Raw genomic sequence first — 144179 nt, 5'->3', positions numbered from 1 at the left:
CTACGCCTCAGTGTTTACAAATACAAAATGAGACAGTTAGGTTAGACTGATGATCTCTGACCTTTGAGGCTTGAACCACAGGGACCATGAGTTACTACAAGGGGTCCTTGAGTTTATATGGACAATGGATTTCAATAATCAGTGCAATCAGTGTGTATTAAAAATACCACCACTCTTATACGAGGATATTTAAAAGGTTTAGACTTTAAAAGAAATCTTGATATTTGGTATTGGAAACCACTGGACTCCTTCTGGAAGTTCATGTAATTGTAACTTTCCCAGTGAACACTTTAGCACTGATAAAACCATCAAATATTCTCTATGTCACCTTGGAAAGTAAAGGGTGTGCAGAAGAGGCTACAGACTTTCCATAGTGGAGGGGAAGGTGAAGTGTCACTAGTAGTCTAAGTACCTATTATAAAGCATAAAGCAACTTGAGAAAAAATTACTGATATGGTGCCCATAAGAGTTTGAGACCCTGCCATGGTGCACACTGTACAGAACTTCACTTGTTTCCCAGTTATGCTTGGGGATGAGAACTACTGAGGCTAATGGGTGAATGAGTTCTGTGGTTAAATGCAAGATTCTGCCCTGGGTTGTTAGCAAAAGGAAGTCTCCTTCAGAGGAGTTAATACAGAACAGTAGTGAGTTGTAAATTTTTTTGATTATAGACATATATATATAAATTATTAAGGTTAAATTCTAAAAATCCCCATTTTAGCCTTGAATTAAACTTCTCATACAATGCTTTATTTTTTCTTCAGATTCTCAAGCTTTCAGCCATCATTTTTTTATGCACTACATTATGAACCTAAAAATTGTCTCATGAATACAGTTTTTGTGCTATATTTAGCAGAAGGATACTTCCTGTTCTTCCTCTATAGATATTCCTCAATGAGTGCAGTCTTTACTCGTTGACACTGTGAATAGTCTTTCTTCAAACACAGAATCAGAAAAAGTTTCTCCTTTTAGGGAAAATGGAAATTTATTTGATTTATGTGAATATATTAAAAAGAGCTTGAATATAAGTATCTGTCTTTCAGACCATTATGAGTTTACCCTGATTATTTTTAATCATTTAAGTGCTTTTGCAATGGAATCTATGCTGGCCATAACCTCTATTTGATTAAATACAAAATATCTACAATTTTAACTATTTTAATGGAAATATGCTTGAGGTTTAAAAAAATACACTGCTTTCATAAAAATTCAAGAAATAGGCCTGAGGTTAAGCCTAGTTCTATACTAAAAAAATTATTATTAATAATAGTAAATTATTATTTTTCAAGAAATTATGACAAGGATTAATGAATTAATATTTGCAAAGCATTTTGAATCTTCAGAAAAAATATTAAAAAGACAATTTAATTGAATACTTTAAAAACTAAATTTTTAAATTAGTTTGCTAGATTGAATATCACCTGTAAATACATATATTATATATTATACATGTATAATTCATAAATGTATATGTATCTGTGTGTATCTATGTATGTATAATGTTGAAGAGGATGCAATGAATTGCAATCTAACAAGAAGCCTACCAGAAATATCAACTTAACTACTATATATATATGTAAATTGGTTTTATTCTTATCTGAGACTTATGCTCAACTCAGCACTATCCTTAGGATTGGGTAGAAGAAAAATGTATGAATGAGTAAATTAGCCCCCTCTTATCTTATCATATCTCATCCTTCAACTTCACATTGAAGAAAAGTTCATATGCAGTAAATGACTTCTAACTCTGTGTAAATTTTGCTTCTCTTATTATTCTACTGAAACTGTTTTGAAGTTCACTATCACATTCCAGTTACCAATCCAAAGGTCTTTTATCATTGCTCCATGCTGTACCCCTGGAATAGCTGGACTAATTTACCATTATCTTCTTTAAAAAACATCCTGTCCCTCAAACCACGACATCTGTTCTCACATTGTCATAAAAGTTATAGTATTTTCAGTTTTTCCTCTTAGCTTCTTGTCTTCGGAACGTAACATTTTCTCACTCATGTATTTTTGTCTCCTCCACTTTTCATCTTCCTTCCCTTGAAGGAGGCATCTGCCATAAAGTTACATCCTGATAACTTCAAATCTATTTCTGCAGCAACAATCTCCCTTTGGAATTTTTGTCAATGGCCCACTGCTTGTCCATCCCATCATTTGAATGATTTCCTAACATCTCAAATCTGATTTATCCAGACTAAATTTATCATTTTTACCCTAAAACTTGTTACCTTGTGACTTACACGTATTTGTTAATAGCATTACAATCACCATAGTCACACTCAGGCTTAAACACTACAGTGTTAGACTTTGAAACCACATGTCATTCTATTATCTTCATGTAGGCTCATGGCACAAAATTTAACATGGTCTATTACAATAGCTTCATGTTCCACTCCCAATCTATGCCTCACACTGTTAAGAGAAATCTTTCTGCTGTACAACTCTAATCGGCCTTCCCAACCACTTAAAAATGTTCAGTGGCTCACATTACCACTGAGTAATGTACAAATTCCTTTGTTGGTCCTACTTGACATGACCCCAAACTGGTTTTCTTTCCTTCTTTCTTTTTTTATTTCCAGTATTGTTTACAATAACTTTCAAATACCTCACACAACAACTTAATGAGACTACTTGGTGGACTCAATATGTTCTATGCTTTTCTTTCTCTGTGCATTTTTTTTCATGTGGAATTAAATTACTACACATAGAGCTAAAATTGGAAGAAATTACCTCTGTATATTTTAGGCACAAAGTCTAAAAAATATAAAACAGATGAATCTTATTATCTCTTCTCTCAATGTATCTAATTACGTTAAATTAATTAAATGCATATTGTATTATTTTGCATTAAAATGCATGTTGTGTAACAAATCACCACCAACTTACCAGCATAAAACAGCACAAATTTGTCATCTCACAGTTTCTGTAGGTCAGAGTCTAATACACCATGAATGAATTCACTGCCCAGAGTCTCACCAGACTGAAATTAAGGTGTTGGTCGGGGCTATGGTTCTCATCTGAGGCCCTGGGTCCTCCTCCAAGCTCACTGTATTTGGGGAGAATTCATTTCCTTGTGGTTGTAGGACTGAGGTCCCTATTTTCCATTTAGCTGTTGACCACGGACACTCTTTTCTCCTAGATGTCTCCTGCAGTTTCTTGCCATGTAGCTTCCATAGCCCATTTCAGTGTGGATGGTTGCTTTCTTCCAGGGCAGCTAAAATGTGTCTCTGACTTTCCCTAATGCAACCATCTAGAGAAAACTCTCTGCTTTTAAAGACCCACATGGATAATCTCCCTATAATAAAATCAGCTGACTTGGGACCTTAATTACATCTATAAAATCAACTCATAGCAGTACCTACTTGGCATTTAATTGAATAACTAGGAGAAACCGTATAAACACCAGGGCCTGGGGCTCCTAGGGAGCCATTTAGAATTTGTCTACCACACATGCCTACTACTTTTTTCAGTGCTGTTGACATATTTCACTATTATAGGCCAATAGTCCTTCAGAAGCAGTCAAATCTGTTGACTATTTGCTGGTAAAAGGAACAGCAACAAAAATTGTTGACTTTGGCTCTGTATTCTCCAAATTTCAAGTATAAATACTAATTCTGAATCCAGTAATTCATGTCAAATGTGGATATATATGGTCCTACTAATTTATTTGGGGAAGATCATTACTTTGTGATATTACTCAAAAGCAAATTGCTTTGGGAGCCATACTGAGGATCTTTAACGATTGAAATGGGCAATTGACAACACCTGCTTTTAAATTTCTAGGCCAGCTTTTCTCTTTCATTCTGTATGGAACAGACCTTGGGATCAAAATCAAGAATTCAAGTAGTTTCATCTCTTTGCAGACAGTTTTGGACTCACAGGCATAGCCTTCCATGCAGAATTTGGACAGCCCTTTGAGTCAGGGTGAAATATGTGTTAGGCTCAGTAACACAATAGCCAATACAAACTGTATCCCCTTATCTTCAGTCAAACTTCTCCAGAATGTCAACATTTCAGAGCCTGTCAGAGAAGCCAATCCCAAATTGGTTGCCTTGTGAATTCCTGGAATGCAGGGACCAGATCTAAAGCATTTAAATCTTCAATGACTTAGCCAATCCTAATAAAAAATAAATGTTCAATTGCAATATTATATTTGAGTAAGGATTTCTAAGACCATGCTTAGCTCCTTAAAGGAATGGCTTTATCAAGATTAAATTCTATATATACTAGACACAAGAACTACTATAAGAAGAACATTTATGCATCTTCTCAAACCTGCACTGAAATATCTTACCCATTATATATGTTGGTGTCCTTTATGTCAGTAGCCATGCAATATCTTTCTCAATTAAGTATCTTACAAAGAATAGCTTTTGTGACAGTTCAGTTCAGTTCATCAAACATGTATTTAAGGCCTAAGATTTAAGGAATTTGACCAGGCCAAAGTGATACAATTATAGAAAAAAAATTGTTCTCTTAAAAGAGCTTAAAGAGTTTAAAGAAATATGAATCTCTTTTTATGAGAATTTTAGTGATCTGACTCATTGCTCCTTTATTGATTAATTGATTGATTTTTACTTTAAGAAATATGGGGTTAAATTTTATATTCTCTTCTAGTAACAAATTTCTGGGAGCATTTTTGTCTATTTCTCTAAATAAATGGTTTCTGATTTTGCTTTTAAATCTTTTAAAGAATGTTTTTACTGTTTATTTTTATTGTAAGCTGCTTCAATTTTTCTTTTTTTACAAATAGGTGACATTTTAAATGTAACATTTGCAATAGTTAAAATTTATAATAATATTTTCTTTTCAAATTTTTTATCAAATCATCTTTAGGCATTGAAAACATTCAGAAATATTACCATAAAGAATGAAGGGCCTTTTATAAAAATCTAATTTTCTAGTTTTTTTAAAGAAATTTTATTGTAAAAAAATTCTTTTAAAATTAAATAGTGTCAGAAGATCAAACGTATTAGTGTTTCCATTTTTCCTTTATGATACAATTAGAATTATAAAAACTCATAAAAATTAAATAACTGGCTCAGAAATACACTACAAATCTTTCTTATGATACATCATTTTAAAAAAAAAAAGCAGTATATCTTCTTAAATGGCATCATGTAAAAATGGAAGAGACAGGAAACTGATATTTATTATATTGTTTCTACGGACCAGACTCTGTACTAAGAATTTTACTTAGTTCATCTTACTTAACTCCGTAGGTGATTAGACAGGAGAGTAACATTTGCATTCTACGTTCCAACTACTGAGTTAGGCATTTATGATGTTGTGATTTATAATCAGAAATATATATATTTGGTCTTATTCCCCTATTCCTGGTGCATAGCTCATAATACTCTTCTAATTTTCTATGTAAGAGGCACAGGAGCATCTTTTGCTAAAATATTTAGTTTATTTCCAGTTCCTGAAATAGCTCCATAGAATAAAGGTGAAATGGCTGTTCTTTTGTTATTCGTAACAAGCCTCTTTCAGTCACACCAGAGTTTATGTTAATGAGGTGACTTTGGAAAGCCCCTAAGAATGGGGTCCATGTGCCTAGGGAACCATCCATGTGATTAGACGTTTGGAGTTTTCAGCTCCATACTCCCCACTTCCCCCAATGTATTTAAATACTTGTATCAGTTAATACTTAAGCAATTTCATAAGTTAATTAATCCCATTTTATATATAGGCATACCTCGAAGATAACGCAGGTTTTTTCCAGACTACCACAACAAAGCGAATATCTCAATAAAATGAGTAAAACAAGTCGCACAGATTTTTTCGTTTCCCAGTACATATAAAATTTATGTTTATACCAAACTGTAGTCTATTAAGTTTGTAATAGCATTATGTCTTTTAAAAAAGCACATACCTTAATTAAAAAAATACTTTATTGCTAAAAAGCGCTAACCATCATCTGAGTCTTCAGTGAGTCATAGTAGTAACATCAAAGATCACTGATCACAGACTACCATAACAAATACACTAATAATTTGAAAGTTTAAAATATTGCAAAAATTACCAAAATGTGACACAGAGACATGAAGTGAGCAAATGCTCTTGGAAAATGGTGCCAATAGACTTGCCCAACCCAGAGTTGCCACAAACTTTCAATCTGTGAAAAACAAAATAAAGCAAAGCACAGTAAAACATGGTTTGCCTGTGTGGAAAAGATGAACCTCAGAGAAGTAACTAGTAAAGGTTATAGAGATAAGAGTAATGGAATTGATGTGTGAAGCCAGGTGCGATAAGGAGAATTTTGAGATGATCATCATTGATCCACACTTTGTACAATTTCTTCCCCTTAAGTGTGAGAGGGACCTACAACTGGCTTTTAACCAATAGAACGTGGCAAAGGTGATGAGACAGCACTCCTGTGATTATGTTATATGTCAAAGGTGAAGGGATTGGGCAGATATAGCTAGACTCCTTAATCCATTGACTTTAAGTTAATTACAAGGGAGACGCCTTCAAAAGAGGTAAGAGACAGGAGGAAGCAGCACGAGTGCTCTCTTCTTAGTTTTAAAGGAGTAAATGTCATGTCTGGAGAGGGCTATGTGACAGGGAACTTTAGCCTTACAACCACAAAGAACAGAATTTTGCCAAAATTCCAAGAGCTTGGAAGAGGACACCTGTTCGAGGATGAGTTTCCAGTCCTGGTGCACACCTTGATTTCAGCCTCAAGAAGCCCTAAGTAGGGGACCTGGCTAAGCTGTACTCACACTTCTGACCCATAGAAACTGTGAGATAATAAATGCATGTTGTTTAAGCCGCCGAATTTGTGATCGTTTTTTACGTAGCGATAATAAGCTTATACACCCAATCTGACTCATTTAGACTTCTACAGTTTTTCCATTATATTATGGTGTATTTTCTTAAGACATAAGACCAGTGCTACAGTTACTTAACAAGAGCTATTTTTCCACCATTCTTTCTTGCTCTCATAGCATTTTCCCAGCTTCCCTTGCAGGTAAGATATGGGAAAATGAATACACTCATGTTGGTAAGACATAAAGGGAAGTAATTTGGGAGACAACTGTAAAAATTTTCCTCCTTGATGAAAGAGAGAGATATATGAGGAGAAGCACCAGTTGCTTCTTCTTACCTTTGATGTGGCCGTGTAAGGACTCAATTGTTTAGAAGTGAAGCTACCATACTGTGACTATGAGGAGAAAACCAAGACTGGCCAAGAAGCTCCCATCCCTGAACTACTAGGCAAACACGTTGCATTATGAGAAAAAAATCCCTAATATTTTAGTCTCTGATGCTCATCGACATAGTAGAGACTGGATGGTAAATCATATTTGCAGCTGAAAGTATCTGTATTAGTCAGGCTTCTCCAGAGAAACAGAGATGTGTGTATACGTATAGAAAGAGATTTATTTTAAGAAATTGGCCGATGCGATTGTGGAGTCTTGGTGAAACCAAAATATCATGGGGTGGGTGAGCAAGCTGGAGACTCAGGAAAGAGTTGCGGTTCAAGTCCAAAGGCACTCAGTTGTAGAACCAGGAAGAGCCAATGTTGGAGAGGAAGTCCAAGGGCAGTCAGCTGGAAGATTCTCTCTTGCTCTGGGGAGGTTAGTCTTTCTGTTTTAGGTCTTCAGACTGACTGGATGAGGTCCACCCACATTATGGATGGCAATCTGCTTTACTCAAAGTCTACCAATTGATATGTAAACCTCATCCAAAACACCCTCACAGAAACATCCCAGCATAATGTTTGACCAAATATCCGAGTATCATCTTCCAGACAAGTTGATACAAAAAATTAATCATCACAGCAGCCTAACCGCTACAGAAAAATAAATATGTCTCGTATGTTTTATCCTGATAATGACTACCAACTGCATGGGGAAATAAAATTCAGCTTTGACAATAAAATTAGCTGTCATTCATTAAGTGCTAATTTTATGCCAAGCATTACCACAGATGCTTTTTATCAATTATTTTATTTAATCCACATATCAACCTTGTAAGGGATTAAAAATATTTTATTATTTATTCAACAACTATTTAGCACTTGCAGTATGCCAGGCATGGTTTGGGGGCTGTGCACACAGCAGTAAACAAGACAAAGTCCCTGCTCTCATGGAAGTTATATTCGAGTGAGGTAGGACAGACAATAGACCAATAGACAGACAAATATGTGACATATGTTAGTTAGTGATAAGCGCTAAGAAGAAATTAAAGCAGGTAATGACATAAAGGGTGAAGGCAGAGGTGGTGTATTTTAAGGAAATGGCATTTTACCAGATACAGAAATGATGTGAGGGCGTAGCTATACAAACATCTGGGAGAAAATGATACAGGTAGAGCCGAGAGTAACTGCCTCGAAGTAAGAATGAGTTCCAAGCGTTGAAGGAACATGAAGAAGGCCAGAAATTATTAGAATAGAATGAGTTTGGGCAAAAGAGTTAGGAGATGATGGCAGACATAACCAAAACTAAATTATACACGAATACACCCATTGGAAAGTTTTGGACAGGAAACTGAAGTGATCTGATTCATGTTTTCAAAAGATCACCCTGTCCCCTGAGTGGAGCCAGACTGGAAGGGGGCAAGAGTGGAAGTCAGGATGCCATCAGGAGTCTACTGCAGTGATACAGGAGAAATGCTGAAGGCAGGGACTTGGGTGATACTGGGGGTGTGGGACCATGATTGTTATTGACCTCCTGTCATAGGTGAGGAAACTGGGCTTGGGAAGCTTGAGAAAATTATACAAGGTAACACAGCTTATAAGTGGAATAGGTATATTCAGAAACAAATCATCCTGAACTCAAACATTCATGCTATTTCCATATGCTTTCTGTTCTTGCTTTAAGATAAATAATTAGTAAAACTTCTGTTGTACAGGATTAGTGATTTTGGGGGGAAGTTGCGCTATGTGCTATTACACTTGAGGAAAAAAATGACAGGAAAAATTTGGCAAAACAAAAATTAACAAAGAAAAATAACCTAACAATAAAAAATCGAAAAGAGTTTCAAGGTAAAATGGATTAGAAGGAGAGTGATATTTTCAGATCTTCCTACAAATCCAGTTGGTAGGAGAATAATAATGTTTTGTTTCTTCTTGGCCGAGATCATTGAAATGACGTCATTTGGGGAAGAATTTAAATCTAGGTGGAGAAGGCATAATTGGTTCACATTTAAACTCTCATGATATGTAAACAGAACATTGCTGATCACCTTGTAAAAACATAGTTTGTTCACCCCCTTCCTTTTTCTATCTTTGTAACAGAGAGAGTTGCCAAACTTTTCTGAATATTACTCACAATGAGAAATATCTTTTAAATTATGACCCAGCGAGCAAACTCAGGCCCACACACATGCACATGAATCCCCATGAAACAAGCATTTCAAAAGATAGCATTTATCTTTACTATTTATGATGAACTCTGTAATGTTTGATTCTATTTCATTTTTGAATGCTGGATGAAAATCACTAAATTGATTTCAATTGGCTGATCAATGTACCAGAGTTTTGAAAGCATTGGGGTTAGACAGCAAACCAGAAGAAAACTGTAAATATTTAGCTTTGTCCCCATTCATGTCTTTTCCAGCGTAGGTGCAGGATCATCGTACGGTTATGCTGAGGCTAACACATAGCCCAAGAGCAACCGAGTCCATCGTCATGAAAGCAGACACTGTCTCTGAGATGCTCTCCTCTCCCTTTCTGACCTCTTACAACATTCCCCTTTGCCAACACGTAGCCTTCAGAGTATGGCAGAGTTAAGGATCTCTGGCTGAAATCAACAGTGGATGTAGAGGCCGGGGCTCTTCTTCAGACTGGCAAAGGGCCCACCGGTTAACGGTTAAGGGCATGGGCTCTGGAACCAGATGTCAACACCAGCCCAGCTCTAACACTGCTGTGTAAGCTTCAGGGGAATGCTGAACTTTGTGTTTCAGTTTACTTAGGTCCGAAATAGCACTAGTAGGCTGTCACTCAGAGGGGGGCTGGCATAGAAAATGAGTAGATGTGAACAAAGGGCTCAGCTCAGAACCTGGCACAAATTGAGCATCCATTGATAACTGCTACTATTATTGTTGTTGTTGTTGCTGTGGCAGAGAGAAGCGTGAAGTCCGAGAGAGATGGAAAAGAATACAAGTAACTGTGAAGAAGAGCAGAAGTGAAAGAAGTCTTAGAATTGATCTGTCTGAACCCTTACGGGAAAATGGCCCGGAGAGATTCGGTGACTTCCCAACTCACACAGCTGATCTGCGGTGGAGTTAGGAGTGCATTTCAGTTTTTATGAATCTAAAGTCATTACTCTTTACATCTCATGGGAGTGTCATTCCTGGCAGGGCTTCACAAGCATATTACTCACAAAAGTTTGAATTTCAAAAATCATGTGCCCATTAACATTTTATTGCAAAGAAGTAAGAATGAACCGCTAAGTAAATATTTTAAAAGATTAAGAGACTCTGGTTTTTCAGGTATATAAATTGTTTAGTATATTTATGAGAGTTTTATATATTTTAATGATTTATAAACACTATTTATAAATACAAACTGTCATAGTTCCTTAGATTCACATATGTGACAGGACCTATGTATATTGGCGCTTATTATTAACCTGCTGTTTCAAATTTTTTATCTTGTCAAAGTATAATTGCAATACAACGTTGTATTAGTTTCAGGTGTACAACAGAATGAGTCGATATTTGTATATGTCACAAAGTGATCACCACAATAAGTCCGGTTACCATCCATCACCATACATAGTTAGAGAACTATTTTTCTTGTGATGAGAACTTTTAAGATCTACTATCTTAGCAACTTTCAAATATGCAGTAGAGTGTTATTAACTCTAGTTGCCATTTCTGTACGTTATATCCCCATTACTTATTTATTTTATAACTGGAAGGTTGTACTTTATGACTCCCTTCACCCATTTTGTCCACCCCCCTGACCTCTGGCTACTACCAATATGTTCTCTGTATCTGTGAGCCTGTGTTTTTTAATTCCCCATGTAAGTGAGTTCATATAGTATTTGTCTTTCTCTGTCTGACCTATTTCACTTAGCATGATGCCTTCAAGGTCCATTAATGTGGTCACAAATTGCAAGATTTCATCCTTTTTTATGGCTGAATAATTTAGATATAGACTTATACCACATTTCCTGTATCCATTCTTCCATGGACGGACATTTAGGTTGTTCCATATCTTGGCTATTGTAAACAATGTTGCAATAAACAGGGGTGCATGTATCTTTTTGAGTTAGTGTTTCTGTTTTCTTCTGATAACAGCAGAAGTCCTGAGTGGAATTGCTGGATCATATGGTAGTTCTATTTTTACATTTTTGACCAACTCCCATACTGCTTTCCATAGTGGCTGGACCAATTTACATCCTCATTAACAGTGCACAAGGGTTCCCTTTTCTCTACATCCTCACCAGAATTTATTATCTCATCTCTCTGATAATAGCCATTCTAACAGGTGTGAGATAATATCTCAATGTGGTTTTGATTGCTTTCCCTGATGACTCGTGATGTTGGGCATATTTTCATGTACCTGTTGGTCATCTGTATGTCTTCTTGGGAAAAATGTGTATTTAGATCCTCTACCCATTTTTTAATTGCATCGTTTATTTTTTGTTATTGAGTTGTATGAGTTCTTTATATACTTTGGATATTAATCCCTTATCAGATATATGATTTGCAAATATTTTCTTTCATTCAGTAGATTGTCTTTTCATTTTGCTGATGGTTTCCTTTACTGTGCAGAAGCTTTTTAGTTTGAAATAGTCCCACTTATTTATCTTTTAATAGGTGAATATGAAAAATGACTTTCCAATGTTATTAAGATAATCATACCTAGTAAAAAGGCCCAGAAAGAATACACACACACACACACACACACACACACACACACAAGTGAGGTAATTTAATAGTATCTGGGATTAAATCGTTTATTGATTTTCATATAAGAAAAAGTTGGAGAACTGGTTCTGTGTATCCCACTAACCATGTTTATCATCATATCAGCAGCTGGTAATGTAATGTAGTGGAGACGGTAATCTCTAGAGAGATCACTAATGTTAATGCTCAAACAATACAATCCAATCATCCATCAAGTCATTAATGGAGTCCATATTTTTCTAAAGTGCATGTTTGTAGATAACTATATTAAACACACACACATATTCAGAGAGAAAGAGAAAAAGAAAGAAGACAAGTTAGTGCAAGAGTATTTAAAAATTTTTGATCCAGGGTATACATTGAATTAATAGTAACAAGTGTCATTTAAATATTCACTGGGATAATGAATATTTTTGCTTATAGTGCTAACTATTACTAACAAGAGAATAGTTTTATAAAATTATAATGATGAGCCTTGTTTAGTCCAAATATAATGGTTTATTTATTATATATTTCCCAACTAAATTCAACAATCAAGAAATAAATTTCCAAAATATATAGTCATATATAGTGATGAAACTACTTGATATAACATATGTTTCCGAATACAGATATGAACAAACAAAACATTAAACCTTTTAAGAATGTAGAGGCTACTGTAGCCAATTCATTAAAACACAACCCTTTTCTAGAAAATTTCCTCTGTGTCTGAGCCAGAAGTGCTTGACTGATTCTAAGCTTAAAGAGAAACTCATATTTCATGACAAATTCAAAGAATAAGGTGATTTTATCAATTCATTATAACCTAGTGAAATAAAAAGACTGATGCATACACTAATTTTAAAAACAACCTAATTTAAAAGCTGCAAGGAGGGGCTTCCCTGGTGGCGCAGTGGTTAAGAATCCACCTGCCAATGCAGGGGACACGGGTTTGAGACCTGGTCCGGGAAGATCCCACATGCCGCGGAGCAACTAAGCCCATGTGCCACAACTACTGAGCCTGAGCTCTAGAGCCCGTGAGCCACAACTACTGAGCCCATGTGCCACAACTACTGAATCCGGCGCTCCTAGAGCCCGTGCTCCGCAACAAGAGAAACCACAGCAATGAGAAGTCCGCGCACCACAACAAAGAGTAGCCCCTGCTCGCCACAACTAGAGAAAGCCCGCGCACAGCAACAAAGACCCAATGCAGCCAAAAATAAATAAATAAAATAAATAAATTTTAAAAAAAATTTAAAAACTACAAGGAAAATTTCACCAAAATTCCAATAGAAGTTAGAGCAATAGGATTTGAATCTATTTAATTTATACACTCATACATAGGAGTTAGACATCTAAATCTAGACATCTTTCTTTATACACCATTTGCTTAGCTTAATACTCTGTCTTATCTCTTGATACTGTGTTGTTAGTGGGCTGCTGCATTTTGTGAACATTACAAAAACTTACTCTCTGGGATGGGACTGAGGTACCCACAGAAAGGGACATCTTTTTGTGATTCATCTACCCACAGGAGCACTTTCTGTAATTCATTGAAAAGGCCTGTACTTGCTACCAGTGCCCCTAATTATGTCTTGTGACTATTTATCTAAATAAGTGTTTGGAAGTATTTAAACTTCCAAGTTTTTATGCACAAATCCATTTTCTTAATGCAAGGACATCATCTAACTACTGTTTTCTAATTGTTTTTCAACAACTGAAAAAATCATTAACTTTCTAAGATAATAAATATCTTTCAAGAATATTTTCTGGCAGCAGAGTTCCTCCTTATCATTTAACACGTACATTTTTTAAAAGTTGCCTATTTTCCAAACCTTGTTCTAATTATTGCAGATATAATAACCCAGTTTCTGTCACTATGGGGTTTATAATATAAGGAGAAAAACAAATATAAACAAAGAACTATTAAGTATACAGAGGACTAAGACGGGCACGGTGCTAAGAGGGTACAGGATGTAACCTGTTCCGGGGTCAGGAGAGAGAAACCTAGTGTTGTAACATATTTCCTTTAATCAAATTCTTGGGTATTCACATTGTTTCCAAGGTTTCACTGTTAATTTAAAAACTGACTCCCGGGTATGTCCTTGGAGCTGAATATTTGCATAATTTCATGATGACTGATTTGGAATAAATTCTTAGAAGAGGAATTCAGGAGTCAAAATATGTGCACCATTTGAAGACTTCTAATTTGTATCATATACCCTCCGGAAAGGTTATAGCCAAGTAACAAATCACAGATCACCAACTGTGCTTGTGCTTTTCCTTCACCCTCATAATACTGTATATCTCAACATCTCAATGTCTCTCAGTCTCCCTCCTCCCCTCTCTCGTCCCCATAAACAGATGCCAATTACTTATTAAGGTGTTACATTTAAAACACGAGAGTTTTTAAGTTCATTTGCCAAGAGTTCATTAAACTTCACTAAAATAAGAATCATTTGGGGGCTTGTAAAATTCCAAATTTATTAACATATAAGACAAAAACAACAAAAAAAATCTTTATCCAGGAGGGCACAGGCAACTTTTATTTTTAAGAAGTGCCAAGTTTTTTCCTTTTATAAAGCAGAAAAGGAAAAAGGCAAACTTATCCGCGGAAATATCTGTTAAAATACTTAAAGACCAGCAAGGCTTGGATTGTGCACTCCACTGCTATCAAAGAAACCAAGAATAATATTTATGTGCTGTCTTAAGCATATCAGTGAAACAAGTTTGCTGTTCTGCAGAAAATGTAAGGTTTCCTGGGTCTAATACTTAATGACTTTGCAAAACTATTGCTTCAAGGACCTGTTTTGTCTAAACTTTTCACAGCTTAATTTATTAGAAAGTTCAAGAAAAAGCAGCGTAAACTAGTATCAGTATTTCCTTTACTTTCATTGGCACAAATTAATGGATGAAGAACATCAAATTTAAATCAGCAAAGCAATTAATAGAGTTCATTCTCACCGTATGCATATTTGAGCAAGAAGTAGCTGTGCTTCAAAAGGTAATTTGTATTCAACATTTATGAAACATGTATCAGATTTCTACAGTGTACCAGATTGTAGGCTACATTGAAAATAAAGAGTTGAGTTTATAATTTCCTGCAACAGAGACTTCAACTATCTAACCTGGGAGCAGATTTAGTCAAGAAAATATACTAAAAGATGACAATACAGTGCAGTGGAAGCAAATGCAAAGTACTGTAGGATTGTTGAAAGAGTCTAGATCAAGGAAGACCAAATGACTGCTCTTAGAAAATTGTTCAGGATAAAGAGAATTGAGTTTAGTTTAAAAATCTAAATGCACAATTTAAAAATATTAATTTGCCAATTCATTGTCTATCAGCATATTTGCATAGCATTTTAAAAAAATATATAAAATCATAAAGCCAAGGTTGCAACTTCCCTTATGCAGACAAATGGCTCACCATCAGAGAGACACTGTCTCTTAATGACACTTTGTACTGACCAAACAGCAATCATTAAAATACTTGTTTAGCAAACCTTGTTGACTATATAATGGAAATAGCACCAGAATGAACAATATATACACAATAAACTATATATGGACAATATAAAATTTATGCTTGTAGATATAGGTGTGCTCACTGCTGTTTTAAAATATGTGTGTAATTAAGTATCTTTAATGCAGTTAGACATGACCTTCTGTCCTCAGAGTAGAACTTTCCTTAGTCTATAAATCTCTCATGCAGCAGTGAGCAAATCAGCTCACTAACCTAAACGACTCTTGCAGTTCATCAATGTGAATTATACTTTTAGTTGGCACATAACATACTTAGAACTTGTCTAGCATATTAACCCAGAACATGAAATAAAATGTTATATAAAACACGTTGTTCTTTCCTCCACATAATATATCCTTGTCTAGAGAATACCTATAATATTTGCTTTGCAGTATCAGTGAGATAACTGCATTTGAAGGAATAGGCTTTTAACTAAAATATGATCCTCTACATTCATGCAAGTTTTCAAATATTTTAACATATTTTGCATATGTTTTGCATATTTTAATATTAATATTTAATATTTAATATTTTAGCTGCCCAAGCAGCTAGTTTTTGTCTTTCCTTTAAAATTTTTCTACACAGTTCTAAGTAGCCCTTATCAGTCACAACTTCAGGAAACTTTCAGAATAACATCCCAAGAACTAATTTTAAAAAAGCCCAGTGCATTTCAGTGTATTTCAAAGATAAATTTATGAAGAAAAAAGAACACTTTAGAATGGGTAAGCTTTCTTCTGTTTGTACAACTCCTCATGTGTTGGCTAATCTTGTTTTAACAGTGACCAGTAATGGTGCTTTCAATGCTTCCCCTCGGAAACTAGGCCAGGTCTATACCATCATCCAAAGTAAATAGTTTTGTAAATAGACAGTGAGTTGGAAATAATATGAAAGATTCAAGCCAGAGGATCTGGGGGCTCCGCGTAAATATTTGACTACAGGAATATTCTAAATGAAGCAAACACTTTGCTGGAACTAAATCTGGCAAAGGCTGCCTTTGTACTGGCAAATGGAGTGTAGTGAAATGGGAATAGACTCCTCCAAATACTTGTACAGAAGCCTATCACTGCTAAGAACATAGGACCAAACAGATTTTTGAAAATGCTTACATCACTATAACTACACAGAAGTTTTTATAAACATTTTCAATAGAAAGCCACTGAAAACCCATGAAAATTCCTAGCTGATAGGAGGGGTTAGAGGAGAAAGAGGTGAGGCAGGAAGAGACGGTGGGAAGTTTGGGACATGGGGAGATAACTAATAAACATTTTCATGGGCCTGTTGCCATATTATTTGGGAATTATTACTGTACTAACAAAATCTTTTGGAAAATTTTGACATGAAATTTATATTTATTTCTGAATTCTGTGGTTGAGCTGGCAGGGAAAGGTTTAACTAAGAAATTGATTTACCAAACATTCACTTTATTTATAAAAGACTTCAGCAGTAATGTTCAAAGTGATAGATTCAGAAATTTTCACAATATATAATCTAATCAATTGGATTCAAGGAAACAATGAAACTTTTCCTGTATTATATTTAACTCATCAAATTTTTATTATCAATTAATAAAAGTATTAACCTTTTATTTCAAAGCCTTTGTGGGTGAAATGAGACTTGAGCTGGCTTTATGTATAGATAGGCTCTCCCAAATTAGAGACAGAATGGTTTGAAATATTACAATACAGATACAGTACAAAGAAGGGTCCTATCACTCTCTAGTTGAACCTCCACCCCATCACCTTCAGAATTCCATGCAGATGTGGAAATGCAGAGTATAGCATCTTGCTTCATGTAGAGAGTGTCTGCTTCTCTGTCTTTTCATCCCACAACTTCACTTTGAGGTCTATACTCTTGTCACGCACAGCGCGGTGCAACCCGAAGGAGAAGGGAAGTGCTTTTGACTTCAGACCATTGAATTGGCAGCTTCTACTGCTCAGAATATTCTCAAGTCTTCTTCTTTCTAGTAAGATTTCCCTCTCCATCACCTTGCCTGGTCAACTACTACTCACCTCACAAAACCCATCTTAAACCTCACTTTCTTTGGGAAGACCCCTCCCAAAGAATGACTGTCATTCCTGGAACCTTGCGTCCAAACAAGGTTCCCCTCTTGCTATAGATATTTATTACCTTTGAGCCCCTCATCCACTCCGGTCTCTACCTCTACCACATGCAACTACTGCCATTATTCATTATGTTTAATGAGAATTATTTTATTTGTGTATGTTTACAAACTGTATAGAGCTTGAACACACGTGTTTTCAAATGTATGTAAATGTGCTGTTTTAAAGCTCTCATTGTTTCTATTGATATTTTTCATTAAATACTGTGTACTTATGATCCATCTATGTTGCTCTTACTCCAGGTAATCTGTATATCCGACTGTTGTATATAACCCATGGTGCGTCCACTCTCCCAATGCTGGCCATTTGGGTTGCCTAGACGAACCTTCCATTACACGTGCATGCGCGCTCACACACACACAGTCTCATGCACACTCGTACTCACGTATATACACTTGCATACACTCACACCACACAAATACACACACTCACACACACTCACTGCACACATGCATAAACGTTGCAATGACAATGCCCTAAATGTCCCATTTTGAACATGTAAGAACGTCTTTGGTACCTGGACCCTGAAGGAGAACTGCTGAGTGATAAGCCATGTTGATAAGTAAATATTTCCAGATAGTGCCAGACTGTTCTCCAGAATGGCTGAGGGTTCCCTCAGCCCCACATCTCAGCCAGCACTTGGCATTATTCAGCTTTCTAATGTGTCCAGTCTAATAGTGTGTGAGAAACCTTTACTGAAACCACTCCTCAACACTTTCTGTCTCTTTTTGTTTATCTAGCCTGTACTAGCCTATAAAATTAATGGTCATTAAAACCCAAAGACCCTAATACGTATTTGAAGGATAAAGATTTCAGGAAAGCAAGGCTAAGAGTGAAGAAAAGAGAATATTACCCAAACTCATTAAACTAGGAATCGGCTAAGGTGACATAAATGTGACCCAGTTCCAATTCCATGCTCATTTCCACGTGTCAGAAGGCAACTTATTCATACCTCGTGTCAAGAATCATTATACATTTTTTTTGCATACGTTGTATTTTTGGTGACAGTCATAGTCAATACCTCAAGGTCCTTTAGGTATCCTTGAGTACCTAGAATTAGAATTGCATGTGGTAGAGGTAGAGACAGGAGTGGATGAGGGGCTCAAAGGGAATAAATATCTACAGCAAGAGGGGAACCTTGTTTGGACGCGTGATGATAATAAGGCATGGACAGAGCACAGGCGCAGACTCAAATACATAAATAAGTAAAATGACTGTCATGAGGGCTCTCCCAAAGGAAGTGAGGCTTAAGATGGGTTTTGAATTAGAATGGGTTTAGAATTACTAGAATTCTAGTACCTAGAATTAGGTACTAATTCTAACACCTCCTTAAAATGTAGAGTTATGCTTTTCATAATATCGTAAATGAGCAGCAGGGACCAGGGTGAGCAGCTAGGCAGCTGTTCTTTCATCAATCAGCGGAGCCTCCAGCATGAGGCTTCAGCCTCAGCAACTCTGTCTGGCTCAGTGGGTTCTCAGAGTCTGTTCTGGTTCTCCAAGCTTCCTGGTCCAGGGGCTAAACATCAGCCCAGCCTACTAATTCACCTCTGTCGAGATTGCCCAAGGAATTCTTTGTTTGCTTTGTTCTGACCTTTTCAGAGTCCTCATTAGTTTATACATTCAAAAAGTATTCTTTGAAGTATGTTGTAATAAATAATTTAATCCGTTTGTCATTGATTTACATCTTGTTCATTCCAAAAGGAATTTTAAGTGGCAAAGAGTTGATCATTTGATTTCAATGACGTAGCTAATTTTATGTCCTTTTGCTATGAGCTGGACAACTTTTTTTCCCCTGAAGCTTTTTGTTCCTTCTCAGAGTAAAGGTCACATGCATTTCTATGTGGCTCACAACAGCTCCAGTGAGGCAGCCCATCATATTCTTGGGGGTAGCCCTTATGTTCCACATACAGATCAGCTTTCCTCAAAGACCTTTGATTTTTATCCTTTATAGAGCTATATATAACTCTTCTTATACTCCAGCCCTCTGTAGCAGAGAATTTCTAAATCTGTGAAGCTTAATTAGAGAGAAGCAGGCATACATATGGCTGACAGACTTAAAAATCAGAAGCTTTGGGTTTGAGCTATTCTCCCATGAACTCCATTCAATGATTTGGAGCACTTAATAAAGATTCTTCAATTCCTTTGTCTACAATTTATAGTAATACATTTGTGTTTTAATATGAATGTTCATTATTATTTATTGAACAAACACCCTTTGCAGCACTAACTACGTGCAAGCTACTATTCTTAGTATTCTACATATATAAAGTGCTTGGCCTTCAGTAAACTCTATTAAGCAGGCACTAGTATCATCTCCACTTTACAAGTGAAGAAATGAGGTCCAGAGAGGGTAACTAACTTGTTCAAGTCTATACAGCTTGTCAGTGTCAAAGGCAGGATTCTAACCTTGGCAATCCAGCTACACAGTCAATGGCCCTGACATGTTTCTAACTAAAGGTCCCAAAACACAACATGATCTTAATAGTTTTCAGGCAAATGACGTAGGACTATTATTATTGTGTAGGTAATAGGAAACGCTTACTCTGTGAAAAGGAAGAGAGATACTATTTCACAAAATCCAGATCATATGCTGTGGTTTTCTTCAGTTTCCTAATTAAGAGGTTTTATTCCAACCATCTCCCAAATGCATTCTATGGATTATAATGCTACAAGAGAAATTGGACCAAGCCTCATATTTCTCATTTCCCTGCCTGTTTCCTTGTCACCCGATCCCTGTGAACCAAAAATATCACAACATAACAACAAAACATCATATCATCAATTAAAAGCACTTCTTTAAATTTCATCCAAGGGAAAATTGACCCATATTTAACAATGATAGCACCAAAGCTTGTCATTATTTGGTATAGAAACCTAAAAGTCATCTTTCCACCAACAATAGGTCATATTTTACTTAAAAAGACAATCACCCATCACTAACCTTTTTAAGTTAAAAAGGACACGTCAATAAAGCTTTATGAAACCCTCAGCATGTGTCGATTACCATGCTAGGGTTTGGAAATGCTCACATGAATAAGACAACACCTAACATCTGAAAATATATATACAGAAAACAGAAAAATTAAAACCTGGTGTAGATGCTACAAACAAGGTAAACCAAGGGTTTTTTTTTTTTTTTTAATTGTTAAGAGTTTATTGTATTAAAAACATCAGATGGAGAGCTTAACTGAAGATATTTTTTAAGTAATAAAATGACCATAAGAATTTATTTGAATTAAAGATGTATACACATTGAGACTTTCTTTTAGGTCTTGTATAAATGAAAATAAAAAGACTTTTAGATTTAAACTGTTTTCCAAGGTCAGGTTAAAGTCATTTTGAAAAACAACAATTTCACTAACCAAGTAAACACATTTTAACAATTCATTCAAATGAAAATTTTATGGGAAATTATCCAATTTTAGGCCAAGAAAATATGTTGGAAACTGCATTTTCTGGATGTTTCTGATAGATTTATGTTTTGCTTTGGGGCCTATTTAAACTCCCATATTATTCCTCAGTGTAACAACATCTCTAAAACAGAAATAATGTAGTGATGTCATGGTAAGAACTAGAAAGGCTTTCCAAACAGAGATAACAAACATGTTATTCTGTCTAACCATACATTCACAGATACAGAGTCAAACCAAATGGAGGAAAATCTTTATTAACCTGGTGACCTCAGCCTGCAATGCTCACAGCTGGTTATTATTCAGTCTTCAGATCCAGCCTTAACATCTCTTTGGATAGGCTTTCCCTAATCACCCAGTCTAATGCAGGCCCTTTATAGTCTTTCAAATAAAACTGCACTTTTCTTGTGTAGTACTGTTTTAGTTAGCTCAGGCTGCCATAGCAAAATACCATAATCTAAAAGCCTTAAACAACAGAAATTTATTTTCTCACAGTGCTGGAGGCTGAAAGTCTGCAATCAGAGTGCCAGTATGATGTAGCTCTGGTGAGACCTCTCTTCCTGGCTCACAGATGGCTGTCTTCTCACTGTGTCCTCACATATTGAAGAAAGAGTTCTGGTGTCTCTTTCTCTTCTTAGAAGGGTACCACTTCTATCAGATCAGGGCTCCACCCTTATGACCTCATTCAACCTTAATCACCTTCTCAAAGACCCTATCTCCAGTACAGTTGCAGGGGGTGGTTAGGGTTTCAACATATGAATGGGGGGTCATAATTCAGTCCATAGCAAGTATCTACCACAATTTTTCTCCACGTAATAACTTTACTTATTTGATGGCTTCCCCTCCAACTCAATCAGAAGCTGTAGGGATCAGAGACCCATTTACCTTGGGCACCACTGAATGGCCAGCACTCAGCATAGTACCAAGAAACTTGGCCCAAGTTTCTTTCTCCAAACTCAACAATCTGATCAGTGGTCCCAGTTCACTTGGAGCAGAGACAGTAAGAGAGCAAGCGGCAAGAGGCTAGGAGAGTCAAAATGGAAGAAAGCCTTAAAATTGGGAAATGATAATTCCACCACTAACACATCATATGAATTTATGAGCATAAAGCCTTTAAGCTAGCACCTTAATTCATAGAGTTTTGGTGAAGATGGCCACAATAGCCACCCAACTTTGTAAAGTTCTTTGCAGTTAAAAAGCTCTTGATGTCGACTTCCTCATTAATTCTAACAATACATTATTATCCTCATATTTTAGTTGGATAAAAAGAGTAAAATTAAAGTAACAAATGTAGTTTATAAGATGTAGTAATACTAAGGATAAAATTCATGTCGATTAAACTTAGTACTTTCACCATTATATCTGGATGTCTCAGAATCTGAAACAGATTTTCTTCTCAGCACAGGTAATGCAGGCTGTCTGAGATAAATTTGAAAAAAAGTAGCCTTGACACTATTGGTGGAACTGAATAAAAGTTGACTATAGAACTTGAAAATACACTGGATTGAAATTTTAGAATAGAATGGGAGGGAAAGGGCCACTGTAGTGTTTTGTTAAGCCAGGACTGGATATAATTAATGCCACAAATTTCTCTCTTCAGATGCTGCTTGTGACATTTCTTTGTTCTGATGCTAAACAGTCCAAGAAAATTGGAGGGCTAATTTTTCTGGAGATATTAATTTAATGCAGTTAATTTTCCATGTTCCTCTTTGTATGAATCAGTTTGAGAATTTTTAAACAGGAGTTTTTGTCCTTCGATCAAGGATAAATTTTATCAGCCACTGTTTCTTTGTCTGTACTTCAGAACGTCTCCCACATGAAAAAGATTTAAGTTGGCCGTTAATAAGGATGGCATCATAAAATAATATCCCAAAGGTACTGCTGTGAATTATCAACCGACGTTATTTTGCACTTATTGTTTTTAAAGTTTTAAATGGGAAAGACTAATGTATGCATAGAGGTCTGTGTAAAATATAAGTCCTAAAGCTACTGAAGAGAATCCTTTCCATCAACCACTGAATTTCAGAAATTTCTGTGGGAGGTTGCAGATCATGACCGCATTAACTTGTTCATTCAAGATTCAATCAGGGTGTGTTGTACCAGGGGCTATGCTGAGTGCTGGACATTCAGAGGTGCCCAAGGCAAATGGGTCCCTGATCCCTACAGCTTGTAACTGAGTTGGGGAGGAAGCCATCAAATAAGTAAACAAGTTATTAGGTGGTGAAACCTTGTGGTAGAGACTTGCTATAGTTTAACCCCTCCTTTCTCTCTCTTTTGGTAGTGTGCTCTGTAGAAAGTCTGTGTTTCCTCTACTGTGGTTTCCCACGGGCAGGCTAGGCAGCTGATGGAGGAGGCCTACTCCAGTTCAACACCATTAGTGACAGGAAGCTTGGTAGCCAGCATCCAATAAGGCCACCAATGATTCATGCCTCCTAATATTCTTGCCATCGTGTAGTATCCTCCCACATTGAAACCAGCTGGCTTGTAAAATCAATAAGATAATGCAGAAATGACAATGTGTGACTTCTGAGGCAAAGCCATAAAAGAAATTGTGTCTTCTATCTTGCTCTTTCTTGCGGTACCCCCTTTAGGGGGAGCCAGCTGCCAGAATCATGAAAACATTCAAATAGTCCAATGGAAAGAAACTGCCAACAGCCAGCATCAACTTGTCAGCGATATGACTGAACTCTCTTGGAATCAGATCCTCGAGCCCCAGTCAAGTTTTCGACTGTGGCCCAAGCCTACACCTTGCCTGCAACCTCATAGGAGACCCTGAACCAGAACACCCAGGTAAGCCGCTTCTGAATTCCTCACCTGTAGCAAATGTGACAGACTAAGTGTTTATTGTTGTGTAAGCTTCTAAGTCTTGAGATAATTTTTATACAGCAATAGATAATTAATATAAAAGATTAAGTGCTCTTCAATCTTACATCTGTTATGAGACATAAACTACATTCTCCCGTACTAGCTTGAAATATCAGAGTTGAAATTTTACCTTCCAAAACCTGAATCTTTCGTCTTTGTTGTCGTTACTTGGGCACTTGAGCAGGGAAGTTTGATTCTAGTTATTGAACCCTCTCAAACATCTTAATATTATTCATTGCATTTTATCATTTATTCAACCATTCAACAAGCATTCTATTGAACATCTCCTAAATTCCAAGCACTGTGCAAAAGTTCTGAATGCCAAAAGAATTAAAACTGGAATAAGAACGTCTACTGCATTTGAAGTTTCCATAATCTCATGGGGAAAAAAAATGGCAGAACTAACTAAAAACTACGAAATAATATCATAGAGAGTCAAATTTCAATTAACTCGTCAATGGGATAGGAGGGAAGAAAGAGGAGATGTCAGCAAGTCTAAAACTGATTTGATATATTTAATCAGAGTTACCTCCCATATGTAGAGAGCATATGTGAGTAAGTCCAGGCCCATGTGTTACCTTACTGATTATAATCCTACTTGCAAAACAAAGCACAGTGGTCGAGAGCACAGGCTCTGGAGCCAGACTGTCTCATTTTTTGTCTTGGCTTTGCCTTTTGGGACCTGTGTGATCTTGGGCTACTTATTTAAACTTGCTGTGCCTGTTCCCTCAACTGTCAAATGGGGTAATTTGAGGACCAAATGAGTTAATAAATGTTAAGTATTTAGAATAGGGCCTAGCAGTCTATTATTGTTTGATGTTATCAGGATTTACAAAATCATTTAATTATGTTGACAACAATTAGTCTCAACTTCTTCAAACTCTGATTCACGCATGTAACAGTCAAGTCATGCATTAATGTTATTTTCATCAGGTAGTTTGCCAAAAGATATTTTAGAGATGTTATCTAACATTCCAAGAGTGCGAAGGGAAAAGTTTGTTCTTTCCACAGCGAATTAACTCAGATGCTGGAACTTCTTGTACCCATTTTTTGACAAACCAGCCAGAATTACCTTCTTGCAATCATCCTATGAAGAAGAATTCATGATTTTTTACCTTTTTAAACTGTTTACAAAACTGGACAAAATTGCAGATGAAATAAATTATCTATCTTTTTCAAGTAAAAAATAAATCAAGCAATACTTTAGTCATAGTGTATTTCAAGTTGTTCAGTAGTCCCTTCTTTTTATAATTGTTCTAAATTATTACATATTTTACTCAATGTAAAGCACTAGATATTTTTTATTGAATCAAACATTTAAATTATTGAGCTATATATCTAATGGGCAAGAGAAATTGGCTTTCTCACTCTATATTAGCTACAATATGCCATCTTTGGCTCTTTATAATCCAAAATAATGGAAGCTTTTTAAGAAGTTCTTACTGATTCATGAGAGTTTGAGATTTTTCAATGATGCAGTGTCTATTCTTTTGACTGTGTAATGTGAAATCTAGTTCATCTCTCCCTAAATAATCAAGAGCCATGGAGTGACATCAGTAAGACAATGAATAGGAGTTTTCTACCATCTTCCCCACAAAGGACACCGATTCTGACAAACACCCACAAACAAAAATACATTTTAGGAGTCTGGAAGTCCAGCTAAGAAGTTCTAGCACACCATCGGGGCAAAAAAAAATCTGAGGTTGGATTTATTAAAGAGGTAGAGGAATAGTTTCAATCTACCCCTGTCACCTCTCCCCTCAGAAGGCACAACTCACTGCCAAGAGAGATCCCCTGACACTCAATTTCTCCTGTGTGGGAAAGTGAGAGTCTGCGAGCACGGCTTCCTCAGCCATGTAGGATGCTGTCAAAGAGGTCCATTTCTTCCTTGCCCCATCCAGAATACTGAGGGGTTCTGCATGACTGAGGGTCAGGGAGGGGTTGAGAACATAACTTCAACATCACTAATCTTCAGGAAAATGCAAATCAAAGCCATAAGGAGACATCACCTCACACCTGTTAGGATGGCTATCGTCAAAAAGCAAGAGATAACAAATGTTGGTGAGAATGTGGAGAAAAGGCAACATTTGTACACTGTTGATGGGATTGTAAATTGGTGCAGTCATTATAGAAAATGGTATGGAGGTTCCTCAAAAAACTAAAAATAGAACTGCCTTATGGTCCAGCAATTCTACTTCTGGTATGTATCCAAAGGAAATGAAATCACTATTTCTAAGAGATATCTGTGCTCCTGTGTTCTCCGTAGCATTATTCACAGTAGCCAAAATATAGCAACAACCTAAGTGTTGACAAATGAATGGATAAAGAAAACGTGGTATACATATATATATATTATTTTTATATATATATATAAAGAAAATGTGTATGTATATATATATGTATATGAATATTATTCAGCCTTAAAAAGATGGAAGTCTTGCCATTTAAGACAACATGGATGAAATAAAATAATTTAGGGAAAGACAAACACTCTAGGATCTCACTTATATGTGGAATCTTTAAAAAAATGTCAAACACATAGAAACAGAAAGTAAAAGGGTGGTTACCAGGGGCGTGGAGTGGAGTAATTGAGAAGATGTTGCTCAAAGGATACAAACCGTCAGTTATAAGATGAATACGTTCTGGGGGATCTAGCGTACAGCATGGTGACTATAGTTGATAATACTGTATTGTGTACTTGAAATTTGCTGAGAGTAAATCTTAAACATTCCCACCACACACACATGCGTGTGCACACACACGCACATACAAGGTAACTATAGGAGGTGATAGATATGTTCATTAATCTGATTGTGGGAATCCTTTCACAATGTGTATGTATATCAAGTCATCACATTGTATACTTTAACTATGTACAGTGTTATTTGCCAATTATACCTCAATAAACCTGGGGAAAATTTAAAAGAATAGAGTGATAGTAACCACAAAAAAAAAAAAAAGTATTATGATATAGGCACAAAAAATTCTTATAGAAATACAGGAGGGAATAGAGAGGATCATAGAGAATGTGATTATCTTGTCTACAACTTAAGTATTTGAGAGCTCGTTGTCGGAAATAACAGAGTGAAGATGGAGGGTATTTTAAATTAAAAAAACAGCTTGAACAAGAGAAATGAGTTAATAAGGATGTCCAGGAAACAGTAGACTATAGCCAGATTTGGAAGGGCCATTAATAGCATGTTATATGGATTAGTCTTTATTTTGTAAACTAGGGTTGGTAAACTTTTGCCAATGGACCAAACCTGCCCTGCCTCCTGCTTTTGTAAGTAAGGTCTTACTGGAAAACAGCTATGCTCATTGGTTTAAGTATTGCCCGTGACAGCTTTCAAACTATGTGAGCAGAGTGAATAGTTGCAACAGAGATCAGATTGGCTGCAAAAGCTAAAATATTAGCTATCTGGGGGCTTCCCTGGTGGCACAGTGGTTAAGAATCTGCCTGCCAATGGAGGGACACAGGTTTGAGCCCTGGTCCGGGAGGATCTCACATGCCATGGAGCAACTAAGCCCGTGCACCACAACTACTGAGCCTGTGCTCTAGAGCCTGTGAGACACAACTACTGAGCCCGCGTGCCTAGAGTCCGTGCTCCGCAACAAGAGAAGCCATCACAATGAGAAGCCCACGCACTGCAACGAAGAGTAGCCCCCCTCGCCGCAACTAGAGAAAGCCCGCGCGCAGCAACGAGGACCCAACACAGCCATAAATAAATTAATTAATTAATGAATTTAAAAAAAATATTAGCTATCTGGCTCTTCACAGAAAGAGTTTACTGACCCTTGTTATAGACGATGGTGTCAAAATGAAAAATTTTGAAGAGTAATAAGATAAAGTGTTTAATGAGGTTTTTTACTTATAATTGTTTTTTAGAAAGAGAATTCTTATAAATAGAAAAACATGTAAGGTTTTATGCACTACTTTATTTAAAAGCAATACAAAATAAATATTAATGTATAAATCTGTTACTTTTTCTACTACATTGCAAGTGCCTCAATAAATATGTATGTTATCTAGGCGGAGGTGGTAGCCGCATATCCATTTGTAACGTATGTAGAGATTATTTTACTTTAGCAAAAATTAATTCACTGAAGATATGAAAAATATAAATCATTTTAGTGGAAAATGAACTGGGGAGATGACTGGGTAGAATATCTAGAAAATAAGGATTAGTCTTGCAGAAGGGCAGCTTCCAGTGGAATCCAGAAAGAAGCCAACAGTTTGGGAGACAGGCAGAGGAATAAACTGAGAAAGAATTTGCCAGTGAAAATTGGATAAGAGTCTTGAGAAAGAGGTAGGATGTTGAAGAAAACCACCCACATCACATTTTTTTCTAGAGTCTGCTCTGGATTTATTGGATACTTTGATGCTTGAAAGAATTGCATGTAATAGCTGCAAAGTGCTAAAATTAATTAAAATTTCAAGGGCTGATGGCTGTTTTTACTTACTACAGGGATTGCTCTAGTAAGCTCTATTGTCATGAGGAGAAGGAAGCTGATGAATCTTAAGAAATCTTTGGCAGGAAACTTGAAAAGCATATTAGCACAGCTCAGCAAACCATGATCACGGACAGCTTTCTCAGAAACATCATCACGAATACTGAGATGAATAAGATCTTGATTTTTTAAAAAGATTTTTATACTTCAATCATATTTTATTCTGCTAATAATAAAAGCATATTGATAAAAATAATAACTGAATATGAGCAAGAAAGAATCCCAGCCTCCAAAAAAACCACTGTTAACATTTTGGAGTATTTCTTTTCAAATATTTTTCTATTCATTTTTTGTTTATAGAAATGAAATAATATCATACAATCAATTTTGTATCACTTTCTCCACGTAAGATTTTGCAAAATAAACAGTCTCCAGGTTTTTATTTCAGACTCTTTAATAACATTTGTTAACACAATATTTTATCATCTCAATGTGCTATCACCTAACCGTTCCCCTATTCTGGACATTGACTTTGCTTCCAATTTTTTGCAATTATAAATTATACAACTTGATGATGAACATCTTTATGCCTGAATCTTTAATGACATTTAGAATTACTTCCTTAAGAGAGATTTCTGGAAGTAAGATTATGAGATCAAAAGCTATGAATATTTTTAAGCATTGTGATCCTTCATGCCTTTAATTGTAGTGGTGATTACATGGATATATACATTTGTCAATGTGGTACCATTAATATTTGTGCACTTTATGCAAATTATACTTCATTCAAGTTGATTTTTTAAAATAAAAAGTGTAATTACCAACTCAAGAAAAAAATGTAATAGCTTCCGTGAGAGGTAGTTTCTCTTTGAATGAATGGTATAAAATAGACAGAAAATTCAAAAGTATAGGAACTGGTGAAAAAGCAGGACATTTTTCCCTGGTACCAACCATGTTTTCAATGTTATAGCTCTCCTCATAGAAATAGGCAATATTACTCAAAAATAAATAATAACGGAGCCTTACAAGGCGACTATGCAAGTGAGGATCCCTGAAGCTGAAGATTCATCAGGTTCATGTTAAATCCACCTGGTATTTACATTTCTTGTGACTTGAAATTAAAATTCCATAAAGTTATATCCTGTGAAATCTCATTTAATAGAATCTACCAAGTTCAGGTTTTATTTAAAATTTGTCTATGGCCCCATTTGTTGTACAATGAGAATGATTTCAAATAATGATTTTAAGTTTAATTTTATTTGCAAACAAAAATGGAGTTAAAGGAAGGGAGAAAGGAAAAATTCACTCAATCACATTGGCAATGCTGTAGCCTAAGAGTTAAAACGAGAAATCAGTGGAAACTGGTCTGCGATTTTTTTTTTTCCCTTTTCCAAACACATTGCATCATCTATTTAACTCCATTACTAATCCTATTTGAAGTTTTTTCTTGATGGACAAAGGACTTTGGATTTCTCTTTTCTAATCTAGAGAATGAAAGGTCTTATCAGTGACGTAACTGAAATATTTTCAATGACGGTCTCAATACAGTAAGATAAACATAAGCACATTTCACACAGCAGGATCGTCCCTATGTTAAGACACTTCTCTGGCGACATGGAAATTGCATGCAGTGAAGTGGGAGCTAGGGAAAAACAAGAGAATACGAACCACTGTTTTAGATTCTCTGGCTCTTTCTCCACTAGGTGTTAACGTCAACTAAAAAAAAAGAGAGTGAAAAAGAGAGTAAAAAGAGGTCTCAGTGGCATGCCTTTTATAAGCAAGTAAAATAAGCTGTTGGAAACGAGGAACTGAGTGCTGATAAGTTTAAGGTTGTAAAGCAATTATACTCCAATAAAGATGTTAAAAAAAATGCTAAACTATATTGAATATTCTGTATACAACTTGCAACAAAGAATCATTGATTGTGCATCTGCTTTTAGAGCAGTTACTACTAAACTTTAAAAATATAGTAAGCTAATCGTTTTCTTGGCAAAGTAGATGGTGATCCACATTGTGGTCTTAGGTAGTTCCCACCTACCTCCTAGTATTTTCCAATTATCTTCCTGGTTTCCCTTAACAACCCAGATGACTGGAAGGTTCTTGTATTGAATTGCCAACATTGATGTATTTGAACAGAGGCTGGCACACAACCACAAAATAAATGTTTTTTTCATTTTTACTCTTTTGTTTCCAAAAACACCACTATACAAATGGACATATTTTACTGAGCTAAAGAGGGATACAGTATGGTAACCCTGGAGAATATTGTATGGCTCTTAATTTTTAGCATGTTGACGACAACATATTTAGCAGTTTAAATGCTATTCTTACTGTTGACATCCAGACCTTAAAGTTATTAATTATAAAGCAAATAATTTACAACCCTAGTTGAAAAGTACATCTGGCTTAGAAAAGAAAGATAAGATTGTAGACATCAGAGCACCCTAGGAAGTTGCTTGGGCCAACAGGAAGGAGAGTCATGAAGACCAAATGGAACCATGTCATGCCTTTATCTCTGAGTGCCTGTGCTAAGTGTTTATCAATGACATCACTTTAAACGTGTTTTTGAATTTTAGCAATGTTTATAGTGTGTTGGCCATATTATACTTGTTCTTTAGGAAGCAAAAGAATGCTTATTGACTACATAGAAAAGAGAGTTTAAATGCAAGAATTAAAAAAATATTAAATGTGTATTTTCCTGTTAAGAAAACAAAACTCAGAAACCTTCCAAAGGAGTCAAGAAAAGGTAACAAGGATTTAGCCACAATGTTTTTAAAACATGGTTGTAACTGAAAGCAAACTGAACCTTGCATAAAGGCTTTATCCAGAGCCTTTCCTGCAAAGAGCCACTTTCATTATTTTATTTTCTAATCCACTGATTTAATTAAATGCATGTGACAAGCTAAAGAGAACTTTAAAATTGTAAATACAGATAATGTTGAAAACCTCAGTTGCTTGTCAAGCATATTTTACCATTTTCCCCACAGATGGGGCTTATGAAAAAAACTATATCTGGGTGATTCATCTTCTAACGTCTTATTGAGAAATTATCTTTTATTCTTTTTACACAATACAAACACATATTTCTTAAGAAAATATGCAGCAGTAGGTTCTCATTAGTTATCTATTTTATACATAGTATCAATAGTGTATATGTATAGCTGATTCACTTTGTGGTACAGTAGACACTAACACAACATTGTAAAGCAACTGTACTCCAATAAAAATTAATTTAAAAAAAGAAAATATGTAACAGTATATTCTTTTGGCAGGTACTCTGCTACTCTGTGCAAAACTGTCACAACAAAGCTTAGCATCATATGAAACAGTTCACTGGAACAGTTCTTCCAAGATGCCCTTGTGATCTTCAGTCCATTAGGATGACTAGATTTTAATTATTCCTGAGCCAACATAATTCCCTGACCCCGGCATTTTTTATTAGCTAAATGGGATTTTTTGAAAAGATTGATAGTCCTTTAAAATTTTTTTTTTACTCATAGCAATTAACATAGCGATGTGTCCAAGAGGTCCCTGTCCTGAACAGGCCAGTCCTGACCCATGGTGTGCCATCATCTCCTGCAGGGTACAGTACAGCAGGATGCAAAATGTATGCAGTGGAAATTACAACTAGTCATCAGAGATCCAATTTTAAGTATCACCAAAGAAAATCAAAAAGATTGCCTCATTGTTCATGCCAAAACTATGATTCCCCAGATAATATGAATTACAAAAGATGAAGGACCAAATTCTATAAGCCATGTCCTTGTGAAATAAATGAATTCATTTCTCTTTACAATAAACAAGAACACTGACAGATTCTTTAAAGTAGGTACTTTAACATGATTTGTTTCAAAACTAGTTTATTTGTACATGTTTTTAAAAGCAATGTAAAGAACCTCATCAGTCAAACTCACCCTGTGAAATTATAATTGTAAGTGGTTTTTGTTGCAGGTATTTTTTTCCTTCAGTGACGATTTTTAAGGTACTTTGGATTATTATTTAAGACCTCTTCCTCCTTAGGTGGATCACATACAAGTAAAATAACAATTAACAGGCTTTGACATAGGAAAGGATTGTTGTTACAGCTCTACCTTATAAGTTTAGAAAACTCCACTAAAATATTTCTCCAGAAGAACTTGACCATCATACCTTTTCTAGGTTATTGAATCCCAAATTTCATTTGGTTTCTGCAGTTTATCTCAAGTAAAACCCAAGAACAGTGCCTTCTGCATAGAGGATACTCAACTTATATGCGTTCAGGATATGGGTAAACCAAAGGTTTCCCCACCTTATGCCTTCCTCATGCCTCCTATCTGGGAGGATTTGTAAGAGATCTTGGGTGGGTCTTAGACACCTCTTGCTTTGATATAATTGAGTAATTTTAAATGCACAATGCACAGGTGAGAGAAATGTTGAAGTTCAATGAGTAAAAGCTGGGAGATGATGTAGTGAAGTTCCTGAAAAGTTGGTGTAAGAACCGGTTTTAGACAGAAGGAGGAACATGTATTTCCACTGGGTAGTGGGATGGAGGTAAACCTTGACCCACAGGCAGGTGAGGTCGTTGGGGCAAGTGGTGGTGCAGGAAAGGAAGAGAGTTGAGGTGGCATCCGTCTGATAAATTTTATTTCATCTGTGAAGTATAAAGCTAGCTCATTCTTTAAAAATTTTTTTTTCAGCTCTATTGATGTATAATTGACAAATAAAATTGTATATATTTAAAGTGTATAATGTAACTTTTTGATATACATATACATTGTAAAATGATTACCACAATCAAGCTAACATATTTATCATCTCATACAGTCACCGCTGTGTGTGTGTGTGTGGTGAGAATACTTAAGGTCTACTCTCTCACCAGATTTTGAGTACACAACACACTATTCTTACCTATAGTCATCATGCTGTGCATTAGGTCTTCAGAACTTTATTCATTTTAAAACTGAAAGTTTGTACCCTTTGACTAATATCTCTCTCCATTACCCCCAACCTTCCTATCCCCCAGTAACCACCCTTCTATTCTCTGTTTCTGTGAGTTAAATTTTTTGGATTCCTCATATAAATGAGATCATTCAGTATTTGTCTTTCTTCATTTGGCTTATTTCACTTAGCGTAATGTTCTCCAAGTTCATCTATGTTGTCATTGTCACAAATGGCAGGATTTCCTTCTTTTTTAAGGTTGAATAATATTACATTGTGTGTGTGTATGTGTATGTGTGTGTGTGATATGTATATATCTCACATTTTCTTTACCCATTCATCTATGAATGAACACGTAAAATGTTTCCATATTTTGACTATTTGAATAACGCTGCAGTAGTGAACATGGGAGTGCAGATATCTTTTTGGGATAGTGACTTCATTTCCTTTGGATATATACCCAGAAGTGGGATTGTTGGATCATATCGCAGCTCTATTTTTAACTTTTTGAGGAACCTCCATACTATTTTCCATAACGGCTATACCAATTTACATTGCCACCAATAGTGTACTGGGGTTCCTTTTTCTTCACATTCTTAACAACTGATAATGAAGATAAATGAAGTAATAAAAGGACTTAAGAATAGTGGAAAAGATTTTAAACAGACTAAAAATAGGTTGGGACATGATTTTCAAGTGTTATGAGTAACAGTATAAAGACTTAGAATTTCTGTAACTGAAAGTGAATCATTTCATTTGGGGTCTGAATATTAACTGTGGGATTTGCAATTAATAAATCACTGATGATCTTGACGACGATTTCAGTTTGGATAAAAGTCAAATTGTAATAGATTGAGGAAAAAATGAGGTGAATTCAGGAAGTGAGCCTAAAAACTATGCAGACTGCTTGATCCAGAATTTCTACTCCTGGGATATATCCTGAAGTCTTTGAGAATTTGGTGTGCCTCTCATTCAATCTCCCCTTCAAGTCCGAACCCATGGAGTATACTCACGAAGATCATTAGCCAAATGGAAAAAGAAAACTAATTTTATGATTATCTGTGCAAGCAGAATATGATGGACAATGTGGAGCTGTCTGGTAAAGGCTCAGCAGGAGAATGTGACTTGACCTCAGGCCAAAAGTGAGGCCTCCTATCCTTACACTGAATGTGTGTTTTAGGGCCTGCATGTTTAGCAGTGCATTGGGGGTAGGGGGAAGGCATGTGGGGAGGGCTAATAAGAGTAAGTGAGCATATGATAAAGTGAGAACCAGCCAGACACCTGAAGACAGAGAGACAGCACCTGGATCAACAAAACAGCCTCTTACCAGACAGGCTGACAGAAAGACTTAAAGAATGGTCAGGCTGGTTTCTAGAAGGCAGGGAGTCATGGTAGTTGTGCTAGAGGACCATAAGCTCCAGGAAGACAAGAATTACACATGGTTTTGTTTACCATTGTAACCCTAGCACAATATCTGACACAATGAATATTCATGGAATGAATGAATTAAAAATACAATAATGTCAAAATATTTCAAGATGCCCTACTTTGAGGAGATAGGAAATAATCGGGGCTGGTAATCAACAAAGATGTATGGGTACAGTTAAAGCAATTATTCTCAGTTGCCTTTCATTATGGGTGTGACAGCATCTGTTCTGATTGGCCAATGCCTATAGTCTGGAGGTTAGTAAATATCTAAAATTTTTCCCCTGGGTAAGGGTTTAAGTGGGAAGTTAAACTTAGAGAGGAAAAAATGTCACATTTTCATCATCAATACCTCGATTTTTTTATTAATATGAATTGTCAAGTTTGTTATACATTGATTTCTATTGTGATGTTTAATGTTTTTGAACACCATTGTAACTTGCTCATTTCCAGTCTTCTGAAAACATTACTTTTTTATAATTTTGAATTATAAATTTTAAATAAAAGTATCATATACATAAATCTGAGAGGCATTTTTACAAAACCATTTACATTTGGAAATATTCAAGATACATGTTATTCAAGATGTATGTTATCATAGACAATTTATCCTTTTTACTATATTTTCAGTTAAATTCTTCAAAGAATGCCTTGATATAGTCTCCATAAATCCTAGAGGAGGAGACCTAAATTCATATAATACTGTCATTTATTCAACGTATTTATTGAGCACTTACTCTGTCCTACATTGCTAGGTATTGAGGATACGAGGGTGGCAAATGCCAACATGTTCTCAAGAGTCCAATACGGAAGAATGATGTTAAAGATGATTACATTACCAGTTCCATAATTTTGTGCTGGAGGAAAGGAACCTGTCCTAAACTTGTGCCTCAAGGAAGGTTGACATCAGAAAATGACAAGTGAACTGGGATCTTTGGGGTGAGCAAGAGTGGAGGGGACAACAATCTATGCAAAGGAAACAAATTTTGCAAAGGTTTCTTGATAGAAGGAATTATGGTGCTCCCCTTGACTGATGCCCCCCACTCCTGTAGACTGTGTGAATGGTGCCCCTGGAGTTACTCACTGGCTGCCTTTCATGGCTGAAAGCAATGGTCCTGCAAGTATGGCCGAAAAGAACGACAGTAGTGCAAGGAAGGGGTGGAATGATAGACAGGAGTTAAACTGTATTGGGTTTAAAAATCATTTTAAGTATTATTGTCCATTTCAGAACTTTAACTTGTAAAATCACACAGATTTAGAAAGATGGTTCTAACTGCAGTGGGGAGAATAGAGTGGAGATAGAGCAGAGTGAAATCAGAGACAGCACGGAAGCAGTGAAAGCTGTTGTCCGGCTGAAAGAATATGGTGAAATGAAGGTAGAGACAGACTTATGGAATTACAAGGAGAGAATCACCCTTACACTTTGTTAAATCCCACTTCCAATCTAATGTTTAATCTCTTTTATGCAATCACTACCCTGTTGCTATGTACTTCTCCTCTTGAACACCTTCCAATGTTGATCTAAAATAAAATTATATGTAGGCTAGTATAACTGAGCAATAAAGTACACAGAGTGGATTCAGACTATTTGGTTTCAAATCCACTATTACTTTGCTTGACCATGGGAAAGTTTTTATCATCTGTCTCAGTTTCCTTGTTGGTAACATAGCGATGATGGTACCTACTTCAGAGAATTGTGATGATTAACTAAAATAATATACTTTAGGATCCAGCACAGTTCTTTGTAGTAAAAGCTCAAGAATTAGATTCTTATATCAATAGATGATGAAGTTTGATTTATAAAGCTATAAAACAAACATCTGAATCATCTTAGTATCATTGTCTTTCATGATCATTTCAAGAAAAAGTGAATATTTTACAGTGTACTATATTGGAACATTTCTTTTCAGACATTAAAACCAAGGTACTTTTTTTCATTAAAAAATCCTATTGTTCATGTTTTTATTCTAGTGTTCTTGGCATAAACCGTTGATACTGGAATATATACTTGAATGCCAAAGAACCTGTCTTAACTCTGGATAATTAAAACATTGACATATCCTTAAAAGTTAATTGTATTAATTATATTTAAAATTCTGACTTACATCTCTAAAGTAGAATGTGAAATGAATATAAATTTAGTTACAATAGAGAAATAAAAGTTAGATTAACTTGATGATAGATTCATGGAGCTTATTAATTCTCTAAAATACTTGAGTGTTTCTGATCTATAATGTGGGAACCCTAGACAGATGTTGCCCAATTCAACTGTTGTGGTATAAAATATATTCACTTTTTAATGAAGTATAATACTTATTATTATGTTATAGTTTTTGCTAAGGACTTAAAAACTTGTGTATCATCCTAGGAACAGACATTCCTTCATCCTTTCTCTTTAACTTATATAGATTTTTAAGGGCATTGGCATGACAAAAATGGTGATAATCATTATTGACAAAGCAAACTCAATTATCCTCATCATTGAAAATGGACGTTTCAGGGTGTCACATTTAGAAAGTACAGAATGTAGTATCAATATATGTGTGTTTTTTAATTTTATGAAACTATAAATTTAAGCATAATCTAGTATACTATGTGTAGTGTTGGTTACTCATTTTACTTTCTATTACTAAAGGAAATAAAAATTCTGGTTATATTATTGTTGATTCATGTTATAATTTTTATTCATGGCTAGCCCTTTGCAATGAACACAGATTATGCCTAATGCTCCTTTTACACCCAAAAAAAGATGATTTGACAATTACTGACAATGGAATATATAAATTAAAATTTAAGAAATATGGAGGTTCCCTTTTCCATAATTTGTTTATTTACCAATTTTTTTCACAAGAATTTATCATGTGTCTATTGAATGACTGTGTGAAATATATTCCACTAGATTCTTAAGGTACACGTTTAAAAAAATAAATCTGTGTCCCCAAGGAGTCTAATGGCAAAGTAGACAAACACAACATGACTGCTTTAATGGAATAGGCATAACACATATAACGTAAACACAGAGGAAGGAATAGCTAAGACTGCTGAAGGAATTCAGGAAAGGTTTCACAAAGAAGCTTAAAGCTGCAGGTTATATAGGCGTTTTTCTGGTGAACTGAAGATGTGAGAAGGAAGTGTTCTACATGGAATGTTGCCAAAGGTCTGGAAGTGTAAAGAGCTCAAGTAATTTAGAATGTACAAAGTGCATACGGGGAGAAAAGCTAAGAAATAATCAGGAATGCTAGTGAGGTGCCATATCATGAAGAGTTGTACAAAGGAGCTCAGCTCTTACATAATTTAAAGGCAACCAATGGGGAAGAAAAAAATTTTAACAAAGGCGCATGATGATCAGATTTTTTGTATTCAAGAGATTACTTTTTCCATAGTTTTAGAAGATGGATTGATGAAGTTTGAGACTAGAAGTAGGAAGACCAGAGAGAAAAAATCTGAACTAATGAGTAATGACAAAGAAATAGGGACAGATATAAAAGATAAGTAGGAGAAAAAATGGAATTTAACGTGAAGAGTAAAAAAAATGAAGATGGGTAGGGTGATTCCTATGTTTCTGACTTGGGCGATGAAGTGGATTATGTAGCCAAACAGTAAGAGGGAATCCAGGAGGAGGAACAGATTTGTGTGGGATGGGAAGATATGTTCATTTGAATTAAGATGAAAATATCATGTTGTGGGTATATTAAATGAGGTTGCTTTTTATAAAAGTAGCTCCATGGCTCTCTGTATTAGTCATAGTACATTTATTTATTCAACATCCTTGCAGAGGAATAACAATGCCAAGACAGGGTGATGGGTAGGGGTGGACAGTGCAATAATAAATATGCATGGTCCCCGCCCTTCAGAAGCTTACACTTGAGCGGGAGAGTGGCAATAAATTACACAAATGATCAGTTTGTATCTTCAGAGATATTCAAAAGGATTACTATGAGAGCTCAGGTAAGAAAGAGATAATATTTAGTGGCAAGTTCCAGTAAATATACTTGAAAAAATGGGATTTAAATTATATCTAAAAAAAGAAAAGGATTTTTATAGAAAATTTGGAGACGGCATTCCAAGTAGAGAAAAGAGAATGGGCAGGGAGGGCAAACCATGTAGAAACATCTTGTGGTTACCCAGTTTGATTGATGTGGGAATTATATTTAAAGTAGTAATGAGCAGTAATTTTGGAAAACTACAATTTGCCCTTGAAAGAAGCCGGGGAATCAGGACTTGACTTAGTAACAGTGGGAATCCACTGAGAGTTTCTGAGAAAGGGAATGAATGACCTACCACAGCTGTTCTTACTGAGATTAATTTTGAAGCTGGTTTAGCAGGGAGGCTTTTAAATGGTTATCAGGGCTTAACTAAAACAAGATTAGCTATTACAGACAAAAGAAGACAAAGGGTCTGATTGTTGGAGTTGGCAGAAGTGAAATAAGTGATGACACTAAGGTATCAAACCAACATTACTGGATGTATCATAGTGACATTAACTAACATTGAGAAAGACTTGTTTTAGGAGAAAACAATGAAAGGCCAAGGATGAATGCCCTGAAGCATTCAAATGATGTTGTCTAGCAGCCTTTTGCAAACAAAAAACAAAAAGTCAAGAAAGAGTTTAAGCCTGGATTTACAGACTTGCAGGGTGATACAAATCAGTAATATATGATCTCCATTGTAAAAATAATGATTCCGTCTTTCCGAAATATTTTGAATCACCTATTTATGTTCGTCCTACTTCAGGTGACTGAATCCTGTACGTGCAGAGGTATCTTTACATCTCAAGAACCTAGAACATAGTAGGTGTCATTGCTGAATGTTTGGTCAGACTCTTTTGGTTGCAATGAACAAAGTCATTTAAACATGCTCCAGGAATAGAGGTCTAATATAAGGCTCAGGAAGAGAGGTGAGGCTTACACTGAAATATATGAGAAGGATCCAGAATAGAATTAGGACATGTGGGGACTGGAACTAGATTCAAGGTAGCAATAGGGACCTCAGAAGCAAGAACTTACGTCTCTTCCCTTTAGAGATAGGAGATGAATATGAGCCCCCTACCTTCTTTCCCATTCCTCCTTTTTGAGTCGGTTTTGTTTCTACTACAAACTGATGTTATAGTTCTCTTTACTTTATGCTTTCTGATAATTTCTGCATTCTTACACATCTGCGTTAACATCATGCCTTAGGATCCTTATTTGAATTCCCAGGCCCCCTGCATTCTTTCATTTCTAGTTCCTGTTATCTGCCTGATTTTCTCTGTAGATCTTACTATCTGATCTAGAATATACAGTGTTATTGGCCCACATCATCCCAGTTTTTGCAGAGCTTTTCAGGCTTATTCACCTTTTAGGTTTCCTGGCTAATCTCTAAATTTCCTGACTTGGGTTAGCTGCTCATTCTCGGCCCCATCAACTAAGATCATGTGGGGAGATGGGTGTCTCATGATGGAAAATGTGGCCACCTCATGCTATCTGCTCATTACAAGTTCTGAGTGTCATTGAGGTGTCTAGTACAAACACAGTTTTTTCCCATTAGATGTCAATTGTTAGTAGTGCATATGTTTAATTCAAAATGACTTGACTTATGTAAATATTATGTCTGTAAAAGCAATATAGAAACATCAAACCATGATTATATTAAATACTATGGAAGATAAATGAATTTACTTAAGTAAAAACATTCCTCATTGTATACATTGAAACTTTTAGGAAATTAACATAATCAACTGTTTATTGTTAATAAACTGCTATGATCGTATTGAACTTATAAAGTTAAATTGTATGCAACTGGTGGTAAAGCATTTTGTTTGATTTCAACTTGTAAATCATAGAATAGAGTCTTAAATGTGGAGGTGACTTTATTTCATGTTATATTTTAGAGATTTTCTTTTGTTATTTTATTAGTACGTTTTCTTTTTCCATTTACCAGATAAACTACTTCAAGTCAAGCAGTGTTTTCAATTAATATTGTATTCTCCCATAAAGCTTAACAGAATTGTGAGTAGACAATTAAAGAAAAGTTGTCGGATGGCTGATTGATTTCAAGTTTTATGAATTCACAGTTTTTAATTTAAAGTTTAAGAGGTTTGATATTTATGTGCATATATATGGGCATGTATGTGCATGCATGCACACAGACACGTTATTAGATGCCTATACATCATAACTCATTAATATCTCTTGCCCCCAAGCCCACATAAGTGATAAAGGAGTTGCTGCAGGGAAATTTCATAAGCAAGTGCATATATGTGATCACTCTTCCCTGTCTTGTACTATTCGGCATTTGACGTTTCTTATACTTATTAAAAATGTGAAGCTATATAAATAATAAAAGTGAGAGCAAGCTCCTTTAGGCTTTTCTGCTCACTCACTCTTATAGCATGAAGGGATCTAACTATATTTGTCATTATCTTTTTTTCCTTTTTCATTATGTGGAATTAATTTATGTACCTATTAATTAACTCTCACAGGCTAGTAGCACCCTCAAAAAAGGAGCCAGCGATTCACTCTCTACTTTCAATATGTATATATGAATACTGAAGATTAGAATCCAATTTTTTTTAATCGTTAAAACGTAACTGTGGGAATTCCCTGGCTGTCCAGTGGTTAGGACTCTGCACTTTCACTGCCTAGGGACCAGGTTCAATCCCTGGTAGGGAAACTAAGATCCTACAAGCTGCACACTGCAGTCAAAAAAAAACAAAACATAACTGCTTCTTCTTATTCTTTCACTTTCCTTTTCTTCATGTTAGCAGTACAGTCAAAAAGGGAGAGAAACGAATGAATAAAGGAGATAAACATTATATTTTTAAACCATTATAGTGACCATTCCAAAATAGCTCCTTTTATTCATGAAAGAATCAAAGATTAAAGATCTTGTATTAACTCCACACACATTTAAGAACCATTGTGGGCAGGGAGTGACTTCCTGCCTTTCAAATGTTTACATTATAGGTGGGGAAGACAGACTTGCAAACAAATAAATGAAATAAAGTGTTATAAAACCTATATTAGAAGTTCAGCATGGAAAAAAATCTTAGCCTTCAAATTCCAGGTGCATGAAATGTGATTTTGTTTTTTCTGGAATTCAACCTATTTCTATTTTGACTCCCATTCTGCTGGATAACAGAGGTTTAATCTCAGAATCTCAGTGAATTTAAGATAGCCTCAGGAAACCTTTTGAATTCCCTTAGTCATTTCAGAGTTTTCTTGGTCAATTCAGAGTCCACCCTCCCGCTAATCCTTAGAATTATATCTATGTTCTAAGGGATCTCTCAGGGCCCAGATACAGTGCAGGAATAGAAAAGGGACACTCCGATGAATAGTTGTCTATTAATACTTGTCTCTGCTAACATGTTCATATTATCATTGGCTGCCTAGTTATCGGTCCATGCACGTTTCTGCTTCTTCTTCTTTAATCTTACTTAAACCCGAATCCAGAAGAACAGATCTCTTAGGTATTTATGAGCCCTTACGAAGCATATAACAAACAACTGGTTTTTCCTTACACCACCCTGGGTACAAGCAAACTCTGGAGTCTGTCTCAGGCATTTCTGTTCTCAGCCCTCAGAGCTCCAGTCTGGCAGCCAAGCACATGTTCTCTCTGCTCTCATGCTCTATCTTCCTCAAGCCCTCTAGGCTTTCCATTGTATTTTCCTATGAAATGAGGCCAAAAAGAAAGGGCTCAGGGTCCGCTCTCAGGATGCACCCAGCAACTCATTCTCCCCACCTCCATTCTGACTCTCCCATTTCTCCCCAGCCTATGGAATATTTCTTTCCTCTAGAATGGGAAAATTTTGCTTTTAGATGATCATACAGTTTTCAAAGTCTATGATTTATCAGCATAAAATTTATGATCTGCATCTTTCAAGGGTTAGTTTTGGAAGCTCTGATACCTAAGATATTATATACATCAAAAGCTTTTGCTTCAGAAATGAAAACAACTTTTTTTCTCATTTTTGGTGGAATCATTCCTCCTTTGAGGCAATTGACACTCACTGTCTACTTTGAATAGAAAATAGGCTATATGGATAAAAGAAATTACTAGAACAAAAGACACATCCGTTGATAATCTGTCTGGACTCCACCCTTGCCCTCTGGTTTCATACTGAGTTAGGCAAGTAGGAGGGAGGGAAAGGAGATGGGAGAAGGGAGGAACGGGAGGTCAGGATACTCTTCCAGCTCTTTTCCTTCGGGTTCACCATAGGCTGGCTCTGCCCTCTAACTAAGAGCCAGCTTGAGTCATGCATCTTCCTATGCTGCCGCCTCCAGGTTCCAGTAACTACTCTCTCTACCTGTCCCTTCCGGCCCAGGGAGATAACACTTTCCGCCATTGTTAACCTCAGGGTGCTGCACTGTCCTTTCTTGGTTTCCATAAATCTTGCCTACACATTTCTGGTTAGCCTCTTTATTATGATCTTTAGATCACCCAGTTTGATATGTCATCCTTTTTCCTGCCAGGACCTTAATTGATCAATGGTACCACGAAATAAGACAGGGATTATGGGCAGAGGAGCCAGTTTAGAGAAAAATATAATGAATACAATCTCTATACCTACCTTCTAGTATCATCTAACCTCTGAGGACACAAGAGTGGTATAGTTCAGCCATTCTCAAAATATGGTCTTTGGACTGCTAAGTGTCCCTAAGACACTTGCAGGGGATTGTCTTGGTCAAAATTACTTTCATAAAAATACTAAGAATCTCTTGACTTTTTCACTTTGTTGACATTTGCACTGGTAGGTCCAAAAGTAATAGTGAGTAAACTGCTGGCACCTTAACGTGATTCAAGGGCAATGGCACCAGGGTTTCCCTGGTGGCACAGTGGTTGAGAATCTGCCTGCTAATGCAGGGGACACGGGTTCGAGCTCTGGTCTGGGAAGATCACACATGCTGCGGAGCAACTCGGTCCCGTGAGCCACAACTACTGAGCCTGCGTGTCTGGAGCTTGTGCTCCGCAACAAGAGAGGCCGCGCTAGTGAGAGGCCCGCGCACCACGATGAAGAGTGGCCCCCGCTTGCCGCAACTAGAGAAAGCCCTCGCACAGAAACGAAGACCTAACACAGCCAAAAATAAATAAATTAATTAATAAAAAAAAAAAAAGGCAATGGCACCAAACGGTTCTAGTAATCATTGCATTTTCACTGCCACAACTCATAGTTTAAAAAAAAGAGGAAAAGAAAAGAAAAGAAAAAACAGCCAGTTTCACCTAAGAATATTTGTTATTGAGCAGTAAAAAATATTATTTTTCATTAAATCTCATGGGTGAGTACACGTTCTACCGCATACCAAATTATGATAGTTAACTCAATGAAAAACACTTGTGTGTGGTATGAGTTGCAAGTTGAACTGGCCACTCTTTTTCATGGAATACCATATTTAATTGAAAGAACAACTGACAGACAAACTAGGGTTATTTAGATATGGATATTTGGCAGATGTTTTTTCAAAAATGAATGAAGTGAGCCTGTTGCTTTAGGGAAACTAGGTGAACGTATTCATTGCCAAGGACAAAATTTAAGCTTTCAAACCGAAATTAGAATTTTGGACTACTAGTTTCCACCTCTGTGAACTTGACCAACTTTTCTGATGTGACTTGTGGTGACATTAACAAATGTGGTTTTTATGATGTTGTATAATGAAACGTGTTTGCATAACTCAGTGTGTTAATATTTTCAAAATGATCAATGCATGATGTTATAATATCACGTATGAATAAAAGATCAAGATAGACCAATTGCTATAGACTGAATGTTTGTGTCCCCAAAACTGATATGTTGAAACCTAATCCCCAGTGTGATGGTGTCTGGAAGTGAGGGCTTTGGGAGATGATTAGGTCAACTCTATGGGTTATTAGCCCTTATAAAAGAGACCCCAGGAGCTCCTTTGCCCCTTAGGACATATAAGGACACAGAGAAAAGATTGCTGTCTGTGAACCAGGGAGTAGGCTCTCACCAGACACCAAATCTGCAGGTGCTTTGATCTTGGACTTCCCATGCTCCAGAACTATGACAAGGAAATTTCTGTCGTTTCTAAGCCACCCAGTCTCTGGTGTTTTATGCTACAGTTACAGCATCCCAAACAGACTAAGACACCAATTAAATTTGTTATAACAGAGTATGAAAAGTTCACTGATATGGATTCAGATTCCATATTGAAACTAAAGCTTTAAGTTGTCACCACTTGATGAGTTTTGGTATTGTGTAAAAGAGAATATTAAACATCTGAAAAGGCTATTAAAATACTTTCTCTTTTCCCACTACTTATTTGTGGGAGGCAGGATTATTTTTACATACTTTGACCAAAATAGCGTATCACAATAGAGTGCATGCACAGGCAGACAGGAGAATCCAGCCGCTTTTATTAAGCCAAACGTTAAAGAAATTTGCAAAATGTAAAACATTGACCTGTACCTCAAATTTTTTTGGAAATTATACTTATTTTTATAAAATTATTTATATTTCAATGTAATGGGTTTATGGTAGTTATTTAAACATAGTATATTTACATATTCCATTTTAATTTCTTATATAGTAAATATCTGTAGATATAATCTACATAAACACAGTTCTTTAGCTGCTTCAGAAATTATTAAAAGTGTGAAGGTATCCTAAGACAAAAAATATCCCAAGAACTGACACAAATGATTTGGAGGATAAAAACACATGTAAGTGACTGATCTAAACAACTTACATTACAGTTTACTTGAAAACACTCAAGGGTGTCTTCTCTGACCTGTCTCATAATAAAAGGCTTCAAAGTTTTAGTTCTGCCCCTGATAGCAACAGCATAACAAAATCTAGAGATCACCTTAACTGACAGTCATCCGACCCTCCCAATTCTCCCTCAGAACTGCAGACTTGAGAGCTTTGCTGTCTTTTGCTTTAGCTTTTTCTATCTCTAACAAAGTTGCACTGGAAAAATATTTACTGTGAGATCTACATTATCTCCCATATTTACTGCGCACAATTTCCTCTTTTTTAAAATTATGATTGGGGAATTCCCTGGCGGTTCAGTGCTTAGGACTCTGCACTTCTTGTGGGGGGGGGGGGGTGGCGTGGGAGTTAGGGGACATTTCAATCCCTGGTGGAGGAACTAAGATCCCATAAGCTGTGCATCACGGCCAAAAAAAAAAATTATGATTGGCATTCCATTTTGAACATATTGAATTTGAAATCCTGTGTGAAATCCAAGTGGAAATGTGCAGTAAAGAGCGTGCTCAGAGAAGAGAGATTAACTGTGCATATCTGTTGGGGGATCCTTTACATACAGACCATAGCAGAAGTTGAAGGTTTGAATGGGAATATGTAAAGGGAGAAGAGGACAATGAATAGAACCCTGGGGAATGTCCATGTTTAAAGGAAACAGAAATGAAAATAAACAAGCAAAAGAAGACTGGAAGAGACAGCCAAAGGTTTATGAGAAAAAAACAACAGAGCCTTAACTTAGAAATAAGGGAATGTTCAATTGTGTTGTCCTGACACAGTAGGATTGATTAAATGAAGAGTGGGGAGCGGCTCAGTAGAAGGTCATTAATGACATAGACAGAAACAGTTTGGGCAGGGTTGTGAAAGTCAAAGCTAGATGACTAGAAGTTTCAGAGAAAATGGAAGGTAAGAAACTGGAAACATTGAATCTGTCCTAACATTTCCAGAAGTTTGAAATTAAGGACACAAGTCAAAAATTCCACCTAGTTGTGCTTACAAGTGGATATTGTTGCTGTTGTTTAGTTTTGGTTTTGCTACTGGAAAAAAACTGATAAGCTATGCACAGGAAGCTACACAGTCTGTATCAGTCTGCCAGGGCTACTGTAACAGACTACCACAGAATAGGGCTTAAACAACATTAATATATTTGCTCACCATTGTGGAGGCTGGAAGTCCAAGATCAAGGTGCTGGCAGGCAGGGCTGGTTCCTAGTGACATCTCCCTCCTTGCCTTGCTGACAGATGGCTGCCTTCTTGCTGTGTTCTCACATGGCCTCTCTTCTGTTCTTAGACATCCCTGGTGTCTCCTCCTCTTATAAGGACACTAGTCTTACCAGATTAAGGTTTCACCCATATGACCTCATTTAACCTTAATTACCTCCTTAAAGGCCCTATTTTCAAATAAGGTCACATTGGGGATGAAAACTCCAGCATATGAATTTGGGGAGGGGAGGAGAGACACAGTTAGTCTATAAAAAGCACATAGAAGGGCACCTAATATTAAGTGAAGTGTCAGAGATTTAGTGATCTGATATCCAAAGGCTGAAAAGTACAGATGAAAAAAAGATGATATTGTAGGTTAGGGCAGAGTAAAAAGGTCAGGAGGCATGAGAGCAAACGGCCTGTCAAGGGAATTTCAGGTAGTGTATATTCAATACATAACAGGTGAGACAGAGAATACCAGTGGGGTCATCATGAAAGAGTGCTTTAAAAAATGTGGAAACTACTTTTATATCAAAAAAAGGCTAGAGCAGCAGTGTTACAGAAATAATAATTAGTAATAATACGTTGCTTTGCCTTTATTTAGTAATAATTTTTTCTAAGGCTTTTATTATGAAAAAAGAATCCTAGGATGAAAAATGAATCCACTAACTAATTTGATTTGCCCAAGATTAGAAGTAGAAACCTGCCCTCTGGGTTTCTAGTTTACTCTTCTGATAGGCCTTGCTCTCTCAGAGAATCCAACAATTTTATCTGAGTGGCCAATAAAAGAGACTACAACTTAACTATGCCATTTTATTTCATCAATTCTCTTCCGATTACATTCAGTAAAGTAAAGAAGGTGTGTCTGTAGGAAAGGACACACAAAATCAAAGGGTGGCTCCTGCAGAGGTATTGGCTTGTGCTCTGGACTTCAACTGAGGGGACAGATTTTACATGTATCATTGAAGTATTGAAAGCTTCTGATTGCTTACAATTAAAATGGGCTCCTACACTCAGATAACAGGACAAAATTTGCAGTCAAGGAGAGGAAGGCACAGAGATTCAAAGCACAAGGAGGATGTGATGTGTCTTTGCTGGCTCTGAAGCAAGAGCGGGTCATATACAAAGGAATGTGGGTGGTCTTTAGGAGATAAGACAGGGCCCCAGCTGACAGCTAGCAAGGAAATGAGGGCTTGCAAGGAACTGAAGTCAGCCCACCATCTGAAGGAGCTTGAAAGCAGATTCTTCCTCAGAGCTCTACATGAGCAAGCCTGGCTGACATCTTGATTTTGTCTTTGTGAGACTCTAAGAAGCTAGACCAGAATAGCCATACCAAACTTCTGACCTAGAGAACTGGGAGACAATAGATTTGAGTTTTTTAGGTTACAGCATTAGAGGTAATTTGTTACATGGCTATAGAAAACTAATACAGTTATAAACATTCTGGCCCCCAATTAGGGAAAATGGAATCAGTCTTGCTTGGAAGGCTCCATTAGGTTTCAAGGCCCGGGAATATCCTCAGTGGCTTTCCTCCCTGCCTTCTGAGATCTTAGCTCTGAGTCATCCTTCCTTTTTCATGAAAGATAGATCCTATTTGCAGCTGAGTAGTAACCCTGCTTCCTGCCAGGAGAATCTGGGGATGCTGAGAGTCTCCTTTTATTTCACACTCTTTCTGTCCCTTACAGTCTCAGTTGGCAGTGCTCCTGCTGATAAAATATTCCCAAGTACCTTGTGGCTTTATGTGGATTTCTGGGGGATCACTCCATTAGACAAAAGGCTCATCCACAGATTTTTTTCCTGAGATAATTCTTTTCTATTTTTGGCTTCAGCTGAGATTGCTGAAGGACACTGCCAATAAGCTTCTTAGAGGTCTTCTGGTTTGATTGAGATCTATGAAGCACACCTTTAACCTCTGGTGATTGAACACCCTGAACTTTTGATCTTTTCAGGGTTGCAGCAAAAGGTTGTATAGCCACACCTACAGTTTTTACTCTGTACACACTTTCAGGAGTAACCTCTTAATTTTAGTATCTTTTGCCATCTCTATAGGCTTAGAATGTCCTAAATCAGCATGTCCTGGTTCCTTTTTGCTTAACAATCTCAATTCAATATCCAAGTTTATTATTTATGAGTTCTGCTTTCTATATAACTGCAGGAAACAATTTTCCTAAACTTCCCACTACTATATAACAAGGATCTCCTTTCCTCCAGTTTCCAGTAACGCGTTCCTCATTCTCTGCTGAGCCCTCACCAGCAGTGTTTTTAGTGTCCACAAGACTAACAGTCTTTTCAAGCAATCTAGGCTTTTTCTATCATGCTCCTCACAATTCTAACAGCCTCAGTTCACTGCCTGCTTCCAAAATCCCTTCCACACTTTTGGGCATTTGTTATGGTGGCACCCTTGGTACCAAAATCTGTATTAGTTTTCGATTGCTGCAAAATAAATGATCACAAACTTAGGAGCTTAAAACAGCATACACTTATTACCTCACAATTTCTGTACATGAGAAGTCCAGGCAGGCTCAAGTTGGTTCCAGGAATTCAAGGCTTAACTCAAGATGTCGAGTTGGCTGTGTTTTCATCTGGAGTTCAAAGTTCTCCTCCAGCCTCCTTCTTGTTATTGGCAGAATGCAGTGCCTTGCACCTATAGGACTAAGATCCCCATTTCTTTGTTGGCAGTTGGCCAGGAGTCACTCTCAGCTCCTTGCAGCCACTCTCTAATCCTTGAACACGGCCCTGTCCAACTCCAAAGGCAACAATCGTGTATTAAATCCTTTTCTACTTCAATCTTTTTGTATCAAAAAAAAAAAGAAAAGATTCTACCTTAAAATTATCACCTATGGTTGGGTTTAGTTCTACTGTGAGGCTTCAACTGTGATGTTTCATTTCTATTTAGTGTATAATTTGTGGACTTTACTTCTAATGTAACCTCCCCACGTGAACTTTTCAATAATCATTTCTGCCTTGGCCTGAGAACATACCTTGATTAAAATACGTTCTTCTCTCCAACCTCTTACTCTTGTTATCAAATAACAGCACCTTGTTCCTCTTGAATTTCAGGAACTGTGTGAGAATTTCCTTTATGTAAACTGTGTACCTATCTGAAAGTCTTGCTTTTATCTTATCAATTACAGATTATAGACTGAATGCCAGGTACGTACTTATGCAACATTTCTAAATTATTCTGGAAGCAAATAATGAATGTACACAAACAAATACAAGTAAAAAATAAAATATTCTTTATTCACTTTAGTTGGAAGTTAGCCAAATTAAACTACCATGTATTATAATAGTTGTTAACATTACAAAGGTTATGTTAAATAAGAAATATTTCTCAATATCTTGAGAAGATATTGCTGATGTCAGTTACTAAGTGTGAAGTTATTTTTGAAAAATATTCGTGTTGATGTATCTTTTAACACACACCAGTTAATTGTTTAATAATTAACTAAAACTAAGCAAAGACTGATACTAAGCAAAAATTCTACTTCACTTTCCTGTTTGAGGGAACTTCCTTCAACCACCAATGACTAAAGAAGATAAAATTAAGTTGCTTTTAACATTTTTAGAGTAAAAGAAGTTAGAGATAGAATGACAAGTTGATTAAAATAAGAACATCTCTATAGAACTAGAAAAGAAAATATTGTCTTTTGTTATGTATTAATTTATATAAGTGATATTCCATTCAAACTCAAACAAATTATCAGTCTCTGTTCAACAATAATATTCACGTTTTCTGAGCTTTAACTCCTCAAAGTCCTGTTGAGTAAAAGCATAATTTTTTATAAATACAAAACCTAACACTGAGAAAAATGTCAGTGCAGATGGACATACTTTAAAAAATTTTTTTGACTGTATTCCTGTTTATTCCTGTTAGGTGGCACACTGAATTTAGGGGAAGATGTTTAAATCAGAATTTCTTAGTTTCTTAATCTGGAGTCCTAGGACATAGAAGGGTATCATTCCTTTAAAATTAACACAGACTTTGTGTATGTGTACATTTTTTTTCTTCTGGTGGAGAGTTTATGTCATTTGTCAAATTCTTAAAGATTTCTATTTGTCATACTTAAAGAAACAGGACCATCCCATCAACAGGTAGAGTCTTTCCCCCGTCTTGAATCAGTCCTTGTGAATTTCTTTGACCTATAAAATTTGGCACAAGGGATGCTGGGTGAGTTCCAGAGCAAGGCCTCAGAGGCTTTCCAGATTCTGCCTTAGCTGTCACTGTACTCCAAGGCCACCTTGCTATGAAGAAGCCTGGGGAGAAGGCCACCTCATTCTTTGCAGCCAAAGATTGATGACCGAAACATGGGAGTGAATTCAGTTGAATGCACCTAAATGAGGGAGCCCAGGGCAGACCAGCACAGGAACCACCCAGCTGATCCAGAGAACTGTGAGAAATAATAAATTAGTGTGGTTTTAAGCCACCTTTTAGGTTAGGGTATGTGATGTAGCATGTGATGTTAGGTAAAAATCTAACACTCCACAAAAAACTGGTTGAGAGACAAAAAGCAAGTTCACCTTGAAATACTTTTCCCTTTACTACAGAGCCTTTTGGACAAGTGTGTTAAAAAGGGGGACTATTTATCAACATTTGATGCATTTCTCTTCTGCTCTCTAAGTCAAAAGGACTTAACATTGAGTTTCAGAAAAATGTATTATTTTACAATATATTGTAATAAAAATATATTTAATGGGAAATGGAAACCACCCTACTGCCCATATTGGAAATAAATAATGGAGTAGATTATGGTCAGAAATCACTTGTTCTCAACAATGGCCCTCTTTTTTCCTTCTTTCCTTCCTTCCTTCCTTTGCAAAATATATATATATATATATTTTAAAAATAAATTTTTATTAAGTAAAAATTATGTATAGATTTTGTTTCCTTTGAAGAAGTCAAAGTTTCCAGGATTATTTTATCAATACAAGAGTTCACGGGCCTAAATTCACATTCAGCTTCTCAGGGTTAGGTAGCCACTTTTGCAGGTAATATTTGCTCTGCCCTATTATTCCCTGATTTCTCTTTTTTCTTGAGTTTTCCTCCTTGGCACAGAGAAGTAAGAAATCCTGTGGGGGTAAAATTGATCTATGCCAATGTAGGAAATAGAGCCCAAATCTAGGAAATCTTATTCTCTAGATTGAGAAGCAAAAGGGTTACCTGCCTCAGCAGATCGCACACCGCGATACGCCTATTACATTGACGGGCAATTGCTTTCTTTAAGGGTCTAGTAAGCTTACCTTATTATTTTTCTTCAGCCCATATTCTTACAACATTGTCAGTGGAATTTCTTGACCTTCTTTATGCAAACATATAGAATCTCCAATTTGAACTTTTAAAAGCTCTCTCAGGGGAGAATTCTCCCTCTGAGAAATTGATCACTTTACACTCACTGTGTCTTGACTCAAAAATAATTATATATTTAGATCATTTATTCTATATCTTCTTTGACCTGTTTATTCCCTGTCTGAATGAATGCATATAATATGAATTGAAATGTGGTCTTACTTAAATAGAAGGTGATCTCAATTCACTTGTCACTGATGGTTTACAGATAAATGACGCTGCTGTTCAATCCATGATTTATTCAATTGTCATGTGACATTAAAATGCTTAGTTTTCCACACGCATTTTCATTAAAATAAAATTTTAAAAAATCTTTCAGTTATCAACTCACCACCTGTTTTTATATTAGATTTTCATTGTTAATGTCTTTATTGATTTATTATCAGTGTAAGAGAAATATTATAATTTTAAGACAAATTCAAGTAAAATTTCCTCCCTAAGGTTCAGAATGTTAAAATAAATAAAACAGAACTACTTGGTGAATATTAAGTTGAAGGGAAATAATCTGATGCCAATAAAATGAAAGAAATTATTGACTTTCTCATGTCAATTTTTTTCCTAGGATTTAAAAAGAATCTTGATATTTTATTATAAACTTCTAGTCTTCTATCATTTTTCTTAATAGGTGACATCCTTCCTAGCTTTATTGAACTTCTTCCCCGGTATGCACTGCATAATGAGCCATTTCGATAATGACATGCATATACCAAAATAGTGTGTTTCCTTAGCCTTCTGCTATTTTTCTTTGACAATCCCCAGCCCTGGTTTGCCCTCCTTGTCTGCTTCCTTCATTCTTGCTCCAAGGATGCTGAGCATTCCTAGAGAAAGTCACAAAGCTATTCAGATATTGCTAAGTGTCTTCACAATGAACTGTCTCTACTTTTTACAATAGAACCCTGATTTTTTTTCAGGGCAGCAATGTGTCTAGCTAATACAATTTATTTCCCAGCCTACTTTCTGTAGTTCTGGTAAATTAGATGTGTGCTGAGAATGACTGGGAAAGTTTTACTTTCCTGATACAGGTGCCACCCATTTCTTATTCCCTAATTCTTCCCTCATCTTCTTCCTGGCCCCAGTGGATATGAGAAGCTGGAGGTAGAATGCCATCTTGAGACTATGCAGGGTCACCAACTGTCCTGGTTTACCAGGGACTAAGGAGGTGTCTCAGTGTGTTACTTTCAGTTTTAAAACCAGGACAAGTTGGTCATCCTACCATGAGCTGACAATGAAGTGAAAGATACTTAGGATGGCAGAGAGAAAGATGAAGGGGGCTTCCCGAGTTCTGTTGAGCTACTATCTAAGCCATGCCTTCAGGCTTTTTATTACACAAGAGAAACAAGCCCTTATGTATTAAACCATTGGATGTGGGTTCTGTTACACGTGCTCAAACACAATCTCTAACTGCACTCACTACCTTCATACAATCTGGTCCGTTTGAAGTGGACCATAGTCCATTTGAATGGTGTAACCTGCAGTTGTGCAGTGAACAGCCTATGCAGCTGTATGTGGTGACCCTTACCCAAACTAGACTCCCCTAAAGCCATGAACCTCCTAACGTTTCAACCATGATTTGACCTTACAGACAATGCTGTTTTTCAGATACACTCCTTCTCAAAATATCTCCAAACCATTTCCCTTTCTTTCTTCCATGTGAACTCTTAGAAAAAAGGATTACTTCTCCTTCTCAAAGTGTACCTCTCCCAGGATAAAGTTGGTCACTTCTCTTCCCACCTCCTCTGGGCTCTCAGTTCACCTGATTTGATTGAAAAATATTCAGTTCTATTATCCTTTTTTGATTATAACAACCAATTTGATGAGATTCTCACAGCAAGGTATGATCCTTGAGTAAACCAGTTTGTCCCCATGTTAGATATTCTAGTATTAAAAGTAACATTTTGATTTTTAATGAGTTTGTTCACCCAAAATTTAGATCTATCTTTTATCTGCATAAGTTTCTTAATTATGTGTTCTTAGCAAAATATAGAATCCCCTAAGAAAAAAGAAACAGAAATGAAACAGAACCTTTTTATTACTTAAGGCTAATGCTAAACCAAAATGTTTTATTCTTTTTAAATTTTGAAGTAGTCAATCTCTAGGCATTCAGAAATTAAATCAACATTATTGAGATTTTGTGCTTCTGATTTAGATTACCCCCTGACACACCATCCCAGTTATATATAAAACTATGTTGGCAAATTGAGAGGGCAGCTTCTGATTCTCATTTATTTTAAGGCACTTTGCTAGAACCAGATGTTTTTTGTTTGAAAATATCATATGGCTGTCTGGCAGGCTAGAATCAGAGATGTTCTTGTTGAGTAAAGGTTTCTAATATGATAAGAAATATGCAGTGGGGAGAAAAGAAACTTGGAAATGAATATAAATTCTCATTCAGTCTATAAAATTTTTAAAAGTTCACTTCTGTCTCATTTCTCTAGTTCTCAAATGGATAGAAAACTAGGATGGTATAAATAATGTTTCAGTTCTTCAGAACTATTTCAATTGCCCAAAAGACTAGATGAAGAGAGAGACAGAGAAATAACGTAATAATTGCAGAACACTGGGATATTTCTTATTTCCATCAGGTAGTGTTTTAGTTATTTATTACTATATAACAAATGACTCCACAACTTAGAGGCTTAAAATAGCAATCATTTTGACATCTCTTATGGTTCTGTGGTTCGATCGGGCTCAGCTGGACAATGTTGCCAGTGGGCTCACCTGGGGTTCTTCGTGAGGTTGCAGTTAGTGGTAGCTGGGGCTGGAGTCATCAGGAGGCCCAACTAAGATGCTGGGCTGGCTGGACCTCTCCACGTCTCCATCTGACCTCAAGTCTTCTCCATGTAGCCTTCTTGTGTGGTCTCTCCGCATGGTCTCTTCAGCAGAGTAGCCAGACTTCTTCAATAGTGATTCCCAAAGTTGAGCATTCCAAGACGGGACACAGAAGCTGTCAGTCCTCTTCAGATCTAGGTCTGGAGTGAATATAATAACATCACTTCTGCCACACTCCATTGGTTAATGCAAGTCACAGGTCAGACCAGGTACAGTGGTGAGACAACTGCTTAAGTGTGTAAATTTCATCAGGTATGGTTCCTTGGGGGTGTCTCTGTCCTACCTACTCCGGACTGGTCGCATTAACAGTTGGAAGAAAGGCATAAAAACATTGCTTCCTTTTTCAGGAGCATGGAGATCTATACATGTGCCTTTCAGAAAATAATTTGGGATGGTATTTTCAGTATGGTTCTAGAATAGCGATCATCTCTGAAAGGGTGTTTGCTGTGTTCCATGGTTAAAAGACTTGGCAGATGGCGGACCTCAAACAATTCAGTTCCAGACTTGGGATTTTAGTCACATTTTTCAGTCAGAAGAATTTTTAAAAACAGAGAGGGCTTACTCACAATTAAATGAACACGTAAGGGACGAGCTAAAGGAATGATCACATTTTAGGCTAACTGAAGAGTGCTAATAAGAAATATAGGCACCCAGATAAAACTGACTATTAAGGAAATTATCAATTACCTTTTGGAGGTCATTTGACATCTAGCCTAATGGAGAAAAAATAAAACAAACGAGCTTTCTGAGGAGTTAACTGCCCTGCCATGGGCCTCTTGGCGCTGCTATATTGTACAACTGTCTCTGCCTGCACCATCACCATTAATATAAACGAGTTCCCTGGCAACGTGTGTGGGATGGGAAGCGTGGGATTCCCAGGAGCCTCTGTGACCTTAGAAAAATGCCTTCCAAGATGAGTTACTCCCACAGACACTTCGTTCAGCTTATTTTTATGCTTTCTAGTATATAATACTTATCTTCCAAATTAATACAAACCTATCTCCCAGAGCTTGCTAATACCAAGGCAGGTTGACCTAGTGAGTAACAGACCTGGAAAAAGACAAAATAAGGAATGCTTCTAGAAGAGCAGAGAGACTGAGGGCAATAATATCTCTCATTTCTCTGGGAACCTATCAAGTTAATAACTATGTACAGCAAATCAAGAGATTAATTATATTAATATTTCACTGTAATTTGGTCAAAGAAGACATAGTGGACATAATAAAGTTATGCAAGTCTACTTTGATCAATGACATTTAGCACTAGTTTCATGTTACTATAATTATATCTAATTATTGCTATTTTTTTACATATAACCATGTGACCTAGGAGTCAGGAAGGTAATATTGCTAAATCAGTTTCGGCTGTCCTCAGATGTTTAAAATGAGGTTCAGAGACTACTTCATGAATGACCTTTACTAGGATGAAAGATTTGATAAACGGATATGGCGACTCTGTGGTTGGGTATGGGCTTATAGAAGAAAAAGTAGGAAAATGCAATTATAAGGATCCATTGGAGGGACATATTTTAGAGGATCCTAATCTGCTTCTTTAAATTCCTTGCTGTATTTGAGAGGTGGACTAGAAGACGAATTCCGGATTCATTCTGTCATGTGTACCGTAGGTGTAATTTTGGAGTCTATTGAGAGTTTTTGTTCTAAAAGCTTGTAGGATACGGTGGAGCCTTGCGAGCAGCTACTCAATAACCACAGCTCGTGTGTCTGAATTCCCCTTGGCTGGAAATTCTGCAAAATAGATCTTATTTTGGAGTTTGTTTAATTCTTTGAAGGAAAGGCCCTATACCTTACACATTTTGTAAGTAAAAAACTCTTTTTAGGCTTGTCTTCAAGAACAGGAACAAATACAGCTGGCAACAGTAATTTTAACATGTAAGGTTTAAATAAGCATTCTTTTCAAAAGGGTATTTAAGAGGGCAGCCACAGCTGGATGTTCCTATCATTATGCTTACTCTGTCAATCAAAGGCTTTCTATAGTCTAGGACCACATCAAGTCCAATTAACATAACTAACATAACTTGTGCATGTCTGTGTAAACCAAGCACTGTTAATATTAGTAGTATTAAAATAATCTGGAATAGGTTTAGTAGACCTTCCTTCATATTTATTTCCAGCTTCTACCGTGGTCGTGTTTAATAGTGTGTGAGATACATTAGCAATGAACAGAGTTCTTTAAATTTGCGGGGAAATCTGAAAGACTGCCAGCAATAACTCTTTTCTGGACTCTTTCCAGATGCAAAGTAACTAACCCCTTCCTCTCAAGGATGGTGTGCAGGATACTAGCTGAAAAAACAAAATTCAGCTTGATATGAGAGGCTAGGCATAGCCAACTCCTGGTCTTGGTAGTATTCAGTGAAACTTTCAAGCTTTCAACCTGATCCTACCAGGTACTTGGTGTGCCAATCAGGTGTGCCCTGGCCTGCTGCTGCTGCCTTTGACATGCATGAACTCACCAGGCTGCCACTTCTGAGAATCAGTGGCAAACGCGGAAAATGAAAGGTAAGGTATATCTGAAATACATGAAACAGAGGCTGAGTCACCCTGTAATAGAGCGTATATCAAGTAGGCTGAATGCTTTTACAATGAACAGCGTTCTTTTAAATTTGTGACATAATCTGAAAGACTGCCAGTGATAACTACTTAAAGAATTACTTTGTCACAAACTACTATGTAAAAAATAGATAAGTAACAAGGATATACTGTACAGCACAGGGAAATATAGCCATTGTTCTGTAATAACTTTAAATGAAGTATAATCTATAAAAAATACTGAATGTTGTACACCTAAGCTAATATAATATTGTAAATCAACTCTACTTCAATTAAAAAAGATGAATTACTCTGTAAATAAACCTGAGTGACCTACACTAGTTAAGCCAGAGGACTAAAATGAGTCCTCTAAATTTTCACAGCATTTCATTTAGAATCACTGAAACTCCAAAATCAAAGTGTTCGTCTTCTGCAGCGTTTTAAAGTATCGTAATTACTGAAAACAAAGGTTTCAAAGAGTAAGATACTGAAATTTATCTCTACCAATCAAAGAAGGAATTAAATGTATTACTTGATGAGAGTACAAATATTATAAAAGACCCCGTTTTCAAATTTATAATTGGGCTTTGGAATATCTCAACTTGTGGGGAGAATCTTGATGGAGCTGCTGTTTTTAATTGGATAAAATTATATTTTGTATCCAAATGGGTTAAAAATCAGAAGACATATAATTTTGCAGTATCTAAATTTAATTGAAACCGTCAACATAAACATATATAAAGAAAATTTATACGAGGAGCTTTGTTTTGTAAAAATATTTGTTGAAAGATGTTACTCTGTTCTAAAAAACACACACCTCAAAAAAGATTTGAGCTGAAAAAATTGTACATTTGAGCTGAAAAAAAGAAATTAGAATGTATTTTATAAGGATATATTTTCTCTATCAGAGTTTGCTTTGAACTTACTAGGTACCTCTGTACTTACAGGAAAATTTTTCAATTAGAATTATTACGGTCCACCAAGAAGCATTAGTTGAAGGTGTCAATAATTTCAAATTTAGGGGCTTCCCTGGTGGCGCAGTCGTTGAGAATCTGCCTGCCAATGCAGGGGACATGGGTTCGAGCCCTGGTCTGGGAAGATCCCACATGCCGTGGAGCAACGGGGCCCGTGAGCCACAACTACTGAGCCTGTGCGTCCGGAGCCTGTGCTCCGCAACAAGAGAGGCCGCGATAGTGAGAGGCCCGCGCACCGCGATGAAGAGTGGCCCCCGCTCGCCGCAACTAGAGAAAGCCCTCGCACAGAAACGAAGACCCAAAACAGCCCAAAAATTAATTAATTAATTTTTAAAAAGCCAACGTTTAAAAAAAAAAGAAAAAAAATTCAAATTTATGCAACTGTGAAGAAGATTTCAGGCAATTTTATGAACAAATTAAAAATAAGGAAAATCATATTTAAGAAAATGCATTCTTTAGAAAAATACTAGTACTTGATGGTGGAGAAAATATGCTAAGAAATTGATTAAAGTATGTGAAAATGCACTGAGAGTAAATACGTAAATACTCTGCCTATGTCATTTTTAGCATTCAGGTAATTGGTAAAAAGATGTTTTGTAAAATTTGGTATGTAAATATATATTTATGTTTTAATATATATTTTATTGTATTTTTTGAAAAATAATGTTTAAGTAGAATATCTCTGTCAAATACAATAGTACCAAGTTTTCAGTCAATAAATAAGTATATCTAAGAATTATACAATTTTAATTGTTTTTATTGTCTCCTTTTGGTTCTCAAAAATGCCCTGGTTTGGTCAATAAATAGGCCCACTAAGCCAGACTTTTTATTTATTTTTTAACAGTGGAGATTTCAGACTTTTGGTGAGAGAGACAGTAATTTGGCCGAGAGGAGTTGGAAAGAGCTTAAAAAACATCATTGCTTCATATCAAAAACTGGTGAGGTAAATGGATATTCTGAAAAGAAAGAATGGCTAGAGCAGTCCCAAGTTTCCTTTGCCATCTGTGTCCATCCACCTTTATAACCTAGCACTATGCCCAGCATAATACCATACCTGTAGCAAGTCTCTAAGTAAGTGAGTGTGACAAAAAGGAACAGACATGCTTTACATGCACGGAAACTTGCTACATACCTACAGGGGTGTGGAGGGCATAGTCCCTGCTTTTCAGAAGTTTTTCTATTAGGGAAAGCAAAAAGCCATAAAAATGAAACGTGAAATAAACTTTAAAGTAAAAAAAATTCTAAATGGGTCTGATGATTAATTACAGCTTAGTTATTGCTAAAGTTATTTAGAACAGCATTCCATGATGGTTAGTTACCTTTAAAAAATAGGCTCACTAAATCAAATGTTTCTGTAACTTCTCTCCCTATTCGGCAGAAATTATTTTAATTATTGTATTAGCAAATAGTTTAATGGAAATGATTATATGATGTACATATTTCTTATTTAAAATTTTCTCTAAACATGTAACTTTACAAGCATGAAACTGAAGGAGTCAACTTTTCCAATGACAATAATGTATGGCAAACAAGTTAAGTGGTAATTAAAATTGCTTAAGCAAACGAATATCAAAATTGTATCTTTTAAAAAATCAATTTTCCTCACTCGAATTCTTGAGGATTTATACTCTTCTGCCTTTTTTGCTTGTGTTTTGGAAAAGAACCTCAGAATTTGCAACAAATGTGTTAAAGTTAAAGATTAAGATCAACAAACTTCAAATGCCATGGATAGCCAGGGAATAAACAGAATGCAAGAGTAAGCAAAAGCACAATCCATTTTTCTAGTTAAGAGTGATAGCTAAACTTTGGAATTCCTAAAAACAGATGGGAGACTGGCTCAACATTTAAGAAATAAGCACATTTAAATTAATGGAGAATGGGAGGAAAGCTCATGGTTTTAGCATAAATAATAAAATAATAAAGATACATTTCCTACTCCCATCAGTTGACAGTACTTTCCCAGCAGAAATTTGGAATCTAATCCAGGTCCAAGTGAATGCAAACAACTGGCTTGTCTAGTTCAAAAGTAACTGCCCTGTGGTCAGGTCCTCTAGGGCAGTTCATGTTATTCTGCATTCTGACCTCGACCATGGTCTTTTTCTCATAGAGTGGCCTCTGTGGGTAATCAATCGGTCCAGAAGGGCAGGGGCCTGAGACCCAATCGTGATTGCTTTCAACCTCCATCTGGCCATGTCCTTCACATGAGGCAGGTGGGAACATCGCCCCACACCCCTACGATTTTTAGTTTTACAACCTTCTACCCGGTCTTTACTTGCTTCTCTTAGCCCCAGACTGAGAAAGTTAAAGCATCACCGGAATTTAATAGATTGAAAGGGGACCCGGATGACTGAGGAATACAACGGGCCCGGAGTGGCCTTTGGGGACAAGAGGGTTAAGGGAGTGGCAAGGGGCAACTCTCCCAGCTCAACTGCCCCTCCTAGCATTGGACACGGCCCCCAAAGCCAGCGGAGTCCCTCAGCCTGGAAGACAAAGGAAGGCTCAGGGCCGAGTGCTGAAGGGGGGGGGCAGCGACTCGCGTGAGCTCGGGGACGCGAGAACGCAACCCCCGCCCCTTTCTCCGCCCCCGTCCCCGAGAAAGGCGGAGCCCCGAGGCCGCCCCCAGAATGGTCTCCCCGCGGCGCAGGCAACGGGTCCCAGGCGGTTGCACACGCCCAGGCACGGGCGGCGACTGGACGGCCCGGTGGGGGAGGGGCGAGGCAAGGGGGCGGCGCCGGCGGCCGAAGAAAGGCCTTGCGGCCGGGAGGGGCGGGGCTTGTGCCGAGGGGGCGGGGCTGTGGGGCGGGGCGGAGCCAGCCGGTCCGGGGCTGCCTGAGACAGTCACTGCCCTGACGACGGCGGCGGCGGCGGCGGCGGTTGGCCAGTGGGGGTTGGGAGGAGCACAGCCAAGGCTGCTGGGGCAGCTGGAACTGGCAGTTGCCGGGGGCCAAGAGGAGGATCTGGAACCCGGAGCGTGCTCCGGGCCGGGCGGAGGAGGCGGCTGCAGTTGGAGACCGGAGAGCGCTGGCGGCGGCGGCGGCGGCGGCGGCGGCGGCGGCGGCAGCTTCTCAGCGAAGCAAGTGTCTGAAGCTGAGAGTCCTCGGAGGCGGCGGCGGCGGCGGCCGGGACCGAGGTAACCGAGGGGCGGCGGCGGCGGCGGTGGAAGCGAGGCCCCACGCTCAGGTCGGATTCTTGGGGGCATGTGCCGGGGGCTACGACCTGACCCACCCACCCAGCCACCCTGTCCTGCCTCCGGCCCCAGACCCGACTTCTCCCGTCGTTCCGCCGCGGGCCGGGCGGGGACGGGAGCGGCGCCCGGGGTAGGGACGCGGAGCTGGACGCCGCCCGGAGGCGACCCCTCCTCAAGGATTGGCAAGGACGTCGGGCACCCCCTCCCCCTTCAAAAGACACACCCCGATCTCGGGGCGGGGCGGGGTGTCGAGGCGTTCCCAGCCTTCTGGAAGGAAGACCTCGCTGTGGAGGCTGCACCTCCGTCCGTGGCCTCTCCAAGGTGGCCCCCCTGTGGCTCCTTGGGGCTGTTGAAACCAAAGGTGGTTCCCGTCGCTGGGAATCCCGGAGTTCCTTTTGTCTATCAGCTGAAACTAGAGGCCGGAACTGTAGGCGAACACCCACCGGTCCTGAAGCCCTCCGCTCCTTATCCCTTTCCTGCCTGGAAGGCACTCTGCCCCGCAGCCTTTTCTGCGGCCACAGTAGTAGATTTCATTCCTAACCCCCCTCCGAAACGTTCCCCCCTTCGGCTCAGAGGAAGGAAGCATTCCCATAGTACTTGTGTTCGGATTTATCATTCATGTAAGCTCACCCGCCTTTTTTTCTTTCCAACCCATTCCCATCTAGCCACAACCCTGATAATCATCCCCTAGGTTTTGCAAACTATCAACAAAGAAGTGTGGCTAGTCGCGTAAACAGAGCCCTTGACTGGCTGGGCTGTGCAAGTTAATGGAGCCTCCTGAACTGGCGCTGTTCTACCAAGCTGGTCGGAAAGACCTTTTTGGCTAGAGTTAAGGATGTTACTGCATGTGCCTAAAGTCTTTTTTTTCTCTCCTTTCTACAGTGAGGTTTTAAAAATCCAGGGTAACTTGATTAAAATGTAGCTGTTTAGGAAGCCTAACTATAGAGGAAGAAAAATACAGAAAGGAAAATGTAATTATGATTTTGGGGTAGTTGTCCAACTTTTTGAAAGTGCCGAAGATGAAGTGTATGGATTTTTGAGATTACTGTAACTGGTAAATTGTATTCTTTGATAAGTAAGCTTTTAGCATGTGATATTTTGCACTGAGATATTTTTGTTTTATTTTAGTTACTGGTGGGAATTATTGATTACCTGGACATCTTAAACCGAGAAGCGTGTGAACAGGTTCATTAAGAATCTATCTTGAAAAATGCGTTTTATGAATGCTTTGAATTAAGAAGGTGTTAACAGTGGTTTGCCATTTTTGCCACATAAGAGACAGTAATCTGAAACAGTTCCTTCCCTGGCAGTTGCCCATATACTTAAAACTGGCGGGGTCTCGTACTTTGAGTGACTATCCTTCAACAAGGAGTAGAGCACTGACAATCTACTGTATAAATGTAATCTCTTTGGTAGCATTTACTATAATGGACACCTTTTCTGCATCTAATTTTCAGATACAGACTTAACGCTTGCGATCTGGAAAAGCATTTTGTACAAATTGAAAGATTGGGCTTTCTCTTCAGTTTTCCAGATGTATTGTCTCATCTGCATACTTGAAACATCCACAATCACATGAACTCCAGATGTAACCATGGAGTTTTGCGACCCATCAGGATATAGGAAAAGTGTTGGCCAAGGTTCGGGACCAGGCAGTTTTCCATCAGTTCAACAATTAATATAAACTACTATATTCTCTGCTGATTATCAGGACTAAAGAGCCAAATAAAGTCATGCACATTCTGTTGGCAGACGGACTATGTGGCTGTTGAATTTTACTGTAACTGGTTACTCTTGTCATTCAAAGTCAACTTAATATGCAAGTTACGTCCTAATGGATGTAAAGACCTGTGTTGATGTACCCAGATTCTAGCAAATGTTGACGCTAAGAAACCTATTATGACTAATCCTTGGGAAGAGAAAGTCTGCAAAATGGCTCAAACGAGTTTACTGCAGGGGAAGCAGTTTTACTGTAGGGAGTGGGTTTTCCACAAGCTTCAGCATTGCCTCCAGGAGAAAACTAACTGCTGCAACAGCGCTGTCAACACACCACCCCTTGTAATGAATTCTGGGAATAACGCTAGTGTTGTCTCTGGCAAAGGAGCTGCCTGGGGCGTGTTATTGGTAGGAGGGCCTGGCAGTGGCAAGACAGCCTTATGCACTGAGCTCTTGTGGCCAAGTTCACCTACAAGCTTGCAGAGAGGCTTACATCGCCAGGCTTTGGCCTTTCATTTCTGCAAAGCCCAGGACTCTGATACTTTGTGTGTTGGAGGGTTTATTAGAGGTCTGGTTGCCCAGATCTGCCGCAGTGGACTTCTCCAAGGATATGAGGACAAGCTAAGGGATCCAGCAGTTCAAAGCCTCCTACAGCCCGGGGAATGTGAGAGAAACCCAGCTGAAGCATTTAAAAGGTAACAATAAGAATGTCATGGTGCTCTGGTTTCTGTGCAAAAATTAAAGTTTTTTTTCGGTTTTTTTTTTGTTTGTTTCTTAACTTTGCCAGTGCTTTTACTACCGCTGTATATTTGGGGATAACCTGGGGTTATGAATACACCTGTTTACTTTGTTGAAGGAAATAAAATTTAAGCTTTGTATTGTAAGGATATGGATTAAAAGTATATCCTTTACTTGTTTAATAACAGAACGTGAAGCACTGAAGAAACTTAATTTGAGAGGTGTGATATTCTTGCAGACTTTTTAATGTGTAAGTGCCATCCAGTAAAACTCAGGGCAAATCTGTTATCTTCTGCTGTTAGCCATCAAAATCAGCGTTAGAATTGTTATATCATTCTTAAATTAATGAGGAAATAGGTTAGGCAATACCTGTATCACAAGTATGAGATGCCAGGTTTGATAGACAGTGTTCAATATGGAATCACTGTGTATGGAATCAATAATGCAGTCTTTAATATTAAACTTAACTTTTAAGAGACTTAAGTCTCTGACCATAAACAGCTCTTTTCCTCTTGACTTACTGCTTTTTCTGGAGATACTATCACTAGATGAAGAGCTGAGTTTTCATTTCTTATAAGTAATTTCATAAACTGCATTTATTGACACTTTAGGAAATGTTTCAAAGAGCTTATAGTCTAAGTTGAACTTAGTCTAACTAAATTATGTAATTATGCAATTTGTTTTATTGGAATTAGCTATGTAAATTTCTAATACCTTTTAATATTTAAAATCAAGTCTGATAACTATATTTTTGATATATTCTGATTCTAAGCAAATCTTTCTCTATAGTGTCAGAGATTTTCTTGAAAAAGATCCTTCTACTCAGATGGATTATCTGTAATTTTTTTTCCTGTGTGAGTTTTAGTTACTCATTGAAGGGGAATAAGAAGCCAATAGAGCTGTGTGTAAAAACCACACCAGTATTGATTTTCTGATTGACAGAAGGAGCTAATCACTTTGTATTCCCGGTCTGTACTTGGTTAGGGAAAGCCTAGTCTTTCCACTTGGACCATTTTGGTGCTCTTATTAATCTTCCACTGGATCTTTCAAAAACTTGGGTCACTTTCTTTTTCATTAAAGTAATGAATCATTAAATAAATTAGGTAACTTTGATATTGGAAAAGCTGTTTCTGATAATTCACAGAGCTACATTTCCTTCAAGACTGTGAAGCAGTAAAATGACCATAGTCGAATGCAGACATGAGAACACAATTAAAAATTAAAAAGAAATATTTTTACATAGTCTATGGTATTAGACGATCTAGGCCTCTGCTTTTGGACAAATAGTTAAGATTTCATTGTGGGTTTTATTAGTGACTGATTGACTTGTTAGATAAGTCCTTTAGAGAATTTTGATAGGAATGTATTTTTGATAGGAATTTTATTTAGGCAGGGTTAGATGTAATTCAACAAGTAGACAATGGAGCAAAAGATAATTATTTTCAAAGAGTTGCAATATTTTGAGGGAGACAGAGCTGGAGGTAATTATAACATGATGGGAGATGAAATATAAACAAAGAAAAGTTTTTTTTTTTTTTTCATTTTTGACAAAAACAACCTCCCAAACCAGTTTGTGTATTGTTACTTTCTTAACATCTAACACTGGATAATGTTGATGGCTTTATATATTCATGTGTGAAACAATTTAATAGAAATAGAAAATTGATAAAGATAAATCTTAGTTCTTCACAGATCCACAAAGTTGGGGAAATTTCAGAGTGATTCAGTAATTAATGCTTTTTATCTGCTTTTCTTCAGTTTTACGTCCTAATTTTTTATCCCTATTTTTTTACCCTTAATGATACTAGATACAGTATGTAGTGCTGCAAGCTAACTTCTTATATGAAGTCACATAGCTAAGTGGTAACTTGTTAATTACCAGTTTTTTGAAATCACATTTTCTTCACGATAATTAAAAAAAGACTGAAAGGAACTTCATGTTAATCTTAAACTTCGTGTTAAATATTGCTACTTCTTTTTCTTCTGACATGGTAGAGTATAGTCTGTTGATTCTGAGATTTAGTTGTCAAGAAATTTCTTCTGACATCCATTCATTCATTCTTACAGCAAATGTTTATTGAGAGCCTTTTGTGTTTTAAGCACAGTTCAGCTGGAGATATTTATTGAGAACTGTCTGTGTGTTAGGTATTCAGATGTGGATAAATCAGTGAACCAAACAGACAAAATACCATCTTCATGGAGCTTTAAGTTCTTATGCTAATATTTATCTTATTTCTATAAAAAGAAATAATACTGATACTTCAGGTATCAATATATAGATACTTACTGTAGATGCAGCACATGAACATTTTAACACGAATGGAATTAGATTATCTGTTGAAGAGAATGATGAATGAAGACACATTAATTTCTTATTTTTGTTCTCCATTTTTCTTCACTGGTTAAAGTGAAAAGCCATTGTTACTACATTTAGAATATATATATTTTATCTGTTTCTGTTGGTGGAACCAAGTTGATGACAATTACATTTTTACTTGTTTTGAGAACCAAATGCTGATTTCTTTCATTCTGCCTCCCGCTTCAGGCTTTTATTGCAAAACTTTGCCTTTTGTGTTGAATTGTCTTTTCTAGAATTAGTGTTAGAGGTAGAGTTTCCTAGTAGTCCTCTAACTGTAAAACAAATTCCAGTTGTTTTTGACAGAAGGATCAAGGCATCTAAGTTATGGAATGAGGGAGGGGCTAGTGGTTTTAGATCCTGTGATTGGTTTAGAAGCACAACTGAAGATGGTTATTTTTTCAACCAGAAACTTCTTTCTGAACTTTACTATCATGGTCCTTGAACCCCCAAGGGTCTTTTTTGGAGAGTTAGATGGATGTGGAGTAGAAGTACAAAGCTTTGTTCCTAGTGGATATCATTCTCTTTTATTTCTGGTAAACAATCTGCAAGGCCAGGTGTGAGTCAATTCTGTGTGTGATGTCAATTTTTCGGAGTCGAGTAAAAAGATTTTGTTCTATGTAATGTTGATAGGAATTAATTAAACATCTTCAGTGGTACCACAAATTAAGTGTAAATGGAATAAAATCGTGATGAAGAATTAAGGATGAATGACTCTAAACTTTGAGAGTTTAGTAGAAAAGTCGTGTGAGAAGTGGTGAAAGACAACAATGGCTTGTTAGGAAAGGATTGGGAGCTGGAAGACTGGACTGTGACCTTTGTTTTTATGTTGACTAAGAATCCTTGAATGGTGAAATTTTCTTTCTAATCTTTTTATCTCCCTCTTGAACATTTTATAGTTCTTCACTGGTATCTCTTTAGATTTTTAACTTCTTTTGTAATTATCTATGCATACGTGTTCTGTAATCTCCTCTATTAGGCATATGTTTCTTCATGACATTATTCATGACTGATTAATATTTTATGTTTACCATAGCGCTTTGAAGAGCACTTTGCATATAGTAAGTGCTGAATGATTATCATTTGAAGGAGTGAATAATACTACTTACCTATCTAGAATGTGCTTGAACCTGATTGAAGGACAGCTGAAGTGCTTGCATAAGAAAGGAAATTGAAATGTTATATCATTTAGGTCAGTTTTAAATGCAGACCAGACTGGTATAGTGATTATTAATTTATTAACCTGCTGTCTGCTCTTTAGTATGTATGAATGTGGATTGGTCCAGATAGTTTTACGTGGCCAGATGTCTGTCTTCTGTCTTAACTGGCTCCAAGTATTTTTGGCAGACTCAACAAAGGGGCAAAGAACAGAATGGGACTGGAGCATGTGCTTCCTTCTTACCCTCAGTTGTGGGGTATGTTCAAGGCAAAGTATTTCCTTTCCATTATCTGTCTTGAATATCTAAGACTATTTAAGATAACCATCATTATCTATTCTTAAATATTGTCGGATTAAAAGATCTTGTAAAAGTGTCTTTACAGTTCACATTTTGAATAAAATAAATGAAAATATAATTTTCATAATCAAAATTCTACATTTCTTTTAGTGTAATAGTGTCACTTTCCACTGAATTGTCTGTTGCTTCCAACTCTTATGTTATTTTGACTTTGATATGGACTTCCATGCATTCAAACCCTCGCACTTTCCCTTCCTAAAATCTTTTCCTTTTACCCTAGACGGCCTTTCTCTCTCTTTTATACTTCATGTCTAAGTGCTGCTTCCTTTGGTTCCTGGTACCTTTGTCATTTGCCGAACTGGTCCTCAACATTTAATCAGTTCTGTAGTGGCATAACATATTGCTCCACATTTATACTGTTTAACATTAGCCACGTTCTTAATTCTGCTTGGCCATTTTTTTATTTACTTCTTGATAACTCAGATTTTATTTTGGATCAGAAAGAGTGAAGTAAAGTAGTGCCCTATAGGTTGAATATATTTTTTATCCAATTCAGGAAATTTCACACACCTATCCAGATTTGGGGGTTTTCTTGAAAAAAAAAAAATTGGAAATTTTGACACTATTAGCTTTTCATTTTTTTTGAAGCAATAATCTGGTGGCACTGTGTTAGCTGCTGTCTTTATGTGGGGCCTACACATTCTAATTTGATTCCGTCTCCTCCACTCTCTATTATTCTATCCCAAGACTACTTCATTTGTTTATATATGCCAGCCTGGCTCCTGTGGGCATTTTCAAACATGAACATGTTTTCCATTCCTCTGAGTAGAGAAACACTATAATTTTTATCTCCCCCCAAATTTGCTATTATATTATCTTGAATTTGTACATGCAAGTACTACTACTTCTTCCCTATCACCTCATTTTTTCTTAACGTGCTAAAGTCTGACTTCTACGTCTACATATTTACAGAAAGATGTTTAAGCATAATAGCTTTTCTGAATCCACTACTCAGTCGATCTTTAGCCTTAGATGATATATGTTAGAACTTTCTTCATTATTTGTGCTTTCTCGCATTCAGAATCTCCTGTCTGACTGTATCCTTTGGTGGCCCTTCCTCTAGGTTCTCTCTGGCTGCTTGTCCAACAAAGCTTCCTTAGATCTTCTCTCTTTGTATATACACTCCTTCAGTAATTTTATTTACTTACATGGCTACCAATGCTCATGTCTAATATGATAGCAATCAGATCTACATCAACAGCCTTTGTCTTCATTCTGATCAACATGTATCTTTTCACTGGAGTGTCTCTCACTTACCTTCCTCTGTTCAATCCAGCGTCTCTTTTAGCATTTCTCTTCGTTGACTCATTCATTCCTTTTTTTTTTTTTTATAAATTTATTTATTATTTTATTTATTTATTTTCGGCTACTTTGGTTCCTTGTTGCTGTGCGCGGCTTTCTCTAGTTGCAGTGAGCGGGGGCTACTCCTCGTTGCGGTGCGCAGGCTTCTCATTGCAGTGGCTTCTCTTGTTGTGGAGAACAGGCTCTAGGCGTGTGGGCTTGAGTAGTTGTGGCACGTGGGCTCTAGAGCACAGGCTCAGTAGTTGTGGCACACGGGCTTAGTTGCCCCGCGGCATGTGGGATCTTCCTGGACCAGGGCTCGAACCCGTGTCCCCTGCACTGGCAGGCAGATTCTTAACCACTGCGCCATCAGGGAAGCCCCATTCATTTCTTAAACAAATAACCAGCACCTGCTATGTGCCAGATGTGTGCCAGTGTCCAGATAACAGGACTAAAGTGGTGAGTCAAACAGGACACTGAGCTCAGTGGGGGGAAATACATTGAACAAATAATCACAAAAATAAATGTAAAAATGGAGCTTTGGTAAGTGCTAAGAAGGAGGGACACAGGCTGATAAGAAAGCATGTAATATGAGGCTTGATCGTTGTCTTGGCTTCTGGGAAAACTGACTCTCTTATCTAAATTGTTCCATAATTACTCTTATTTCCTAGACCCTTTCTACTTAAAAGTATGATCTTAAGAGCAACAATAGTGGCACCACCTGGGAGGTTACTATAAATGCAGAATCTCGAATCTACTGAACTGAATCTGCCTTTTAACAAGATTCCTAAGTGAATTCTGTGCACACTGAAGTTTGAGAAGCACTGCCCAGGCTAGATTCTAGAGTTTTCTTTGACTATTTTCTATTATATTTCTCTATTCTACGGTATTTAATCTTTTTCTTGGAATGGTTCTTGAATTCTTTTCCCCTAATCTAGAATTTTTGTTCATCACCTCCTGGATGTTCTACTTAATCTTGGCCTCTCTATATGTATTTCATTTTGGTAACAGTTGGCCAATTAACCATAGTAAAACAGTGCTTTCTTTAGGCCATTCCTCTGAGCCTGTGATAACCTCTACAACAAATTTAAATTTCTCTGCTTGGCTTCAAAAGCTCTTCGTAATTTGGTTCTCTTCCATCTAAAGTATGTATCATGTTTCCAAACTTCACCAGAACACATTAAGCTCATTTATTCTTTCAAGAAATATTTTTAAGCATATGAGACAATGTTAAAGTTGATGAGATATGAATAAGAATAGCCTTATTTTTCTTAGTGTTTAGTAAGAACTTGATATACATAGTAAGGATATGGACCTTTTGTTTGTTATATATTTTGCAGATTTTTTTTTTAGTTTGTTTTTTAGCCCTTAACTTTGTTTTTAGCAATTTTGCTTTTTAGAAAATATCTATGAAGTATGATGGCTTCTATACAATGAAATGGTTTGATTTTATGAAGTAAAATAAGTAAATACTTATTTTTCTCCCCTTCAAAAAATCTTTGAAGTGTATTCTGATTGGTTGCCTGTCTTTACTCTCTAGTTGTTCTAGTGATGTCTTTGACCATACTATACAATTGTTTTAAATTTCAAACCAGTTTCTTTCTTTCATGTTATCTTAATCTCAGAAATATCCCTAATGTCATTTTTTTTCTACAACACATGTAGTGTAGCTAAATATAGTCTTTGGTAATAAAGTAGAATTTGAAAATGTTCATGTAATTACTTAATAAAAATAGGTATTAATTAAGAGAACTAATTATATCTTAATTGTGGTTATCTTGAGAAATGATTTGGAACATTCCAAAAACTGGTGACCTTTTACAGTTGTGACTCATGATTTGAATATATAGAAACTGGTGTGGATTGAATTATTTGCTTTTGTTCTTCTTCTCTCCATGTATCCTTGGTCTTTGCCATGTGATATTGCAGTCCTTCTGCTAGAGAAGTGTACTTCTCTGCCTTTTGATTTTGGCTCAGCCATGTGATTTGCTTTGGCCAGTGGGATGTTAGTAGACATCACCCAAACAAAGGCTTAACATGTGCGTGAGTGATTGGGCTTGTCCTTTTTGTGTCTCATTACCTTCAGAAGAACATGTTCTGGTGAGCTTGTTGGTCCAAAGAGGATGAGGGAGATGTGGAGTAAACCAGACCCAACCTGAAGCTTGACTCCAAGCCTGGAGTACAACGAACTCATAGACACAGGAGAAAGTATAAATGATTGTTATTTCAAGCCACCGGGTTTTGGGGTGGTTGTGGTATATCACTGTTGTGGAAATAGCTAACAATACAAAACTTAAGGAAATAATATTTCAAATAGGAAATCATTAATTTTCATCAAAAATCTAGGAGTCCTCATTGATTCCTCAATTTCACTCACCCCCTACACTCAAATCCGTCAGGTACTTTTGTTCTGTTTCCAAGATAAAACAAATACCTCAACTTTTCTTCATCTCCATTGCTGCCACTCCCATTATCCCTTTCAGCGGTGTCCTAACTGGTCTTCTTGTTGCTATTGTTGTCCCTCTTATCTTCACAAAGCAGTTAAGGATAATCAGATCTTGTTAATAACTCTCTGCATAAAACCTGCAGATAGCTTCTCACTACCTTCCGAATAAAATCTAAGCTTTACATGGTCTAGCCCTTACCTAGCCTTTGACTTCAGCCTGTACTGTTTTCAGCCTTGTTCATTGGTTCTTCATCCACATTGTTATTATTGTTCTGAAATAGGTCACATTCTGGCCAACAGAATTTTGTATGGCTACTTGCTCTGGTATCACTTAGTGTACCAGCTTTAATGTTACGTCCTCTGAGATCTTCCCTTGTCCACTGAATCTTTGGAAGTCTCCCCACCCAGTCATTTTCTTAAATCACAACATCTCACTTTGTTTTCTTTATTTCTTAATTTTCAGTGTCTATCATGATTGGGAATTATTTTGTGCATTTGTTCACTTTGACTTTCTGTCTGCCTTCTGGAATGAGGAGAGTACTTGTCTGTCTTGTGTCTTTATATCTCCAGGGCTTAGAATATAGCAGAGACTCAGTATTTCCTGAATTAATGAGTAACTGTATTTTGCTTTAAAATGTTATAATTTTGTCACATTGATAATTTGTATTGCTCTAACCATATTCAGCTTTGAAATATTCTGTTTTCCTGTGGAATAATACTATATATGTAGATTATATAGTTATAGATGAAAAGTATTTAAAACCAGTATTTTTGATGATTTCATCAGTGTCAACAATTCATATTGAAATTAATTTTTATCAGTGGAAAATCTTTTTAATAGCATCAGATTTATGTTATGTGATGTGAGTCATATGAGGTCATAAATCCATAGTTTCATCTGTAGAATTCTTATCATTCTTTCAGCCATTGTCATTTAAATTTCATATTCACTTAGAAAGGAGAAAAAACTTTTGTAGCTTAAATCTCAGCTAATATGTTTGTTAAATTGCTACTTTAGGGAGAGAAGCAACTTGCAAACGGAGGACTTCACAGGAATTGAAAGGGAAAAAATAATGGTACTAAAGGGGAAGAAATTGTAGAAAATAAATTTACAGAGGAAATGAGAGATTGCTCCTACCCCCAAAGGTTCAGTTATACAGGAAAGTTAATAAAATAGAAAAACAAAGATGCATGTACTTCCTCATTTTGCCATATTTGCTCTAAATCTGGGTTTCCTGTTTCTGTTTTAAAGAAAAAATAATCCACATTTGAAGCCACCCAGGTATCCCATTAAGTCTGATCTACTCACACCCTGTAGGTGACCCCTCCTGTGAATTTACATTTTATGCCTATGCAGTTTGACCAGTTTATATACATAGGGAGATAGATATATATGTATATACACATACTTGTTACATGCTCTAGTTCTGTACATTTTTGATTCCACATCAGCAATTCTCAAACTTTTTTATTCTAGGTCCCCTTTATACTCTTGAAAATTGTTGCGGACACTAAAGAATTTGTTTATGTGGGTTGTATTTATAAATATTTGTTTATTTAAAATTTAAACTAATATTTAAATATGTATTTATTTAATAATAATAAATATTTATCTATTAACATAAATAACATGTTAATGAAAGAATAACTATACTGTCCAAGACCAAAAAAAAAACACTTAAAGAGGGGCGTTGTTTTACATTGTTTTGCAAATCTTTTTAATATTAGGCTTAATAAAAGACAGCTGGATTATCATGGTTCTGTTTCTGCATGCAGTCTCTAGAAAACTCCACTTTATCCTTGAGAGAGAACAAGAGTGAAAAAGGCAAATGACATCTTAGTTTTATTATGACCCCAAATAGGGGACTCCTAGGGATCCCCAGACTACACTTTGAAAACCATTGTTCTGTATAAATAGTACTGTGTTGCTAGCACTATTCTGCAACATTTTCTGTGTAACATTTTTTTTTTATGTTTGGCCAAGTTTTTATATGTGGATCTACATGATTCACTTTACCATACAGTATATAATTTCATTCTTTATACTATAATTCATTTGTTGTCATGTTGATACTCATTTCAGATGTATTCAACTTTTTCAACTTTACAAAACAGTTACGAACATTCTTGGGTATTCTGGTGTGCTTATACTAGGAATATAGTAGTGAAGGGTGATTCCAGGTTGAATACTTAGAAGTGAAATTTTGGATCATAAGGTGTGTATATCCATCTTCAACTCTGAGGAGATAGTACCAACTACCCTTTAAAATTACATCAGTTTATCCTCTTGTAGTACTGTGTAATTTGAGTTTCCATTACTCTACTAGGTCACCAGTACTTGCCATAATGTCAGAGTTCTTTATGTTCTGGAAAGTGAATGTGAAATGGTACCTTATTTTAAATATCCTTGATCCTGTGGCTTGTCATTTTGCTTGTGAAATTTTTGTTTTGAAATGTACAAAAAAGAATATAGTCAAATATATCTTTTCTTTTTTTAAAATTGTTCTAGTTCTCATAACTTTAGTAATTTTATTTATTCATTTATTTTATAAATTTATTTATTTTATTTATTTTTGGCTGTGTTGGGTCTTCGTTGCTGCACGCGGGCTTTCCCTAGTTGCGCCGAGTGGGGGCTGCTCTTCATTGTGGTGCGCGGGCTTCTCATTGTGGTGGCTTCTCTTGTTACGGAGCACAGGCTCTAGGCGCACTTGTGGCACGCGGGCTCAGTAGTTGTGGCTCACGGGCTCTAGAGCGCAGGCTCAGTAGTTGTGGCGCACAGGCTTAGTTGCTCCACGGCATGTGGGATCTTCCTGGACCAGGGATCGAACCCGTGTCCCCTGCATTGGCAGGTGGATTCTTAACCACTGCACCACCAGGGAAGTCCCTCAATCTTTTCTTTTTATGATTTCCTTTACACTTTGGCCTTTTTGGGTCTTAATATTTAAAAACTTGTTTTCTACTTGATTGTTCTAGCAGCATTTGTCGAATGGCTCATCTTTCACTATTGATTTGTAATACCACTGTGGTGAGATACACACACACACATACATACACATGCATGTATTTCTGAGTTCTCTATTTTACTTTGGTTTATTCATTCATTCATTGATTTATCAAATATGTATTAGATACCAGGAATGCACCAGATGCCATTCTTAATACTGAGATATATTAGTAAAAAAGAAGTGGCAAATATCATCTGTGTTTATGGAGCTTACATTTTGAGGGTTGGGGTGGGTGGTTAGTAGAAAAATGAAAAGTTAAGAAGATAGTATATAATGCATAGCATGTCACTACGCAATAAGTGCTACGTGGAAAATCAAAGCAGAGTAAGGATGGTAGGAGTGATGTGCTGAGTAGGTTGGGGGAGGAGTGTTGCTATTTATATAGGGGAGGTTAGGGCATCCTGAAGGAAGTATCCAGACTGAGGATATATCAAGTGCAAAGTCTTGAGGTGGGAGTTGGCTTAATATTATCCAAGAGAAACAAGGGGGAGCCTGTGTGGCTGGAACAGAGTGAGCAAGTAGTTGAGTAGATGAGACAAGTAGAGATGTAGTTAGGAGCCACATAATGTATGGACTTGGAGGCCACTATAAGGACATTGATTTTTACTTTGAGGAGATTGGAAGCCATTAAGTCTTTTAAACAGAGTAGTGAAACATCATATGACATGATTTTAAAGGATCACACTAGCTACTGTGTTGAGAACTGGGGTGGTAAATGTGGAAGCAAGGAAACCAGTAAGTGGCCAGTGCAGCAATCAAGGTGAGAGACAGTATACTTGGACTAAGGTGAAGCGGTGGAGGTGGTGAGAAGTGTTGTATTCTGATTATTTTTAAGATTGACCTGATAGCACATTGGATGGTGGAATATGAGAAAAATAGAGGAGTAAAGGATACTTGGCTTGAGATAGGATACTTGGTTAGATACTTAGAACCAAGTACTTAGATAGGATACTTAGAACCAAGGATACTTGGTTCTAAGATACTTGGCTTGAGAAATTGTAAGGATGAAGTTGTCTTTTACTGAAAAGAAGAAGACTAACAGGAGCAAGATGGAGTTTGAGGTCAGAAGTTTAGTTTTGCGTATGTTCAACATTAGACGTCTGAAGTTAGGTAAGCAGTTAGATTTACAAGGCTAGATTCAAAAGAGAGGTGCTGTCTCTATATATCAATTTGGTTTCAATGGAATATAGATGGTATTTAAGAGCATTAAGTAGCTTATGTAAGGAATGAATGTAAATAGAGAAGACAGAAGATCGAAGATCTGAACCTTAGTGTACTTCAAAATTCAAAGGTTGAGAATATGTGAAGAAAAAGTAGCTAATATGAAAGGAGCAGAAAGCCAGGTGACAAAGTGAAGACAGTGTCATTAGAAGGAGGAAGTGATAAGCTAAGTCAGGTATTTGCTGAGTTGAGGATTGATTTTAGTAACATGGAGGTCTTGGGGTATAGGTGGAGTGGAAAATAAACCTTGATTATAATAAGATCATGAGTAAGTGAGAGGAGTAAATAGACAGTAAATATCGGCAGAATTTTTGAGGCATTTTTGCTGTAAAGAAGGGGAGCAGCAAAGTTGAATAATAGCTGGAGAAGGATATGTGTTTGAGGGTGATAAAGAAGAGATGAGATTGATGATTCGAGAGAGAAAGGGCAAAGTGCTGGAAATAAATCATTGAGAAGGTAAGATAAGAAGGATCTGTTATTAGAGTGGATGGGATAGGAGCACAGATGGTTCATCCATAGTTAGAGGAGGGGAGGCAGTGTATGTAGATATAAGTGCAGGTGGGTTGGGAGAGTAGATGTTCCAGTGAGTTTGTGGAAGTTCTCTTCTAATTACATATGCCTAGAAGGGTGTGTGTGTGCGTGTGTGCACACATTTATATATTAAATGTTACTTATACTTATTTAAATAATTTTTTATTATCTAGGAAACAAGGTCAATAGATGCAAGTGAATATGGGGAGCAAGGAAATCATGGAAGTTTGAGAAGAACGAAGTGTAAAATACCATCTAGGCAAGTGGGGCATGGATGGTTTAGTGTTTCTCCAAGTGTGGTGTAGGCCCCTGCAAGGTCAAAATTATTTTTAAAATAATACTAACACATAACACAGTATTTGTTTTTTCACTCTTGTTCTCTTTTGAGGGTATAGTGGAGGCCACATGAGAGACTGAGTGCACAAATACTCTGGCTGAGATTTTGATTAGGGTTGCATTGAATCTTTAGATTAATTTGTGGGAATTGACCTGTTTGCAGTGTTGAATCTCCTAACCCATGAATGTATCTCCTAATTCACTGTTGAATCTCCTAATCTATGAATATATCTCCTAATTCAGTGTTGAATCTCTTAATCCATGAATATCATGCTAACAATAATATCTAGATTATTTAAGTCTGTATTTATTGTCTCTTTTTCCTCTAGATTACCAATCACGTATTTCTGCCCTTTTTCTGTCTGATAATTTTTGATTGTATGTCAGACAGTGTGTTTAATGACTAGAGTTCCAGATAATATCTTTCATCAGAGAAGGTTTTCGTTTTTCTCATTTGGGCAGAGAGAGTGAGGGGCTGATAAAATCAGGGATGGAGGTGGGCTGGGGCTCCTTTGTAGTCTTAGTAAGACTGCTAGTTTATTTCTATTATTTTGGTGTGGACCTTCTAAGCTTTTGATTGAGAGTTCCGAAAGGACTTGATAATTCAGTTCTTCCCCAAGAAATATTTATTTAGTCCTTTGACTTCCTGCCCTCTATACCTTCAAATTCTAACAAATGTCTTGAGGAGGATGGGTTTTGTGTTTAAAGCAAGTACCCTCCCATTAGCAGAATTTTGTCTTCAACATACAGACTATGGGAGATTTCATGCTGGCTTTTAGACACACTCATCCTAGTTCCCCAGCTTTTTAAATACAACCCAGAATTTAGCAAATGTACCTTGGAGAAAATCAGCCTCTTGTTAGGGACACCTCAGATTTGCACTTTCTCTGAAAGAGACATAGCTGACCTCTGAAAGTTGTGCTGATTTTATTCCTCTGGTAGAGTCCCTCAGGGTGGCCCAAGCCTGATTCTCAGTCTATACTTAAAATCACTATATGCCTCAAATCAGCAAATGACCCCTGAGGAGAAAGCAGCAGGTGGTTTGGTTTTTTGTTTTTGTTTTGCTCATTTTGGATCAACTCCCATCCTCTGGAGTTCTAATTCATTTTGTTCTCTTGCTTCAACAGCTTTCTCATATCTTTAAAAATGTAAATTTTGTAACGGATAACATTTTTTTTCTAGCTATTGCAGCGGGAGTTTTGGGCTGCTGCCACCTACTGCATTTTATCTGGCAGTGGAAGTCCCGATGAGGAAGATTTCTCTGGTTCTCTCCTGTTTTATTTGATTTGTGGCTTTGCTTGTTAAATAATTCCTTTCTTAAAAAATGGATTTTATTCCCTCTTTTATTTATCTGAATATCACAACTACATTTTCTTCACATTCTTTGGCAGTTTTATAAGTTACTTTCATTTGGACATGAACACGTATTCTGATTGTTGAGTTTGCTGTTTTCTCTCTGAGCGCTATGAATTTTGTAATTTTTTTTTTCACTCTCCTGTTTGGTTCACCACTTCTACCTCTGCTCTCCTTGCTCGGATTGCCCATTGCTTCCGCCACTCCCCACCCTCAGTGCAGTCTAGGATGAGGGCCAATAATTGAGATACGAAGCTCGCACTCCAAGCCGATACAAGTGATTTTGTAGATTTAGTCACTGACCCATGATCATTTTAGGTTCAGTTCCTGTCTCCATGGAGGCTGATTTTTTGCCCTCCCTGCTGCTTCTTAAAAGCCATAGCCCTAGGCAGTAGTCTGTGCTTTTTGTTTCCTTCTTTCATTAGTAATAAGGAGACCCCCTGTTCCAGCCCCTAGTTTCAAACAGTGAATCTGAGTCCTATTAGTAGAGGCAGGACTACTACCTCGTCCCTTTTACTTCCACCATCTAATCCCCAGGCTGCCATTGCAGACTTGTTTGACAAGCTGAAGTTTTTGGTTCACTCACAGCATTATGCTTCTTTTCTGTTTCTGATACTTTGAAATGTTTATTTTATCTTTGACTCTAGTTATGTTTTTCTTATTTCATTTTGTTTTTATATTCCATCATTCCCTGCTATATTTTAGCAAAGGGGAAACAGTTCATAAAAGCATGAAGTTACACCAATATCTTGGTCGAAGTTTAGAGAGAAATTTTACCCTACATTTTGGCCAAGCTCCTGACCTGATTTTAATTATCAATTGTACTTATTAGGTTTTTTTTTATTGAGTATATAAATTTGATCCCTAACTGGTTTGAGGTATCTTATACCCTGTTCCACATTTTTACATGCTTTAATTTACTGGAGGGTAATTTCATTCCTAAGAAAAGAAAATAGGGAAACAACCTAAGTGTCCATTGACTTAGATAAATTGATAAAGAAATTTTGATACGCATATATACACATAATTCAGCCATAGTAAAAGAAGGAAATTCTGCCATTTGTGACAACATGGATGGATCTTGAGGGCATTATGCTGAGTGAAATAAGTCAGACATAGAAAGACAAATGCTGTATGATTTCACTTGTGTTTGGAATCTAAAAAACCCAACTCACTGAAATGGAGATCAGCTTTGCAGTTCCCAGAGGCAGGGGTTAGGAGGTGGGGGCGTTAGGTGAAGGTGGTCAAAAGGTACAAAGTTCCAGTTATAAGAGGTGTAATGTACAGCATGGCAACTATAGTTAGCAATACTGTATTGTATATTTGAAGGGTGCTAGGAGACTAGGTCTTAAAAGTTCTCTTCACAAGGAAAAAAATTATTAACTTTGAGATGATGGATATTAACTAAGCTTATTGTGGTAACATTTTACAATATGGACATATATGTGTTGTATACCTTAAACTTAATACAATGTAATATGTCAATTATATATCTTAATGAAACGGGAGAAAAAGAGAAAAGTAAAACCTGTGTTTGTTTTCCTAAGACAAGACATATTAAGTAAGTATTATTAGTGATTTAGTTTTATGCTTTTATTTTAAAGCATAGCCTTTCGAAAGAATTTAATCATTTCATTAATAAAATGACGGGCCAGTTTGTCAGCATTGTACTTCCACATGGTTTTGGAAAGTGCTAGGTATTTAGGATTACCCTTCTAGGTAAACTTCAAATGTATAATATTTTGATGCTAAATTTCACTAGATAGTAGTGAGATTTTAGACTGCAGAATTCAAAGTGGGTAATCTGGTAATATTACGTATAATTTTGTTTTTTTGGTTGAAAAAACTTTCTGATTGAATTCCCTTTGCAACTTTGTGAAAAATTAGCTTCCTGTATTTATACTGGTCTGTTTCTAGACTTTCATGTGTCTGTCTTTTGCAAATACCATACTATTTTTTTTAATTTACAGACTTTATTTTTTTAGGTTCACTGCTCTTAAGGGGAACGTGTAGAGAGTTTCCATTTATTCCCATCCCTGCACACACACAGCCTCCTCCACTATCGACATCCTGCATCACAGTGGTGCATTTGTTATAACTGATGAACCTGCATTGACACATCATTATCACCCAAAGTCCATAGTTGACATTAGTGTTCTCTCATGGTGTTGTACATCCTCTGGGTTTTAAGAAATATATAATAACATGTATCCACTATTATTGTATCATACACAGTAGTTTTACTGCCCTAAAAATCCTCTATGCTCTGCCTATTCATCACTCCCTCCTCGTAACCTCGGGCAACCACTGATCTTTTACCATTTCCATAGTTTTGCCTTAAGAATGTTTGACAATCAGAATCATACAGTATGTAGCCTTTTCATATTGGCTTTTTTCACTGGGTAATATACATTTGATTCCTCCATGTCTTTTCATGGCCTGATAGCTCATTTCTTTTTAGTGCTGAATGATTTTCCATTGTCTGGATGTACCATAGTTTATTAACATTCACCTACTGAAGGACATCTTGGTTGCTTCCAAAGTTTGGCAGTTTTGAATAAAGCTGTTATATACACCATGTGTGCAGGTGTTTTCACGGACATACCTTTTCAGTTCATTTAGGTAAATACCAGGGATACAATTGCTGTTTTGTATGGGAAGAGTATGTGTAGTTTTCTGTGAAACTGCCAAACTGTCTTCCAAACTTGCTGTATACCATTTTGCATTCCCACCAGCAACGAATGAGAGTTCCTGTTGCTCCACATCCTTGCCAGTATTTGGTATTGTCAGTGCTTGGATTTTGGCCATTCTAGCTTATATGTAGCAGCTTGTCTTAATTTGCAATTCCCTAATGACATATGATGTTGAACTTCTTTTCATATGCTTACCTGCCATCTGTAGCTTCTTTGGTGAGGTGTCTGTTCAGGTCTTTTGCCTATTTTTTATTCAGTTTGTTTTCCAGTGTCCAGGTGCATCTGCCCCAGGTAAGTAAGTGCTTGCGTTCTGTGTCTGCCTGCAGATGTCTGTGTCACCTTAGATTTTGGGCTAGTTGGTTGCCCTGTGACCTAAGCACTCTCATGGGTTCATGAAAAGTCTTGAACTTGCAGTTTGCCTGGCTTATTTTGTTGTAAGACTGGGAGGGAGACTCTTAACTAGTGCTCTACACCTGAGGGTGTGAGCCAGAGAATGAGATGAAACTCAATGTTCAACAGTGAAAACCTTAAGAAACTATTGTACATGTAGTATCTGTCTAATAGTATACTCCTTATAATACTTGTAGGAGCTTTTCAAAGTTAATTAGCCTCGGGCTTCCCTGGTGGCGCAGTGGTTGAGAATCTGCCTGCCAATGCAGGGGACACTGGTTCGAGCCCTGGTCTGGGAAGATCCCACATGCCGCGGAACAACTAGGCCCGTGAGCCACAACTACTGAGCCTGCACGTCTGGAGCTTGTGCTCCGCAACAAGAGAGGCCGCGACAGTGAGAGGCCCGCGCACCGCGATGAAGAGTGGCCCCCGCTCGCCGCAACTAGAGAAAGCCCTCACACAGAAACGAAGACCCAGCACAGCCATAAATAAATAAATAAATAAATAAATAAATAAATAAATAAAATTAAAAAAAAAAAAGTACTGATCTAGAGCACCCCTCAAAAAAAAAAAAAGTTAATTAGCCTCTTGAGAAAGAGGCAGTAAGTAAATTCACTGTATTAAAAAAAAAAAAAAAAAAGAATGGATTTCATTTCAGAATTGCCCTAATGGTCTTTTAGCTGCCTTTCTGCCTGAATATCAGAAGGCCAGCTACAGAAGCATGATGCTGCCGGTGCTTATTTTCAACATAGAATTGAAAATGGGGGGAAAGCTAGCTCAAGGACTTTAAATTCATAAAAGTATTAAGAATGTAATATATATTGCCTGAATTTTAATAATGTACCTAAGAAATGTAACACATTTAATTACATGTATCTACAAAGGTAAAACCCTGTGGCTCACTGCTGTTTTTAAAGATGGTGGTTATCTTTGTATGAATGTGATAATCTAATACTATTACATTATCTCATTTTGAAGATAATATATACATACATATTGACAAACAGGAATATCTGTTTTAGACTTCTAAAGCACTCTTGCTTTGTGTGTGTATACTTTGATGGGATTGTCATTTATAAAATGATAAAATGTAATCTGGTAGAGATATGGATCTGTGTGTCACTTGGTGGTGTAGGTATCCCCATATGGTGCTTTTGTTGGAATAAATGAAAGGGAACTGAATATGGGAATTCTGAGTCTAGAAAATTTTTTATCTAGTGTTTCAGAGTAGCAGTTTTCCTATTAATTACCATTCATCCATGAAGCAAATTTTACTGTTTGTGATGTGCAAATAATGGTTTTGAGTGCTGGGAATCTAGCAGGGCACAGGACGGGCGCCATCCCGGGGGAGGCAGCATGGAAGTGGAGGAGCTTCACCCCAGCCTTACAGTGAAAGCAGTACACAAGATAATGCAGTAAATTACTTTGAGGATGGGATCAACACTACAAAGAAAACAGGATGAGTTGTTAGAGGAACAGTAATAGACGATGAAGGCCATTTAAGACATGGTGACCAAGGAAGACCTCTTCAGGGATAAACTTTGTGTTGAAATCTGAAGGAAGAGAAGTTCGGCCTGGGGGAGCTTTCTAGGCAGAGGGAGTACCAAGTACATAGGCCCTGACTGGAGGAAAGCTTGGGGTTAGGACTGAAAGGGGGGACCGTGGCTGGAATAAAAGGGAGGACTCAGGAATTCGTCCTAGGATTTTGACTTAAGAAACTAGGGGGGTGATGGGATACCACTAATTGACATGGGGAAGACGGATGGGGAGGAACTTATTTGGGGGGTAAATTGAGAGAGAATGCTTCTTTAAACATGTTAAATTTGAGATGCCTGTACGACATCCACATGGAGATGGTAGTAGACAGTTTGGAGTTTAGAGGTGAGGTCAAGGCTAGAAAAAATTACTCAACATTTTTAAAGCCATAGTTTGGCTTCTGGTTTTAACATGACTGACTAAGGCCTGGGAAATAGTCTAATAGCAAGAAAGTGAAACTATGAGAGGCCTTTAAACCCCAGCCTCAAGTTAAATGTGGAAGTTAATATCAAACTGAGATGCAGACAAAACTGACACATTTATTCTTTGAAATAAATGTATACCCTGAACATCATCAAGAGCATAAAGACCCTCATTTGGAACCATGGAGACAGGTTATAGACTTATGCTAGAAGTTTCCCTGGACCTAGTTAAGCAGAAAGGAAGAACAAAGAGGGCTGGGAAGAATGAGTCACCCACATGAGCTATGTGCAAGAGTCAGACATTTGGGGGTAATGGCGAGGGGGTTGTGGTGAGAAAGGCCTCCTTGTGTACATCCCCACAGCTTCTCATCTTAATTGGTTGGGGAGAAGTAGAAGCGCAAAGAAGTTGTTCATTCCCATAACTCTTGAGTCATAAGGAGATTCTTAGAAGCCTGGACACTGGACACACTAACCTGCAATTGCTGATCCAGAAAGAAGTTATCTTACTGAGGAGCTGTCACAAGATATGTAAAAATATATCTCAAAAACAGTAGGGAGAAGGCATCTAAAAACAGCATCAGACTAGGACTTCCAAAACTATGTTGAATAATAGTGGCAAGAGTGGACATCCTTGTCTTGTTCCTGATCTTAGTGGAAATGCTTTTGGTTTTTCACCATTGAGTATGATGCTTGCTGTGGGTTTGTCATATATGGCCTTTATTATGTTGAGGTAGTTCCCTCTATTGCCCATTTTCTGGAGAGTTTTTATCATAAATGGGTGTTGAATTGTGTCAAAAGCTTTTTCTGCATCTATTGAGATGATCATATGGTTTTTATTCCTTAATTTGTTAATATGGTGTATCACATTGATTGATTTGCGTATATTGAAGAATCCTTGCATCCCTGGGATAAATCCCACTTGATCATGGTGTATGATCCTTTTAATGTGCAGTTGGCTTCTGTTTGCTAGTGTTTTGTTCAGGATTTTTGCATCTATGTTCATCAGTGATATTGGTCTATAATTTTCTTTTTTTGTGATATCTTTTTCTGGTTTTGGTAATGGATAAAGAAGGCACATATATACAATGGAATGTTACTCAGCCATAAAAAGAAATGAAATTGAGTTATTTGTAATGAGGTGGATGAACCTAGAGTCTGTCGTACAGAGTGAAGTAAGTCAGAAAGAGAAAAACAAATACCATATGCTAACACATATATATGGAATTAAAAAAAAAATGGTACTGATGAACCTAGTTGCAGGGCAGGAATAAAGAGGTAGACATAGAGAATGGACTTGAGGACGTGGGGTGGGAGGGCGAAGCTGGGGTGAAGTGAGAGTAGCATCAACATATATACACTACCGAATGTAAAATAGTTGGCTGGTGGGAAGCAGCAGCGTAGTACATGGAAATTGGCTTGGTGTTTTGCAATGACCTAGAGGGGTGGGATAGGGAGGATGGGAGGGAGACTCAAGAGGGAGGGGATATGGTGACATGTGTATGCACATGGCTGGTTTGCTTTGTTGTGCATCAGAAACTAACACAGTATTGTGAAGCAATTATACTCTAATAAAGATCTAGTAAAAAAAAAAATCTTAACAGTCTATTTTAAGTGAATAACAATTTAAGTTTGAAGGCATAATAAAGCTCTACATTTTACTCTTCCTCCCCCCCCCAAAAAAAAAAAAAAAAAAAAACAGCACCAGAAATGCTCACCAGAAAAATATTGCCATGGAACAAAAAGAAAACCGTAGCCAAACATATTGTCTTAAATGAAAACATAATTAATGAGCAATTGCCTGACTTAAACAGTTGCATGAAGCAGAGATATAAATGCTTGGAAAAGAGATGGTGAGACAACAGAATGAGATGAAACTTAGCCAAAATATATATGGGGATTTACTCTGTGAAAAGAGAGATATTTCAAATCAAGTCAATAAGAGAAAGATAATTTAGTAAATAGTTTGGGGATAACTGTGGAGCCATGTGGGGAAAAAAAATTGGAAACCTAGTTCACATCTTATGTCAAAACTAATGTGATTAAAAAATAAAATTTTCAAAGCTTTTGAAGAAAACATGAGGAAATGTTTTTTTAAACCTTTAGAGTAGGGAAGTCCCCTCAGAAATGAAACATATAAAACTCAGAATTCATAAAAGAAAAAAGACTGATATGTTATATAAAAGTAAAACAACAGAGAAATTGTACATTTCAAAAAAAAAACCACTTAAAAAGTCAAAAGAAAAGTAACAAATGATGGAAAATATTAGCAACAAAATCATTTTCTTAATACTCTCCAAAAAAGAGAAATATTAATCTTTTGGAATATGGATAAAGGATATGAAGACACAGTTTAAAGAAAAAGAAATATAACTCCTAGACATTTGTAAATAAGATTGACCTCATGATAAGGAAATGTCAATTAAAAGCATAATGATGCCATTTTCTGCATATCTGTGGAAAATAACGTTAATTGCTATAATGGAGGGGCTAGGGAAACAGGCACTCTTACGCAACTGTTGGGAGGGTATATTTATATAATTTCTAGAGGGTATTTTGACAATATCTGTGAAGATATACCCAGATATGCCCCTTAACCTAGCAACTCTAATCCTAATAATATATCCTACAGATATACTTGTATATTTTAAAATGGTATGTATAAGAATATAGTAAATTTAAACTGAATCATATGAATAATCACATTAAATGTAAATGGTAAATACCCTAATATAAATGGCAGTTTGTCTGATTAGATAAAAATGCAAGATCTAATTATATGTTGCCTAAGACAAATACATATAAAGAGACATATAGCTTAATTTTTAAAAAATGAAAAAATATATACCTGACTGTTTTAGCTTACTGCCCTTGGGTTCCTTTGTTTTTGAGGCAGAGATAGCAGTATGCTGATTTTTTTTTTTTAATTTTATTATATATTTTTTTATACAGCAGGTTCTTATTAGTTATCCATTTTATACGTATTAGTGTATATATATCAATCCCAATCGTCCAGTTCATCACACCACCACCCTCACTCCCCGCCACTTTCCCCCCTTGGTGTCCATATGTTTGTTCTCTACATCTGTGTCTCTATTTCTGCCCTGCAAACCAATTCATCTGTACCATTTTTCTAGGTTCCACATATATGCGTTAATATACGATATTTGTTCTTCTCTTTCTGACTTACTTCACTCTGTATGACAGTCTCTAGATCCATCCACGTCTCTGCAAATGACCCAATTTCATTCCTTTTTATGGCTGAGTAATATTCCATTGTATATATGTACCACATCTTCTTTATCCATTCGTCTGTTGATGGGCATTTAGGTTGCTTCCATGTCCTGGCTATTGTAAATAGTGCTGCAATGAACATTGGGGTGCATGTGTCTTTTTGAATTATGGTTTTCTCTGGGTATATGCCCAGTAGTGGGATTGCTGGATCGTATGTTAATTCTATTTTTAGCTTTTTAAGGAACCTCCATACTGTTCTCCATTGAGGCTGTATCAATTTAGATTCCCACCAACAGTGCAAGAGGGTTCCCTTTTCTCCACACCCTCTCCAAGCAGTATGCTGATTTTTAACTGCACAGGGGCTCGGTGCCCCTAACCCCCAAGTTGCTCAAGGGTCAGTTGTATATAGAACAATTGAACAACACTATCACCACTTGACCTAATTGACATTTATAGAATAGTCCATCCAACAATAGCACACACAGTCTTTTCAAATGCTCACACGTTTACTAAGTTAGACATTCTGGACCATAGAACAACGCTTAATAAATTTAAAGGTGTGCAAGTTATACAAAGTATGTTATCTGATCACAATTGAATTTAAATAATGGTAACACAGGAACATAAAATACCTGGGAGGTCCCCAAATATTTAAAAACTATACCACTCACTTCTCAGTAACCTGTTTCAAAGAAGAAATCAAAGGGAAATTATTTTGAATTGGATGATAGTGAGAATACTTGAGGGAAATTCATGACATTAAAGGATTATATTAGAAGTATGAAACAATGATTTCAGTTTGTATTATACGGAACTAGGAAAAGAAGAACACACAACCTGGAGTAAGCAAAAGAATGGAAATAATCATCAAATCCTATCAATTTCACCCACCAAATTTCCCTACGATCTGTCCACTTCATTCTGACCCTGCTGCTTACTACCTTATTTATAACATTGGTTTTAGATAGACAGTAGACCGTCGTGGATAAGAGTGTAGACTAGGGGGTGACTGACCATCCTGGTTTGCCCAGGAGTGGGGCATGGGGGGCATGGACAGGGAGGAGGAATGGCTGGTTCTCAGCACTTGGTGCTTAAAACTGGTAAAGTCCTCGGCAAACCAGGCTGAATGGTCTACCCTTGTGTAGGTTCTAGAGCCAGACCCTGAACTTCAGTCCCTTCCTTGAGCTTTGGATAAGTGACTTCTCCTCGTGTGCCTTGTTTTCCTCATCTGGAAATGGGTATTACAGTAGTACCCATCTTAAAGACTTAATGTGAGAATCAAGTGAGTTGATGCAAATGTGAAGTACTTAAATGCAATACAGCACTGAATTAAAGTTAGCAGTGATGGCCTTGGTAACAGTAGTTCAGGATGGAGATTGTTTTTTCTTTTTTTTCCCCTTAAATTCTGAGCAGTGGCCTCCTATCGCACTCTTTCCTTCTAGACTTACTCTGTTTCAGGTTTTCCTTCAACTGTAGCCAGTTATCGTTCTAAACACAGATATAAACATATCAGTTCCGTGCTTAAAGTACTTCACTGGCTCCTTAATACCCTTAGGTCAGAGTTCACATTTCAAAATAAAGTTTGTAAGGCCCAGCATTTACTCTTTCAGTAATTTTCTTCAGTATGTTGTTCACTGGTCTTTCTCTTCCCCCAGCCTGTCCATGTCCTATTGCCTTAATTAGATTTTTTTTTCCTGTGTCTGTTGCCTTACTCTAGAACTTTCTCCTGACTAAGCTCCTCTCCTAACTTTGCTGACCTCTCCCCCTACCCTATCCTGATCAAAAATAGGTTAGGTGAGGGCTTCCCTGGTGGCGCAGTGGTTAAGAATCCACCTGCCAATGTTGGGGACACGGGTTCGAGCCCTGGTCCGGGAAGATCCCACATGCCGTGGAGCAACTAAGCCTGTGCGCCACAACTGCTGAGCCCACGTGCTGCAACTACTGAAGCCTGCACACCTAGAGCCTGTGCTTTGCAACAAGAGAAGCCACTGAAATGAGAAGCCTGCACACACACTGCAACGAAGAGTAGCCCCCGCTTGCCGCAACTAGAGAAAGCCCGTGCGTAGCAACGGAGACCCAACGCAGCCAAAAATAAATAAATAAATAAAATTAATAACATTTAAAAAAAAAAGTGGTTAAGGTTATGGTCTCTCTCAAGTGGCACTGATTATAGGCTATTACTATAGTATATTATGATAGTATACTTTATATGTACTATATATAGAAATATATATATACTGTATATGTATATATGTACTATATGTGTAGGTAAATATATAGCACTGGTTTTTCGTCAATCTTCTTTGTTCTCATAGTAGAGGAACTATATACATAAGGTACAATAAAGTAAATTTTCCTAAATTTATAACATTCCTTCTGCCAGGATGGCCCTGCCTTCCCTTTATTGTAAAATTTATTGCAAATTTATTACTATTCCTGGAGAATTTTAATTGATCCTTCAAAACTTAGTTCATCCTGGGCACCTAATGTTTGAACGTTTCCCTGACATTTTCTGCCTTTCTTATCTACTTCCCTTGAGTTGATCATTTCTTATCCACTGTGTTAGTAATTTTGCTGCTTTTTTTGGTAGCACTGAGCAGCCTACATTGAAGTTATTTGTTTTCCATTCTAGGCTACAACAGTGTGAAGTCTTTACTTCCTGTGGGATCTCCTATGGGTACAACACTATGCTAGGTTCTGGGGTTATACTCATGAGCAAGATTGACATAGTCCCTGTTCTTTTGATGCTTAATTTCTAAAGAGAGAAATAAGAATTAATGACATTAAGTAAGTTTAACATTACAAACTTGATAATGCTGTGAAAGAGAAATACTTGATGTTGTGAAAGCACATTATAGGGTCTCGGTTTTGAGAAAGTGACTCTCAAGCTTACCATTGAAGACCAAGGAGGAGTTAATCACATGAAGAGAGAAGGGAAGCACAGACCAGGCAGAGGAGACTGCAAACCAAAAGGCCCTTGTGTAATTGTATCTAGTAAAAGTCATGGAAAAAGCTAGTATGGCTGGAGGAACATTGTGCAAAGTTTGATCTGCTGCAGTAGGAGCTCTGGAGGGAGTGGCTGGAGGCATGTAGATTAGTGTGGTTCCTGGGTGAACGAGACGACAGCAGTTTGGAGTAGGGTGATGATACAGACCAGGGTGGGTTTGAAGACTTTTATAAAGAAGTATTGACAGGACTTAGTGATACATTGGATCTTGGTTGCTATCAGGATTGAAAGATTAAGAAGAGAGTTGTAGAAAGGATTATCTGTACATTTCTGGTGTTCATAATTAGATGGATTCTGTCCTCTTCACCGTTGTGTCTTTCAGTACCTCATTCAGCACATGGAATGCTCATGTAAATGTTTGTTGAAAATGAATGAGTATTGTTTCAGTTATGAAAAAGTTGCATTCAACTTCAGTATAAATTATCTGAGTAGGAAATGTGTTCTGCAGTGGGATTAAACCTAATAATTTATTCTTTACATTGAAATTTGAACATACATCAAATGGAATCTAGACTGTAGTTTATCTTTGAAAAGTCTTTTAAAATACAACTTGTTTATGACAAACTAGATGAAGTGCAGTCATTTTGTGAGAGACATGATGATAAAATCTTCTAAATTCTAGAGAACTCTTGATATCTTTTCTATTACTGAAGTGATCCCCAGTTTCTTTTTCCTTTCAATACATTTTAGCTTCGTTATAAACAATTCAAGCTTTTATTATTGATAAAAATTTCAGGAAAGGAATAGTGAAATCTTGTTTCAGGTTCCTACTGCCCTTCTTAAGAATACTGAATCAATAATACACACACACACACACTTTATTGTGGAAAATGTTGTTATTGGAAATGTGAACTATTTAGGAACAGTATTCTCATTAAAGTAAGGAATTGAAACTTGTACAATAGTTTTATTCTAAAACATTAATTTTTTTCTTAAAACAATATTTATAACCTGTAATTCTAGTGTTTGGATAATAAACCTTAATATCATAGCCAATAACATTCAAAATGCTCATATGGATGTGTTTTACAGGTGTGTCCTGCTCCCTCTTTTGGGAATGAAGCCTCCCCAGCAAAGCCTCTATCTGCTTGTGGATTCTGTGGATGAAGGGTGTAATGTTACCGAAGGTGAACAGACATCTACCAGCTTATCTGGGACTGTGGCAGAGCTTTTAGCTGGTCACCACGAGTTCTTTCCACCATGGCTATTACTTCTCTGTTCTGCCCGAAAACAGAGCAAAGCTGTTACTAAAATGTTTACTGGTAAGCGTAATTCCTGCCGTCTTCAAATGTTTTTCATTGATGAACTAAATAATACGTGTGGGGCTTCCCTGGGGGCGCAGTGGTTGAGAATCCGCCTGTCAGTGCAGGGGACACGAGTTCGAGCCCTGGTCTGGGAGGATCCCACATGCCGTGGAGCAACTAGGCCCGTGAGCCACAATTGCTGAGCCTGCGCGTCTGGAGCCTGTGCTCCGCAACAAGAGGGGCCGCGATAGTGAGAGGCCTGTGCACCGCGATAAAGAGTGGCCCCCGCTCGCCACAACTAGAGAAAGCCCTCGCACAGAAACGAAGACCCAACACAGCCATAAATAAATAAATAAATAAATAAATAAATAAATAAATAAATAAATAAATAAAACTAAAAAAAAAATCACATTAGGATTTAAAAAAAAAATACATGTGTTTCTTTCTTAGAGGAGAGTACTCAGTTGAAAATCTGGTCATTGCTTCTGCTATTCTGTCAGCTGTTCTATCTGTTCTATCAGCTGTTTTCAACTGTACTTTTTAAAGGTTGTATTAAAAACAAGCCATAGAATATTTTAAGATCATTTAATAGTACCTTTTGTTTTTTTCAAGATTCCTTATCTAACATCTTTAGTAAAGGTTACGAGTATTTCATGCCATATTAGCTGCTTTATATCTGTAGGGCTGCATTTTTTATGCTGATGTGTCCTGATCAGCTTATGATATTTCTTCTAACTAGACGGAGAGTAGTGAATATGCCTATTTAAAAATCAGTGGCAGTTTCTCTAAGACGTTTTTCCTGGTTTAAGAGGAGAGACAGAGTCAACAGCCATTTAGGATACCTCTTGAAGTAGATCCATTTTTTAACCCTTTTCTGATGTGTGAGAAAACAATCTATACAATGTATAAAAGTACCTGATCAGGTTTTTTTCCTTTACTTTTCTGGTTTCCCGACTCTACTTTTTTTTCTTTTTTTACTACCACAATAAAGTTGTGGTTACTCCTATTAGATTATGTAAAGCCCTTTTTTTCTTTGTGCTATGGGAAATAAAAGCATAAAACAAGGACCACTCACAGGATTTATAGTGTAATTGGAGAGATAATTAAGTTATTGGTTAATTAGCCATATCACTTGTAAATAGTTCTGTACATTTTACAGAATGGTGAAACCCTACTAATTTGTTAAAATGGTTTCCTTTAACCAGATTTATTCCCTCTTTTAGATTCCCTTGCTACTAATAACAGCACTTTTGATTTGATTTCCATTATACTATTCTGTTCTGTTGTTATTGAAAGTCTAGTTGATAAAAGTTGGGGGATTAACAGGATAACAGCTAATACTTAATGTAGCTCTTAGTATGTCAGGTCCAGATAAAGTTAAAGCCCCTTTTGGTCTATGTCATCCCATTTCTTTCCCTTCTTCATTTGAGACAACCAGTATTATTAGTTTATTTTCTGTCCTTTCAACTCATATTTGTATTCTGTATATTTTTATAGTTCACATAAATGAAACACTGCATACACCATCCTAGCTATTCCCATTTACTGGCTATGTGACCTTATGCAGCTTACCAATATGACCTGTGCCTCAGTGCCCTTATCTATAAAATGAGGATTACACATTCCTGTTACTTTCCCCACAGAGTTTTTGTGAGTCTAAACGACAAATTACATGTGAAGCACTTAGAACAATGCCTAGTACATAATAAGTGCTTCATAAGTGTATTGCTGCTATTATTATTATTATCACTATATCCTTTTGTTTTATAGCATTATTTTTGAGCCCTATTCCTATTACTACTCATAAACCCAGTTCATTGGTTTTAACTGCTGTATATTATTCTTTCCCATGAATAAATCTCCAGTTTTTCCATTATCCTATTCATGGACATTTAATTATTTCAGTTTTTCATATTACAAAAAATGCTTCATGAACGTACTCGAACACATCTTGTGCGCGTGTGCTAAAGGTTTACATTACAAACCTAGACAGAATTACTAGAGGATAGAGTGTGTACATTTTGAGCTTTAGTTAATTTTGCCAAATTGCTATCTAGTGTGCTTGAAATAATTTATGCTCCTGCCAGCAACACATGAGATTTCCCTTTTTCTCTATGTTTTCGTCAGTTCACATTTGTTATTTTCAGATCTGCATTTTCTGCTTTAGGGGCTTGTGCTTGATGTTCCCTCTGACTGGAATGACCTTCTCCTGAACTTCTTACTGTCTTAACATTTCTATCTCTTCTCAAATACCAGTCTCCTGCAGGCTTCTCTGTATTTTTCTATCCAATTTCTATTTTTGCCACCTCAACTACTTAGTCACACACTTTTCTTCCTATGTCTTATTACTGTTTAAAACTGTTTACATTTTACATTTGTTTTCTTACTTGGGTGTCTCCTCCACTAAGATACAGCCTCCATAAGAACAGGAAATTTGCTTGTCTTGTCCACCACTGTATCTCCTCAACATCTAGATCAGAGCTTGGAACAAAGCAAATAAATGAATTTGTGTTTCTTTGAACTATGTCTTGGTGGAAAAAGCAGTGAACCAAGAAGGAGTAAGGAGGAACTGAATATGGTCTTGTTCTCTTACCATACTCCTTCTTCTCAAATGTTGTTGATTATTAAAAATGCTGAGCTGTAATAAGCATCAGATCACATCTCCATTGATGATAGGTTTGGAATTTGGGAGTAAACGTTGAAGAATATTACTAAAGTTATGAATAGATATTTTCAAGTTGCTTTCAAAAGATATATGTTACATATTTCTACCTGAGAGTGTTGGTTTCTCGGAACTTCCACCAGTATTGAATTATATTTTCATATTTGCAGATTTAGTGTGTGAAAAATAGTATCTCATTTTTATTTATACTTCTTATTTACTACTGAATCCTTCCCCCTTATGCTTAATTTATCAATTTGTCTCTTTTTTTTCCTTTGAATTATTACTTTCTCACCTTTACCTATGTTTCCTCCAGGAAGTTAGTGATATTCTTATTGATTATTAAGAGGGCTTTTATTTCATATTTTTTTATTCTTTGCAACTATTTTCTTCAGCTTCTTAAAACTGTAGTAATTCTTTTGAAGTCCATTATATTCACTCTAATGTATTGTCCTTTACTATTGTATATTCTTATTTTTACATTTAGTGATTTTTATTCTTATATATTCTACCGAATGGTGTGAAATAAGACTCTAACCTGGATACTTTATCAAATCACAGATCTTCTCAGCACTGTTTATTAACTCCCTGTACCACTAGTTGTCAGTGCTTCTTTTACCTTAAGTGTAGGCCTATGTGCATATATGTGTGTGTGTGTTATTGATGTATTTCTAAACCATCTGTCTGCTCTTCTAAACTGTCTGTTGGCATTTTTATGCAACTGTCACATTGGTTTAATATTTTAAATTTTCTGGGCTTCCCTGGTGGCGCAGTGGTTGAGAATCTGCCTGCCAATGCGGGGGGCACGGGTTCGAGCCCTGGTCTGGGAAGAGCCCACATGCCGCGGAGCAACTAGGCCTATGAGCCACAACTACTGAGCCTGCGCGTCTGGAGCCTGTGCTCTGCAACAAGAGAAGGCCGCGATAGTGAGAGGCCCGCGCACCGCAATGAAGAGTGGCCCCCACTTGCCACAACTAGAGAAAGCCCTCGCACAGAAACAAAGACCCAACGCAGCCAAAAATAAATAAATTAATTAATTAATTAAAAAATTTTTTTTAAATTTTCTTGTACAGTTACTTCCCAGTCATCTTTGCCATCAATATTATTCTAAAATATGTGTTTTAACTTTTATTCCACTAGATTGACTTGAACAGCTTTTTAAAAATTATAACTACCAATGATGTAAACAAAAAATTATTACATTTAGTTAAAATTTAGGAAAAGTTTGACATTTAAAATATGCTTTCATTCTGTCCATGAACATAGCATTTTTTTCACTTATTAAAAATTTTTTTCAGCATTCCTTATATTATGTCCTACATGTTTCTGCTTTCTACTGATGTTTTAATGAAATATATGGATTTTGAATTGAGATGTATGCATTCCAAATTAGAATTGGCAGGTGCAACTTATCTCACAGGCTTGACATAAGAAGTGTTATGTATGATAAGTACTGGAAGTGCTGCTTTAAAAATAATTGACTCTCAATAAATGTTGATCTCTTATATTTCTTTCAGAACCAAACCAAGAACCAAACCTGTTACTGTGGAGGGTTAGCCTAGATTCTGTCTTAATTACCTCAAGTTTCAATCATGCTATCTTAGTTACATAGGTTTAAATTACAGATATTTATTCATAATAGGCAATATGATCTTTCATGCCAATCATTATCTACAAGATCACTTCGGAAACTTTAAAACACTGTACAACCTAAGGTGGTAGTTATCATTTTTTAAAATCCTTTTTATTAGCAACATGCCAGGTGTTTTCCAGCTTAAATTGTTTTAATGAACTTATAAAGTCAAAAGCAAATGAACACACAAAAAAGGTTTGGAGGCAAGTTATCTCATATCACTGATAAATGTAGAATGTTATACACTTCTAGGCATGTTTTAAATTCTTCAGATCAGGAGTGTCTTTTTTCGTAATTAAAATTTATCATTTGAAATTAATTCTGTTGAGACTAATCAGTTATATGTTTAATCAATCAATTGAATGTATGTAAATATATATAATTACAGATTCCATTTTATATAGATTTAGAGGTATGCAAATGTGTTATTTCTTCATGTGTCATTCTTGGTAGGTTGTATTTTTCAGTAAATTTGTCCATTTCATCTAAGTAATTCAAGATTAGTGTCACAAAACTGAATTTATCAACTTTCTCTCCAAACCTGTTACTTGTCCTTTAGTGGTCTCTTTTTCCATGCTTTTGGCCACACCACAAATGAATGTCAACTTTGACTCCTGTTCTCTTTCCTTCTCCACACTTACTAAGCTCTGCGTAATCTAGCTCTTACTAGTAATTTCCAGATCCAACTTTTATTTTTATCTGTTGCTGCTACTGCTTTGGTTGTTGAGGTTTTCAGTGATTCTTTTTTGTTTTTTGAATTTTATTTTATTATTATTTTTTTATACAGCAGGCTCTTATTAGTTATCTATTTTATACATGTTAGTGTATATATGTCAGTCCCAATCTCCCAATTCATCTCACCACCACCACCCCTTTTTTAAAAAATTAATTAATTAATTAATTTATTTATTTATTTTTTGTCTGCATTGGGTCTTCGTTGCTGCACACGGGCTTTCTCTAGTTGTGGTGAGAGGGGGCTACTCTTTGTTGCGGTGCGCGGGCTTCTCATTGCGGTGGCTTCTCTTGTTGCGGAGCACAGGCTCTAGGCGCGCGGGCTTCAGTATTTGTGGCACATGGGCTCTAGAGCGCAGGCTCAGTAGTTGTGGTGCACGGGCTTAGTTGCTCCACGGCATGTGGGATCTTCCTGGACCAGGGCTCAAACCCGTGTCCCCTGCATTGGCAGGCTGATTCTTAACCACTGCGCCACCAGAGAAGTCCTAGTGATTCTTATGTAGACTTTATCACAGCCTCTGTAAGAGGTTTTGCCTCTAGTGTTGACTCCACCTGTTCGTCTTTAGTGATGTTAGAATAGTCTTTCAGAATGCGGATCTGCCTTGGTCCTCACTGACTTCTAACCACAAAGTGAAAGTCTCATCTCCTCACATAGTACCCGGCGTATAGTAGGTGATATATACATTTGTTTTATTCAATTGAGTAAGAGTATTTTACTCAGTATTAATTGACCATCACTAATCTTTGCTGAGTTTCTAGATTTATTCCTCTTAAGAGAGTTCATTCACTTAGCAGTTTTTTCTTCTGGAAGATGAATTACACAGTTGTCTAGTCTATCCATGTCTATAAAACAGGATATCATCTCCCTTCGGAAGATGATATTATGGTTTCCTTTAAAGAACTTAAAGTGAGTTTTGAATAGCTGTAACTAGTATGGTTTTAGGTTGGTTTGAAGTTTATTAAGTTGCTGTATTATCACAGTGCTGAAATTTTGTTAGCATAATTTGACCAAGTTGCATCTTCAGATTCAAGCTGTTTATTGACAATCTAAGATTTAATTATTTTAACTTGGTAACATGTAAAATAATGTAATTTAAAGGCAGTGACAGGTGATATTCTAACTATATGCAAATATTCAATTCCATAATTAAGACTAGTGTACCTTCAGTTATGTGGATAGAAATATGTAAATTTTTCACATGGAAAAGATCAGCTTACAAAAACAAACAAACCTTATTTATGTCTCCTGCAACTTTTTTTCCTAATCATTTGGGGGAATCAGAAAATCTTCCCGATGTGCTTGGCTATGCATGTAAGATGTCTAATGCTCAGTTTAGTATCTCTTATCATGGAAGTTGAGAGGAGCACTGTAGCCACTAAACGAATAAGAAATAGTTCCATTTGTGGATAGGAAAATGAAATCACTTATCTGCCATCAGTGTGTTTTTCCAGAAGGAAAAGAAAACTGATTCATATACTTCTAGATATCTATTGACTGGTTTATTAGTGTTAATTGACTTATTATTGATTTATTTGCTTCTCAGTTTGTCACATGTTGAAGACATTCTCTTTGAATATATGGCAACTTTGATAATCATTTTCAATTGACATCTACTTTTTTGTCCTTAGGTTTTCGAAAAATAAGTTTAGATGACCTTCGGAAGGCATATATTGTTAAGGACGTTCAGCAGTACATTCTTCATCGCTTAGATCAAGAAGAAGCTTTGCGACAACACCTCACAAAAGAAACTGCAGAGATGTTAAATCAACTGCACATTAAGAGCAGCGGATGCTTTCTTTATCTAGAACGAGTTCTCGATGGAGTTGTAGAAAATTTTATTATGTTAAGAGAGATTCGTGACATCCCAGGAACTCTAAATGGTCTGTATCTCTGGCTCTGTCAGAGACTTTTCGTAAGAAAACAGTTTGCAAAGGTTCAGCCTATTTTGAATGTGATTCTTGCAGCCTGCCGACCTCTGACCATAACGGAATTATATCATGCAGTATGGACCAAAAGTATGTCATTAAGCTTGGAAGACTTTCAGCGCAAGTTAGATGTCCTCTCCAAACTTCTTGTTGATGGACTAGGAGATACTAAAATACTGTTTCACTATAGTTTTGCAGAGTGGCTTCTGGATGTGAAACACTGCACTCAGAAGTATTTATGCAATGCAGCAGAAGGACACCGAATGTTGGCTATGAGTTATACCTGTCAAGCCAAGAATTTAACACCATTGGAAGCACAAGAATTTGCGTTGCACTTAATTAATTCAAACTTACAGTTAGAGACAGCTGAGTTAGCTCTGTGGATGATATGGAATGGTACACCTGTCAGAGACTCCCTGTCTACACTAATACCCAAGGAGCAAGAAGTGCTACAGCTGTTGGTGAAAGCTGGTGCTCACGTCAGCAGTGAAGATGATCGCACGTCATGCATAGTCCGACAAGCCTTAGAAAGAGAGGATTCCATTCGGACATTATTAGATAATGGAGCATCAGTAAATCAGTGTGATTCAAATGGGAGAACATTACTGGCTAATGCTGCTTACAGTGGCAACCTTGATGTAGTGAATTTACTCGTCTCTAGGGGAGCAGATTTAGAGATAGAAGATGCTCATGGGCACACACCACTTACCCTAGCTGCTAGACAAGGACATACCAAGGTGGTTAATTGTTTGATTGGTTGTGGAGCAAATATTAATCATACTGATCAGGATGGCTGGACAGCATTAAGATCTGCTGCTTGGGGTGGTCATACTGAGGTCGTTTCTGCACTACTTTATGCTGGCGTCAAAGTGGATTGTGCAGATGCTGATAGCCGAACAGCTTTGAGAGCAGCAGCCTGGGGAGGACATGAGGATATTGTACTGAACTTGCTACAACATGGTGCTGAAGTCAACAAAGCTGATAATGAAGGTCGAACTGCTTTGATAGCAGCAGCCTACATGGGACATAGAGAGATTGTGGAACACCTACTGGACCACGGAGCAGAAGTGAATCACGAGGATGTCGATGGCAGGACTGCACTCTCTGTGGCTGCACTTTGTGTTCCTGCAAGTAAAGGACATGCATCGGTTGTTAGCCTTTTAATCGATCGAGGTGCTGAAGTGGATCATTGTGATAAAGATGGCATGACTCCACTGCTGGTGGCTGCCTATGAAGGACACGTTGATGTGGTTGACTTGCTTCTAGAGGGGGGAGCAGATGTCGACCACACAGATAACAATGGTCGTACACCCCTGTTAGCAGCAGCTTCTATGGGTCATGCTTCGGTTGTAAACACACTTCTGTTTTGGGGTGCAGCTGTGGACAGCATTGACAGTGAAGGGAGGACAGTCCTCAGCATAGCTTCAGCCCAAGGAAATGTTGAAGTAGTACGTACTCTACTGGATAGGGGGTTAGATGAAAATCACAGGGATGATGCTGGATGGACACCTTTGCACATGGCAGCTTTTGAAGGTCACAGATTAATATGTGAAGCACTTATTGAACAAGGTGCTAGAACAAATGAAATCGATAATGATGGGCGGATACCTTTCATATTAGCTTCGCAAGAGGGTCATTATGATTGTGTTCAAGTATTATTGGAAAACAAATCCAACATTGATCACAGAGGTTATGATGGAAGAAATGCACTGCGGGTTGCTGCATTAGAAGGACACAGGGACATTGTTGAATTACTTTTTAGCCATGGAGCTGATGTGAACTACAAAGATGCTGATGGTAGGCCTACACTTTATATTTTGGCCTTAGAAAACCAACTTACAATGGCTGAATATTTTTTAGAAAATGGTGCAAATGTAGAAGCAAGTGATGCTGAAGGAAGGACAGCACTTCATGTTTCCTGCTGGCAAGGCCATTTGGAAATGGTGCAGGTTCTGATCACCTACCATGCTGACGTCAACGCTGCAGACAATGAAAAGCGCTCTGCTCTGCAGTCTGCAGCCTGGCAGGGCCATGTAAAAGTGGTGCAGCTTCTGATCGAGCATGGCGCCATGGTGGACCATACCTGTAATCAAGGTGCAACTGCGCTCTGCATTGCGGCCCAGGAAGGGCACATTGATGTTGTGCAGGTTTTATTAGAGCACGGTGCTGATCCAAACCATGCTGATCAATTTGGACGCACTGCTATGCGTGTTGCAGCCAAAAATGGACATTCTCAAATAATTAAATTATTAGAAAAATATGGTGCATCCAGTTTGAATGGCTGTTCTCCATCCCCTGTCCACACAATGGAGCAAAAGCCTCTACAGTCAGTGTCTTCAAAAATGCAGTCATTAACAATTAAATCAAATAGCTCTGGCAGTACTGGTGGAGGGGACGTGCAGCCTTCGCTGCGCGGGTTACCGAATGGGCCAGCTCACGCATTCAGTTCTCCTTCAGAATCGCCAGACTCGACAGTTGATCGGCAGAAGTCGTCATTGTCAAATAATTCCCTGAAAAGCTCAAAAAATTCATCTTTGAGAACTACTTCATCTACAGCAACGGCCCAAACAGTGCCAATTGACAGCTTTCACAGCTTGTCATTTACAGAACAAATTCAGCAGCATTCGTTGCCGCGCAGTAGAAGTCGACAGTCAATTGTTTCCCCGTCTTCCACAACACAGTCCTTGGGACAGAGCCATCATTCACCGAGCAGTGAGTTTGAGTGGAGTCAAGTAAAGCCCAGTTTGAAGTCAACTAAAACAAATAAAGGGGGGAAATCAGAAAATGCCAGCAAATCTGGGTCAGCTGGGAAAAAAGCTAAACAAAATAATTCTTCACAGCCAAAGGTTCTAGAATATGAAATGACTCAGTTTGATAAAAGAGGACCTACAGCCAAATCTGGGACTAGTGCACCATCTAAACAGATGCCAGCAGAATCGCAGTGCAAAATTATACCTTCAGCTCAGCAAGAAATCGGTCGATCGCAACAGCAGTTTCTTATTCACCAACAAAGTGGGGAACAGAAGAAGAGAAACGGAATAATGACAAATCCAAATTATCATCTTCAGAGCAACCAGGTTTTTCTTGGTAGGGTTTCAGTCCCACGAACAGTACAGGATAGAGGGCATCAGGAAGTGCTGGAAGGATATCCTTCCTCGGAGACGGAATTAAGCCTTAAACAAGCCCTGAAGCTTCAGATTGAGGGTTCTGACCCAAGCTTCAACTATAAAAAGGAAACACCATTATAAAAGGTAACATTTCATCAACATAAAGAATAAATGTCCAAAGTGTAGTTCCCTCTACTTAGAATACTCTTCCCTAATCCACACGGCCAGTTCCCCCACCTCATCACTATTCCTGTCGTCTTCTCAGCAAGAACCTCCCTCATCACTCTTTGGAATTTGAATTCTCCCACCTCCAGCACTCCCTTTCCCCCTTTCCTGCTTTACATTAGACACAGTACTTACTATTTAACATGCTTTATATATTTTATTTATTATTATGTTTATTATTTGTCTCCTCTCTACTGAAATGTAAGCTTTGTGAGAGCAGGGATTTTTATCTCTTTTGTTCACCACTGTATTCCAGGTACTTGGAATACTGCTTGGACCTATAGTAGTTTCTCAGTAGAAATGTGTTGAGTAAGTGAATGAATGAATGAGTGGGTGAATGAATATGCTATTTATGGATCTCAGATTAAGAATTCCTTCCTATACAGTCATTTCCCCTCTTAAAAGTTCTCTGATGGTAACAGAGGCAGGGGCTATTTCAGTAATATTCCCTTTTGGGTTTGAATAAGGTAGTGTATATAGTGCTTAGTAGGTAGTTAGTGAATGTTAATTTCCTTCCTTTTTCCACCCTGGAAGAAGTAAAAGATTTAATCAGGAAAGGTAATTTTTATTATGACAAATCTCATAAGAATCTTGCAAGTAAAATTTACACATATCAAGAATAGGTGTGGAAAGATGATAAATGGATGTATTGGCAAGAGGGTATTTAGGACCCAGTGTATTTAGACGTAAGAATTAAATGTTAAAACCTCAAAATAAAGTTATATTTATTAAATAAAAACATTTTTTTCCTCCTTTTCACTACAGTGGATGCTACAGTAATTACATAGGGGAAGTTAATGGGAAAACAGATGCATAATTTTATATTATGGATACTTTTTCGGAAATACATTTCTCATATTCGAGATAAATTCAGATTTCACTAGGAATTTTTGCTAACTTATACTACAAGTATATTTATCCCACTTTGCTTAATCATTTTTCATCCTCTAACAAAATTGTACTCTTTTCTTTAACAAACTTGAAATCTTTCTTTTGCTTTTTTGTCTTTGGAGATATAGTTTTAGGGATGTTTTAGGTAAAACATTATTATAAATACATTTCCTATACCTTCTAATAATAAACACCCTTCACTGTGAACCTGCAGACGACTAGTCAAATCTCATTCAACAATAATTTGTCTAAAAGTAGTTGATACATTCTCCAATGTGATTTATTTTAAAAATATTTAGTTCTGATGGTACAGCCCTCCAACTCATTCTATCTTTTGTAAAGGTTAAGTGTAGATATATATTATACAGTAAAACATATGAATTAAGGTAAACACTTTGTGGAATCTTTAAAAGTGATTTATACGTTAAATAATGAATCTCTAAAAGGTCTACTTTTGTGCTTTACATAGTAAATATACGTATATATTCTTTTGTAGGGTTTTAAAACGATGTAGTTAGATAATAAGTATAATATAGAAATTAATTTTTTTTTTAACTTTTGCATTAGTTTCCTATTCTGTGAAACAGAAGACATTGTGATTGGAGTGACTCTTCAGCTACTGGATGAAAACATAAAATGCCTGTTGATTTGCTGAAAAAAAAAAAAAATGAAGAATGTGATATCTGCAGTACAGTTACCTTAAATACTGTAATGTGCCTAAATAGTAAGGCTGCCTTCTCAGTGTAACCCTCTGTACTTAAAAAAATCTCATTTTGTGTGCTTTGTATTCACTACCCAAGCGTAAGCACTTTTTTTTTTTTAAATGCAGATACATACTGCAGTTCCCTGATAAAAGCTGAAAAAGATTTTGAGTAAAGTATTTTAAGTTAAGATTTGATAAATGTGCATGTGCCATGATCAAATATATATGAAAAGGCAGTGTTCTTTGTATTTATTTTTTTCTTTCTGTGGCAAACAAAACTTAAGCATACTGTTTCAGTTGTATTTGCCTTGTTGTAGTGTATGGCTTGTTTCCTGTATCCTTAAAAATGTCACTCAATAAAATAAATCATGCAACTATTTTACGTTCACTACACCTTCAGCACTGGTTAAAAATGTGTTTCTATTTAATGCCACATCGAGGTGAAAAAATAGTTTCATGAAAGCTTTTTAAAATGTCTAGTATTTTAGGGATCTGCTCCAAGTAGTTTATATTTGGATTTCCCGGTAGAATCCTCCTAATCTTTGGCTAAAGGTGTCAAAAAAAAAAAAGAAAAAAGCGAAAGAAAAGAAAAAAGAAAGAAAAGAAAACACACACACAGACTATAGGCAGAATAAAGTTCTGCTTCATTCACTGGGATGCAGTTTCACCTTCCACTCACTTGTCATTCCACCTTCAAGAAGACAGATGATCATTCCTGAGGCATGAAAATTCTCAGGGACAGAGCCAGGCCTCAGTGGCATGTGTGTAGAGGGAGATGCACCTGTCTATCTGAGGGTAGATTTTTGATCCCTGAACAATTCATTGACTACCCTTCTCTCTTCCATCCAGTTAAATAAAATATCTATCACTGTAAATTGTGATGCTAGCTTCTCTCTCAGTTGTTTCTATTTTGTAAGTCACTGCATGACCAAAATAGCCCCCACTCAGAATCAATTGGATCAATTTTAGTGATTAGTTGGATGAATATTCTTCATGAATATAACACATGTTTTCCTTCACTGATGACACCACTAACCTATCGGCCATAGCACAGGTGTATTTTTTTTTTTTTTTTACCGCTATTTGATAAATGGTAGTGATGGATTTGCACTTTTCTGTCCACATACTCTTTCCTGTTTTTCTCTTTGGACAATCGCTTCCAGGATGATGGATGCCAGGGTTAAGGGTGAAGTCTGTAACCAAGGAAAACAAAGTTGACCACTCAAATGAGCATGTGACCCAGAGCTTTAGCCTCCTGGGTGGACTCTAAACCAGTTGAGCTAGCTTAGTGGGTTGTGTGCATGTCTGGAAAGATTAAAATTTATTGTTTAGAAACCAAGGTTGTAGGTTTGATCTTTGAAAAAGCCCTGGGATCTTACAAAACCCGGAAATTCTGTTCTTTCTATGTGCATAAGGAGGAATAAGGGAAGAGAATTTGGAGATTCAGCACAAAACCATTGCTACTACTGGAAAAAATCTTTAGAAAATGTCTTAGTAACTGAGGTCAGTAATGTCATCTTCATATATGAAGGACATATACATGATACATTGTTCACAGAAATAGAAATGTATAATTGGTTGTGATAAATGTTTCACTTGATCTTCCTATAAGGCTTTTGTTTTTGCTTCTGTTTTTTAAAGTCAGCAAAACTCATGCGTTTATGTCATCAGTAAGTCATAATCAAGAATAGGAGATAAGTTCAATTAATATTAAGGTGACAGGGCAATATTGATTACTCGAATGTGAATGTTTCAAGTATTGAATTTTTGTCCCTATGGGACATTGATTAAATACACTTAATAGGACTCTTGCAAAGTAGCCTTAAAAGTGTTAATGATTCTGTTAATAAATATGAACACATCCTATTATTATAACCAACTTTACTCATATCTCAAATACAGTACATTGACGTAATTTTAGAAGATGAAGCTCCAATTTCTTATTAGGTATATTTTTCTTTAGAAAGAGAACCCTGAAAGCTGCCAGTTTTTCTAGTAAACCTTGAATTATTGGAATTGTATTTATTTAATTTTATTGTTTTTACAAAAATGCACCTTGTGGCCAAAGGGCAAAGATATGACTCATTACATAAGGGATTTATGTTTTCTGAAGAGCTAAATGTTTTCATATCCATACTATATACACTTGAAACAGTTGGTAGGAAGAGAACCTGTTGGAAAAATACGGTTTTCAAAAGTAAATATTCCTCTGGATGTTTTTATATTAATTAAGTTTTGGAATAGAACAGCAATGGCTTTCAGTTAGAATAAGGATGAAAAGGGGGCTGAAGATGCCCTGCTTTGCTTGTTTGTTTCTGTGGGGATTTATTTAATACCATGACCGACAATAGCTTCTGCTTCATTAAGAGAGTAAAAATAGTCCCACAAATATAAAACTCCTAAATAGCTATTTTTAAAATAAAAAATGTTTAAATTTTGTAAATCACCTGATGCCACAACACAACCATGATGCCATGTGCTTATAACAGTTTTATACCATTCCATGTGTGCTCCTTCCCTAACAGTCATGAGTTGATAATAAAGGAAGTGATAAAAAATACAGCAATGAAAAATAAAATCTCCATGTTTGTAGGAAAGGTTTTGGAAGGAAAATTGACCAGAACTCAGTATGTCCTGCAAAGTACAACTAGTTATGTTATGTCCTTCACCCTCACCCCCATGCCTACTGGGATCCTCACCAATAATAGTTCACTGATTAAAAAAACAGGAGTAAGTACTTTTTCCAATGTTGTTTGCCTATGCAAATGTTTGTTTTACTTTAACGTCCTCCACTTACACTTCTCAGCAAATGTAGTTTCAGACAAATGCTTTTTCTTTTTTTCATTTTTCCCTTGGTTTGGGGTATGTAAATAGCCTAAAATGTACATTGAATTTCACATTGTAAAAGTTTTATTTTATTCCTTGTATTATATTAAGCAAAAATCCCTATGTATATGAAAGTGCATAATAAATATATTTGCTTTACAGAGGATATCTTGTTTTAATTTTATCCTTGAACCAATAGAACATCCATGAACGTGCTTGCAGTAAAAACAACTGCTAGTTGTTTTAAGTTAACTTCTTTTAAGTACATACTGAGCAAATGAATTTTGGAAACGTTTCACAAAGAAAGAAATGAGATATAAAACCTTTCAAAGGAAGGTAGAAAAACAAAAAGATCTAGCCTTAGTATCTTCCTAAAGTTTCTATAAGGACTTAATATTCTCCCCCCACCCCCAAAAACATACTGTATCTCACCATGTCAGGTTTCCTGCCTCTGAAATTGCAGTAATCCAATAAATTGTGCGCATGTGTGTGTGCTCCTTGATCCTCAGAATATCATGGGCATCTTAAATTTGATATTTTGCGGTTTTATTGCAAACAATGGTCATTCATTTTCTAAATAATTTTCTATGTATGCTTCACTCAGTAAACTTAAGTCACTTCTTCAAGACCTTCTGCTTCTTCCACCAGAACACAGTATTGTGTGTGTGTGTGTGTGTGTCTGTACTCCATAGAGGTTTCTAAAAGGGCCAACAAGGCATGTTCTGTTAGGTAATTTTACAATAAATACAGGGTTCTATAGTCATTACCTCACATTCTTTATAAATTGTTGGAATAATAAAAGTCTTACTCTAAAAATTTTTAATAATTTTTTTTTAAAACACAAATGGGTGATGTACATAGAAGAATTTTAAAACAGACTAGTTGACTAAATAAACTTACATGGAATTTTCTAGCTGGTGGTCCAAGGAAATACACTGGGAACTTGGCAATGACTAATGTTTTCACTCCTTTGGCCTAACAGTTGGAGGGAATCCAACTAATAGTAGTGAGATACATATCAAAGGCATAGATTCCTGAATTTCTGGGAAAATTTTATTCAACATGCAAATATATGCACTAATCTCATCTTTAAGATAGGGTCTCTGCTTGCTTGTCTTGTTAATATAGTAAAATTAGAATTATCCAATATTAAAATGGAGTCATTTGAAATTTACTGCATATTTAGATTTCTACTCTTAAATACACACTGTCATTACCACACTGGCAAAATTTAGCTACATTCTAATGACCGTATTCTTAGAAGAATATATTTTTAATGTTTAGAAAAAGCTCCTGTGTACATCTAGCTTTCTACTTATTCTTGTTCTAAATTGATACAAAGGTATGTCCCAAAAGAACTGATGCTGCAATTTTAATGAGTGTCTGTTCCTCCTATTTTGTTTGTAAACTTAGGTTGAAATATAACATACACAGGAAGAAACACAAATCCTAAGTTCCTGTCCTATACATTTTTATAAAGTGAACATACCTGTTTAACCATCGCCCTGATCAAGAGGTAGGCTGTAATCATACTCTCAGAAACCTCCCTTGCCACTTCCTAGACATTACCCCCAACAAAGAAAACCACTATTCTGCCTTTCTTCATGATAGATTAGTATTGACTATTTATTTGAGCTTCATAGAAATGGAATCAAACAATATGTCCTTTTTGTGCTATTTTCTTTCCCTTAATGTTATGTTTCTAAAATTATCCACACTATGTGTAACAGTGGTGTACCCCTTTTCGTTGCTATAGTATTGTTTGTCTTTTAAAACTGTTGTATAATATTGCATTGTGTGAATTGACCATACTTTCAAAAATCCATTTTACTACTAATGGGTATTTGGATTGTTTTGGTTTTGGGCTCTTGGAAATTCTGCAGGCAGTTACATTTTTGTGCATATTTTTGGTGTCCATATGTATACATTTCTTTTTCATGATGAGTGAAATTCCTGCATCTTATGGTATGTGTATGGCTAGCTTTAATAATGTCAAACAATTTTCCAAAGTGATTGTATCAATTTCTACACACATCAGCCATACACACTAGTCTCTTATTGCTCTACATCCTTGTCAATACTTGGTATTGTTTAATTTTCTTCTTTTTTCTTTTCTCTTTTTTTTGTCATTCTGTTTGATTGTATTCTAGTATTGCATTTGAGGTTTGAATTTGCATTTCCCAGATGACTAAAGAAATTAGACGTTTTACATATGATTTTTGTCTATTCGTATATGCTGACTTGTGAAGAAATTTGCCCCTTTTCCCCCTTGGGTTTCTTGGTTCTTAGAAATTCTTTTATGTTTTGGATATAAATCCTTGTTATAATATATACAATGCAGATATCTTCTCTGATTCTGTGCTTTGCCCTTTCACTCTCATAATGGCATGTTTTTAATAGAGGTTCTTATTTAATACTTTTTAGAAGTTATGCTTTTTTGTGTCCTATTGTATAAATATTTGCCTGGCCCAAGGTCATGATGATAGTCTCCTATGTTTTCTTCTAATAGGTTTTTGTTTTACCTTGATGAATTATCAAATTAATCCAGCATTATCTATTTCTCATTGTATTTTAGTATCATTTTGTCATAAATCAGGTATTCTTATAAGGGTGGATCTTTTTTGTCCATCCTTGAGCCAATATCAGACACACTTAATTACTGTGGCTTTAGAAGTTTTAATATCTAGTAGTGTGAATCCTCCCACTCTTTTCTTCTAGATTGCCATGGCTCTTCTTAGCACTGTTTTGCGTTTCCATAGAACTTTTAAAATCAGCTTCTCAGTTGTCATTTCAAAAAGAAACTTGCCAAGAGATTTTGACTGAGATTGCATTGAATCTGCAGATCAATTTGGAGCTGGGTGAATTGATCTGTTTATACATTTAGTCTACCAGTCAATGAACTTGTGTATCTTTCATTATTTTCAGTAATGTCTCTTAGTTTTCTGTGTAGACGTATGTGCATCTATTAGATGTATTCCTAGATAATTTGTTGCTCATTGATGCTGTTGTAAATGGTATTTTTATTTCATTTTCTATTTGTTATATATAGAAATCGTTTCAGTATATTGATCATGTATTCATAAGTCTTGCTGAATTTTTTAATGTGAGGTATAACTTACATACAATAAAATTCATCCTTTTTAAGGATAGTTTGATGAGTTTTGAGAAATGTATACAATATCAACACCACCACAATTGAGATATAGAATATTTCCATCACTTCATAAAGTTCCTTTGTACATGCCCTTTGGAAATCAATTCTCTCTTCTCACCCCCAGCCTCTGACAACCACTGGTCTGATTTCTTAATAGTTTTGCCTTTTTAGAAATATCTTATTTGCATTTAGATATTTGTGTCAACATATGATTTCATTTGTCTTGGGTAAATATCTAGGAGTGGGATTGCTGAGTTGCAAGGTACGTATACCTTCACATTTATAAGAAATTAATGAAACCCTTTACAAGGTGGCTCTACCATTTTGCATTCTCGCCAACAGTGGATGAGATTTCCAGTGTCTCCACATTTTCACCCACACTTGGAATTGTCAGTCTTTTTAATTGAAATTGTCATTGAGATGACTGTAGCCTCACATGCGGCTGTAAGAAACAATAGATACCCTATGTACCCTTTCTCTAATTTCCTCACATGGTAGCATCTGGGGAAACTATAGAACAATATCACAGGCAAGATATTATCATTGATAAGATCCACCAATCTTATTCCAATTTCCGTTTTACATGTTCTCATCTGTGCGCGCTTGCACGCGCACATGCACACATTATTTCCGTTCAGTTTTATCATTTGTGTATGTTCCTATATCCAACACAACAGTCAAAATACAAAACAGTTCCGTGCCTACAAGGATCCCTTGTGTTGCTTTCATAACTACACTCACCTGCTTCCTATCCAGCCCCTCCATTCTTAATTCCTGGCAACCACTAATCCAGTCTCCATTTTCATAATTTTATTATTTCAAAATTGTTAAATAAATAGAATCATAGCGTACGTAATGTTTTTGGCTTGGCTTCTCACTCAGCAGAGTTCCCTTGAGGTTTATCTAAGTTGCGTGTGTCAGTAGTTGTTTTTCTTTCCACTGCTGAATATTTCATGGTGTGTACATGCCACAGTTTATTTGACGATTCACCCATTGATGGGCATGTGGACTGTTTCCAGTTTTGAGCTGTTATGAATAAAGCTGCTATCAATATCTGTGTACAGATTTTTTTTGTGAATATAAGGTTTCATTTCTCTAGAATAAATGCCCAGACTTCAACTGCTGAGTCACATGGTAATTGCATGTTTAATTTTATAAGAAACAGCCACACTTTTCCAGAGTAACTATATCATTTTACATTTTCATCAGCAATGTGTGAGTGCACCAATTTCCTCACATCCTTGCCAGAATTCGTTGTCACTGTTTTTTATTTCAGCCATTCCGATAAATATATAGTAGTAGCTCATGTTTCAAGTTGAATTTCTCTAATGACTAATGATGTGGAACATCTCTTCATGTGTCTGTTTGCCATCTATATATTCTGTTCAGTGAAATGTTTGCGTTGTTTGCCTATTTTCCAATTGGATTTTTTTGGGTTTTTTAATGTAGAGTTTTTAGAGTTTTTTATTTGTTCTAGATACTAATCCTTTGTCAGATACATGGTTTGCAATATTTTCTCACAGTCAGTAGCTTGTCTTCATTTTTTTCATATACTCTTTTACAGAGCAAAAGTTTTAAATTTTGGTGCCCTCCAATTTATCAAATTTTTTAAATTATGGATTGTGCTTTTCCTGTCAAATCTAAGAACTCTTTTCTTAGCCCTAGACCCCGAAGACTTTTGTCCTTTTATTCTAAATGTTTTACAGTTTTTACATTTTACATTTAGGTTTAGGTTGAGTTCATTTTTCTTCTTGGCTATGAAAGTCCAATTACTTCAGCAACTTTTGTTGAAAAGTTTATTCTTCCTTCACCGATTTGCTTTGGCACCTTTGTCAAAAATCAGTTCAGCATCTTTGTGTGGGTCTATTTCTGGGTTCTCTATTCTGTTCTTTTGATCTGTGTGTCTCTTACTCTGCCAATAATACTGCTCTATCTTGATTGCAGTAGATATATAGTAAGCCTTAATATAAAGTATCATGATTCCTCCCACATTACTTTTTTCAGATTTTCTAGGGCCTGTGTCTCTCAGTGGAAATTTTAGCTAGTCTAGAGCTAAGTAAATTTATTTAGATCTTTGATTTCTTTCATCAGCTTTTGTAATTTTTCATTTACAGATCCTGTAAATGTTTGGTTAAGTATATATCTAAGTAATTCATGTTCTTTGAAGCAATTACAGATTGAGCTTTTAATTTCAGTTTACACATGTTCTTTGTCAGTGTACTAACTTTTATGGGTAATCTTGCAGAATTCACTCGTTTTTATTTAAGTGAATTTAACAAGGTCAGTACACAAACACAAAAATATTATTTATACTAGCAACAAACAATTGGAAAAAGAAATTTTAAAAATACTATGTACAAAAGCATCAGAAAAAAATTGAAATACTTAGGGATAAATTTAACAAAATATGTGCAACAAATATACACTGAAAACTACAAAACATTGCTGAGAGAAATAGAGTGATATATTGTCTTCATGAATCAGAGAACTCAATATTCATAAGAAGTGCATTCTCCCCAAATTATCTATAGATTCAGTGAAATAACAATCAAGGTCCCAGCAGTGTATTTGTGTGGATATTAACAAAATGATTTGAAAATTTGCATGGAAATGCAAAGGACTTAGGGTAGTCAAAATATCGTTGAAAAAAGAAAAAAATTGGATTTACTGTAAAAGTAATCAAGATAGTATGGTATTGGCAATAATGATAGAGATAGATCAATGGAACAGAAATGAGTTAATGAACAGATCTACACATATTTGTTCCATTGACTTTCAACAAAATGCCAAAGTAATTCAATAGTGAAAGGATAGTATTTTCATCAAATGAACATTTGTGTCTAAAATAAAGAACTTGTACTACACAATAATAAGAAAACCTAATTTCATCCTAGTTGAAAAAATGGGCAAAATATTCAAAGATACTACATTAAAGAAGATATACAGATGGCAAATAAACATGTGAAAAGAGGCTCAACATTAATCTGTAGGAGAAACCAATTTAAAATCACAATGAGATTTAACTATATATCCACAAGAATGGCTAAAATTTTTTAAAAGGCTGACAAAGAACTTCCTATTCCAATAAGGTGGAGCATAGTCATACCCATGTTTTACATATTCCTTATGGCTGCTCTCACACTATGAAAATATAGCTAAATAGTTGCAACAGAGATTGTGTGTATGACCCATTAAGCCAAAATTACTCACTATCTTTCCATTTACAGAAAAAAAATTTGCATTAGATTATTTATTTGAGATCTTCTTTCCAATATAATAATTTAATGCTACAGAATTTCCTCTAAGCACTGCTTTAACCACATTCTACAAATGGCATATTGTTTTTCTTTTGCATTCAGTCAAAAGTATCTTCTGATTACCCTGTGATTTCTTTCTCTTTTTGACCCAAGTGTATTTAGATATGTATTGTTTGCTTTCTAAATATTTGGGTATACTTTCAGATTTTTCTAGAAAGATACATTTTGATTATTCATTCTTGGCTATTCCATTGGCATTAGAGAACATACTTTTTATGACTTCAATCTTTTTACATTTGTTGAGGTTGTTCCATGGCCCAGAATACACCTATCTTAGTAATGTTTCATGTATGTACAGTTGAAAAAAACACTTATGCTGTTGTTGGATGAAACGTTATATATATGTCAATTATGTCAAGTTGGTTAAGTATTGTTCAGCTCTTACTTTTTCTTGTTTACTTGTTCTATCGATGAATGAACAAGGAGTACTAAAATCTTTAATTATAATTGCAGATTTGTCTTTCTCGTTTCAGATCTTTCAGATTTTGTTTATGAATTTAGAACCATTGTGCCCTCTTGATGAATTGACCCCTTTATCCTTATTCAATGTACCCCTTTATCCTTGGCAAAATTCCTTATTCTGAAGTCTCTTTTGTCTGATATTAATGCAGCCATTACAACTTTCTTCGAAGTCTTTTTTCCTAGTATATTCTTCCATCCTTTTACTTTCTGCTTTTTTTTATTGGAGTATAATTGCTTTACAATGTTGTGTTAGTTTCTGCTGTACAATGAAGTGAATCAGCTATATGTATACATATATCCCCTCCCTCTTGGATCTCTCCCACCATCCCACCCCTCTAGGTCATCACAGAGCACCAAACTGAGCTCCCTCTGCTATACAGCAGGGTCCCACTAGCTATCTATTTTACACATGGTAGGGTATATATGTCAATCCTAATCTCCTTTACTTTTAACCTATTTATTTCTTTATATTTGAAGTGGGTTTCTTATACATGGTATGTAGTTGGTCCTTGCTTCTTTTTATCCAATTAACAATCTGTCTTCTGATTGGAATATTTGACCATTTCCATTTAATATAGCTAATATGACTGAGTTTGTCTACTGTCTTGCTACTTGTTTTATGTTTGTCTCCTTTGTTCTTCGTTCCTTTATTCTCTGTTTTCCGGTTTTATTTTGGACTATTATTTTATGGTTCCATGTTATTCCAACTATTAGCTATTATTTATAGCTCTTAATTAATTTTGTTTTTTAATGATTGCTCTAGGGTCTACTGTATACATCATTAACTTATCACTGTGTTCCTTCAGATAAGATTACACTTTACATATAGTTTAACAACCTTATAATAATATGTTTCGATTTTCTCTTTCCCACACTTTGCGTTATTGTTATCATATATTTTATATCTACACATGACTTAAACCCCACAATGTATTCTTACTATTTTTGCTCTAGACATTCAGCTATTTTTAAAGATTAAAAAAATCCCAAAACTTTATATTTACCCATTTTTTACCATTTCTAGCACTCTTTATGTTTTATTTTTTTTTCACATCTTTATTGGAGTATAAATGCTTTACAATGTTGTGTTAGTTTCTGCTGTGCAACAAAGTGAATCAGCTATACATATACATATGCCCCCATATCTGCCCCCCTTGGCCCTCTCTCCCACTCTCCCTATCCCATCCCTCTAGGTGGTCACAAATCATCGACTTGATCTCCTGGTGCTATGCAGCACCTTCCCACTAGCGATCTATTTTACATTTGGTAGTGTATATACGTACATGCCACTCTCTCACTTCTTCCCAGTTTCCCCTTCCCCCACATGCCCTCAAGTCCGTTCTCTATGTCTGCGTCTTTATTCCTGCCCTACTACTAGGTTCATCAGTACCGCTTTTTAAAATTCCATATATATGCATTAATATATGGTATTTGTTTTTCTCTTTCTGACTTACTTCACTCTGTATGACAGACTCTAGGTCCATCCACCTCACTACAAATAACTCAATTTCGATTCTTTTTATGGCTGAGCAATATTCCATTGTATATATGTGTCGCATCTCCTTTATCCATTCGTCTGTCGACGGACATTTAGGTTGCTTCCATGTCCTGGCTATTGTAAATAGAGCGGCAATGAACATTTTGGTACATGACTCTTTTTGAATTATGGTTTTTGCAGGGTATATGCCCAGTAGTGGGATTGCTGGGTCATATGGTACATCTATTTTTAGTTTTATAAGGAACCTCCATACTGTTCTCCATAGTGGCTGTATCAATTTACATTCCCACCAACAGTGCAGGAGTGTTCCCTTTTCTCCACACCCTGTCCAACATGTATTGTTTGTAGATTTTTTGATGATGGCCATTCTGACCAGTGTGATGTGATACCTCATCGTGGTTTTGATTTGCATTTCTCTAATGATTAGTGATGTTGAGCATCTTTTTATGTATTTGTTGGTCATCTGTATGTCTTCTTTGGAGAAATGTCTATTTAGGTCTTCTGCCCATTTTTGGATTGGGTTGTTTGTTTTTGTGATATGGAGCTGCATGTGGTGCTTGTATATTTTGGAGATTAAGCCTTTGTCTGTTGCTCCATTTGCAAATATTTTCTCCCATTCTGAGGGTTGTCTTTTCCACTTCTTTATGGTTTCCTTTGCTGTGCAAAAGCTTTTCAGTTTCATTAGGTCCCATTTGTTTATTTTTTGTTTTTATTTCCCTTGCTCTAGGAGGCGGGTCAAAAAGGACATTACTGTGATGTATGTCATAGAGTGTTCTGCCTATGTTTTCCTCTAAGAGTTTGATAGTGTCTGCCCTTACACTTAGGTCTTGAATCCATTTTGAGTTTATTTTTGTGTATGGTGTTAGAGTGTGTTCTAATTTCATTCTTTTACATGTAGCTGTCTAGTTTTCCCAGCACCACTTATTGAAGAGGCTGTCTTTTCTCCACTGTATATGCTTGCCTCCTTTATCAAAGATAAGGTGACCACATGTGCGTGGGTTTATCTCTGGGCTTTCTATCCTGTTCCATCAATCTATATTTCTGTTTTTGTGGCCAGTACCGTACTGTCTTGATTACTGCAGCTTTGTAGTGTAGTCTGAAGTCCGGGAGCCTGATTCCTCCAGCTCCGTTTTTCTTTTTTAAATTGCTTTGGCTATTTGGGGTCTTTTGTGTTTCCATACAAATTGTAAAATTTCTTGTTCTAGTTCTGTGAAAAATGCCATTGGTAATTTGATAGGGATTGCACTGAACCTGTAGATTGCTTTGGGTAGTATAGTCATTTTCACAATATTGATTCTTCCAATCCAGGAGCATGGTATATCTCTCCATCTGTTTATGTTATCTCTGATTTCTTTCATCAATATTTTATTGTTTTCTGAGTACAAGTCTTTTACCTCCCTAGGTAGGTTTATTCCTAGGTATTTTATTCTTTTTGTTGCAATGGTAAATGGGAATGTTTCCTTAATTTCTCTTTCTGATCTTTCGTTGTTAGTGTATAAGAATGCAAGAGATTTCTGTGCATTAATTTTGTATCCTGCAACCTTACCAAATTCATTCATTAGTTCTAGTAGTTTTCTGGTGGCATCTTTAGGATTTTCTATGTATAGTATCATGTTATCAGCAAACAGTGACAGTTTTACTTCTTCTTTTCCAATTTGTATTCCTTTTATTTCATTTTCTTCTCTGATTGCCATGGCTAGGACTTCCAAAACTATGTTGAATAATAGTGGCAAGAGTGGACATCCTTGTCTTGTTCCAGATCTTAGAGGAAATGCTTTCAGGTTTTCACCATTAGAATAATGTTTGCTGTGGGTTTGTCGTATATGGCTTTTAATTTGTTGAGGTAGGTTCCCTCTATGCCCACTTTCTGAAGAGTTTTTATCATAAATGGGTGTTGAATTTTGTCAAAAGCTTTTTCTGCATCTATTGAGATGATCATATGGTTTTTATTCTTCAATTTGTTAATATGGTGTATCACATTGTTTTGTGTATATTGAAGAATCCGTGCATCCCTGGGATAAATCCCACTTGATCATGGTCTATGATCCTTTTAATATGTTGCTGGATTCTGTTTGCTAGTATTTTGTTGAGGATTTTTGCGTCCATGTTCATCAGTGATATTGGTCTATAATTTTGTTTTTTTGTGATATCTTTGTCTGGTTTTGGTATCAGGGTGATGGTGGCCTCGTAGAATGAGTCTGGGAGTGTTCCTCCCTCTGCAGTTTTTCGGAAGAGTTTGAGAAGGGTAGGTGTTAGCTCTTCTCTAAATGTTTGATAGAATTCACCTGTGAATCCATTTGGTCCTGGACTTTTGTTTGTTGGAAGATTTTTAATTACAGTTTCAATTTCATTACCTGTGATTGGTCTGTTTATATTTTCTAATTATTCCTGGTTCAATCTGGGAAAGTTGTACCTTTCTAAGAATTTGTCCATTTCTTCCAGGTTGTCCATTTTATTGGCATAGAGTAGCTTGTAATAGTCTCTTAGGATGCTTTGTATTTCTGTGGTGTCAGTTGTAATCTCTCCTTTTTCATATGTAATTTTATTGATTTGAGTCCTCTCCCTTTTTTTCTTGATAAGTCTGGCTAAAGGTTTATCAATTTTGTTTATCTCCTCAAAGAACCAACTTTTAGTTTTATTGATCTTTGCTATTGTTTTCTTCATTCTATTTCATTTATTTCTGCTCTGATCTTTATGGTTTCTTTCCTTCTACTAACTTTAGGTTTTCTTTGTTCTTCTTTTTCTAGTTGCTTTAGGTGTAAGGTTAGATTGTTTATTTGAGATTTTTCTTGTTTCTTGAGGTGAGCTTGAATTGCTATGAACTTCCCTCTCAGAACTGCTTTTGCTCTGTCCCATAGGTTTTGGATCGTCGTGGTGCCGTTGTCATTTGTCTCTAGGTATTTTTTTATTTCTTCTTTGATTTCTTCAGTGATCTCTTGGTTATTTAGCAGCACACTGTTTAGCCTCCATGTATTTGTGTTTTTTAAGAAGAAGAGAAAAAGAAAGTGCCTGAGAAAATACTTGAAGAGATTATAGTCGAAAACGTGCCTATCATGAGAAAGGAAAGAGTCAGTCAAGTCCAGGAAGCACAGAGAGTCCCATACAGGATAAACCCAAAGAGAAACATGCTGAGACACATATTAATCAAACTATCAAAACGTAAATACAAAGAAAAATATTAAAAGCAGCAAGGGAAAAGCAACCATTTCTCTGTCTTTAGATCCAGTTTCCTAACTATTATCATCTCTCTCCTGATCAAGAAGTCCTTTAACAATTCTTATAGCCCATGTCTTGTGGCAATGATCTCTTTCACCTTTCATTTGTTTGAAAAGTTATTATTTCACTTTTATTTAATTTTTGAAAGGTATTTTTTCTGAGTAGATACAGCTGTGTGTTGATTTTGTTTTCCCTCAGTACTTTAAAGATGTTGCTCCATTGTCCTCTGGCTTCCAACGTTCCTAGTGGGGCAAACACTGTCATTCTGTGTTTGTATTTAACTCCTCCCCTGACCACCCTGCCCACTACTCCCCCCTGACAACCTCTGGCTGCCTTTAAGGTTATCTGTTTATGTATTATTTTTAGTATTTAAAGAGAATGTCTCTAAATGTGTTTTTCTTTCTTGTTACTCTGCTTGGAACTTTCGGAGCTTTTTGCATATATATGCTTTGTTTTCCTTCATTACTTTTGGAAAAATCTTGACTAGACCATCTTTAAATTTGTTCTGTCCCCTTTTTCTCTTCTTCTGAGGCTTCAATTCTATATACATAGTAGACTGTTTGATTTTGTCCCAGAGTTGGATCTTCTATTCTGTGGTTTTATTTTCACTAATTTGTTTTTATGTTTGTTTATAGTTTGGATAACTTCTACTGAACCATCCATCCTCAAGTTCAGTAACTCTCTCGTATGCAGTATACAGTCTGCTGATAATCCTGTTGAAAGAATTTTTCATTTCTAATTATCATGGTTTTTATTTCAGGAGAATCTTATAGGTTTTTATATATTAAAATATGAAATTTCAACTTGTAACTTGGCTTGAATACTTTATATTATCTATCCATTTAAGTTTCACAATAAAGGTAAGCATTAGCATCATCATCATTTTACATATGAGACATCCAAGGTTTGTACTGAGGTTTAAGTAATTTGCCCAAGAGCATAGAGTAGACGAGTCAAAAAGCTAGGAGTGAACCCCAGCAGTCTAGGGGTTCTAGGGTTTTTTTTTTTTTTTTTTTTTTTTAGATATGACTAATCACTGTGGCTATACTACCTTGCTGTAAATGAAAAGTAGCTCTATCTTTATGTATTATGAAATGCCCAAATACTAGGTCAAAGGATTCTCTAGACCTAAGGTTCTAACAATTACCAAACATACTTGATAAATGCATCATTATGGCAAATGGAATGTTGTATGTTTTCTCAGTGTATTAGGCTAAAATTTTTAATAAATAATTCTTTAATAACCTGCTTGCTGCAACCTATTTAAAATTTCCTAAAGATTCCATTCAGTCATCTGATTAGCTTTACTCCACACTCTGAACCTAATTTTAACCTCTATGAAAATACTCATATTTAAATCTGCTATTTAATAATGTACTATGTTAAAAACAATAACATAATTTGGGGGAGGAAATTTTAAAGAGTGTTTGTGGACTTATTCAAAATCCCATTAGTGATAATAGTGTTAGATATGTATCTAATATTAACAGATTCTTAGGTTTTGACTATTATCACCACTCTGAATCTTGAACTATTTCTTTTTAAATGTAAAGGTCAGCCACGGCCAGACATTATAAGAATTATCACATGGAAATGGCACAGCAAGAAATTCCTTATAATAAGGTGGACCACTGAATGTGGATGTGGCTTTCTCCAAGGCCAATATTGTGAAAGGTGAGTGTGTGGCTCTGAGCAGCACTGAGAGTGCAAACACACTACTCCCTGAAATCACATCAGTCATGCTTTTGTAGGAGGGAAAGGAGATGCTGGGAGTCATGTCTGTTCACATATTTGATTTGAGTACTTCCAGAACTGCTTATTTACTGATTTGGTAATAAATCTAAGTGGAAACAATGGTAAACAGATGACTCATCATTCTTGTCAGTCTTTTAACCACACCTAGCCTTTGTGATCTAGCCTAGTTCAATTGTTTAGGAATTGGAGCATAGTGGGTATTTGCGCATTACTTTGAATCTGAACATTTTCTCTTAAGAATTTGAGGATGAATTTTATATTAGACACATACAGCACCATTATTACATATGCCATTAATTTTATGTATCAACTGGGCTAGGCTATAGTGCCCAGATGTTTGGTCAAACACCAGTTTAGATGTTGCTGTGAAGATATTTTTTAAATGTGATTAACATTTAAATCAGTGGACTTTGAGTAAAGCAGATTACCCTTCATAATGTGGGTGGACCTCATTCAATCAGTTGAAGACTTTAAGAGAAAAAGACTGAGGTCCTCTGAGAAAGAAGAATTTCTGCCTCCAGATGCCTCTGGACTCAAGATGAAACATCAGTCTTTCCTGTTCTCTACCCTGCTGGCCTGATCTGCAGAATTCAAACCTGCCAGTCCCACAATCGTATAAGCCAATTTATTAAAATATCTCTGTATCTCTCTGTCTCTGTCTTTCTCTTATCATTCTGTTTCTCTAAAGTATCCTAATACAGTAAAATTTTTTAAAAGATGAATTCAAGAATATGATAAAGGAGATAAATTAGCCATAATAATTAAGAGAATTTCTCATACTAATATTACATTTTTATCAGAATTTCCAAGATAAAATAAGTTGAATTTTGTAATTTTCTTTACTTTGATTAACTATATATGAAGAAAAACCACAAGTTAGTTATATGTGCATGAATGTTCAACTCCATACATGGAGTTCAGAAAATAATACATGGTGCGCACAAAACATGCATTCAACATGAGGGTATATCCACATAGGTACAATAATGATAGATCAAACTCATACACCCACTCACACAAATCATTAACACTCAAGGAGATTCAAATCATTTTGAGAAACTGGCTGGTTTGTTCCAAGTAAGTGGAAAACTCAATTTCCTTTAGGGAAAACTTCTAATATGATACTACTACTTAGCAATAGTGTCAAACTTTTAAGGGATGTACAATAGAACGGTATGATATCATGGCCAAAGAAATGACCATTTTCAAGATATTTTTCAATAGAGTTTCAAGACTTTCCCATTGAAGTTTTTTTTTTTTTTCCCACATTCCTATAACTGTGAGGTAGATGGGTTTTCAACAAGAAGTGTGTGTTGTCACTAGTGTGGCTCCTGTTTGTGCTTCTCTGTGATTCTTAGTGGGGACAAGAACCAATGTATCCATGTGTCTTTCTAATATCTACATGTAAACCTCTTGTGTCTGAAAAAATGTTTTTTGTGAAGGTAGATGTTAAAATAAACCATGCGATTTTATGAGATTTGATGGTGATTTAATAACCTCATTAGCAGATTTCAGTAGGTAAAGAAACAACAAACACGAACACTCATATACATGCAAAAAAATTAAATTTGATATTTTAACTGTGATTAATTCTCATAGGGAAAGGCAATTTATGAATTTCTAAATACCTGCTAAAAAAACTCTCTGTGCAAATTCTAAAAACACTGTAAATTCAGTATATCCAAACCTAAAACCATCAACCTCCCCACCCAACCACCAGTCTCCTTCTTAACTGCTCTGTGAATAAGTGGAGTTTATCATTTTAAAGAAACTGAAATTGGATATTGTAGATGATGCTGTATGGGTGTGGCTTATAAAGGAAAGAGGACAGTGGAGTTCTCTCAGAGAGTCCTTACTGGTAGGAAAGGTTCCGGTCCTTCCTCAAGAAATTAGCCAAGGGATGTATTGTTACATGCTTGAAGTTAAAATAAAACGTTTTGTGACTAAAAATTTTAAATAATTAACCAAATATTTTGATTAGAAAACCAAATATCCATCCTGGTTGAATTAATAAGAGGGTTTCTATTTTATAATTCATTCTTCCAGGCACATAGGTTTAAAAGCCCTGCATTTTGTTTCCAATTTGTATGAATAGGTCTAAGATAGATCTGTATGTTATACTAGGCTTAGAAATTTCTGCATGCTAGTCTTTTCTCTTGAGCAATCATAATGCACATTATCATATTAAAGTCTCTGAGAGGTCCTTCAAGAAAAAATAAAATAATTTAACATCACAGAAACTAGTGTTTTTTCAAAAAATTTTGGTGATGGAGTGCCTAGCTCTGCACTTAAAAAAAAAAAAAAAAATCCTGTTAAAACATGGGTTAGCAAATACATCCCTGAGTCATCTCACTTCTCTTCACCGCTCACACCCAAGCAGTCGTTACCTATGGGCACTAACTCCACCGCATTTCTGACATTCCTAGTCTGTCCCCTGCCTGTTTCCACCATCTTTGTTTAGGGCCTCACCTACTCTCCTAGAACCCTCTCTGAAACCAGTGCTCCTCTCCTCTGTGCTGTGCCTTCTCAAACCTTGCAAACTGATGGCCCATTCATTCTCTTATAGCATGACTTGAGCCAGCCTGCCCTGCAGTCTGTCTCCTCTGCAGTCTGTCCTTCATGTGGCCACCAGTTATCTTTTCAGAACCTCACTCGGATTATGGTATACTCCTGCCTCTAAACCTTCAAAAGCTCTCATTTCTCAGAATGGCAGAGTTACTGCATGGTACAAGAAGCCCTTAACCGACTCTATCTTTCCAGTTGCTGCTTCATCCATTTCTTCTATCACTCTACCCCCAGGGACATGCACCAAACCCTCTGGTCTCCAGCTCCATAGAAATACTTGCTACTGCTAGAACCCTCCATGTCCCTTCACAGCTATATTTCCCTGCTTACGTTGATCTTGGTCCCCATCTCCCAGCCAGGAAGCACTTCTTTTTCATTACTGTTGTATTTTATTTTTTGTTTTTTATTGTTCTTTTTCTTCGTTTTGCTAAACAAATTGTCTTCTTTTCTCCCACTGTAATCTTCTTTTTGATAGGACTTCGGTCTTACTCATCTTTGTCTCTTTTAGATTGTCTTGTACATAGTAAGCATTCAATTACTATTCTTTTTATTGTAGTTTCTTTTTATTCAGAAACAGCTGCATGGTATGGAGAAACATTTCAATCCTGCTATTTTAGGCCACTTGTTAAAACACACTCTTGGCTTAACCAAGCTCAAAGAGGGATCAAACTCAGTACAAAATAGTATGCATTTTCTTATTCCTGCTTTCCCATCTGTTTGTATTGTACTCACTCAGTTTGTATTGAATATAACAGAAGAACAAGCCAATTATTCATCACTTACTAGTTGGAACATATGTGATTGACTGCTTGATTGCTTTTAGCTGATAACCTGACCTGACCTCTTTGTATTGGAGACTATTAAGTTGAATTCAGTTAACTATTTTAAGAAGAACTTAATAGCTGTCACTAAAGTCAAGAAAACACACATGTGGCTTTTAATTATTCAGCAAACATGGAAACCCAGCAGTTTTCACGGATTCAAAAGAATAAGTGTGGACATTTGATTCAGATTTGAACTTAGCTCTTGCTAACCTCAGAACCCAGATACTTTCCATCAAGCAAAATTGCCTCCTTCTCCTAGGAATCCTTTCTCCGTATTATAGTGGTTCCTTGTGAAATTTGGATATGAGATTATATTTTTAACAGAAAAACATTTTTAAAAATTCTATTTGGTACTATATCAATTTAGTATTGTTAAACTTTTGAACTGAGATTACATTTTCACCTGATATTTGTTATGTAAAATATTAAAAAAAAAAATAGAATAAGTGTGGGTTGTCAGCCCCATTCCACGTCACCAACACATCACTTCCCCAGCTAACCACCCCTTTCTCTGAGAATCCACCATAAGTTCTTTTGGTGCAATAATATAGGCATTCGATCTGAGACCTGGTAATAAGTCATTTGATGTAAATTTCAATAGAAGCTAAAATGGAAATAGTTGAATCAGTGGGGAATATAGCCCATTAAAAATGAAATAAAATTGGTGAAATAAAAGAAGAAAATGTGTATCAAGATGGAAAGTAAAAGAAAATGTGTCAACTTAAGCCAAAGGAAATGTATTTGGGGGAAATTAGAAACTAAAAAAATTCATGAGAAATGTGAAGAACCTGGCCTGGACATAGGCAGAGTTCAAGTTATCCCTAGATTCTAGAAAAAGGATGTTCAGAAATAGCAGGAAATATTTGTTTAGGGAACCACTGCAGGGATGAATAAATGCCAATTGTTTTCATTGTCTTTGTTACTCTGTTTAAGTTCCAGTGAGGTTAGCCTGGGTCATATCCCCATCTCTTAAGAGGGAGAAGACGGACATTTAATTATATTCTTGAAGATAGTATCCAATAGGAAATACAGAATTCTCAAGAGGGAATCAGGGTGTTATTAGGAAAGGGAAATAAGTGCTAGGAAACCCCAACTAGGAAATGCCAGTTGTACTGCTTATGTAAACTGAGGTGTATCAAGAATTGTGAAAGCTCTGAGATTTTACTCTACTTGCAAGCTCACAAGTCACAAGCCTGCCACAGTTTCATAGGTGCCAGCAGAAGACACAAGATTTCTGGATCAGAGACAAAAGACTTTATTATGCATACCACAGCAGGCAGCATGAGCTTCATGTTTGCTTTGGTTCTCCCTCTCCCTGAGCTCTACAGGGATGATAGGGAGGCAGGTCCAGAAAGATGCTACATGCACAGTGGTTGTATGTACATCAAAGCTAAGGAACTCAGAGCCTGGGAAACCCTCATTCTTATAAAGGGGCTGCTAGCAAACTTGCCCAATCCTTACCCCGGAGAGAGCCATTGTCTTTATTATTTTGGACAGCAAAGAAATCTGCCCTCTGAACTGGAAGGAGATATTCTATCTCCAAGGCTGTTTGCTAAACAAACATCTTTGAAAAGCTAGTGCAGAACAAAATATGTCACAAGACAGGCAGAAACATGAGAGATCTAGGGAGAATTGTCTACCAGCAAGGTCAGAGGATGAGCTGACAGAGGCAAAGAAATATTGATAGATGAACGTCTGATTCAAATCAAAGATGGAAGGAAAGCCAATGTCAAAGACATTAAAACTCAAGTTCAAAAGGACTAGAGGACAAAGATTAAGGACAAAGAGCTGAAACATTTGGGTTTTGTAGATTCAGAGAGACCGAGGTGGTGGTGATGGTGCAGGTGTTGGTGGTGTCCTCAAAACCCCTGATTGTCACTTGTTTGGGTCAGACAGGCTTAGAACACCAAGAACAGGGTGGACATTTTGTCGGTTTGGGCCTCCATCTGTTTGGTAGAACTTAAGGAATTATATAAATGTATTTATGAAGAAGATACAGGAACACGTTGAAATCAGGCAGAGCTCAGTTTGGGATTCAACCAAGAGATCAGCTCTACGCCATTGCCAGATGACAGAGCTCTTACCCGTGATGCTGCACTGAATGACCTGTGCTTTGGTCAATTCCCAGAGTAGTACCTGGGCCCTTCATAATTTCCTGAGAAGGAAGAAGGCTGTGGCCATTGTGCTTTGAAATATTTTCCCCATGGAGCCTAACTATGTATGATATAGATGTCTTCTCTGTCCAAGCTTACAGGTACTTCTTGGGAGGAAAAAAAGCCATTCTCTGTCAGTGCAGATCCCAGCCCTTCCCACAGGGCAGTGATGAGAGTTCAAGTGTGGGCCTTGAACTAAGAGTGACACCCTAGAACCTTAACGGGAGAAGATGGGCAAGTGTGGGCAACATCTCTCATTATCCTGCCTATTATCTCTCTTGTAATGTTCCTCTTAGGAATATTTGAAGAAACAGTTCTTGGTTTCTGTTTTAAAAATATGTCAATGGCTTAAAGGGTAAAAATTAGTATTAAAGAAAAAAACAGTCTGAAGGTAAACTTTTTTTTAACTGAAGCATACAGTAATATAGATTGAAAAGTCAGGATTTAAAGCAGTTAGCCCCATAGAGGTAGATGCTTCTACCTAAACAATTTAAAATTGTTCTACCTAAACAACTTAAAACATATTTTAAGGGAAAAAAAATTCTCAGTCAATTTTGAAAATTAAGCAATGAAAAGTTAACGAGAATATAAAATAAAACTTATACTAAGCAAGAAATGTGTAACCACTTATAAAGTCATATAGAAGCTTTATCCAAAGTATTTCCTCCTTCTTTTGGTAGTGATCCTATTCAAATCTTGAGTAATGAATTACTCACAGTACTTCGTAATATATCAAAGAGAATTTTGACCTCATTGTACTAAAGCTGCTATTTAGTATATATTTCAGTCAAATACATTCTTCATTTGAGAATGAAGATTTGAAGGTGATCCAGAATTTCTAATGGATAAAAAACAGTTTTTAAATAAGAATAATTATTCCTCTAAGTTTTGAGAACGCATGTATGGATTGGTTTAAAAACCCTGACATTTTTTCAATTAATTGGTTGTTAGTTGGGAACATTATTTATCTCTGAAATGAATGTTGTTATAATCCTGCTTAAATCAATATTTTTAATGTAAAATTTACCTTGGATCAAAGGATTTCCAAACCCAGTTGGCCATCAGAATCACTTGAGCAACTTTCCAATATTTTCTGAAAATCAGTTGTGCTTGTGAAGCACTGCCTTGGGTCATCTAGTTCAACTTCTGCCTTTAACAGAATGACTCAGAAAACTTAGTCTCAATCATATGACAGATCTTCTTAAGCCAAGCAGAATGATTTCCCATCCCCACCCCAATGTCTAAGACTCTTTGTTCCACTTTTCACATTGATTATTCTGACATTCTTCCTTCCCCACAAGGGAATCCAGAGTGAACTTGGATTATTTCAAAGGACAGTGGATCGTATTTCCTTTTTCAACCTGTCACACTATGAACAGAGAAGTTTCTGTTTTCCTGTCAGAGATCAGTATAGAAAACAGCAGTGTATAACACAGTGGTCTGCAATTTTTTAATCCAATTTTTCAAGTGAAGAGAGATAACCATGTTATACGAAAATACAACCATGACGCATATGAAATACATTATGAACCTTGAATGTGCATAGACTGAACAGTATTATTGAGTTTCCTACTATCTGTAATCGTATCTAAATACTTAAGAGGTCTAAGTTTCTGTATGAAGAAATCAATCTAATAATTAGAGCAAGAATTTGCTCAAATGCAAACAAACTTTTTATTTTGCTTGCAAAAATGGTTCAGAGTTCCTGTGTATTCTTTACCTGATTCTCCCAATGGTAACATATTACATAAACATAGTAGACTTACTAAAACCAGGAAATTGACATTGAAACAATTATAAAAAGCTACAGAATTTATTTGTATTTCACAAGTTTTTCATGCACTTTCTTCATTTTTTTAATAGTTCTATGAAATTTTATCATGCACATAGATTCATATAACCAACACCACAATCAGGATACAGAACTGTTCCATCATCCCCCCAAAACTGTCACCTACTCTCCCTTTATAACCACACTTTTCCCACAAACCAAGTCCCTAGTTGCTACAATGACAAACGAATTCATAAATAAGTTTGATTTAAAAACCCAATGTCATTGAATTACATATATATATTCATTAATGAAATTGTCTAGCTTTGTGTTGAAAAACCAGTGATTGATTACTTCTCGTACAAACATGAAATGCAAAGCAGCAATTTCCCTTTCTCTTCTGAATATTTTGCAAAAGTTACAAGATGAACACTAACAAAATCTGAATGCTTCATTTTCAGTGAAATTAGAAGTCAGATAATTCAGACTCCATTAAAAGGGTCAGGTCTGCCATGAGCAGGTAAGAGTGCCTCCAAATTTCTTGCAATGAAGAGCAGCAAATATTGTTTCAGGGAAAGTGGATAGCAAGATGGGCCAATGACAGCAGATCCCAGATAATCTAAAAAAAAAAAAAAAAAAAAGGCAGCAAAAAAGCACTTTCTTATGGTAAGGGATCCACCTGAGGTAACCAACCTATATCTGCTGCACACCCGGAGAGCTAATGTTTAATATTATTCAAATAAATTGGAAACCTGGATAACATGAATCATTTCCTTAGAAAATGTAAGTTACCATGAATGACCCTGGAAAGAGTCTTAAAAATCTAAGCATCTTATTTCCATAGAAGATACATAGATATCTTGGGAAAAAAAGGAAGCAAGAGTAGATGGTTCACAGGGAAACTCTACCTGATATTGAGCAGAAAATTCTAATGTTTTTAAAACTGTTCTAAAATGCTGTTAAAAAAAAAACCAACTTCCTAATACTTTGTATGCAGCTTCATACTGCATGGTTCCAATACACATGAATTTCAGTTGTTACAGTTTAGTTAAATAACACCAGTTCCCCAACAGCAGGGTTCAAGTTTCAGTCACCATGATATATTAACTATGAATAACTGTATAAAGTAAAAAACTTCACTGCTAGCTCTTTAGTCCACAAATCATTATGTACATAACATATATGCATTATGATCAGTGATCATCATGTCACCTCTTTCAAAGTCTGTTGGTGACCGGTTGATTGGTCACTGAGTATCTGTTACTTCATGAACAGACAGAAAAACATATAATTGCGTTGCTTTCTTATCTCCCAGTGATAAACTCATGCAACATTTTTCAAAAATGGATTATTGAAAGAAGAAATTGGCCAACAAAGATTAAAGTGTGACAAAGACATGGAAACTGATGATGCTGGAGTGAAAGTGGATGAAATTAGATTTGAAAATGGCAACAGCAAAGCAAAGATAGGATGAGATCTAGATCTGCATGATGTTATGGTACAAACCATGTTGAAAAAGTTTGATGAATATAAGAACTAAGCTAAAGTTGCATTAACATCTTTTAGTTTAAAATTTACTAAGCACAGAAAGCCACTATGATTGAAACACAGAATTTGCTTCTACTTTTAAGTGGAGACTGTAATAAAAAATCCCAACCAGTTTAGCTAGGATTCAAGCTAAAACATTAAAGTTAGTTGCTGCATTGAAAGAAAACAGAGACCATGAGGAGACCGAAAAGAGCTTTCACTGCCAGTAAAGGCTGGTTTTTGTTGTCTCAGAAGATAGTGTATATTGACTTATGTGAAGTTATCTGGTGAAACTGTTAACACAAATATGTATGCTGCTGTGAAGTTTGCACCCAGATTCCAAGGATTATTAAGATCACTGTGCAGGGTTTCAGTATGCATGGTCATTTTTACAGTTTCACACTATAGTGCAAAGTGAGGACTGCCAGTGTAAATTGATAGCAAATCATGGCAAAGCTTGCGCAAAAAGAAAATAGCAGACCAATAGACTGATCTCACTTATGATTTTTGATGCAAAAAATCTTAAGTAAATATCAGCAACCAGAAGCCCACACCACATTAAAAAATATTTTATTATAACCAGTGGGGTTATTCCAGGAATTCAAGCAAGATTTGATATCTGGAAAGCTATTAATATAGCAGTTCTTTTAATTATATACCTAAAAAGAAAAACATATATATTTCATGGTGGCTGAAAAGACATATGACAAATGACAACAATAGTTCTTGATAAAAACACTATAGAAATAGAATAAAATTTGTTTCTTAGTATAAAAGTCAGCTTTATGCTTAATAAAGAAATATGAGTTACCTTCCCACTAAAGTCAGAATAAATCAAGAAAATTCACTATCACCACCATTATTAATATTGTTCTGACATTAGTAGCCAACACAATTAGAAAAAGAAAAAAAAAGTTGAGTTTGTAAAGAAGGTAAAGTTATCACTGTGTGCAATGTCATCATATTCTTGGAAAAACCCAAGTGAATCAACTGAGAAACCACAGTAGGCAATTAGAGATTTCAGTAAAGCAATAAGGACACAATTAACACATATTTTCAGTAATTTTCACACATACAAAAAATAACCAAGTGGAACGTATAGTGAAAGAAGTACACTAAAATGGCATTTTTCATCTATCAGAATGACAAAAATCCCCAAATTTGATATTTAAAAGACTTTTTTCTTTAAAGTCTGTGAGAAAGTAGGCGTGCTCATGTATCACAGGTGGGCATAAAACTGCTGCAATCCCTATGGAAAGCAATTTACTACACAAGAAAACTGCAAACTCATTTACTCTTTGATCCCTCAATCCCACTTTTATAGTTTATCTGCAGATATGCCTATACGTGTTTGAAATGATGAAGGTACATGTTTATTCATTGAAGCATTGTTTGAATAATCGAAAGAGTTGGCAAACAAAAACGAAAGCACAGCAACGAAATGAAAATTGAAATGGTGAGAAGTTTGAAAAATGTCCATCAATAGGAGACTGGTTAAATAAATTATTGCCTATCTATACAATGGACACTGCAAATAAGAAAGAGACAGTTCAATGTAGTAACATAACACTAAGGAATCTCCAAGATATTTTGTCCTGTGAGGAAAAAGCTTAGTGCAGAACAATGTGCCTGCTACCTTTTGCATAAGAAAGACCACAAGATCTGCAGGAAACAATCTTGTTGAGCTCACATATAGAAGGAGGAGAATGGAAACCCATGAGGCCACGGTGGAGGCAGACTTTTAAGCTGGATACCGCTTATTTATTTACCCAATTCAAAAAGAAAAGTCAATGAAATAAATTTTTTTAACTTATTCTCTAGGTCAATATTTTAAAATATTATTCATTCACTCAAAGCCCATCTCTTCTTTCTCCTGCACGTAAGCAGGTCCCATTTGCCAATTTGTACATCGGCGGCAGCCCTGCCACGATGATTCATTAGGGCATCACTTCAGCGTACCCTGGTTGCAACCCCATGAATTAGCTAAGGATGTGAAACTGTTTCCTGCCTGGGCGGCAGGCCTGGAAAAAGGTGTGAATTTCTCAAGTCAGCCTTAATTTCAAATCCAGAATCTACCATTTCCTAGCACTATGACCTTAGGCAAATTCCTTAACCTCTCTTAGCTTCAGTTTACTTTTTCCAAAAAGAAGATAATAATATCTTCACTGCAAGGTTGGGAAGATTAAAGGAGTTAATATATAAAACACCTGCTGAGGCACAAAACAAATGTTAGTTGCTTTTTCCTTTTTTTTTTTTTTTCCATGTGACTTGCCTAGTTTAACAAATGATATTCTAAATTAACCGGCTTAATAACTGTCCCTTATTCATTCATTAATAACTTTTGTAGTGATTGGTGATCTGATTAAGTGTGAATAGTTCTGCTTTAACCTTTAGCCATATCAGATTTTTTATTTTTCTGGTATTTGACTAAAACTATTGATAAAGCCTATGCATGTTCAGTCTCAGTAACTAATTGAAATGAACAGCATATTCCTTCACAAAATGTTGACTGATTGCTGGTTTACGGATTTCTTGGGACAAGTTAATTCCATCAAAACAACTAAATGGATTTTTCTGTGCAGACTTTTTTTTCCCCTGACTAATCAGGATTAGTTGTAGTGTACACAGCTATATGCTTTGATTTAGCGACTAAGACAGCACAAAATTTTATACCTCATAAATGCCGTGTTAGTAATCAAGGTAAAGTAGAGATAAATTTTTTAAAAATGGACAAAAGCCAATTAAGAGCCAAACTAGCATTAGCAATAGGCTTTCTCTTCAAAGACTAATAAATATTCTGAAATATTATACTTAGGAAAATGAAACCTCAGGTTAGGTCCTTCAGTGGGAACGTGTGATTTATTTGGGAATCCCCATGAAGAGATTGATGAGACTTGTAGAAACTAGTGATAAAACTTACAGCTGTAAGTCGAGATTTACAGGTGAGACATAGGTACACAATTCTTCAAAGTGATAGCACTTGTTCCCCCAATTAAATTTCTGAAGAACTATTTTGAAATTTCAAGTCATAAGTGGATAGCTATCTTTGAGAACAATCTATAAGGGAAATAGTATTGCAAGATTTGTAGTTGTGTTTGACTTAGCACAGTTTTGCAATTTAAAAAAGCCAAAGGACAACGCAAATTGTAATACGGACTAAATGAACAAAACTAGCTTTCTCTCTTCTTCTCATTTTGCCTTTATTGGATGAAGGCACTTTTCCCCAGGTTCTGAGAAAAAAGATGTCTTTAGAACCACATAGATTGATAATAATATCATAAATGGCCCATTCATTGTCCCTAAAAAATTATTTAAAAAATAGGGTATATAGAAAGCAGAAATGACCAGGGTTATTATTTTCAATTTTCTTTTATTTGTAGTAAAAGCTTTATTTATTTATATTTTTCATGAAAAGAGCCTCCCCTTGATGTCTGTTTGCAGTTCCTGTTAGCCTTTTATAGAGAACTTGTGCCTGCACTGAAGGTGAATTCTTTTAATCCAATTATAAACAGAAAAGCCATAGTAAAAGAGGGGAAAAAAAGTCACAGTAAAAATCATGTAAGAGGCATGAAGTCTCTTACACAGCACATAGCTGGAAGCGTCACCTGTATTTGTATTCTCCTTCAATCCACAGGCAAAAATTTCCATCTGCCTTCCCAGATTGAAGTATCAACCCTTTGGAATTGCTGAGAGGAAAATTAAACAGTTACCTATCAGTTTTCTACACCAAGGAATTGAGAATTTTTCATTTTCTTGTTCATTGCAACAAATTTTAATATTTTTCCCAATAAAAGGAGAGTTCTTGTAAGACACACAGTTAGTTATCCTGGGAATTTGAGGAGATAATCAGCAGGAGATGGCACCCTTGCTGCTCCCATGATTGTGGGAAGTTAACCCTGTAATGGCTTTAGGGGATGGAGCCATCTGGTTTTACAGTTCATTACCCTTTCACCCTCAGGAGCAACACATTCTGTAAGGAGTTGCTCTTTGCTTGCTGAGCAGTTTAGAACAGAAACTAACAATGGGATTAAATTCATTCTGCTGCCCTGCAGGTTTCCATCCTCAGGGTGCCCTCAATTTGAAGAATAGTAACATCAGCACAGGAGTTGGGGAAATGAGAACAGCAGGCAGAACACGTGGGTGTAAAGCAATCAGAGGCCGCCTCTGCAAAGAAATAGCCTGCTTAGGACAAGGCCAATAGCCAAAGCCAGAAACAGAGCCTGTCCAGCAAACACCATCAGGGTGGATAGTTACAGGACACGCAGCACTTGGGAAGTGACCAGAAAGGGGAGAAAATCCTTTCCTTGGGAATCCATGAATTTTGGTTAAAGGCTAACTTAGCAGTTTTCTTTCTTTAAAAAAAGAAATACCTTGTAAGGTACAGACTCTCTGGGAACTCTCCTCCTCAGCCTAGCAGCTCTGGAGAGTAAACTGTTTACCAAGTATTTATACACCCAGCACTGTGCTAAGTGCATTGTATGCAATTACTTTGCATTTAATCCTTACAAAATTTTATGAAATAAGTTTTACTATCCATATCTTATGAATTAAGGAAATAGTTTAAGAGAGCTTTAGGATCTTGTTCATTGTCAACAAAGTAAGTAAAAAGAGCCAAGAGTTTGTATTTGTCACTATTGAATATTAAGTTAAAGGAAAAGCTGAAGAAATAGCTGGCAATTTAGGGTCTATGGATAAGAGTCAAGCACTGAGACTGTAAAATGTGGAAAAGAAAACGTGAAGGATGACTTAATAGTACCTCCCAATTCATAAAATCTACAAGGAAATGTTTAGTACTTATTCCATACCTTTACATAGAGAAGAAGAAAAATGGGCATAACCTACATTAAAAAATGTTCAGTATTAATGAATGATTTTGTAATAGGAAAAGTTTAAGGGTGACAATCCTTAGAAAATTTAAAAAATAAAAATATATGATTTGGGGACTTCCCTGGCGGTCCAGTGGTTAAGACTCCGGGCTTCCAACGAAGGGGGCATGGGTTCAATACCTGGTCAAGGAACTAAGATCCCACGTGCCGTGCTAAGACCCCCAAATACCGATGCAGCCAACATATATATATGATTTTGATAGAAAAGATCTGCCTGTAGGGAGGATTTGGAAAGACATGATTTATTAATTATTATCTTTTAATTATGAGATGGGAAAAGACACACTAGTGGAAGTGAACCACAGGCCAGATGATCACGTGAGTTTCTTCTTGTTTTCTCAAATTTGTAGGCAGAGACCTTCAGGCCTCAAGAAAACCTCCAGAAGGATTCCCAACAAGTTTCAGAAAGTGAGAATCTGGCTGGTTGTCAATAGGACTTTGAACGTTTAAGGAGAGAAACAGTTGCCATGGGCATTTGGTTGTCTTTGAATATAGGAAAGAACTAAGATGAAAATACAATAAGCTATTATATATAAACTGATTTTGGAACAGGGCCTTAATACACACTCAGTGCCTTTACCAAAGCAAAACGAGAGAAAGCAAAACAAACAAAATACCAACTAAAAAACCAGTCCACAACGGAAAGTGTTTTTATTCATTAAAACTACAACAAAAAAATGTATTCCTACCTTTTCACAGCAATCCATCAACTAGCAAGGATAAATAAGGTATTGTTAGCTGCCCTTTAGTGACACTGAAGGATTAATGGCATTGTGTTTTCTGTTCACATGAAACATGAATTCTCTCCACTAATGATTCAAATGCTAAATTGCAAAATCTCTTGCATTTACATGTATGCTTTATTCCTGGCAAAATTATCTTCAGCATCAATGCTAATTGTATGTAGAACACTTAAAGAAAACAAAACCTCAAAAACTTCATTTCTTAGGTTTCTATAGGGACCATTCCCTTGGTCATTTAATTTTTGGAGAATTTTTTAAAATGGCATGTGATGTGTTGAAAAAAGCACCGAGTTTCCAGGAGACCTGAAAAAGTCACTTATGCTTTGCTGTCCTTTGTTCTACGTTACTTTCTGAGCCACTGTTCTATCATCTATAAATTAGAAATAATAATTCATCTTCTTCTAGCTCTTCATACAATTATAAGAAAATACTTTACAAAGCATAAAATGAGAGCTAGTATACCTAAATTTCAGATACTATTGATTGGTGACACTAGAGACTCAATTTACAATTTTTCATAAATTTTAATAAAATTAAAATGTTCAGAATTAAATTTGAGTGGTAATAAATTTCAGTATATTCCCAATAATCAGGTGACATGAAATCTCGAACATTTACAAAGAAGAAAACAAGCAGGCAAAAAGAAGAGAGAAAAGTTTAAAACCATATTCCAGTATTGAAAGAGAATTTAATTTTATGACAGTAGTTGATAATCTGTTTGCATTTTGTTCAGGTCAGCCTTCCTATAACCCTGGGCTGTGGCAAAATTGCTTTGTGTCTTCCATCCTGTAATCCAGTCTTTTATTGATTTGGGGGAGACTACCCGGTCATTTGGATCCCTACTGTTAACCTGTCACTTCTCTCTTTTCTTCCAGCTTAAACTTGAGGTCCACACCCACCCTTCACACTGCACCAGGCACTAACAAACAGTTTCAAAGCGTTCCTTAATTCTGGTAAGACTGGAAAAGGCATATGTTCCCTGAAGGCGCTCAGTCAAAATAGGAACAGCCAGAAGCTTTAAAAGTATATATATATATTTTCAAAATATGCTTTTATCTCCTCTACCATGAAATTGTAACTGACACAAGATTCAAGAGTAAATTCCCCCAAAAGAAGGTTCCAATGACATTTCCAGTTCATGAATCAAAGGGTAAGAGGAAAGATGAATTTCTAGAATTGTTTTTAATAGCATTGTTTTTAATCCCCCAAATAAGCTTCTTTATATTGTTAAGTTTTCTTTATAGTAAATACATTGCAGGCAACTCAGATGGAAAAGTACCTTAAAGGAAAAGACATACATTTTGCCCAAGGCACTTTAATTGATCTAAACAAAGGCTGGGCTCCAAGCAAATGTACCTTTGGAGAGCAGAAGATGGCAGCTGCTAGCAAATAAGTAGGTTTTGGGAATTCGCACTTGGGGAGGCCTGTTATGGCTGCTCAGGCCCCTTGCATTTTGTCAGTGGTTATTGAGCAATCAAAACATTTAGAATTCTCATGGAAATTTGCTGAAGCAGGCATGAACATATGAGGTGTAAAATAATGATTAGTTCATGACTAGAGGTGTTGCCCTGGGTTTTTTTGGTCTGTTTTTGATTACCCTTAATGGGAGCAAAGAACACAAAGGATTTTCTCAACATGTACAGAGTTGTATTTCTCACAGAATATTTGAACTATCTCCTTACATCAGAATAAGGGCATGGGCTAGGCCGTGAGGCTGGAGCTCTGTGAAGTGAGCTGCTAAAAGCCCCTGGGTGGTAGATCCGTTACAAACTTCCATTCAAATCTGCTTTTCTGCATAGATGACTTGTTTACAGAACTGTGCTGTACTCTGCCCTACCACTCACAGATAGGCATTCATTGTAAAATTCATAATGAAACCAAAATGGCTCCAACCCCCCAAACCCATTCTGACCTTACAGCGCTGAAACCATCACATTAAGGCAGTTTTCTTATCTTCACCCTTACTTCCCTGAGCTGATCTCAGTATAAGTCTTCTTTGATCAGATCTTAAAAAAGAAACTGGTTTATGCACTAAACGTTTTGTGCCTTGATCTAATATTAACATGATGTCTGTGTAAAATGACAAAAAGAACCAGTATTGAATCACATTATATTTTCTGTCATTCCGCGTTATCCCAGATTGCTAAATGTGTTCTTTCCAAGAAGTTTGATTGAATTACTGTATACGTTTACTGTCCTTTGTGACAGTTTTGTCATTGTTAGAGATTTCAGTAATTAAAAGGGGAAACAGAAGCTTAGGTTATTTTCCTTATCAAAACTATGTTCCTTGGAGCCACATTATTTATGATGGTTTTCGTGCTCTTGTACATTGGATGTCTTAAGCTGAGTGTAGTTTAGGGGATACTTTATAATTACAGGAAGGTACTTCTTTCCTTCAACACTGTGATCTGACCTGTGACACATCTGTACTATACACTATGTAAATGGCTAACATGTCAATTGCAAACCAACTGAATGTACAAATCTTAGTGCTGGTGCTGAAATCTCTTCAGAATAGTCATCATGATCTCAAAGTTTGTTTCAAAATTTGCAAGTATCAAGTATCAATCAAAACTGAAGATGGAACACTAATGAGTGTTGAATTCTCATGTTTTAGGTGTACTTCCTTTTTAAATTTTTTTGGTTCTCTGCTATTTTTAACGTACTGTTTCATTTAAATTTTGTACATGCTAATTTCATTTGTGCGATTCAAATAAAATTGTGGTATATACAAAAAAAAAAAAAAAGGAAAAGTCATGTTAACTAGATAAGGAGAAGCTAAGTCCTAACCAGGCCAGAGTTAGGATCCCATAAAAGGAAGGTGATTTAATGGCCACAGGTGACAAATATATTCATCTTGAGTCTTTTGGTTTGCAAGTAATAGAAATCCATTCAAATTATTTCCAGCAAAGAGGGGACTTTATTGAAAGTCTGGATTGCCTAACCATAGAAAGGAGGGGTGTAGTTTAGCCCAAGGAGTGACTGAACCCAGGAATGTGACACCCTCTGGACTGCCCCTCTTCTGTTTGTAGAACAGCTTCTTTCATAGTTTGGGGTCTTCAAATCTCCTAAACCTGCCACTAGAGAGGGACTTCTTCCCTTCCTAGGGAAGAATTCAGAATGGCCCACCCTTGGATAAATCAACTCTGGCGAGGAAGGTAGGGAATTGTCATTGCCAGCAGCTGGAGAAATTCAAGGTAAAGTGGAGAAATGAATAGCTTTGCAAATAAAAGGGCTGCAACTGGGATTAATAAAGGGATTAATACTGTGCAACAAACCAAACTGCAGGTGGAGAACACACCTTAGAATAAAACAGCAGGGCTTCCCTGGTGGCGCAGTGGTTGAGAATCTGCCTGCCAATGCAGGCGACACGGCTTCGAGCCCTGGTCTGGGAAGATCCCACATGCCACGGAGCAACTGGGCCCGTGAGCCACAACTACTGAGCCTGCATGTCTGGAGCCTGTGCTCCGCAACAAAAGAGGCCACGACAGTGAGAGGCCCGTGCACCACAATGAAGAGTGGCCCCCGCTCGCCACAACTCGAGAAAGCCCTCGCACAGAAACGAAGACCCAACACAGCCAAAAAAATATAAATAAATAAATAAATAAATAAATAAATAAAGAATAAAAGAGCAATGCTCAATTGTGCTCAAACTGAGAATCCTTGGTACGGGGGATGGAGGACCAAGGAAGCGAATGCAGAGATTAAAATGTGGGATGAGCATTGGGACTAATTTTTTTGATAGTTACAGAAGAATCAGACAGTATCCTGTTCATGTGACCATAACAAAATACTAAGAAATTATCAGGCTAGTGAGAAAAAGAGCAACAAAGACTGTTCTTTACAAATAAAGTTAAGGCCAGTGAGTGATTCAGGCCTTCAAACTGTGGTGACTCAGGACTACCCTGAAACTCCTAGTGGTCTTCAAAGGACCACAGCCGCAGGGTTGGTGGAACTTTCCGCTGGATCTTTTTTTTTTTAACATCTTTATTGGAGTATAATTGCTTTACAATGGTGTGTTAGTTTCCGCTTTGTAACAAAGTGAATCAGCTATACACATACATATATCCCCATATCTCCTCCCTCTTGCATCTCCCTCCCTCCCACCCTCCCTATCCCACCTCTCTAGGTGGTCACAAAGCACGGAGCTAATCTCCCTGTGCTATGCGGCTGCTTCCCACTAGCTAGCTATTTTACATTTGGTAGTGTATATATGTCCATGCCACTCTCTCACTTTGTCCCAGCTTACCCTCCCCCCTCCCCATGTCCTCAAGTCCATTCTCTACATCTGTGGCTTTATTCCTGTCCTGCCCTAGGTTCTTCAGAACCTTTGTTTTAGATTCCATATATATGTGTTAGCATACAGTATTTGTTTTTCTCTTTCTGACTTACTTCACTCTGTATGACAGACTCTAGGTCCATCCACCTCACTACAAATAACTCAATTTCATTTCTGTTTTGGCTGAGTAATATTCCATTGTATATATGTGCCACATCTTCTTTATCCATTCATCTATCGATGGACACTTAGGTTGCTTCCATATCCTGGCTATTGTAAATAGAGCTGCAATGAACGTTGTGGTACATGACTCTTTTTGAATTATGGTTTTCTCAGGGTATACGCCCAGTAGTGGGATTGCTGAGTTATACGATAGTTCTATTTTTAGTTTTTTAAGGAACTTCCATACTGTTCTCCATAGTGGCTGTATCAAGTTACATTCCCACCAACAGTGCAAGAGGGTTCCCTTTTCTCCACACCCTCTCCAGCATTTATTGTTTGTAGATTTTTTGATGATGGCCATTCTGACCAGTGTGAGGTGATATCTCATTGTAGTTTTGACTTGCGTTTCTCTAATGATTAATGATGTTGAGTACTCTTTCATGTGTTTGTTGGCAATCTGTATATCTTCTTTGGAGAAATGTCTATTTAGGTCTTCTGCCCATTTTTGGATTGGGCTGTTTGTTTTTTTGATATTGAGCTGCATGAGCTACTTGTAAATTTTGGAGATTAATCCTTTGTCACTTGCTTCATCTGCAAATATTTTCTCCCATTCTGAGGGTTGTCTTCTCATCTTGTTTATGGTTTCCCTTGCTGTGCAAAAGCTTCTAAGTTTCATTAGGTCCCACTTGTTTATTTTTGTTTTTATTTCCATTTCTCTAGGAGGTGGGTCAAAAAGGATCTTGCTGTGATTTATGTCATAGAGTGTTCTGCCTATGTTTTCCTCTAAGAGTTTTATAGTGTCTGGCCTTACATTTAGGTCTTTAATCCATTTTGAGTTTATTTTTGTGTATGGTGTTAGGAAGTGTTCTAATTTCATTCTTTTACACGTAGCTGTCCAGTTTCCGCTGGATCTTAAAAGTACTTGAGACTGTGGTGTTGCTACCTACTGCTTATCCACCTAAGGGCACCAGAATTGCCTTATCCAATCAAACCTAGGTCAGGTTTTATTTTCTGCAAACCCAATTGAATAACCAATGCACAATTCTTTTTCTTTCCTCTTTTTAATCAGTTAGTACTGAAGACAAAATAAAATGTAAAGCAAAATAAAATTTCACAAATTCCTTCTGCTCTGATATTGAACCTAATTAGCTCTGATTTAAAAAAAAAATTCTCTTCTCTTTTGTTTCGAAAATGTAGTGAATATACGAGGCTGATTAAAAAAATTGTCTTTAGGCAAAGGATTCGAATAGATATTTCTCTGAAGATGATATACAGATGGGCAACAAGTATGTGAAAAGATGCTCAACATCACTAATCATTAGAAAAATGTGAATCAAGGCAACAATGAGGTTTCACCTCACATCCATTAGCATGATTATTATTAAAAAAAAGAAAATAAGTTTTGTTGAAGAGAAACTGGAACCTTTGTAAATCGTTGGTGGGAATGTAAAACGGTGCAGTTACTATGGAAAACAGAATGGTCATTCCTCAAATAATTAAAAGTAAAATTACCATATGATCCAGCAATCCCACTTCTGTGTGTATCCAAAAGCATTGAAACCAGGAGTTTAAGAGATATTGCACTTCTATGTTCAGAGCATCACTATTCACAGTAGCCAAGAGGTGGAAACAACCTGTGTCCGTCAATGGATGAATGGATAAACAAAAGGTGGTATAAACATACAATGGCATATTATTCAGCCTTAAAAAGGAAGGGAATTCTTACAAATGTGACAACATGAATGAATGTGTCCAAGTGACATAAGCCAGTCACAAAAAAGGCAAATACTATATGATTCCACTTAGATGAGGTATGTAGAACAGTCAAATTTATATAAACAGAAAGCAGAATGATGGTTGCCAGGGGCTTGGGGGTTGATGTGGAAATGGGGACTTGTTGTTTAACAGGTATAGAGCTTTGATTTTGCAAGATGAAAATGTTCTGGAGACTGGTTGCACAACAGTGTAAACACACTCAATGCTACTGAACTGTACACTTAAAAATGGTTAAGATGGTCAATTTTATGTTATGTGTTTTTTAACCACAATATGTAAATTATGATTAGAGTGTGTTGGTGTAAAAATGTTTGGATTTATCTAAAAAGAAATGTTTCTATTAGGAGATGATTTGATATAAACTGGTTGATTTTTTCTTGTAATTTATAGTTCTTTATACTGCATGATGTTTTCTTTTTAAAATTACATTCAGGCAATTGCTGCTAACTTTATAATTACAGCATTAACATTAAAAAATTATAATAAGATGTTTGTAAACACTGCTGATTTTAAGATTGAATTTTTCCTTCTGTAATTCAGCTTTTAGAAGAAGAAGAATGCACTTTAAACTGTGTTTAAATAAATCATAATTACTTATGTTTCTAGATACATTGACTAAGCTGGGCCTGACAATTAAAGAGCTAATTATGTTGAAAATGCAATTTCACTTTCCTCCTAGGCTTGTTCAGTTATTTCTGTTCTCTAATTTAGACATGCAAGTGTTTATTTGCCACTAGGCAACACCTGATAAAAATATTTAAGTACAGGCAAGGACAATTATATATCTATGAAGACATGTAAAAAGTAGTTTTATGTGAGAAAGATGATTATCTGCTTGAAATTTTGAATATTTTCTTTGACTTTTATATGTATTACAACCAGGCAACATAGCTCTCTCTGTAAATCTAGGTTGCAAAAGATACTGGGCTTTGAAAAAGTGAGGTTATAGCCAAGATTTCACATGGAACCTCTATACCAAGGCATGGTGAGACATCAACTAGGTGGCTGTCATTTTGTAGACTGAGAAGTTAGTACATCCTATTAGAGTACTTAATGCTACATAAAATTGAGGTGGTCAATGACTAATTCTTATAGAGAGGTGGAATTTAATACTGGTTGTGACACAGAGCAAGCAAGCGTTCCAGGAGGTGGCTTCATGTCTCGATTTTTATTCTGTGACTTTACTGAATTCTGGTTCCCTCAAACATTCAGTAGAGCCAACACCTGCGCTTTACACTCCTCTAAAAACACTAAAACAACGACAACAACCATAACATAAGTAAAACCCTTTTGTGTATCTCCTCGGGAGAAAAGAAAGTTCTTTTAGAAATATGAAAGATTCCTTTTTCTTAGCACAGAGGCAATGATCTGCTGTGCAGGGCAGTGCTTTCAGTGGAATGGCAAGAATTGTTTCTTTCAGTGTATTAGAAAGAGGCCAACTATTAAAAAATCACAGGCGTAAAGAATTTCTCCATAACACTTAGGTAAACTGAATTTTTGTACATTAGTTTCTAAAAATCAGAACCTCTCATAATTGTGTTTATACAACTTTAATATAAGTGGGCTTAGATTAAATAAAGCAGGATGAAGAAATATGAAAAATAAAAGTAAAAACACATATATATACACACACGCTAAAATAGGGGAAGGAATTAAGGTGTAAAAAACTGGATTCTTGAGCGACAGCACTTGATGGCAATCACTAAAGTAGTGAGAGAAGCGATGTGTTCCTCAAAAGTCACAAAGAGAACCTATTTCGCTAGCTTCTAATGTGGCTAAGACATAATAAGTAGAGTCCTGGGCTGCAAGATGGTCTGTAAGGATGACATAGCAAGTACAGCTACTTTTCTCATGGAGAGGCTTAGAATGGCTATGCACTAAAAGCATTGCCAATCCAGGGTTAAAAGAGACCGTTAAAGGCTTTAATCATCTGGTTTGGTTTGAAATGTACTGCTACTGTGTGTAGTTTGGATTCTCATAATAAGCTGTCATTTTATCCACAAAATTCAGATGTTTAAGAAATAGATCAAAAAAAATTTTTCTCCAACTGATATATCTAACATGAACTGTGATTATACTAGGTAGCCATCCCTCCACCCACCTGCAAAATTACCCACTCCCCCTTCTCTGGGCTTGTATCTACACTATTTCAAGGAGCTTACATAGTGCCACGCAGTTAAGGATGACATCTGTTCCAGGTAGCCACCCTCTCTCTCCACCCCGGCATCTCCTGCAGCAGCCTTGTTTAGTCGGGTCTTTGTGTGTTTGCCCATGTAGATTGCTTCTGTGACACCATTTAATCTTGCCCAGAGGCTCCATGGGTCATGTGATGACTCAGTGCTTGGGCCCCTCTTGGGTGCACACAGTCACTCTGCTATTCTTGTCATGCTGAGGCCACAGAACTTCAATGAGGCTTCATATAGCTCTTTACCCCTCCCTGATTACCAGGGAAAAGGAAATCGTCCATGCCTAGTGCAGAGAAATTGTATGAGGCTTCGTGGATTTATTTGAACCCAGTCTGACTCAGGACTTTTCCCTTTCTTCATCTCTGCCAGGAAAAATGAGGCAAAGGTTCCCTCTACACTTGTTTTCTACAAACTATCTGGAGTCCTCCTGTCCCTCAAGACAAGTCCCTCAAGACTTTGCTCAGCAGAGCATAGATATCTCCACCTCGGACCCCACTATGTCCACCCACTCTTAGATCTCCTTTTCACTCTTTTCTACCCTCCACCTTTTGGAGTTACTTTTCATGTTGGGGTGGGGAAAGAGGAGAGAGAAGGGGACAGAGCAGTGAAATTTCCCTTGAGTCATCTAGTATCTTTGTGCCTTGAGTTTACTTGTTGGCTAGATTTTGCCCGTAAAAAAAATATAGGCTTTTGATCCTCAACAGACCTTTCTTTGATTCTATGAGTACATTTCTTCCAGAAGTCAATAGTTGCTTCATGTTAGCTGCCTTAATGCCAAAGTGTCACAAGTAGCATAAATATAGGGGATACATGTTGGTTAATACTTCAAAATATTATTTCACCACAACACTGAGTTCTCCAACCCCTGAGCAACCCAACTTTATGGTTTAATATAATAAATATGGCAGGAAAAATATTATTTTGAATCATATGAAATTGCTACTAGTTGACCATTTTGACCAGAACAGCACAAAAAAAATTTCAACACAGAAGTATGATGTCTAGTGTATTTTTTCTCAGGGTCTGGCCCATGTACCATCTGCTTCAGAATTACATCTGGTAGATGTAGTGGGGAGAAATAAATTTATGAAAGTGGTGTTAACTGTACCTTACTCCAAGCTTTCTAACCAGAAACTCTAGAGGTGAGGTGTGTGAATTTGTATTTATAGCCAGCATGCCAGATGATTGGTTATTCTGCCCATATACCAACCCCTCCTTGGGAGTTTTCCTTTTTTGTGCTAGTGAGTAATCTACCTGAGCCAGTAGCAGATAAGATGATAAGATAAGCAGATAATCGGATAAAATGATGGATCTTTTTCAGGGAGCCATCCTTCTGTCTCATTGGCCTCAGCCATGGTGGGCTTGTGTCACTTTGTCATATATACTAAGTAAAAACTTACTCTATATTTTTATGTCATTGCTTGATGAGTGATTCATTTCACTTGCAGAGAAGGGAAAACTATTTTTCCTTAGTAAAGCATATTTTACACCAAAGAAATACACAGCAGAATCAAGTAAAGAGAAACTCAAGCTTGTTTTCTTAACCACTGTTTGTTTAAATAAATAGGGATGTGTCTACATTTAGCAAAAAGAGACAAAGAGAAAGAAAAATTGGAAAATGTAAGTTGCATTTCTGTAAAATAATACTAGGATTGGAATTTCTGTCCCTAAAGCTGAAATTATCTATATGGCATAAAGGGAAAGCTATAACTATTGGTAAAAGGATTTGAGTTTACATTAAGTGATAAAATAACAAAAAGTCTGTTATTATTTAAAATAATAAATTAGACTTTTAAGAAATGGATTGCTAACCCAACTTTTTATATTAAAATTCTTAAAATATAGAAACATAACTAATGGAAAATTTCATATACTTAACTACTAATTATAAGCTGTGGGTTGAGGGCTATATTTTCTTGGAGTAAATTATAGGCAAGAGAGACAGCCAACACATTACCTGGAACAGCAAACCAAGGTGCTGTGTAAGTTGGCCTCATATCAGCAAACAACAAAATGTTGAAGAAATTGGAACTTGCAATTAAAATGATGTTGGCAAAAGAAAACTACCATTTATCATGGATGGGTTATGTAACCACTGACCTTAATGCAATATGGGGGCCTCAAAGGAAACAAGTTAACCAAGTTTATGTGTGTCATTTCAAGAATTTAGTTCCAGAACAGTCAATCCTGATTAACTTTAACTCGTCTAACTGGAACCCTTAATTAACTATTTTTTTCTCAAAAAGCTGAAAAAAAATGAGGCAGCACACAAAAAATAAGCTTATATCAAAGTTTTACTTTAAAAGCTTCCACTAGAAACTTCCAGAGCGTATTTTCACATCTGTACCTATTCAGAAAACAACTTTCCAACCTACTACTCTCTTTACCATATAACAGTTTTATATATGCCCTAAATATGTAAAATTCTTTTAAAAATGTCTGCCATATTTAATATAATCTACTTCCTAAGGCAACAAAGTAAACTAATCTTCATTATGAAAAAAAAAGAGAGAGAATGTCAAGAATTCTCTTATTTGCAGTTAATGAGAACACTGAATTAATCTGGAATAATCTATTTATGGAACTTTTTGATTTATTAAGTTTCAGCTTTAATAACTGAGACAACTTATTGATAACTCTGAGGTAGATTCCAAGAAGAACAATAAAAGGTGATCCAGACAATGGATACTAAATTGGGTGTCCACCATCTCTGACCCTGACCCCACACAGGGGCATTGGAGCTATCATGTGGGTTCTGCTCAAGCCAAGGGTTAGAAAGGGAGAAGGAATAAGGCGGGCAAAATTAATAAAATTTGTAGAAAAAAAGGAAGCTGAAAAGC

General features: G+C 36.5%; 1 protein-coding gene across 5 annotated transcripts; it reads left to right on the top strand.

Moving 5' to 3' along the window:
- Positions 1-61007: 61007 nt before the first annotated feature.
- ANKRD50 (ankyrin repeat domain containing 50) lies at positions 61008-105120 on the top strand. 5 transcript variants are annotated; one of them, XM_068543411.1, is made up of 5 exons: positions 61008-61280; positions 62864-63748; positions 90149-90378; positions 97017-100564; positions 102104-105120. In XM_068543411.1, exons 2-4 carry the CDS (start codon positions 63237-63239, stop codon positions 100559-100561), a joined length of 4287 nt encoding a protein of 1428 aa, XP_068399512.1. In that variant the 5' UTR covers positions 61008-61280; positions 62864-63236; the 3' UTR covers positions 100562-100564; positions 102104-105120. The 5 variants fall into 5 exon arrangements, with proteins under 5 accessions (XP_068399512.1, XP_068399510.1, XP_068399511.1 ...); XM_068543409.1 differs by having other exon boundaries at positions 62795-63748; XM_068543410.1 differs by having other exon boundaries at positions 61008-61330; positions 62795-63748.
- Positions 105121-144179: the final 39059 nt, after the last annotated feature.

Source organism: Eschrichtius robustus, chromosome 4, assembly GCF_028021215.1.
Source record: "Eschrichtius robustus isolate mEscRob2 chromosome 4, mEscRob2.pri, whole genome shotgun sequence".
NCBI classification, from domain to species: domain Eukaryota; kingdom Metazoa; phylum Chordata; class Mammalia; order Artiodactyla; family Eschrichtiidae; genus Eschrichtius; species Eschrichtius robustus.
Note: the sequence above shows the minus strand (reverse complement) of the source record. Positions and strands in the feature narration are given on the sequence as shown.

Coding starts and splice junctions, on each gene's coding strand:
- ANKRD50 (XM_068543411.1), top strand. CDS start 63,237: ATGACTAATCCTTGGGAAGAGAAAGTCTGCAAAATGGCTCAAACGAGT. Junction 63,749..90,148: donor CCAGCTGAAGCATTTAAAAG/GTAACAATAAGA, acceptor TGTGTTTTACAG/GTGTGTCCTGCTCCCTCTTT. Junction 90,379..97,016: donor TGTTACTAAAATGTTTACTG/GTAAGCGTAATT, acceptor TTTTGTCCTTAG/GTTTTCGAAAAATAAGTTTA.